Source organism: Tachypleus tridentatus, chromosome 7 (genome assembly GCF_004210375.1).
Source record: "Tachypleus tridentatus isolate NWPU-2018 chromosome 7, ASM421037v1, whole genome shotgun sequence".
Taxonomy (NCBI): Eukaryota; Metazoa; Arthropoda; class Merostomata; order Xiphosura; family Limulidae; genus Tachypleus; species Tachypleus tridentatus.
The window spans coordinates 14156016-14300194 of NC_134831.1; the positions used below are offsets into that span (position 1 = coordinate 14156016).

Genomic DNA, 144179 nt, shown 5'->3' on the forward strand with positions numbered 1-144179 from the left:
TCTATGTATATATATATTTTGGGTGAATCTAAGTTTTAGAAACTGTATGCTGCCACTTTTTAATTCTTTTCTGGCATAGTTACCAGGGTAATCAACTGTCAACTACAAATTTAGCATAACCATTCAATAACTCAGGAAGTACAAGTGATAAAACTTCATTTAAGAATCAACATTTATGCTGTTTAATGTTAGCCACCCATTAGACACACAACTCCAACCACCAGAAGTCAAAGTCACTGACGAACTGACGAAGTTATAAAATTCGCATTTTCTCCTAACTTTGTGGGTGCAAATTTTTGATTTAGTACATTCATACTGTATTCGTGGTTGTCTCTGTCACAATGTTATTGAGACGCCATCTCCTTAAAAATGATCACAGTTATCAGTAGGTTTGGATTTCCATATAAATGATGTCGGAATTTACGTCGTAACGTAGAGATGTGTCAGAATGTGAATGATATCGATGTCATATGAATGACATTTAGTGTTTAAGTTTCCACTACAGATGCACCAGCCAAATATACAGTTTAGTTTCACAGTTAACATAAAATGGATGCCAGCCAACGTAAAAGCTGAATTGTCTCACAACTGATTGAAGTTGACATGTAACTTTCCTTACCTTCCCTACAAATTATATGATAAAGCTCCTATATTCTCATAAGATAGTCTCAAGTGTATTATACAAAGTGCTAAGTATGACGTAAAAGCTTTGGCAAGTATGACAAAAATGCTTGAAAATGAAAACACGGAGATACTGAATAGAATTTCAAAAACGTAATCTATGAAATTCCGTGTTCCTTCAACGATACATACATTGGAGGAACGGGAATAAAACGACAAGAATAAAAGAACATAAAGACTCATGTAAACACAAAATTCAGCATTGCAGAGCACACGACGTCAACTGGACACAGAATAAACTGGGAGAAAACTAGAATAATCGACACAGACAAATTTTGGAAGACAAGAAAAATCAAAGAATCATTTTATATTAGCGCTATTAAACCTTCACTAAAAAGAGATTTCGGATTAGAGGTGAATAACCTATGGCTGCCATTGGTTGAATCTACAGGAAATCTCTCCTCCAGTCAGAAACAGTGATAATTCAACCAATCATATCATGCTCTCCACAATCCACCAGAACACAATTAAAGAACAACAACACCTACACACACACACTGACGTGAAGACGAAAGGCGGAAGACTTTTTAAACGTCGTCCTTTACACTTCTGTCTCCACAACAGGAAGGTGCCATCCATTCTACAAAGTTTCATCATAAACACTCTGCCTAAACAATCTCTCAAAGAACACGGAGATACTGATCTCCTCAGTAGCACAGAAGTTCTCTTTCAAAACACAACTCACAAGGAAGGTGTACAATGAAAATTGAGAGCCATTTTAGCAAGTAAATGTCTTCTTTCGGTGATGTTGAACCTTTGTTATTCATAAGAATATGTTGACATAGAATTTTACTTTTTATGTGGTTATAAGCAAACACAAAAATTCATTGCATAAAACGTCTACAGAAAATTAAACGAAACGTCTTTACGAAGCTGTGAAACGGGCCAATGATTTTCCAATGAGGTGGAAATCAAGCAATGCAATAGATCCTACAATTTTTCCGTGCTCTAAACCTACAATATTACAAAAACTTGGGGCATTATTATAAAAAAGTCTTTAATATGTCTAGTGGTATCTACAATTGCAACAGATATTAATTTCATATGTTTTCTTCAAGAAGGACTACATACGGCAAGTTCAGTGTATCTGAATTGTAAAACAAATATATTAACTCTTAAGAGGCTAAAATAACATTGTGTCCAGAGTACAATACTAGAAAACGAATGATATAATTTACGAATAACAAAGCTGCTGATATTGAATTCGTCAGAATTGCGGGTGCCAGTGAATCCAGTTGATTTAGTGTTTAAAAACTAAAATATCAGAGACTCAAGCTCAAGGCAATACCCTTGATGACTCACTATACTTTCTGTTGAAAGATGTGGACTTATCACTTGTAATTCTCCAGTTACTGTATTTTTTTTGCTAAAAGTATAGTTAATGGTTGGTAGTCTTTGGAACGACTGTTAGACACGTGTGAAAAGGACAGCAAAATGCGTTTTCTGATACTACAAATGATACTAAATAAATTAATATAGACTATTTGCTTTCAACCATAAGCTCTACGGCTTTCACAGTTTTGGTAATCACAAGTGACACATATAGTTTTATCGTCATTTCCCAAAATATTAAATTCAAAAATAAGTCTGTAGAGACTTGGCATATCCTGATGGTTAGGACACTTGACTCACAACTTACGCGTCTCATTATTTAAACCAATCGGTTAACTGCTTGCCTTTTCAGCTGCGGAAGCGTTATAATGTGCGGTGTACCCCACTATTCATTAGCAAAGAGTAGTAGAAGAACTGGCTACGAGTGACCATCAGCCATCTTTGCGTGAAGTTCAACAAATAAAATGTCTTTATAAAAATTACTGTAGTTTCGCTTGGTTGCTCAAAAATTCTTGTGGAAAACTACATAAACAATATTTAACCGACCCTAATTTTGAACTGATAGAATTGAAGGTAGGAAACTCAACTGGTCAAAGAATCCATTCCACAATTTTGGGCTATATTTGGTCATCGAATAGTGGAATTCGAAAGTCACACTTATAGCGCAGCCAAGGTTTCAAATTGTGTAATGCATTTTTGATGTCGACAACAGGTGAACTGTGCATCATCAAATTAACAGTCCAAGCAATAAGTCATGTCCTGTTCAGCTTAGGTGCTAGTAACACAGGGTGTTTTGTACTCTTCATGATGAAAATGTTAATAAAGGGAACATTTACTGATAAATATACTTAAATTGCTCAGAATATTTGTTATTGTTCTGTTATTTAGTAATAAATTTCTTATTCAGATATGTGTGAAAAAATGTCCAGGTTGTTTTCTTTACCATGAAACAGAGATGCTCTTTTTATTAATGGGATCACCAGAAGTCGAAACACAATGTTCAAAATCATAAGAAATTAACAAGATAAATACAAAAAAGTAGACTTCTGCTAAAAGTGGTTTAGTGCACATATGATGAAAATTTAAAAAAATAGTGGTTAATATAAACATTTGTTGCAAAAGGTAGAAAATACACTCAATTAATAGATGCCGTGTAATGAATTAAATGATATAATCAAAGAAAACAAATAATATGGATGTCATATATTTTCTTGTTTCTTTTGAATCATCTGTTTTATTTATCTGTGAAATTATTCGTAACTTAAAAGGAAAATCTTCGAAATTATTATATTACGTTTGGAAGGTGATGTTAAATGTCATTTTTAATTATTTAGATTTAGAAACAGCACTTGAAACTGAATATGAGGAAATTTATGATGGGAAATTAATTCTCGTTCTTCAGGGATGAAAAGCCTTATTAGAATCAATCCACTTCAAAAAATAGGTGATCCGAGAATAGACATCCGGAAAACCGACCTTAGCACAGCCAGATCCAAAGGATGTGATTCCTGCCAAGTACCATTTATTTCCTTTCTTGCATTGAAGTGGTCCCCCAGAATCGCCCTAGATGTAAATTAATAGAGTCTACTTTAAAGTGTATATTAACTATTGAAATTAGTAGTACTTGAAATCACAATGCAAATCAAACTAATTCTTTAATGAGGCTAGATAATATACCATTAATCTAAGTTTCAAGACTGACTCATCCGACGAAAGGATAATCATAGTTTTACTGAGAATAAAGTTGTTTTCAGTTTTTAAATTAATCTGAATTTTATAAAATGGTACAACTTCTATAGAAATATTATCAACTAGATTGTAGTCCTTTTGGTATGAATTTAAAGTGTCTTAAATAAAAAAAGCAGGTCTGGACAACAAGTAATAACTTTTCATTCAATCCAGTAACTGCCTTCCATTCTCAGCTGATCATTTTCAAACAAACCAGTAAGTATACGTATACACTATAAAAATAACTTAAGAATCCATTAACCTAGATTTAAATTAATCTTTGAAGGTCAACAAGAACTTAAAATATTTTTAGTAACTGGCCTTAAAAAGACGATGTCTTATATTTACTCACTTAAAGTCGTTTTGAAGTTATTTTTTTAATACTTAACACGAAGTAGGCATTTCATTCGTTGTATATTTTTTATTCTAACTATCGAAAGATTAATTAAAAACGCACACCTAAAATAAAGCGTTACAACCTTATCGAAGGTTATTTATTTTATTTACTCTATTCACTCTTGATAAAGAAATAAGCCACTCTTGCGAAAGCATTAGATGGGTAGATAAACTAGTTATTTCTTGTCTCGTATATTCTCAGATAATTTTCTATTTCCCTGCAAAAGTAAACCCCTAAAATTATTTTTTTTAAGTCATGCTATACACAATATTGTAGAAATACATCAATAACTCGAAAAACAAAGAAGAACTGAGTTCACTAATCTGAATTTCAGGAAGCTTTATCAATTAAAGATGTTTGTTATATGGAAAAAAAATATGTCTAAGAGTTTGTCAAAATGTAAGTTGAATGCCGTAGATGTTCACAGTATATTTATTTTGCAAGATTTAATACTGGAAATATAATACACTTTCGGAGAAAAATATTTACACACTATTTCTCAAGACAAATAAAATATTTTATATAGTATGTGACACATTTTAGTAAAATTGTGTTTAATGTGGATGAATTAAATCAAATGAAATTTTATAGAAAATGAAAAACTTACTTTTTCAATAACCCAGTTTTGATAAATGTGCATGTATCAATAATTGATAATATATACATACACACACACACACATACACTGCTAGCCAAAATCTTAAGGCCAATGAACGTAAAGAAAAAATATGCATTTTGCGTTGTTAGACTCAACCACTTATTTGAGTAGAGATTCGAAAGATGAAAATAAGAAAAAGGAAAATAAAAAACTTTTTTAGCGTTTAATAGGAAAAATGTGAACATTATGAAATTAGCCTAAATACTAGCTGGTCAAAAGTTTAAGACCATACCAGTCCTAAACAGGGTAGGAAATGCCCAACAAGAGGTCTCAGCAGTGAGTTGCACGGTCGTCATTGCGAATAATTTCAAACATTCGCTTAGGCATGGTCGATATAAGCGTTTGCAGAAAGCTGGCTGAAATGTCATTCCAAATGGTGAAGATGGCTTCACGAAGATTACCACTGTTTGAAATTGACATCCATATCTATAGACTTCCCTTGTCATCCACCCCAAACATTTTCAATGGGGTTCATTTCGGGCGAACACGCTGGATAATCCAAGAGAATCACGTTATTCGCCATGAAAAAGTCCTTTGTCCTGCAGGCATTGTGGATTGCAGCGTTGTCCTGCTGAAAGATCCAGTCATTTCCATACAGGTGAGGGCCTTCAGTCAATAAGGATGCTCTCTCCAACATGCCAATGTAGCTTGCTGCTGTTTGACGCCCCTGTATAACCTGAAGCTCCATTGTTCCATGGAAGAAGAAAGCACCCCAGATCATGATGGAACCTTCTCCACTGTGTCGTGTAGAAAATGTTTCCAGTGGGATATCCTTATCGTGCCAGTAACATTGGAAGCCATCTAGACCATGCAGATTAATTTTTTTCTAATCAGAGAACAAAACTTTCGTCCACTTTTCTACGTCCCATGTTTGGTGCTACTCATCAAAGTTTAACCAAGCTATTTCGTGGTGTGAAAGGAGGCGTGGCCTTTGAAAACGTTTACGGTTTTTAAAGCCTTTCTCTCGTAGATGCTGTCTAATTGTTCTTGAGCTGCATTCTGCGTCCGTAAGGACCTTAATTTGGTTCGGCGATTGGCTGGTGTCTTGCCGGACAACCTGTCTTATCCTCCTGCTCAACGCCGACGAAATTTTCTTGTGCTGACCACTTGAAATTCTCGTTCCGTATCCACTCAGGGTCATTTAAGAAGTTTCCAACAGCAGTTTCACTACGCCCAATCTCACTAGCGATGGCACGTTGAGAGAGATCTTGCTTTTGCATCTCGACAATTCTGCCACGTTCAAACTATGTCAACTTTTTAGCCTTTGCCATGTTTCTACCCAATGTAACACAGGAAATATCAGTGCGAGATGTTGACAACGCTAATGTTTAAACACAAATGACTAAATTTCGTTACGTGTTTACCGATTAACGCTTCGTTGCAGTATGGTCTTAAGCTTTTGACTAGCTAGTATTTAGGCTAATTTCATAGTATTCACATGCTCCCTATTAAATGCTAAAAAAGGTTTTTTTATTTTCCCTTTTCTTATTTTCATCTTTCGAAGCTCTACTCAAATAAGTGGTTGAGTCTAACAACGCAAAATGCATATATTTTCTTTATGTTCATTGGCCTTACGATGTTGGCCAGCAGTGTATATATACATTGAGTTTGAAACTGCTATTTGTTATTTTGCTTTTTATAGTCTTTTACTTCTAACATTTTTATCAATTGTTTGGCGCATATAGCCTGGATCCTTTGCGCCAAATGCGTCAATCGACCAATCAAATTTCTAAGAGTTACTATCATATAACTAAAGGTCACCAATGCTATGCATATATGGCCAGGTGGGTTAAAGCTTTCGACGCGTAATCTGAGGATCGTGGGTTCGAATCCCGGTCACACTAAATATGCTCGCCATTTCAGCCGTGGGGGCGTTATAATGTGACTGTCAATCCCATTATTCGTTGGTAAAGAGTAGCTCAAGAGTTGGCGATGGGTGGTGCTTCCCTCTAGTCTTACACTGCTAAATTAGGGACGGCTAGCGCAGTTAGCCCTCGAGTAGCTTTGCGCGATATTCAAAAACAAAGAAACAAGCTGTCCATATTGTTTGTTTAGTATTAAATACATTAAAGTAAAGACGTTTAACTCCAGTGTGTTGTATTCAGTTAAAATAGACGTACGAGTTAAAATATTCTTATTTACTTTTTCAGAGATATACCTGCATATCTTAAACCTCGATAAAAATTCAGTGGAAATTAACATGCTGTTTCTTTTTTTAAAGAAAGCCAATGACTTCGTTTAAAGTAATTACACAGCACATTAAATTAGTCCTTCCTTGTGATAAAAAAAGAGCATTTAAGCATTAAGTTACTAACTTGTTTTTATATCGGTCACTACCGGTAGGGTTCACATGTTGAGTAATTTTATGATTTTGCCTGTTACAACTTGTTTTCATATCGGTTACTATTAGTAGGGTTCACATATTGAATAATTTAATGATTTTGTCTGCTACAACTTGTTTTTATATCGGTTACTATTAGTAGGGTTCACATATTGAATAATTTTATGATTTTGTCTGCTACAACTTGTTTTCATATCGGTTACTATTAGTAGGGTTCACATATTGAATAATTTTATGATTTTGCCTGTTACAACTTGTTTTCATATCGGTTACTATTAATAGGGTTCACATATTGAATAATTTTATGATTTTGTCTGCTACAACTTGTTTTCATATGGGTTACTATTAGTATGGTTCACATATTGAATAATTTTATGATTTTGCCTGTTACAACTTGTTTTCATATCGGTTACTATTAGTAGGGTTCACATATTGAATAATTTTATGATTTTGCCTGTTACAACACTTAAGGCTAAAATATAGATACAAAAAATATGATATTGCCCATTTTCTATAGACAATATCAGCAGTAATTAGTGTATATTAACAGCATTTTTGTTTAAATGTTTTGTGTTTCTGTCGTTATTTGATCTTCTGCAACAAACGAAGTCAAAGAACCATGATGAATTCAGTCCACTGTTTAGTAAAATTTCTTTAAAATTCGAAGAGATAGGTAGTTCTAGGGTTACCGAATTAAAAATTTGTATTTTACAACTTTGATCATGTACAGTTTTTTGTTTAACAACTACTGTAGATCATAAGAATATACTTACATGACAGGTTCCTTTTCCGCCCGCTAATGTGCCCGCACAAAGATGCCAATCTTTTATCCCTATTTGAAATTGTTTATTGTATGCATTGTGGCATACAGAGTTGTCATAAACCTGAACGCTCACTTCTTTAAGAATAGAGGATCCTTTTTTATCTGAAATGGACGACATGTCTATCTTATGAAAGTGATTAGTTTATTAAAATGTGTGCTTCAACAGACACTGTTCAAAATACCTATATTATTGACAATACCGAACACTAACGTAAAAGCACATTTTAGGCTCCTTGAAGAATTTATATAAAAATAACTGCTGACATATAATATTCAAAGAAAAAATTATAAAATAGATTATTAACAACTTTACATCAAAGTACTGGTATTTAGCCCGGCGTGGCCAGGTGGTTAGGATGCTCGACTCATAATCTGAGGGTCGCAGGTTCGAATCCCCGTCACACTAAACATGCTCATTCTTTCAGTCGTGCGGGTGTTATAATGTGACAATCAATATCACTATTCGTTGGTAAAAGAGTAGCCCAACAGTTGTCGGTAGGTGGTGATGACTAGCTGTCTTCTTTCTAGTCTTACATTACTGAAGTAAGGACAACAAGAGCCGATAGCCTTCGTGTAGCTTGGCGTGAAATTCAAAAACAAACAAAATATTGGTACATTTCAGCCTAATCGGCACCTTAAGGATAAACGTTAATGAGGAATACTGGGAAAAATAAACATTTTGATTTTAATACCAGATTTTAGGTCTATTAGTTAAAAACTATACTTTATTTACAAAGAACTGGAAATAATTAAATAAGATATTGTTTTTAGTCATTACATAACTTTTGTATTACAAGTTCAGTTCTGTAGGAAATTAATAAATGTAGTAACGTTTCTAGACTAAGCTTTAGTGGAAATAATTACAGAAATGTGTAGAACCTGATCTATGACATTTACTAAAAATTAACATAACAAAGCAGATGGATAATAATGAAACATAAACGTCTGATATTTCAAACCAAACATCACCACATGCAGAGAACTTCAAAATACAGGTATAACCGTCAGTAATTTGGAACTGCTGACCAATGGAAGGTTAATATGTCATTAACATTCACCATCCACATAGCCATTCTCAACTGAATAGCGGATTAGGTTATTAAGGTAAAAGATTATAACGAACTCCCCCTATCTTCTGTTTTACTTTTAAAACACTTTTTATCATTAAAACAAAAGTACTTTTGTAAGCGTTAATACCATCTCCTAGTCTAAGAAATTGGTGAGATTGTTAGGAAATTTCATTTATTTTTACAATATTAATTTTAATGTACTTTTATATTTATAACGCAGAAATAAATTCAGTAAAAAATACAAAAAGTTTAAATAGGAGTTTATATAAATGTAATGGCATTTTGTTGTTTATCCATATAACTACTTCGTGGGGCGTGAATGGATCTGCACCAACGTTTGTGTGAAAGTTCATTAGGACTACGCGGTGGCACATTCAAATTTTCAGTTTTGCATTTTACGGTTTTTATGGGTGTTTTTTACCACTACTTTGCCATCTGTTGATGGTTCTTAACCAAATTTGTTGGGTCCGTGCGTATAGATATTAAAACTTACAGTTTCACATTTATGCAGTTTTTATGACCGTTTTTACAAAAAATAATTACACGTAAAGAAAGCCACATTTCATATCTTAAGATATGAAATCTTTCACTAATCATGAATTCACATAACTTTCGTCCAGGGAACGGGTACTCCAGCTAGTACATAATACATAACAAGAAATAACAAGGTTTCACTTTAGTTTCTGTTTACGCTGTTCTAGCCTATTTTATTTACATGTTTATTATCATACAGTATAATTAATTTTACGGCTATTCTTAAGACTGTTCAAAAAGCCCTGCCAATAAACTGTATTAGGGAAACTGTTGTAGACCTCTGTGTAGGGATAGCAAAGAAAAAACGCAACCAACACAAGCCTATGAGAACGTGAACGCTAGAACATGTGCAAATCGCGGGAACAAGCGTTGGGTCTAAAGCACTTGACAATTAATACACAAAACTGCTCGTAAAGTGCTTGTAAGTGACGAGAAAACAAAGGATTGAATTTGCCCCTTTGTTCTTCTGTCTTCTGTCACGTTGTAATTTAAATACGAAGCAAGCTCTTCAGTTAAGTTACGCGCAGATATACTATGCTAATTGAAAACTAATTTCATGTGATAACTAAACTTATAAACTAAATAGAAGGATTAAAAGATAGAGATTATCGAAGCTGGCGTACTTCATTACGATACGACATTTTGTAATTGCTATAACAACGAGTAAATATCGCCGCGCAGCCTTAAAATATGTGTACAAACAAGTAAATAAATTGTAAACATATTATTAATTACATGTAGGGATAACTGGTACAAAAAGAATAGAAGCAATAGAGAGATTCTGATATTATAAGTTCTGCAAATTTCTACTTCACTTGTGAAAATACAGTCTAATGAAGAAGAGGTTTGCACAAAATATAACTATTATCATCTCTTTCTTGTTTCTCTACTTTTAGCATCAGCCATCCCTACTTTAAATTTAAAATGCTTTAATGTTTTTATTTATTTACTTATATACACAGAGAGGTAAGGGGCGAGTTTCTGTTTCGTTTATAGAGAGGAATTCTTTTCAGTATAGTGATCGAAACGTTGGCCGAATCTAAACGAAAGATGAAGAGACATGAACTGCCTATAGGACTCTTCAACCTGTTATGCTACCTGTTATAAAAGTAAATATTTTAACAAACTAAGATATCTGTGGTAACGTGCCCAAAGAATGTGTGTTTTGCACATGGGCTGTGTGCCATCGATAACTTTTGATAAATTATTATAACTAATAACACTTCCCTAGAGGCTTTGTTTCTTTGCTTGTAATTTAAGCACAAATGTACACAATGAGTTATCCGTGCTCTGCCCACCACGGGTGTCGAAAACAGGTTTCTAGCGTTGTAATTCTGCAGAAATTCCTCTGTGCCAGTGTCTCTAGAGGCACGTGGGGACCCGGCATGGCCAGGTGGTTAAGGCACTCGACTCGTAATCCAAGGGTCGCGGGTTCGAATCCCCGTCACAACAAACATGCTCGCCCTTTCAACCGTGGAGGCGTTATAATGTGACGGTCAATCGCACTATTCGTTGTTAAAAGAGTACCAAAAGAGTTGGCGGTGGGTGGTGATGACTAGCTGTCTTCCCTCCAGTCTTACACTGCTAAATTAGGGACGGTTAGCTCAGACAGCTCTCGTATGGTTTTGAGAGAAATTCAAAAACAAAACAAAAACATAGACAAGTGAGTATAAAACATTGATGAATTTACGGCCATACTCCTCACGGTGTTGGATTTGAGGTAATTAATGATGGTTTGTGTTGCACAATTCATTTTATGTGAACTTTGAAGGACTTACCGAAGTCCACTTTTCCCCAACCAGTAGCTGCACAGTCCGCTCCCATAAAAGTTTCGTCTTTGTCAGGCAAACAAATCGGTTGAACATTATCGTTTACATCAATTGGTTGTGACAAACGCATCATGGCGATATCATTGTCATATTGTGAATACCAATGGTTGTAGTAAACGTTGGAAACGTCGTATGTTTTTTCGTTTCCTTCCTCCTTCTTCATGTGATGCTCTCCAACTCTAACTTTCCAGAACTGGGCGTGGGGTAGAACAAAAAGTGGACTGAAAGACAACAATTGGTTCAATTGGTCGTACAGATAGTAAAAAAAATTCAAATGATATATAAACATGCAACATTTCATTGCACGTCTGATAACGTTAACGTGACAACATAGTGTTTTAAGAGACTCAGCAGAGTTTTTTGTTCTGTTACTTGTATTAGAAAATTCCACATTAGGCTATATGTCGTGTTTACCGAGGGAGAATTGAACTTCATTTGAAGGATAGGTACATTGGAATAGATTGAAAAAAGTAACCAATTGTAAGAGTTTTTTTTTTAAGTTGAATGGATTTAAAGAGAAACAAGAGAGAATTGTCAAGAGCCACGATACTTGGATTATTTTAAACAGAGTTAGAGTAACTTAATCTATGAAACCTTTTTTCCCTTCTTTTATCAGTTATATGTAAGTGCGCCAGCAACATTAAGCGTTGGGCCCGCGAACACCCGATTCAGTTTTATCACTCATCAATACTGCTACCAGCCTACCCTCAAATTGAAATTCTTTAAAACAAGATTAGAGGAAATTAATCTATGAGACCTTTAGCACGGTCAATATATCAGTCGGAAGGGTTTGATCTTCTGAGTCCAAAGCTGTAATTATACCTGAAATTTGTCAAGATATTACGGAACTATGAGTTAAAAGTTTGTCCATGATAACAGCAACAACAACAAACAAACACAGAGCCTTCATACCGCAGCTAGCAAGAATAATTAGAGAGAAATTGCATACCCTCACCCTGCCTCTCCTTTTCGAAATTGTTCGTGTTTATATAACACCCTAAAAAAACTCAGAAAAACCTTCTCATATGGCCCGGCATGGCCAGGAGGGTTAAGGCGTTCGACTCGTAATCTGAGAGTCGCGGGTTCGAATCCCGGTCGCACCAAACATGCTCGCCCTTTCAGTCGTGGGGGCGTTATAATGTTACGGTCAATACCACTATTCGTTCATAAAAGAGTAGCCCAAGAGTTAGCGGTGGGTGGTGATAACTAGCTGCCTTCCATCTAGTCTTACAATGCTAAACTACGGACGGCTAGCGCAGATAGCCCTCAAGTAGCTTTGTGCGAAATTCAAATAACAGATAACAACCTTCTCAGATTCAGAATAATTAACAATCCGAATCATTCTTTGTACTGTGAAGATAAGTCTTAACCCTAACGTGTCCATGAAATTTGGTACAAATCCCTTACACTTTACAGAGTTATTAACCTAAAACCATGAAAATGTCCTGTCTCACCATGATAAAAAAAATGGTTTCAATGTGATCCAGAATTCGGATACGGATTTAGATTCAGACCAAATTTGGGGAGAACTATCTTTTACTGACTTCTCATTATGTGTAAATTTTTCGTGTACATCGATCAATCAATTTATGAGATATGCGCAAGGAAACATGGACATACACACGGACCGATTGCAATACCCATGCAAGGTGTGGGTAATAAGGATAAACATTTTTACTTTCAGATTTATCAATACAATTTCAAATTCTCATCAAAATTTTTACTTCATATATTATCTTACTGAGGAAAGATGATGATGGTAAAACCCTTGTATAAGTTAAGCAACTTACTTGATAATACAATGAGCAGCTGTTACAATCCATTGCTTATCAATCAAGACTCCTCCGCACCAGTGGCCCAGGAAACCAAACTGAGGATGAGTTAGCTGAATAGATATCTTAAAAGAAAAAAAATCCCAGCAAAATAGTGAGTTTAATTTTACGCACATTTAATTACTACTAGTCTATATTGCTTAATTGAGGGTTTATAAAGCGTATTAAGTGTTACTTCGAAACGTTTGAAATAATTATATACATTCGTACACATATAATTGACAAAAAGTATTTTTTCTACGAAATTGGCCCTGTATGGCCAGGTGGTTAAAGCACTCGACTTGTAATCTGAGGGTCGCGGGTTCGATTCCCCGTCACACCAAACATGCTCGCAACTTCAGCCATGAGAGCATTATAATATGTAGTTTTGCGCGACATTCAAAACAAACAAACAAACTGACAAGTGTTATTTGAGAGCTTATTCATTATGTTCTTCAGTCTGGACTGCTTAGTTATGGATGGTGTTCCTTTTTTATTTCTTGATTTTCTGAAAGACATGAAACACTCAATCCGCCAATTGTACATTTACACGGCAATCAATCCTCTACAGAGGTCTGGGACTTCCTTTTCTTCTGACATCTTAATTTGTACCGATTGTTCGAGGAAAGAAAATGCAGTAGATTTTGTGGTTAAAAGTTTCCACAAGTATGTTCGGGCCAGGTGGTTAGGGGGCTCGACTCGCAATCTGAGGGTCGCGGGTTCGAATTCCCGTCACACCAAGTATGCTCGCCATTTCAGTCGTGAGGGCGTTATGATGTTACAGTCAATTCAACTATTCGTTGGTAAAAGAGTAGCCCAAGAGTTGGCGGTGGGTGGTGATGACTAGCTGCCTTCCCTCTAGTCTTACACTAATAAATTAGGAATGGCAATCGCAGATAGCTCTCGACTGGCTTGGCGCGAAATTCGAAAATTAAACCAATCCAAGCATATTCAGGGATGGTTGCCTGTCTTTTTTCCGCTCCATGTGCAGATAGGTGTTACTTGGAGTGAACAGAACTGAAGTTTTTTTTGTGTAGGTGGAACTTGAGATTTCTTTGTAGGCGTGACTTTTAATGAGTTGAAAGTGTTCGTAAGATTACTGACGAGTCATCGCTGCTGGAGACTCGTAAAAGAGCACAGGTGAATGGCTTTTGATGACTTCTCTGTTACGTTATGTTAGTTGGAGAACTTGAAGGGTATTGCAACATGTGTATAACTAGAATTATGGTCAACAGCTCGAGAGAAGTTGGCAGTGGGTGGTTAGGACTAGCTAGTTGCCTTCCATCTTGTCTGACGCTACTATATCAGGGACGGCTAGCGCAAATAGCTCTCATGTAGCTTTGCGCAAATTTTAAAACAAAAAACCATCAGTGGCTTGTCCAAGAGATTAACAAGAAAGGATCTTTAAGTATTCTAGTATTCCGGTCAAAGAATCTACATCAAAAGTTATGGAAACAAAAAAGAGGGAGAGATTCAGGATTTGGTTGGATGAAGTTTTACCACAATCACAAGAAGAAGAGAAAACAAAATTTGTGATAAAAATAATATTTTTACCTATAGCACAAAAACATGAATCAGAACTAAATATCATTGCGATTTTAATTTTAGCTTTTTTTCCCACGAGTTTGTTTGTTTAGAATTCTCAAAATATCAGAAAAGGCGATCAACGACAATTAAGAGACTAATGTAAAAGTCGAAACTGCCCAATATTTCAACTACAAAAAAAAAAAGGAAAAGTAATAAAGTTAAGTTTACAAACTATTATAGATGAAGTTTCCAGTATGAAACTAAGAAACTATAACACAGAATAATTGTGTTTGATTGAAGTTAAGCACAACGCAACACAATGGGCTATCTGTGCTCTTCTCACCAAAGGTATCAAAACTTGGATTCTAGCATTGTAAGTCCGCAGACATACCGTTGTGCCACTGAAATAGTTGTGTTTTAAACTTTTATATAAAGATAAAGTTTATGAAATCGTCTATTATTAGTGTACATTTAAAATCAGTCTTTCTCTTCAAATAACATGGGTTTTAATTTCCCCTGATCTTTGTTCTTCAAGTCTCAAAACAAAAAGAGAATATTAAAAAAACTTCAGGAAATATAAAACCTACTTGTTTACTGTAATTTTAACAGGTATCATACAGGCCACCATGTATATTGTAACTGAAGTTAATCACTAATAAACAGCTAATATATTTGTGCATAATATTCTATTAGGACTACTGGTTGTCATTATTTTAAGTAAACTCAAGAATGGGTATCGAATTATTATTAGGAAGAATAAGATACAAACATGGTTAATTTAACTTTATTTGTTTTATGTAAACTAAGCCTAATAAAAATATAAACATAAAACTACTTTTTATTTCATAAAATCTAATACATCTTAATAGTAATGAAAACCTAAATTACTTATTATAGTGTTAGGGTATATAAGAAAAAAGTCTTTATAGTGTTACCGCCACACGTTTCACACCTACAAACACAAAACAACAGAATTTCTACCAACACCACTATTATATAACATTGCTTACTTGCCATGGCCATTCATTTGGTTCTGCATTTTGGCCACCCACGATACGAGGTACAAAGGGGTTATCTGCATACTTGCTAACACCGCATTCTGGAAAAGGAGGACAGTCAACTTATTACCACTTTGAAAATTCTCCATTCTGACATAGTATTAACAACTTTAAAAAAAAACCAACAAAAAACACCACGTGGTCTAGGTAAGAATCAACGAATATCTTTTGCGTAAGTATCCTGCTGCACTTTATTTTAAAGATCTTGTCTGTCTTATGCTAGGACTAAAGTATCGTCTTACTGTCTACAGAAGCCGCCACCAGTGAAACTGTTATGGTCAAGTATAGCCAGAAGGTTGACATTCTCTCTTCTTATTGCTCTTTCTTATGGTTTCATGCTTACTAAACGATCAAATGTTGCCCTAGCCCTTTTATAAGACGTCGTTAACCCCTCCCATCGTCCAGCCCCTCCAACCAAGGAGCTTCGATACGGACAACATTCGCTCCGTAGTGAAGAGGATGACGTCCTTGGACCTTCAGTTTTTCCTATCTATTGTTATCATATTCATCAAAGCCTCGCCCTCCTTCATAACGACTTTATTCTATATATACATATTTAATCTTTTGGATTATTCGTGTGTAGAATCAAATCCTCGAGGAATTTGCTTCTTTTTATTTCAAACGTAAACTCTTTTGAATACAACTCAACCTTAGTAAGATAAAATAATTGGGAGATTTCGAGTTCCGTTAGAATGGAATTAGGTTCTTATTGTTTCGAATTAAAGGATAATAAATTATTTCAGATTCTCAGTAAATTCTCTTTGTTTATACAACGTTTGAAAATACTCTCCACTTACGAGATTTTCTCTAATGAATTGAATCTTTTCAGGTATGCAGTTACTTAGAACAGCTTAGATTAAAAGTGATGATTTCTAGGAAAAGAAGTAAATAAATAAATTACATGTAAGCTAAACGAGCCTTTTTAATAGAGTAAAACGGATAATACTTTAAAATATCAAACGAAAAGGTATCTTTTTCCCCTGAATTTCTTTGTTCAGATACGTTAATCAGGTGGAATAACAATAATAGTGACAACATAAAGTTTTTCTTGTTTTGACATTGGTTTCGTCAGTTCCTTTGAGGAAAGGAAATCATGGAATATATTAAACGCTTGTCGTTGTTTTTTCTAATTTCGTTCAAAGCCACAAGAAGGCTATCTGCGCTAGCCGTTCGTAATTTGTTAATGTAAGACTAGAGGAAAGGCAGCTAGTCGTCACCACCCACCATCAACTCATGGGCTATTATTTTACCAACGAATAGTGGGATTGACCGAAACTTTATAACGCCCCCACAGCTAAAAGGGTAAGCATGTTGGGTGTGAAAGGGATGCCAACCCTTGACCCTCAGATTACGAGTCCAGCGCTCCATATATTAAATGATATTTGTGTACAAACTGGATGTCTTGAAAAATCATTCGTATAATTTCCAAGTTTTCAAACTTGTATTTCAGTGGTTAAAGTATTCGTCTTTGTTGGAGGGTTTGGTTTCAATATCGCGCAAATGTACACGAGGGCTATCTGCACTAGCCGTCCCTAATTTAGCAGTGTAAGACTAGGGGGAAGGCAGCTAGTCATCAGCACCCACCACTAACTCTTGGGCTACTCTTTTACCATCAAATAGTGGGATTGACCATAACATTATAACACCCCCATGGCTGTAAGAGCGAGCATGTTTGGTATGACGGGGATTCGAATCCGCGACCCTCATATTACGAGTTGAGCGTCGTAACCACCTGGCCATGCCAGCCCTTCTTGAAGGGAGTTAAACTGGTTTTACATGACATGCGACGGAAATGTATGTATAATTTCCTTCAATAGAATTGTGTTTTATTTTCCCACTACAAGAGATTCTTGAATCTTTCTACTTAAGTTTTTGAAATTAATTTTAAAATAAAATATACTTTTTAACTTAAAAACAAACAACAAAAACAGATACTCTTAAGAAACATATTACGCTGAGGTTATCAAACTGTTGCTCCAATATTTCATAGACTGAATTAATTAGATAAACGGAACGGAAAACATGCTCATCTAGAAAATGTAACGATCTTTCTTCTCAGTAAGTTATGAATAACATCATGTAACAAGCCTTATTAATCTGTTCTTTAGAATGTCTTGCCTGGAGAAACTAAGGAGACGAATTCTTACATTTCACCTTCACAGGAACCAAGGTTCCCAGAACAACGATCCTCTCTTTAACCTTGCACGAAATACGTTACAAAATAACTAATCGTCAAGTCAAGGCCTCCTAGAAGTGAGAAAACAAAAAGAGTTATCTTCAAGAAGTTGAAAAATATCATGCTTATTAGAGAAGTGTTGTTGTTTTATTTTTTATTACGTACATTTAAAAAGTTTTAAAAGCTATGTTTTCGTAATATCGTACATGTTTGGTACACGTCTGACCGATAAATCTCACTGTTTAAAAAAACGTTTTAAACGTAACAAACATTCATAAATCCAGAGAGATTCCAACAGTTTTATTTATTTTATTTGCAAATGTTTTATTAGAGATAGTTTTGTTTAAAAAATAAACTATTTCTCTAATAACTAAATATTACTGACAGTAAAAACTGTATTAAAATACGTGGGAAATTGTGTAAGTTATAGATTTTTACTTTAAAAGGAAATATTTTAATAGTGTAATTCCAAATGAGTTAGCCACTTCTGAGATGAAAAACTTATTAAATAATATTCCCACAGGGAGACTTGCCAAAGGTAGTTGCAAACAGGAACTGATGATTAAAATTTTCAAAAACAAATATTGCTTAATTGCTTAATACAGGTCAAGTAATACAAAATACCAAATATAGTTCGAAAAGTGAAACTGTTCAATTTTAACCAAGAAATATGAATTGTCAATTATAATTCAGATAATAAAATTGCTAATCTGATTTTGAGAATAAAATTACGAAATAAAGTTTGAGAAACAAGAAATATATATATATATAATAATTAATTAAGTACTAAAACTAGGATTTAGCTAATTGTAGTGATCTTAATATACAGAAGTGGAAGGAGTCAGTAGGTAGAGCTGTTGAAGACTGTTTCTGGTATTGCATTTTTTATAGCGTACGTATGCAATTATACGATCTTTGTGACAAAACAAAACATACACAAAGTAGCTTCTAATAATTTGTTTCTACCACTGAACTTTTATGTGGTTGAGCGATTACCTTACAGAATGCTTTACAGAAATTTTGATTTGTTTATTGTTTCAAGATTCACAGGGGGGAGGGAAGTGGCCTCCTTGAAAATGTTGTTAATTTGCTATGACTATTTATTAAATAAGAGAAAAATATGCAAAACTATATGTATTTAGAACGCACTCGACGAGATATGTTAAAATATGATCACAAATCCTAATTTTAACACTGGCTTTTGTAAGTACGTGAATTCATAAGTTACAATTTCCCATAAAAATGATGTGCACTTGCTGTAGTTTCTTAAATCTTAGATTTTCGAATAAGCCTAAAAATATATCGTGAAATTCAAAACGAACCAATCTTTCTCTCTCTCTTTCTATATATGTATATACAGCAAAGTACGTCTCCTCATTAGGATGAAGAATAAAATAAGTATGTATATCTCAAAGAACGTCTCTTCATGAGGATGGAGAACATAATAACTATGTATATCTCAAAGAACGTCTCTTCATGAGGATGGAGAACGTAATGACTATACGAATGTTAAGCATTAAGACAATTCCTAATTCAACTATTCACTTTTTACTTGTTGTTACTGATTTTTCTTTCCACAATTTTTCTTTTATTCGTTGATAAAGAATAGCTCAAAGGTTGGCGGTAGGTGGTATTGAATACCTGCCTTCTTTCTAGTTTCACTTCTTTCTTCTTTCACTTCATAAGTAGGGACGGCTACCACAGATAGTCCGAAATTCAGTAAAACAAACAAACAAAAATAACCTCACTATTCTTTCAAGCCAAGCAATTACGTTATTACTCACCAGAGTTAAATTGTGAATTAATACTAAACAAGTCACATTATAAGCCACTAGTAAAACATTATAATATATCGTGTTTCCGTATCAAGTTAATGGTATAAACAAAGTAAAGTTACAAAGACAAAGGTTTTGGTTTAGTTTGGTTTGAATTTCGCGCAAAGCTACACGAGAACTATCTTCGTTAGCTGTCCCTAATTCAACAGCGTAAGACTAGAGGGAAGGCAGCTAGTCACTACCACCCACCGCCAACTCTTGGGCTACTCTTTTACCAATGAATAGTGAGATTGACCGTCACATTACAACGCCCCCAGGGTTGAAAGGGTGAGCATAATTGGTGTGACAGGGATTCGAACCCGCGACCATCGGATTATGAGTTGAGCGCCTTAACACCTGGCCAAAGAATACAACTTGATAAAAATGAATATTCTGTTCGTAAGTTTGAGTAAGAAAACAACACAGTTTAACAGCCTTAGAACAGGTCAGATATACAATAAAATAAGAACCTTTAGAGCATAACAGAAAATAGCTACTGTAGATCGTTCAAATAACAAATTATTAAAACCTTTTTAAAGTAAATCAGTAATGATGTGTGAGTTACATCAGTCGCTAAAAAAACTTGTATTAATAGTTTATTTGTTCATTGAATGTGTGAACAGAATGGGAGACCATTAAAATGTCCATCTCTTACAACGTTCTCGCGACTGTACGGTAGTTGGTGAAATGTGTCAGGGTCAGAGGTGTTGAAATGTGGAAGTAGACAGGCACACCAGTTTGTCCTTGATATTAAAATTTCATCCAGTAGTGACTATTACGAACGTTAAACTTTGTGTAAGAAGTTACTATCGCTAGAAATCTATGTTCGATACTTTTTGCTCATCAGTGCTCATCCCTTCTACGTTTATTTGGCATAGTTTGATGGTTAGGGTTCTCGATTCGCAGTCTGTGGTCTCGTATTCGAATCTCGTCACCGAATATGCTTTCCCCTTTCAGGTTTGGAGGCTTTATGATGTTGGGATCAATCCTCTATTCATGGTAAAAGAGTAGCCCAAGAGTTGGCGGTTGGTATTATTGACGGCTTGCCTTCTTTCTCTAGTCTATATTACTTCAAGATTAGGAACGACTAGAGCAAATGGATCTTCAGAAGATTTGTGCTGAATGCAGCAAACAAACCTTTTATATCTTTAAAAATACATTATCAAACATAAGTTATTTCTTCAGAAAAACAATATTAGGTCCATACTACGCCGTATACTACATATGAACTAAATAATAAATACAGGGAACCCAGGATCAGACACAAAAATATTTCATTTAGATTTTTTAACCAGTAGTTGTGCAACAGTCGGAAACAAGTATCTTTACCGAAAAGCACGATTAACTGTCAAATACACTGCTGGCCAAAATCTTAGGGCCAATGAACATAAAGAAAAAATATGCATTTTGTGTTGTTAGACTAAACCACTTATTTGAGTAGAGCTTCGAAAGATGAAAATAATAAAAGGGAAAACAAAAATAAAAACCTTTTTTAGCATTTAATAAAGAAAATGTGATCACTATGAAATTAGCCTAAATACTAGCTGTTCAAAAGTTTAAGACTATACCAAAAAGAAGTCCTAAACAGGGTAGGAAATGCCCAACAAGAGGTTTCAGTAGTGAGTTGCACAGCCGTCATTGCGATTAATTTCAAACATTCGCTTTGGCATGGTCGATATAAGCGTTTGCAGAAGGATGGCTGGAATGTTATTCCAAGTGGTGAAGATGGCTTCACGAAGATCATGCACTGTTTGGAATTAACGTCCATTTCTAGAGACGTCCCTTGGCATCCACCCCCAAACATTTTCAATGGGGTTCAGTTCGGGCGAACACGCTGGATGGTCCAAAAGAATCACATTATTCGCCATGAAAAAGTCCTTTGACCTGCGGGCATTATGGATTGCAGCGTTGTCCTGCTGAAAGATCCATTGATTTCAATGCAGGCGAGGGCCTTCTGTCAATAAGAATGCTCTCTCCAACATGCCAATGTAGCTTGCTGCTGTTTGACGCCCCTGTATAACCTGAAGCTCCATTGTTCCATGGAAGGAGAAAGCACCCCAGATCATGATGGAACCTCCTCCACTGTGTCGTGTAGAAAATGTTTCCAGTGGGATATCCTTATCGTGCCAGTAACGTTGGAAGCCATCTAGACCATGCAGATTAATTTTTTTCTAATCAGAGAACAAAACTTTCGTCCACTTTTCTACGTCCCATGTTTGGTGCTACTCAGCAAAGTTTAACCAAGTTGTTTCGTGGTGTGGAAGGAGGCGTGGCCTTTGAAAACGTTTACGGTTTTTAAAGCCTTTCTCTCGTAGATGCTGTCTAATTGTTCTTGAGTTGCATTCTGCGTCCGTAAGGACCTTAATTTGGTTCGGCGATCGGCTGGTGTCTTGCCGGACAACCTGTCTTATCCTCCTGCTCAACGCCGGCGAAATTTTCTTGTGCTGACCACTTGAAATTTTCGTTCCGTATCCACTCAGGGTCTTTTAAGAAGTTTCCAACAGCAGTTTCACTACGCCCAATCTCACTAGCGATGGCACGTTGAGAGAGATCTTGCTTTTGCATCTCGACAATTCTGCCACGTTCAAACTCTGTCAACTTTTTAGCCTTTGCCATGTTTTTACCCAATGTAACACAGGAAATATCAGTGCGAGATGTTGACAACGTTAATGCTTAAACACAAATGACTAAATTTCGTTACGTGTTTACCGATTAACGCTTCGTTTCAGTATGGTCCTAAACTTTTGACCAGCTAGTATTTAGGCTAATTTCATAGTATTCACATTTTCCCTATTAAATGCTAAAAAGGTTTTTATTTTTATTTTCCCTTTTCTTATTTTCATCTTTCGAAGCTCTACTCAAATAAGTGGTTGAATCTAACAACGCAAAATGCATATTTTTTCTTTGTGTTCATTGGCCTTAAGATTTTGGCCAGCAGTGTACATCGCTTCTACTGATTTGGCCCGGCATGGCCAAGCGTGTTAAAGCGTGCGAATCGTAATCTGAAGTTCGCGGGTTCGCATCCCCGTCGCGCCAAACATGCTCGCCCTTTCAGCCGTGAAGGCGTTATAATGTTATGGTCAATCCCACTATTCGTTGGTAAAAGAGTAGCCCAAGAGTTGGCGGTGGGTGCTGATGACTAGCTGCCTTCCCTCTAGTCTTACACTGCTAAATTAGTGACGGCTAGCACAGATATCCCTCGAGTAGCTTTGCGCGAAATTCAATAAACAAACAAACAAACAAACAAAAATCCTACAGATAAAAGAAAAAGCTATACTGAGTTTCTTTGGTGCTTTAGATTCAATTTTAAACTATCCAATACGTAAACCAGCATGCTAACTACTGAGTCATGCTTGGTTCTTTAATATTAGACTCTTTTATTTATATTAAAATATAAATAAAAAAATGTAAATATATTTTTAACATTCTAATTCGGATTCCTTTAAAGACTGATCAAAATGTAGATTGAACTAGACATCTCTTGAGCTTAGACTTCGAGAATAAACGATTTTTCGGAATATAAAATGTATTTATTAGTACTAGTTTATCTTTTAAAACTCATTGTATAAAAAAAGTAGTCCTTTGAGTTTTTATTTAATAACTGACGGTGTAAAACATCCCTAAATTAAACGAATATAGATGAATGAATGGCAAGTTCTAATAAACCATTTTGTAAGCGTCTGTATTAACCCATCCAACCTGAAATTATTCTACTGAACTTCAAACTAGACCCAAGTTGTAGGTTACGTCGAGCTGAACGATCTGACCTAGAGTTGTCCTTATTCAAACACTACTCCAGAAAAACCAACAAAAAAACAAAAACAGGTCAGAACAACCATTCTTTATACTATGCTTTTGTCTTTTCCCAGCACAAAACTAAACACCAGAAAAGTCTCAGCCATCTTGATGTCTACCACGTGGATTTGGACCAACTATCGCCTTTAAATTATACTAAATAATTGTATTACGAGCTGCTCGTAATGTTTTGTGTTTTCCGTTGTAGGCCTGAAAGGACAGGAATACTTCTAGCTGCAATTGTGTTGTGTGTTACCGGTAGGTGTTTCTATACGATTTATAAATAATATTGTTTGTTTAATATTATATAATATTGGAAACGTTCTTTAACTAAATTATATTCGCGATGATTAAAAGTAAACCAGAATAAAACAAAAAATATAAAAATTAAATTCAATGAAACATAAAAATACTAGAATTATTAACATAGCTAAGACTAACAAATTATATCAACCATGATATTTCTCAAGTCAAAAGTCATCTACCGTAGAGAATTAGAACAATTACCATTGGCATATCAACGTATTCCATGAATATGTAAGCAGCAGGTCAACAAGATTAACAGCTCGTTATTATTATTACTCACAAGTAGATAAATGTAAATAAACAAATTTCGCAATATTTACTACTGATAGAGACCTGCAAAAGATTTTTAGATCAAATTGTTAGTTTGACACTACTTCTTAAATAAAGGATTTCTGGAATAATACAAAACGCTTCTAAACGCAAATATCGAAATCCATACTTCCACTTGTATTATGTTTAACATTGGTAAGCTTTTATTAATTATGATCTGTATTCGATAAAGAGCTAAATTAACAATGTAACTTGTGTACGTTTTTATTTTAGTTTAATTAGGGCTAAACTTTACCCTACTTAACAGTACCAGTAAGTCCCCAGCTGGTACAGCGGTAACTCTACGGATTTACAACACTAAAATCAGGGGGGTCAATTCCTCTCGGTGGACTAAGCAAATAGTCCAATGTAGCTTTACTATAAAAAAAACACACACGTTACCAGTAAATAAAATCATAGTATTATTTCATGGACCTGACATTAGACCTCTTTTAGAAAACTTTGAGAATTTTTAACATGTTGCTATAAAACAATGTGTAATAAAGAATATTTAATCCATTGAATTCAAGTGCGCAGGAATGCGCATTTCTAAAGTAAAATGCACGCGCATTTTTAGGAAAGACAAAGATTGTTGTTTGTGAATTTAGCGCAAAGCTACTCGAGGGCTATCTGCGCTAGCTGTCCCTATTTTAGCAGTGTAAGACAAGAGGGAAGGCAGCTAGTCATCACCACCCACCGCCAACTCTTAGGCTACTCTTTTACCAACGAATAGTGGGATTGACCATCACATTATAACGCCCTCACGGCTGAAAGGGCGAGCATGTTGGTGCGACGGGAATTCGAACCCGCGACCCTCACATTACGAGTCGAACGCCTTAAAACCCTGGCCATGCCAGCCCGATAAAAACTGACCGTTATCATAACGAATAAATCTGACTGTAATAAATTTTACGAGACCTCGCCTGAAGTTTGCGTCAGCTATAATCACATGACACGTGAGCCACGGATGGTGAATATAGAATAACACAATAAGCAGACGATACTTCTGCTTGATGGGAAAAAAAAATCAAAATGTTGCTTTCAACTTTATGCTCAAAGACGACTTTAAAATTATTCAATATATGCTTATGTTATAACAGTTGTATTCACACCGAAATATTTATTGAAATATAATAATTTTACTTAAAGGTTGTGGAAAAAGTACTTTTGAAAACAGAGAAAATATTCGAATCGTTGGCGGAGAGCCATCTTCACTTGGAGACTGGCCATGGCAGGTTAGAGGGCGTTACAATCTTTAACTTTTTCTACTTTTAATTTTTTCTGTGTGTACGTGTGTGAAATGATTCTTAATATTTAATAAAGTATTTTTAAAGTGAAGACTGAACAGTTGTACCAACTGATGTTTTTATTACTTTTTAATGTGTTAATTGTTAACTAAATGCTAAGAATTTCTGTAGATATTGTAATACATTACATTTTCCTTCCATTTCTTTTGTTTTACCTTGCGACTTGTTCGTTTGTTGAGAGCTGCCTTCGCCAGTCAACTGTTCCTAATTTTCACTCTTATAACGCATCCAATGTCCCAAAGTGATGAATGGGATTTTTTTTCTCTCTAAAACGGAACGCGAACAACGGAGTCGCAGATTAATAGTTGGAGACGTTAACCACTGGGTGTATTATAGCACAGAAATAGATGTAACGTAATATACGTGTATTCAAATTTGGCTCTAGAATGTTTACAACTAACATTTCTCAAATCCTATTCTGTAAACTGGATTTGTTTGGTGATTAGCGTACCAAACTGCAGATCAGAAACACCAAAGTTTCAGGTGTGATGTGCCGCTGAACACGTTTTATTGTAGATGTGTTTCTCTTTTTGTTCCATATAACGTATTTGCGAGCAGAAGTGCGCTAGTGGTTAATTTGGAAAAGAAGGTCCAATAGGTCTCGAAACACGCTCCGCAATTAGAGCTCTAACAGTCAGTTTTGTTATTCAGTTAAAAATAGGTGTATAATAGACAGAAGTCAATGATTGTTTGCCCACCCTCTTGCCTACAGTTGTAAATTAAGATGTCGTATAGGTTGAAAATATCAACATAATACCACACATTGGTGATTTGTAAGAACTAGCCTACTCCGTTGTTATCGTTTAAAACTATTTTGGCGCGTTTTCTTTCAGCTGTGTTGTTAAACTTTTCATAACTGGCAAATCATTTAGTTTTGTAATTATATGTCAAACACTAGAAAAGTGTTATTTTTTACTCTTACAGTCTTTATTCATTATATTTTTATGATAACGTTTCAGATAGATTTATTTAACATAATTTTATGATGAACACTAATAACATTGGCTACTTCGACTTTATTGTTGAAGAAATGTGCAACAATTAGGTAACGTATGTTATTGAAAACGAAGGAGTTAGAAGTCACCAAAATAAGTATTACTTCTAGAACAAACAAAAGAGAGAGAGAGAAAGAGAGGAGGGGAGAGAAAATATGTCACCTTCTTGACTTCAATTGGGGGATTTACTCTAAAATTAGGTTTAACATGAGTTTCTTTCCTTGAGGAGAAAGAGGGCGTTTCAAGTATCATTAAGCTTTTTAAAAATATGATTATAAATTTGTTACCAGAAAAAAGTATTTGATTTCTCAAACGTAGGTAGATTAAATATTTCGCAACTTACAAAACATGGTGAAATTATACATATTTTACGCAATAACGCTCTCGCGGCCTGACGTCACCAGAAAACAGTTGGTTTCTAGTCGAACCAGGCTATGTACCGAATAAAAAGTACTGTCGCTTCTTTTTTAATCTCTATGAATTTGGAATGACTTTAGCCATGTTTTTATAATATATTTAAACATGAACCAAGAAGAGGCGTCGCTAGATACTGGTACATGGAACCAATTCTTCAGTTGGCGTTTTGAAAAATCGGAATAGAAAAACATGATCCATATCATACTGAAACGCCAAAATTTCCCGCACCTATAGGTTTGAGCTCCAAATTTTTTTAAGCACGTAATGACACCTCTGGAACCAAGAAACGACAATTAAAACTTGCAGGAAGAGTTCTGGTGATGATCCAAAAGAAACCTATCTGGTTTCTAGTATATAACATAAGGTACCTGTGTGGGTTTATTTGTTTGTTTTGAATTTCGCGCAGTGCTACTCGAGAGCTATCTGCACTAGCCATCCCTATTTTAGCAGTGTACGACTAGAAGGAAGGCAGCTAGTCATCTCCACCAACCGACAACTCATGCGCTACTCTTTTACCAATGAATAGTGGGATTGACCGTAACATTATAACGCCATGCCAAGCCTACCTGTGTAAGGAAACACATTGTAACACACGATAATATTCAAGTATGTGTATGTTGCACATTGATAATTTAATACTATTTATACACAATAATAATTTTCAACTAATTGCAACGCAGTGATAATTTATAACGATGACATAATTGTTCGTGTCCAGGAAGAGAAGCGGTAAAAGAATATAAATATTTTTCTATGGACTATAAAATATTATCATTTTTATTTCTATATTTATTATTACGAAACAAACTGTCGTTTTCATCTGAAAATGCTGTTTATAGTATTTATTTTTTTCTTTTGTAGAAGAACTAACAGACTTTTACAACTATGTATCTTTGACGTTACAGGTGTCTCTTCATTTAAAAAACCCTCTAACAGGAAAAGCCTTGAATCAACACTGTGGTGGAGTGCTAATACATCCGGAATGGGTGGCGACTGCTGCGCATTGTGTACATGAGTAAGAATCAATAAGAGTTTAACCTCCTATATGTTTCTTTAATGTAATAGAAGTATAGGCTTTAGCTATCTAATATCAAAGCGCAACGTGTTTGGTTTATTACATATTTAAGATTACAATAATTTTGTTTTCAAAGAGGTTAGTGAAAGGTATTTAAGAGAACAATAGTGTTTCTGTGGGATGTGACAGTTTCTAAGAACTATTAACTTATTTCACTGCACGATTTTAGGCGTAAATTAACTTTCAATTAGAAGAATTAAAAAAAAACTTAAAGGTTTGATAAGATTTCAAATTAACGTAAAGGTCAAATGCGTAAGGTTTTTTACATTATCTATATTATTCAAATATAATACAGATATAGGAAATATTAGATCCTGTTTCTTATTACACTCTTAGAAGCATATGAATAAAAGTTTTTATTCACTGTTTCTTACCACAATACCAATTAGACGAATTTCCTTTTTAAACACATTGTTTGAAACAATCACGAATATTCACCCAAACTAAAAGAATGAAAGATATTAGCAATATTACAATTAATCCAACCAGTTACCATGCCTTTAATGGCAATATTACAATTAATCCAACCAGTTACCATACCTTTAATGGCAATATTACAATTAATCCAACCAGTTACCATGCCTTTACCGGAGAAAATGACTGATTTCTCCCAACTGTTTTTATTTTTTATTATTTTATACTAGACATAGATGAAAACTAGAATTTAAATTCCATATAAGCTATTAAAACAAGAAACGCCTGTAAACTGTTTTTCAATTCGCATTGTTAAGAACTATAATTATTTTAATTGTTTATTAGGACAAAGCAGTATTAGGCTTGCTGTTTAGCGTTTAAGTGCGTAACTTACAGCTGAACAACTGAGAAACAATTACACTGATATTTCATATAAGCTAGTAAAACAAACAATGTATGGAAAAAAACAGTTGTTGATCAAGCAGTTCACATTTTTATACTTCCTCGTTACCATATGTAGAGAAGTGCAATGGTGTTTACTATATTATTCGAGTTTTACAGATTTGTTGTGTTTCCCAAGATTAAATTATTCTTTATTTTACACATGATTAATGGCTGGTAATATTTTATTTTTTATCACAATAATGTATTTAATTTTTTCTTATGATTTTAGATGTTTTTCAACATTTTTAATGTATTTGAAATTCCATAACAATGATTTAAAATGACATTATTACATGCCAATAAGATAACATATTAAATGATGTCTTAACCCTTTAAATTAATATTAACCAGTGAAGTGAAGAATTTTGCCTGGAAAATATATTAAACGAACTAAACATTTATGTGGCCTGGCATTGCCTGGTGGTTAAAGCACTCGACTCGTAATCTGAGGGTTGCGGGTTTGAATCCTCGTCACACCAAACATACTCGCCCTTTCAGCCATGGGGGTGTTATAAAGTGACGGTCAATCCCACTTGGTAAAAGAGTAACCTAAGAGTTGGTGGTTGTTGTTGATGACCAGCTGCTCTCTAGTCTTACTCTGCTAAATAAAGGACGGCCAGTGCAGATAGCCCTCGTGTAGCTTGCGCGAAATTCAAAAAAAAAAAAGAGAGCGTTGATAAGTATTCTTTTATATTGATTGAGCGTTTCTGTTCTAGTCACTTGTTTGTGAAACGTTTATTTGAATTCGAAAATGAAAATAAGTTTTTATTACTACTCAGAGCAGAAAGAAAAAAATTGTCTTTTGGACGTAAAAGGTAAGATATACTTGGTTCCGTAAATCCTAAGATTTATTTGTTCCGAAATTTTCATAAAAAACTACACGAAGGGCTATCTGTGCATAGCCATCTATAATAATGAATTGATCGACTAGAGGGAGTACAGCTAGTCTTTAGGAGCCACTGCCAACTCTTATCTGACCGAATTGTGACATATGACAGCCACTTTTCTTTTTAACCTGAAGATGACATAGAAATGTTGAAACATTGTTCTCTGCTTATCAGTAAAAGTCTCAATATCCGTACCAGCCGTTCTGAGATACATTTCGACGGTCACTTTTATAGTGCACTCAACACAAATTGCAAAAGACGTTTCTGTAAAAACAGGTTGGAAATCATGAATCCTCGGAGCCACAATATTTGTGCAAAAACAAAGCAGAAAGCTATAAATCCAAAAAAAAGTTTTTAAAAGAACAAAGTATGTGTGTATATATGTGATTAACATGAGATGTAAAGATTTTGTAAAAATTATTAATTTTGTCTCTCTAAGGTTAAATGTTTCCAATTTGTTTAGAAATTAAATTACAGTAAACTTGGGAAATATCATAAGCAAATATAAATTAAAATTTAATGAACCGGAACAAAAGTGGCTGATATTTCAAATATGTGTTATTGTGTTTTCTAGTCCTTTGTTCAACTTTCCTATTTTGGCTCCATTTTGGATAGTCCGTCTTGGAGAGGTGGATCTGTCATTAGATGAGGCCACAGAACAACAGGTCACAGTGAAACACATTTACCGCCATGAGTACTTTCGACTGCGTCACTTTATAAACGATATAGCTCTTTTTCATCTCTCTCAACCTGTTCGAGTAAATGACAGCAGCAGCGCCCCTATCTGCTTACCACCGCGAAACGAAACATTTCAGGGTCGAGAGTGCTTCATCAGTGGATATGGCAGACTGAAACTGAGTAAGGGTAGTTAGTACTTATGGTATATACAATGTTGAAATTAGGCCTGTGGATGATTTTAAACATTATGATGTGTAACAATAATTGAAAAATGTTAGCTGTTTCAAACAGGATTTAACAATATAAATAAATATATGTATATAACAGTGTTTCTTAACTTGGTTTCAATCGAACCCCAGGGGTTCGGTGAGTCGGTCTCAGGTTCGGAGGAGGTCAAGACACACACATAGTGTGTGTGTCTGCTCCGTTCACCCCACTCGTATGATTCGTGACGTCATGGTCCACTTGGCAAGGAACTTTGTGCGCTTAGCAGTCGATTTGTGACTGTATTAATCGTGCGTCATTTGTGATTATTTTCCTAATCTTTCAATCCCTTCATACTAACTATGTCGAGCAAAACCAGAAAGTTGTCGGACAAATACGTAAAATATGGATTCACGTGTATAGTGGAATATGATGGGAGTCACCATCCTCAATGCATGACTTACAATGTCAAGTTGAGCAATTATAGTCTAGCATCGGCAATACTAAAAGAACACTTCCTAAAGTTGCATGGAGATGGGAAATACAAGAACACAACGCTTGCTGAATTCAAGGTAAAGAGAGCCAGATTCGATGAAAAGGCTACTTTGACTGTTCTCGGCTCTGTACCCATCAACAAACCGATCCTCACAACATCGTACGAAGTTGCGTACTTGATTGCAAAGCAGGGCAAACCACACACCATTGGTGAAGCACTCGTAAAACCAACTGCGTTGAAGATGGCGAATATTATGCTGGGAAAAGCTGCTGAAAATTAGTTATCCCAAATTCCTCTTTCAAATGACACCATCAGCAACAGGACAGATGACATGAGCGATGACATATTGGCTCAAGTAGTTGCAGATCTGATTTCAAGCCCAACAAAATTCAGCCTTCAACTCGACAAGACCACCGACGTTTCCAATCTAAGCCAGCTTGTTGTATTCGTGCGCTATGTGAAGAACGACGAGATAAAAGAAGATTTTTTATTTTGTAAGCCTCTTACAACAACAACTAAGGCAGCCGACGTGAAGAAGCTTGTGGATGACTTCTTCAGAGACAACGATCTTTCGTGGGATATGGTTTCTACAGTTTTTTCGGACGGAGCTCCAGTCATGCTAGGATAAAACTCTGGTTTTGGTGTGCTGGTGATAGCCGATACACCACACATCATTGTAATGCACTGTGTTCTGCACAGGCATGCGTTGGCAACAAAAACCTTGCCTTCAAAACTGGGAAAAGTATTAAAAATTGCAGTGGAATGTATGAACTTTGTGCAAAATAGTGCCATGAAGCATCGCATCTTCCAAGAGCTGTGTAATGAAATGGGCTCTGAATTTGAGGTACCTCTGTACCATTCTAACGTCGACGATTATCCCGGGGAAAGGTGCTGAATCGTGTTTTTGCCATGCGTGTGGAATTAGCCCTGTTTTTGCGAGAGCACCAACATTATCATGCAGATTGCTTCAAAAAATCTGAGTCCATTCTTATTTTGACGTACATGGCCGATATCTTCAATGCTCTCAATCATCTCAATCAACAGATGCAGGGACGTGGAGTCATCATCATCGAAGCGGAAGAAAACCTGAAGGCTTTTGAAAAAAAGCTACCGTTATGGAAACGACGAACAGAGAAAGATAACTTCGCAAACTTTCCCCTGCTGGACGACTGTGTAAGTAAGATTGAAAATGTGTCTGAAATCAGAGACATTTCTGTACCCGGGGAACTGAAACAAGCAGTTGCCATGCACTTAGATGAGCTCGCAAAGTCTCTCGACGGATACCTCCCCACCAGAGAGTCATATCCAGCATGGGTGAGACAGCCGTTCACGTTTAGTGTTGCAACAGCAGATGCCAATAATGAATACCTTGACGAAATCATTGAACTTCAGCAGAGCAAGGTTCAACAGCAACTTTTCAGAACAACAACGCTCTCAACGTTTTGGTGTCACCAAATCGTAGTGTACCCTCTTATTGCTAAGAAACCCTTGAAATACTCATACCGTTTGTTGCAATGTATCTTTGCGAGCAATCCTTTTCGAGGATGGTAGACATAAAAAGGAAGAAAAGGAACAGACTTTGTTGCGAAAATGATATGAGAGTGGTACTTGTCAAGGTGAAGCCGCGCATTTCTGAACTTGTCTTTGAAAGGCAACAGCAAAAGTCACATTGATTTGCAGTAAATATTCATTGAGTTATGTTTTTGTTTTTGTGTGAAATTCATGTTTTGTTGGTTTTGTTCTTTGAACACAGTGATATTGTGTGCAACTGATGCATGGTTCGTTTTGTGCACTAATAAAATATCCACTTATGTTTTGAAGTTGAAAAAATAATATTTTATTTTTCCAATTACGAAGGGTTCAGTGCATGCAAGTACGAAACTTCCGGGGTTCAGTACCTCCAACAAGGTTAAGAACCACTGGTATATAAGGAATGGTAGCTATGTTTACGCCCGGGCAAATAGTGAAATCGTCTAAGGGGGGAAGTTATCAAACATGGCGGCAATTTTTATACCTTATTTTTTGCGTGGAATATTCAGACTTTAATATTCTTTCCTGCCAAAAGTCCTAAAATGTTTCCAAAGCTGAAGTTGGCTGCCAGTACCATTATGTGCACAGTAATGCCAGACCAAAATGATATTTCCCAAGCAACGATAGCTATTGTCACGTTGTGACTGAGATTCGAAAATACAAAGTCCATAACACACGGTTACACATGTGTTACGGTAACGGTGTGAATATTAATATTAAATGAAACCGTGTTATGAATGGTGTAAATATAGCCGCTACTTAACTAAAAGCAGATGATATGTCACACCTATCAGTCACGAATGTTATCACAAATAATTCTGAAGTCGTTTTGACGTTTTCCAAACTAAACTTGTCCACGAAAGAAAAACCTCAAATATAACTTTCAGCAAGCCAGATTTTGCCATGATTTTAAAAGTATGTACCATAAGAACCATTGTTCTTTCAGCGTCCTACAAATGTTTCGACTGATCATGTTTCTTTCTGTGATTTATTATTTATAAACAAAAGAATTTTGTTCTTCTAGTGGTCTACAAATGTTTGAACTGATTTGTTGCTCGTACTTTTGGTGTTTAAAACAAATGGATGTGTAACATGAAGTTTCAAATGTGACTGAGGTCATAACTCCTAAGGTATTTCTACAATAACCATAAAGTTTGAAGTATCACTTATATTTCATTGACTGCATTAAGATAGATCACGGCCTAATGTTAAGAAATGAACTGCTTTTCAGCAAATGAACTTGGGAATTACTTTGATAGTTATAGTTGCTCATATGACTAGGAGACACATTGAACATTCTATAATAAGCCTAAAAAGTATATAAAGTCAAGAGTGGTTCCTAATATGATTAAATGTAAAGTTTTAACAAAACTTGAATTCTGTAGGTTTGCAGAGAAATATTCACCGTGTTGTTTTTTTTTTTTTTTTAAATCTATTCATCAGATTCTCCAAAGTCGAGACTTTTACAAAGCGCGAAACTTCCTGTGTTTCCACAAAAGAATTGTACAGACGTCTACCGTGGTATCAGCTACATCACCACCAGAAATATATGTGCTGGATTTTCAGAAGGAGGCTTTGGCGCATGCGTAGTGAGTATAAATAAAAATGATCTGACAATACTCTTCTAACTTAAACACAACCAAACACACTTTGCATACGTGTCCATCTACTCACACCGTAAACATAAATCTCCTTCTGTTATATATATTTATTGCTGATTGTGTTTTGTTATTACAATGTTTAGTGCAATATTATCTGAACAGAGACAAGCATGGGCGGCTGCAAAAAAATTGCACGTATTATGATGTAAGCCTAACACCGTAATTAAACTAACTGTTTTTAGTACTTATTATTAAAACTATAAATTTGTGTTTCTGGTTAAGCATACATAACACGTATTCTTTTAGTCTATTGACTTACACTATAAAATCTTATCTCCGACATACATGTTTTATCTTTCCCTTGAAAATGTTTCTGTGGGCGTCCATGCAGACAATGCCACTTTTCAAGTTTCATTGTGTATATAGAATTAAATAGACTACCACAGTTTAAGATGCAGATAGCTAACAACAAACAAACCGTCACACTCGTGGCCCAACTGTAAGATGTTCTTTGTTCATTTGATGTTCTACATATTTCTATTCAAAGCTCCCCCTTTATTATGCCAGTGTTCAAAAAGTGTCGGCCACAGGACCGATATTTAACGTTTGATTCATTCATTGTTGGCAACATATTAACTTTCAAGTTTACGCGTTCTAACCATTACTAACAGTTATATTTTCATAGGGAAGTTCCATTCCATATGTAGGTAATAAGTTGTAGTTATTCAGTGTTTCGGATCCAGGACAGTGTCTAACCGGAGTGAAAAAATTACAGAAATACTTTTGATGGTTTTATTGCTTTATCTCTCTCTTAAATTTTATATTACAAAATATAATAATTATACAATATTACAGGATATGTCACATATATAACTCACAGATTATAGCACGTTACAATATATAACAGCACATAGTTTATCACTAGCAGAGTCAGTTGATAATTCATTTTACAGTCTTAATTTGGAATCAAATGGTATATCCTACACCATAAATATATAAATATAGTTTATAAATATTCACAGGTTGTTTTGAACAATGTATCAATGATGGGTAATTGATCTAAGTTTTTCTTTATATCAATTGAATTGTCATTTTTTTTTGTATTCAGACAAAATGTTTTCCGTATTTCTTTTGTATTTTTCCAATCATTTTTTGAAAATGTTTAGTATCTTGTATTCGACTGCAAAATGTGTGTGACAACTATTTTATTGAAATAGAACCATTTCTTTTTAATGAGGCGCCAATTTTATACAACAAAGTGCCAAATTTTTCTCAACGACGTGTAAGTTCTCATCTTGAAAAATACAAGCTATAATTTCGAAATTACCTACTTAATTATATTCTTACTTAGAAACAAACACTTTTTTGAAGTAATTTTCCTGATATAGTCACTTTGAAACGAACAAACTTTTAAGATGTCTTAAAAAGTAATAAAAATAAATAAAAAGCTAAACTACATAAAAAATATTTGGGTGAGACATTGTTCTTTTTTTTTTCAAAACCTGGTGAGACATTTCTTGTATCTCCAACATTTCTATACTTTACAATCTGACGCTTCATTGATAAATTAGTGGATCAACTTGGTATGAGCCAATTTAGATTACTTATTTAAACAAACTAAAACATGGAGTTACTTGTTCGCTGTGTACACAGGTTCCTCTTTGTACTTGTTTATTTGTGCTGTTTTTCCTTAGATGAGATTATGTTTAATTCAATGACTATCTTAAGATGTAATCCGACTTAAATTATTGATCATTAAACATGGTGACAAATATATTTGGTATACTTACCTGACATGTAAATCATAAAATAGAGCTATTGATCTATTTAATGCCCCCCCCCCAGTGGCTCAGCAGCATGTTTGTGGACTTACAACGCTAAAAACCGGGTTTCGATACCCGTGGTGGGCAGAGCACAGATAGCCCATTGTGTAGCTTTGTGCTTAATTCAAAACAGCAACAACTGATCTATTTAATGATTCCGCGTGGTTGACATGGAGGTTTTCACTTCAATTAAATTTATAGGAACAATATATTTATCTAATATACTGTATTCTGCAGCTTCTGGAATGAACGGTACGTTTGATTTATTTTCTAATACTGAACATTTAGTAGCATCTGGTAAGGAGTTAATTAATCACTTAGTATATGTGGCATATTGGTTTGAACTGGTCTGTATATTCCTATGATATTGCGGTAGTTTTGAGTTGCGTAAAAGATTACCACAGAAAAACAGGCAAATAACAAGTGCTAGTCTGACAAGCTTAAGATAAGGTCCGAGGACAGAACTTGTTTATCAGAGATGGGAAGAATGTGGTATGTTAGTCGTTATAAAAGGTACTTACTAGAAATCTGATAATGAATTAACCTTCAGCTTAACTAGTAGGTCGCTTGGTGTGGGAAAATTTCGAGACTGATTACAAACTAAACAATTGTAATTATGAAATTATAATAGCATATATATATATTAAAGTTTCAACATACCACTAAATAGGACATAAGAAGTCTTATTTCTAAGGTATGCTTCTGCAAACGATAAACTTCGGGTGCTTTTCCTGGAAGCTGACTACACATTAGATCCTTTTAAAAGATCTAGGCAAATCTTCTCCAATGAAATTAAAAATTTGTCATCAGATTACAAATTGATCAGTAGTTTTATGGCATTTATCCAAAAAGCGTAAACTTTTAAGCGACTATTAATATTGTAAAAACGTTTAGGCTAAACTCAGAGGACCTGTGTTCATTGTTTCAAGGTCACGTACAAGTGCAATATTCTCGCTAGTCCGAAGAAGGTATTAAAATTTCCCCTTCGTGAATTTTTCAACATGTCAAAAATTTGTTCTGCTACACAAATCAAAACGATACATGTTCGATTTTTATCAAGGCTACATTTTTTGCTTCAACATTTGTTTCATTTTTACTGTGCATGACATTCTGCCTTAAGTTTTGTATTATAACCATACAATAAAGGGGGGAAAAAAAGCTATTGTGAATACCGTATCAACATCTTCCGTTAAGTTCATATTTTGCTTGATTCTTTCGAGCATGAGGTTCTTTAATGACATTTTTAAACCAATAATACTTAATATTGTTTAAAAAATCAGCCCTTAGCAGGTACAGACAATTAGACTGAGGATACCTAGCATTGTTTAAAAAAATCAGCCCTTGGCAGGTAAGGAAGGTTAAACTGATTATACTTAACATTGTTTAAATAAAGCAACTCTTGACAGGTAGAGACCATTAGACTGAGGATATCTAGCATTGTTTAAAAAAGCAGCCCTTGGCAGGTAAGGAAGGTTAAACTGAATATACTTAACATTGTTTAAATAAAGCAGCCCTTGACAGGTAGAGACAATTAGACTGAGGATACCTAGCATTGTTTGAAAAAATCAGCCATTAGCAGGGACGATTAGACTGAGGATACCTAACATTGTTTAAAAAAATAAGCTCTTATGAGGTTATGATGGGTAGATTGAGAATGCTCAAAATTGTCTAGAACAAACAGCCCGCAAACAGGTTGTGATGGTTAAACTAAGGATATTTAACGTTGTTTTAACAAAACGTAGCCGTTAGCAGTTAGTGATATGAACACTGTGGATCTGATAAACATTGATTAAATAACTGATTCAATAAAACATTTAATAATAATTTGAAAGAACTGGACAGTTACAATTACTCCTTAGTTAATTTAATATTTTATGAGTACGTATTAATGGAATTATGATTCATTAAAATTCCTGTCTGAAAATATGATTAGTTTTATTACTTTTAACAACTTAAGTTTTGTATATGGCTTGATAAACAAAAACTTAAACTGAATTTCTCAGCCAGTCCAGATGAAGTTAATGTTTCAAAATATGACGAAAGAACATCATTTGATATCAAAAGAATAATTTGCAAAATTTGCTCTTCAAAAAAAGAAACGCAAAAGGCAAAATATGACACACATTGTTAACAAGTTTATTCCGGGTAGTCCTGTATGACATGTGTGAAACTTTGCACATTCACTGCTGAACATCCAAGGTCTGCAAAGGCGAAGTCCACGCTCACTAGTTGAAGTTTAACGTCACTCAACGTCAATAACGAGTATGACCCCCGTGAACATCAATAACTGCTTGGCATCTCCTGCCCATGGAAGCGATGAGATGACGAATCACATCCTGTGGAATGGCTGTCCACTCAGCCTGCAAAGCTGCTGCAAGCTGAGGTGGAGTTTGCGGTTGAGGTTGTCGCCGTCGCAGACGTCGGTCCAACTCGTCCCAAAGATGTTCGATGGGGTTTAAATCTGGTGATCTGGAGGGCCAGGGAAGAACGTTGATGTTGTGGTGTCTCAAGAAGACAGTGGTGAGTCGGGCTGTGTGAGGACGGGCCTTGTCATGTTGAAAAACATTGTTGACGTTCACCATGATGGGTTGCACATGGGGCCTAAGAATCTAGTAGACGGTTGCGTAAGGTCTGATCGGAAATCCTACGCAGCCCTGGTATTGTTGAGGCAGTAGACGTCGCAGTGGTGGTCCTATCCCGAAGGTGACTTAACCAAATGTAGCGATCTTGTGCGGGCGTGATCATAGGAGGTTTGCCAGATCGTGGACGGTCACGAGTTGATCCATGTTGTTGGTGACGATTCCATAGCCTTCTGATGGTGCTTTGGTGGACATTCACAGCTCTGGCAACATCTGATCGAGATTCGCCTGCTTCCAAGCGACCAATGGCGTTATTGCTTTGTGCTTCAGTCAGTCTTGGCGTAACTGTATTGCGTGTCGGTGGCTATGGAAACCGAGATCCCGCCAGTTTTATAGGGATTTTGCACATGTTGCACTTGCAGAACATGCAGATCTCTCAAACAACTTTATTGGACACGAATGCGTTTTGGCGAAAAATCCGATGTTTTCCTCCGTTTTCAAAGTGCACAACTTTTATTGTCATTTTGGTCTGACAATCAGTGCCTTAACACGTGTAACATCACATACTCTGAGCTTGTAACGTTATTACATATATTTATCTTTAAAATAACAAAAAATATCCCTTTTGCGTTTCTTTTTTTGAAGAGTATATGTTGATAAACAGTAGTCACAGCATATTTGTTGTCTGTTCCGGAATATCTCATTTATAACAATTATTGTCAAATAATATTCTTTAAAAAATTATACTTTTATATGTACTCTTGCTGAGGAATGGCCACTTTCTGTACTCTCGTGAAAATGGTCAAATTTTTGAACAAGTGATTAGATTAATAAACAAGTAGCACGTATCAGTTTGAACTTGGGACAACTGCGATAAAAAATCAAACAAATATTTTGTTTATTTGTTGCAGAACAAAGCCACATTGGGACTATGAAGTGTCCATTGCGAGGAATCAAACACCGGATTTTAGCATTTTAAGTCCATAAACTTGGCCCGGCATGGCCAAGTGGTTAAAGCACTCGACTCGTAATCTGAAGGTCGCGGGTTCGAATCCCCGTCACACCAAACATGCTCGCATTTTCAGTCTCTGGGGCGTTATAATGTGACGGTCAATCCTACTATTCCTTGGTAAAAGAGTAGCCCAATAGTTGGCGGTGAGTGGTGATGACTAGCTGCCTTTCCTCTGGTCTAAAACTGCTAAATTAAGGACGGCTAACGCAGATAGTCCTCGTGTAGCTTTGCGCGAAATTTAAAACAAACCGTAAACTCATCGCTGTCCCACTGGAGGACAAAATCAGCGATCTTTTTTTTGTTTATTTGACCTAGTTCATAACATAAAGTATAAGGTTTCTCTACGGGTCAGAAGTATGTTTTCGAGTTTATAGCTATTAAATTCAGTATGGGTTCTCTTTTGTGCGATTTTGCGCTAAAATAAACAAACAGGCATAAACGATAATAGGATATAAATATAATATGGGTGTGGGCACATGTGCTAAATATCCAAATAATCAGTTTTCTTGTATCAGAATATGGGTTACAATAACTTAAAGTATTCAATCCTTATTGTAGGGTGATTCTGGTGGTCCTCTTCAGTGCAAGCTAGACAACGATCGCTGGTATTTAGCAGGTATTACGTCCTGGGGGATCGGCTGTGGAGAGCCCAACAGACCACAGGTATTTGTTCGAATCTCTGCCTTCTTAAACTGGATTCACAGAAAAGTGGGAATATTATCACAGAACTGAACTGTTCAAAGGAAAATAGACGGCTTTTCCTTACTGATTTCCTTAATGGTTCAATATAACGTCTAGAATGTAAATGCAGCCACAATTGAAAATTCACTTGCATATGACGAATGGTTAAGAAAAAACATAGGAGCAAATAACATATAATTCTTTTACGTTGCGCACTTCCAACCTTTTATACGAGTTTTATGCAGATTACTCAAGAAACTCAAATGGCTCAGCCGGAAATCTGCAGACTTATGACGCTAAAATTCGGGTTTCAATACCAGTGGTGCACGCAACAAAAAGAGCTCACTGTGTAACTTAGCGCTTAACAACAACCAGTATTCTACTCGAGAAATTAATATTCGGAGTATAGCAAAGTAAAAAACAATGTAAGTTAGTTTGTCATAGTTCTGAAGTATCGAAATATATACAAATACACATGCAATGTCTTTCTGTGACGTTGCACAATTTGCAGTGTAATCTAATGAAGCCTATATTTATTGCAGAAGAAATTATTGTTATTATTTATTCTTACTAAACATGCTTTTAAAGTAATTCTCACGTATAATTATTGTAACTGTTTATGACGCTTGGTTTTAGTCTGTCCTGAAAACGTGCGCGTACCTTACTATCTAAATGCACATGGGCGAGCACTTCCTTTCAACGGATGTAAGCAGGTGTATATAAATATATTTAATTAGGTGTTTTACACACCAATATATTAACAGCTTATCATAGTTTTTAAAAATCTAACGTTAGGTCGTACAATAACATATTTATTTATCGATAATATTAAATACGATAAAGTTTAGTCCTAACTAAACTAAAGCAAGAAGTGATCAAAAGTTAATGTTAATTTATCTCTCGATCGAATATAGGCCGCTTAGCTGATATTAAGCCTAAAAAAGTGGACTAGTATATTTATTCGATTAGAATTATTTTTTTAGTATTCTAGAAATCTTGTATTTAAAGAAATACTTTTGCAATAAAAAAAATAATTTGATCGCATATGTTTTGTAGGTGTCTGCTAGAGTAATATAATTTCTTTACAATATCAGAATAATACTTTCATTAAAAATAACAAAAGTTGAGGAACATTCGAGTTCAAACTATAAGTTGAGTGTGTCTCAGCTTCTCTAATTTGATACAACCTTCCATCGCATATTTAGAGAACATTGTCCTCATGGCATTGTCTGTGTGTAAAATTGCACGTGTTACGTGTAAGCTTTTGAACAAACGATAGCAATTAAGTCTGTTTATTTGAATAAATGTAGATGTTGCTTTCTTCGAACAGGAACTGATGTCATCCTTTGGAATTTTGAGTAACGCCCTAATTCACGAAAGATTTCACCGAATGTTAATAACCTGATCTTAAGCAGTCGGGAGCCATTAAAACAAATCGCAAATTATATGTAAAACTGAAACCAATACTAATTAAAATCAGTATGTTATATAGGCAACGCCATGGCTTTACAAATTACCAGATAAAAATCACGACAGCCAGGTTTACTTTAAAGAATCCGCCTACTTGTTATTCACAACAAAACAACACATTAATCAGTTTAGTGAAATGTATTAACGTTCTGGATGTTAAAAATAGATCCAAATAGAATATTAACCATCAAATTCTGACATACTCAAAAATAATTCCTCAAACTTGAACCTTACGGTTCAACACAACTCGATAAAGTTTTATGTATTGTGTCATATATGATATCATAGAATACCAGAAAGGTAGGGAGATGTCATTCACATGATCTAAGTTTTTGTGAGTGGGTGATTTCATTCAGGGACATTTCTTTAAGTACCATTCAGGTGATCTCTTTGCTTGGTACTTTTCTGGAAACCCATCAGTGTTCGTTATATTTTTTAATAGTTTGAAGCATTGTGTCAAATGGAGTAGTAACCATTTAACATATTTTACAGGAAGAGAAGTACTGCGAACAGTTTTGTAATTTATAAGACATGTGAAATGAAACGTTCTTGCAATAAAGCTTTAAGAGATGTTCTGAAAAAAGCTGTTTTTTTATCCACTTTTGTGTAATGGAATTATTTCAAGTAATAAAGGAATTAATATTAGGTTTTGGATGTAAGTTTTACTTTTATATTGAAGAAATCAGTTTTTGTTTTTAATTTTCGCGCAAAGTCACAAAGAGGCTATTTGAGATAGTCAGCCATCCATAATTTAGCAGTGAAAGACTAGAGGGAAGGCAGCTAGTGATCACCGCTCACCGCCAACTTCTGAGCTACTCTTTTACCAACGAATAGTGAGATTTACCATTACATTTATCGCTTCCATGGCTGAAAGGGCAAGTAGGTTTGGTGGGACATGGATCCGAACCGCCAGATTACGAATCGAGCGCTCTAACCACCTGGCGAATAAATCCAGTACTTCAGAGTTGTATGAACCTTAAAATTATACCGTGCCAAATTCAAACTCAAAATTATACCATGAAAATAAATATTAATCTTGAATAAATATAAATTGTATCTTTATTGATACAGCCTTCTTTACAATAAAATGTTTAACTTCATGTTTATTTAGTACTAGGATCAGATTAAGGGGTAAATGGATGCAATTGCCCCGACGACCTTCGAGTAAGAGAAAAAATAATCAAAAACTGGATATTTTATTGAAAAATCACGTGTTCGGAACTGTATTACTATGTCACTTTTATTACAGTGTTAACAGCGACTGTAGTCGTTTCATATAAAATTTATTGTATTCTTCATTAACCTGTTTTTACAATTTATGTTTTCCCTAATGTTTGATTGGTGTTTGAACGATATAATCGTTGTTCTTACTCTGTACTCATTATAGATATTAGAACTAGTATTTTGTATATTACCCACCCAGAGCTTGTGTTTGTTCAATTATAATTTTATCTAGTTCGGTTCTGAGCCCCCCCATCACAAAATTTGCTCCGGGCCTTGGTTAGGACTTAGTTTTTCACTTAACTAAATGTGTTATTACCTTTGTTACTCACAAATATTTCTTGTTTATCAGTTGTCTTTAACTGTTTCTTAAACTTATTGCATCGAGATTCAGTTTACTTTCTTTTGGTGCTTCAGAGTAGTTGCTATGTTTTAAAACTTTAAAATGTAAGTTAGCAGCCGTGTAAAACGTGAGTGCTTATTGTTATTTGATAAGACTCTTTAAGTTATTCATCAGAGCTTTTGTTTTTTCATTATTTCGAAGGACTGTATTAAATCAGTCTGAATGTTTATCTACTGTCAGTTCAATTTCATGTGTTTCCTGTCGAAGCTAACACTAATCTGTAACGTTCTTTCCCTTTAATTAAGAAATGTGTAGATGAAATTTATATTAAAAAAATTCAAATTGAGTAGGGTTTTTGACTATCTTTATCGAAAGCACACAGGTTATTATGTATCGGTACGCCATTCACCGAGAACTTCATAATGAGACAAAATAGTTCTTGTATTTGATCTTGGGCATTGTTATAAACACAACAACGACAATGGGAAAAAAATCAAGCAATTCCAGAATAAAGAGCTATGTTTTTCTCAGGAGGAAAAAGCCACACAGAAAATAAAAAAGGAAAAACCTTCGTTTCAATTATAACTAAGCCTAACTTTGTGATATTCAGATTGAAGACTAGCCTTTCCTTTTTAACAGATAAACCTAACCTTGGTTATAGGTTAATATTATTAACCTAGGCCATTGGTACTCAACCGTTTTGAATCCACGGAACTCTTCTGGTGTTCATTTTGTGTCACGGAACCCTTCATTGCATTCACTACATATGACAAACAAATATTACTGCAATAATTCCAAGCAAAGTACGTATATTTAATGCAGCTGTACACCTACACACGTATGTACAAATCATGAACATTTCTCGAGCTAATTACTCGGGTACACATGCACACATAATTAGAAGAGTGCCCTCAAGTAATAAAACTTTACATGACTCAAGTACCTGTTTGTACCTGGTCTCACTCTCTAATTTAAACCAGCGCAATGACTTGTTGTTATATTATGATATAGTCGGTTTAAGCAGTTATGTAACTTAGTATGATTTAGAATATATGTAAGTTACATTCCGCTAAACCTCCGGATGGCTGTCGAAAAATACCTATTGAAAGAGTACTGATTTAGGTGAGCAAAACTAACAGCAGGTTTGACAAACTGTCAGAGGATTTACTGGCAAGTAGTGAATGGAGTGAGTGTGCTTTTTCTTATAACAAAGCCACAATGGGCTATCTGCTGTGTCCACCGAGGGAAATCGAACCCCTGCTTTTAACGTTGTAAACTGTGGACCAGTAAACGGAAAGGTGAAGCAAAGAAATGGGACACACTTGTCTAAACTCAGTAAAATAATCTCAAAGAAAATGAATGAGGGCGTTTTCTTATGTTGACACTTCAGTCTTGGAATTTCCACACGGTAATTAAAAGATTTTATTATACTGTAAAAGCTAGATATGTGTCTACATACAATTCACAGATTTGTTTTAAATTACATACTTTGTTGAATCGATAAGTAAAATACTAAAAACAATTTGATAAATCAATTATTAGTTTGTACCAAATTAAAATATTGAAAATATTTCTCTTTGGTAAAATTCAAATACTTCTATAGCTGAGGTAGAAGATAGGAATACGTTTTAAAATACACACGTATTTCATATTTAAGTAACAACATTACGGAAGTATTTAACATAATACTCATAAAAATCTAGTAAAACAAGCTTAAAAACAAATTTAATTTATAATGTTTAAACAAATCATACTTAGAAGTTTTTATTTACTACGCGTGCTTATAAAGTTTCACTGTTTCAAACAAGTGCAAACTGGTGAGAAAAAGCAAAAGTTAATTTAATGAAGTTTAAAGTTCGATATCCCTAGATATTATTGGTGGATTATAATCCATAAAATATTCACTGGAAAAACATTGCTTTTGTAAGAAGAAAATTATTGTTGTTGTCATTATGTATACATCACTAGTATTTTGAGTAGAATACTTACAGCAACAAGAACATAAAATAAAATAAACTGGCCTCATGCCAATATAATACATGTAACCTTCAGGACTTGAAACCAACTCTGTTGTCTGAGATCTGCGCAGCTGAAGTGATTACATTTATTGTTTGTGTTGCAACAAAATGTTCCCTCAACTCTAAAAGAAGCCTAGAATAACGTACACTTCCTCACAAAATGTCTATTTTATTCTTGTTTTTAGAGCAAAGATAACACAGGATATGTGCTATGTCCACCATGGAGAATCGAACTCCGGATTTTAACATTGAAAATGTGTAGCTAACCGAAATATTTTATGTAGTTTGAAAACAAAGTTTGTGCAGTAACTGCTTGAACTCGATAATTCATTTTTTGATATTTAAAATTGCTAAAGAAAATGAACCTCATACTTCTATTCGAAAAGCCACCCTCCGCTAGTACAACGGTCAGTCTAAGAATTTACACCGCTAAAATCAGGGGCTCGATTCCCCTCGGTGGGCTCAGCAGATAGCCCGATGTGGCTTTGCTGTAAGAAAACACACATTGTTCGTAAATTATTCCTTTATGTGTAGTAGCTAAATTAAAACTATTTCCTGCATTTGCAGCCATATGTTTTATCTTACTTATCAACTAGTAGCGAGTTGTTGAAGCTTCATCCAGTTTTGTAGTTTTTCGCTTGACATTTTGAGTAGCACGTTTAACTATACGCTCTGCTTTTTTTTCCGTTCAGTTTAATGCGTGAGTAAAGAGTGCCCACGTGTTTGGTTAGCTTTGCCCACGTGAGAATCGAGTTTACGTTTAAAAACTGGATGAACATGAGTGTCGAGCAACGCAAATATCTAAATATTATACGAGGTTATTACAATGTGAGAGTGTGAAAAGTGCCAGAAGAACTTAGAACCCTAATTAATCACTTCCAACCGGGCCTGGCGTAATGGTTAGGGATATGAGGGCCAAGGCTTCACGCCCCCCTTCCTCATAAAGAAAAACATTGCGCTCAACATTAGAGTACAGTGGATACCTTGTAAGAGTGACATTTAAATTCCAATATCTCATTGCTGTAGCCCAAGTGGTAGCAGATACCCAATTACGTAGCTTTGCTCTAACAAAAAATAACAACTATTATTTACGTCATTGGATAAACACATAACACAAGTCCCCAATTTTAGAAATATTGACTTAGAGCGATTCTTTTCTTTTAGTTTATGAACGTGTAGAATAAATAAATATTCAACTTGAGCATAGAATTTAGTTTTCATTATTTAATTACGTGACTGGTAGTCTCATGTAAAACCACTAAAAACACAATGAAAGTGGGACGAAAAGACATTTTAGTTGTAGAGAAAATAGAGGTTTCTAAGTGCGTATTTTTTAATTTACTGACAATTTTATAAACTTTTGACTCGAAATATATATATATATATATACTATAGTTCCAACGTAATTGTTTAAAATAAACTGAAAAAACAACTGCATACTAAACATGCAGTTTCATTATTTTGTAAAGAAAGCAACTTGTCTCTCTCTAGGCGTTATGAATTTTGTATATATTCATCAAGTTTTAGGAAAGTTGATCATGGGATGATGATAAACCGGACAGAGAAACTGTATGTAAAGGCAGGTACTATTCTCATTTATTTATTACTGCCGTTTGTAAACTTAATAACTAAGTCCCGTCATGGAGCCACTGGCATCTGTATCTGTCGGTTGACTTCAAGGTGATCTACATAGTACGTGTGTGCTTGCTCGTTTGTATAATACAGCGGTGGGTTAGGAACGGCTGTAACCTTGTAAACAGTTATGTCTGAGATTAAAATTGCGCTTATAGCTTAAAAGCAACTGATATATTGTTAATGGACACCTTATTAATAATGTAAACACACTAGTGAAAGTATTTTGTACTAAATTATTAACTCATTGACTTTAGGCTACAAGTGTATAATGAATTACATACACATAAAAGGAAATGTATTCAGACTCTACAAGATCTAAAAAAAAAGTTCTATTGTGAGTGAATGAGTCTAAAAAATTAAATAGGGTGTTAAAAATCGCTAGAATAGATGAAATGAATCATTTTTTTCCATCAAAGATACTGTATTGGAAACAGTGAAGAACTAGGGGGGGGAGTACATAGCATTGATCATATTTTGCCCTAAAAAATGTTATAAACGGACACATACTATTTTTGACAGAACAACTATGAATAATATTCCACATACGTCAACCAAGTTTCATCAAAATCCGGCCGTTTTTAACTGAATTATAGAGCAAACATAGTGTGAAAAATCGGTTCTTATGATAATAGATAATGATTTTTTTTTATTTTTGTGACCTTGACCCTCCAAAAACTAATCATTTCTAAGCTGAGCAATAGTCCAAACGTATGCCAAGTTTCGTCTAAATCCATTAAGCCGTTTTCGATAAGATTTGCTGACAAACACATAGGGGTAAAAATTCTATGAAATGAAAATATTGCAAGAACACCATCCCTATGTGTAAAAATGAGATGTAACGAAGCGTACAATCACGTATTAATAGTTTACAATCTGATTAATTGTCTTACAACGTTAAAATCTAGGGTTAGATTCCCCGTATTGTACATAGTAACTAGGCCAATGTCGCTTTGACCTAAAACAAACTGATTAATTGCCATCAAACTAATCAGAAAATGACGCACCTATAAAGGTACAGGCACTGACTGGCATCCGTATTGTGCCAATAGTAGTATTAGCAGTGTTATCTTGTTGTCATGATTCTAAGAACAGAAATATAAAAAAAGACAAGAGCATAAGAAGCTATATTTTTGCTAGTTATGGATACTTAATGCAAAATACTGCTTTAAGATTAATTAAGTGTTTTAGTAGGAACTGTACGATAGATATTGAAGACAGTACATGAAACTGATTACAGTCAATAATATTAGTGGTTAAGATAGAAAGCCGAAATGCTTCAAAAGTGATGTTAAGAATCTTAGGGTATATTCGTTAAGTCACAAACGAAAGTCAAGTACAGTTGTTGACAATTCAAAGAAGTGAGTGAGAGTTAAGAAGAATATGAAATAACATTTGAACTACATTATTTCTTTCATATCCAGTTAGTATTCGAAAACCGTTACCTAGACGAGATAACCAAATGAAAAGGTATAAGTAAACATCGACCCACAAAGAACAAACTTCAGGTATGCTATTTTCAGACAAATCCCTGTTCACATTTTGTTGCAACGATCAACAGTAGTTTGTTCGACAATAGAAAGGAGAAAATTTTAACACTCGACTTACATTTATAATAAAACACGGTGGGGGGATCATTAGAAGTTTGGATTGCATACTGCGTTAATAAATTTAAGGTTTTTTAGGCATCAATAAAATCATTACTTAAATATTCCCTTTCAAAAAATCATTTTAAAAATCGCAAGATCCCACACAAAATACTGTCTAGTATATAATAACAACAGTTCTTTCACTGTAAGAATATCTAACACTTCCTCAGTCATCCCTCATAGGATGGGTACGACTGTAATTCACTTCTTCACTTTATATTTTGAAAACCTTCCTGAAAAAGGGACATCTTTGGTGAGCTTCTTAAAACGTTCTCTCTGATAAGTGGTATTCTAGGAACCAATGTTGATATATATCTTCACGGTTTAAGGTATCATCTCACTCAAGGGAACTCTCGATGACAAAACATATAGGAGCCACGAAGCTATATCGTAATACATCGTGAAATGTACGACTTTGTTTTTCACTGCCACATATAATTCAAGATTATAATAAATACGTTGCTAGTATTCTCAAATTTCCAACACACTATACCATTAACAATTCTTTTTAAGTGTTTCATTCACGAAAATTTACGGTATTTTCTGATACGTATTTGTTATTAATGACATCCACAATTTTCCAACACGATTTTTTAGGCGTACATTTACGGTTTTCCTGCACATTTATATCACTGATGTCTCTAGCTTTTCGTAGATGGCTATGTCACAGCATTGTCACGAAATGTCGGTGTTTATGTCAGTTTTACTTTCCACACAGAAACCTTGGAAATGGTTCTGGATTGCAAACTTAAAGTCGTCTTTAATGCACGTAAATGTTAATCCAGTCAATGTACGAAGATATTTTTGTATACACCCCTGGTAGCTTAGGTCTTGCACAGCCTACACCCCACGAAACTAAGCCAATCAGTTTTGTCTTACCGTCCTTCTTCAAAGTCATGGGCCCCCCAGAATCGCCCTGCGGAACAGTAAAATATCCAGTTAAGAAAGTTGCAACCAAATTAGCCTGTATTTCTCAATACTATCATAAAACATATTGATTTAAATTTATATGAGTACGTAAATTCCATTTGTTTATATGCCAACGTAATTTTACAACAGTTTTGAAAAATAAAAAGCAAAACGCTGATATAGGCCTGTAAACTTCAATTAAAACTGTGTCTATTTATTTATTTTTTCTATGACAGAGTCGCTTTGTGATTGATGAAAATAAAATGAATAAAATATATTTATTCTCGTATTTAATATACACAGTTCACCTGTTGTATAATGTGTTGTTAATGAAACTATTGGTACCTGACACGAATCTCTCCCACCTTCTTTATAACCAGCACAGATCATGGTGTTGTATATTTTCTCCTGGCGGCCTACCGATTTGTACCACTCCTGGCAGGTGTCGCCCTCTATTATTTCTACGTTGACTTTCTGTAGTAAGCTGGGAACTTTCTGTTCACCTTGTCAGAAAGATGCATAACTGTCATATTTGAGTTATAGAGGGATATTTAATTAATCTGGTTCAGGTTACACAGTAAATTACTTTAATTTTGTTCAGGTTACAAAAATAAATTACTTAAATTTGGTTGAGCTAGACGAATAAACTATATTAAATAACCACAGCCAATTCAGTTCATTCGAAAACTTACTTCAAGCACATCAGAGGGTATTGATTAATTAGATAATGTTCAGAAGATTTCGTATAATTAAATTAATTGTAAATGGTAGTTAAAGAATATTTCAAAAGATCTTCGAAATTCGTCTTAGAAGATGTTATAACAACAACAACGAAAAGACTAGTATGATGCAGCAAAACTGGTTATAATGGGTTAACCGATCAAACCACCTGTTGCTATATTTTACTCCATTAATCTATATATGTATTTTAAGCTACTGTATTTTACTGGTTTAGTTTTTATTCCAGTTAACTGGAGTAAATCTAAATAAGGTGAACTTAATTTCCATACTAAAGCATTTCTGATTACTATATACAAACTCTAACTCTAACTGCCTTTCAATTTGTTTGAAAGCTTACCATAACTCTTCCACTCTATTATCTAACTATGACTGTTATTAACACTATGTTACACTTACCATAACTCTTGCACACCATTATCTAATTATTACTGTTATTAACACTATGTTACACTTACCGTGAGTTTCATGATCTCCGCATATAAACTGTGGCTGTCATTAACAATATGATATATATGTTGTTATTTACATAATCCAAGCCTGTAAACTGTGGCTGTCATTAAGAATACGTTATACGTATTGCTACTTCCATAATCCTAGCCTGTAAACTGTGCCTGTCATTATCAATACGTTATACGTATTGCTACTTCCATAATCCTAGCCTGTAAACTGTAGCTGTCATTAACAATACGTTATACGTATTGCTACTTCCATAATCCTAGCATATAAACTGTGGCTGTCATTAACAATATGATATATATGTTGTTATTTACATAATCCAAGCCTGTAAACTGTGGCTGTCATTAACGATATGTTATACGTATTGTTAGTTCCATAATCCTAGCCTGTAAACTGTAGCTGTCATTAACAATACGTTATACGTATTGCTACTTCCATAATCCTAGCATGTAAACTGTAGCTGTCATTAACAATACGTTATACGTATTGTTGCTTCCATAATCCTAGCCTGTAAACTGTGGCTGTCATTAACAGTATGTTATACGTACTGTGACTTTCACAATCCGAGCCTGTGATTGTGATTAACAAATGTTATATTTACCGTGACTTTTCCGACCCCAACCCGTAACTGTGGCAGTTCCCTTCATAATTTCTTCTTTCTCTGGAAGGCACACAGGAATGATGTGTTTTCTAAAAATCACAGGTTGAGACAGTTCAAGTAACGCAATATCATTCTGGTAGGTGGCAGCATTGTACAGTTCATTAATCACCTTACGACGAACAGTGTACTCCTCGTGAGGATAAGGTTCGGAAGTTTCTCGAATGTTATGTTCTCCTATTCTAACTCTCAAGGTACTGGCAGGGGTCCTGTAAGTAACGTATGTTTTTGTTACATTTATTAACTGTTTTGTTAAGAAAAATTATTCATTTATCAGGGTTAAAAGACACACTACAATATGAGACTCCTGCACTATAGCTCTTATAACTTAGATTAGAAAATGTACATATAATAAATTATTTTTGTAAAAGTTAAAAGATTTTTATGTAACATTATAGCAAGTTAGTAACAAAAACGAGTTCTTGAAAGAATCAACAAGAATACTGTAACGGAAGTGCCCTTCTTTAGATCAAACTTAGACTAATTTAAAAATACAGCAAAAGAACAATTCCTCAGATGAAATTTAAACTTATCACTGACCAAATGCACTAAAGTTTGATTTCTTAGATCAGGTTTAAACCAGTTCAGAATAAGGAAGAATAAAAGTGCCCCTTTTTAAGATTCGATTTAAGTTTATTAAAAACAAAGTTAGTTCAGTATGGCCAGGTGGTTAAAGCACTCGACTCGTAACCCGAACGTCGCGGGTTCGAATCCCCGTCACACCAAACATGCTCGCTCTTTCAGTCGCGGTGACGTTATAATGTGACGGTTACTCCCACTATTCGTTGGTAAAATAGTAGCCCAAGAATTGGCGGTGAGTGGTGATGACTAGCTGCCTTCCCTCTGGTCTAACACTGCTAAATTAGGGACAACTAGCGCAGATAGCCCTCATGTAGTTTTGCGCGAAATTCAAAACAAAAAATAAAGTTAGCTACCAGAATAATTCTTTGGGCACAGATGAAAGACGAAACTTTAGAAAGAGATCGCCTAAAGAAACCAGTAATGTAACTATTGAATAGACTTATATCAGGCTACATTCTGCACTGAAAACAAGTATAAATATATAGATAAACAGTTCAAAACTTAGGAGTGTAGCTAGTTACTTCAGTAACCGTTGCTGTCTAGTCCTCTAAAGTTTGAAATAATCCAGCCAATTCCGTGCCCTACTTACGTATACACACAATGGGCTGCTGTTACAATCCATTTTTCATGTATCAGAGCTCCTCCACAGGCTATCTTCCTTGACAAAAATCTCCTCTTTAGGACAGCCACCTAGAAGCCAGAGCTGTATTTTACTCCTAGGCGTTTTCTTCAGATTAAAGAGTCGGAAAAATAACCGTTTTTAGTTACTGAGTCTTAGGTTTGTTTTAGTTACCCTAAATGATTGCTATTTAATTCTTTTCCCTAAATTACGTTTACAACGAACTGACTCATTCTTTATCGACGTTCAGAAGTTAGAATCTGACGAATATATTTTTTGTGGTGTAACAGAGTCATCGATGAAAAGCTTATTGCGAAAATGTAATTCAACGCTCTGTACTAACCTGCCACGGCTGTTCTCCGAATTCGGTATCGATACCACCAACAATTTTCGAATCCCGAACGTAAGTCTTCCCACAATCTGATTTCATAATTTATGAAAAATAATTAATTTTGAGATAAAATTATAAGAGTATTGAATACAAACCAAATAAGACTCTAAGACATGTGCACACACACATATATATTATTTTCGTGTTTTAGGGCTAAGCAAGGATTCTTTTATTTCCACATATAAAGCAAGAGAAGTAAGAGCAAGGATTTTTTTATTTCCACATATAAAGCAAGAGAAGTAAGAGCAAGGATTCTTTTATTTCCACATATAAAGCAAGAGAAGTAAGAGCAAGGATTCTTTTATTTCCACATATAAAGCAAGAGAAGTAAGAGCAGATTCCATTCAAACATTTATATTACTTATTTTAAATGAATTCAGAACGTATGTTATTTTAGATATTATAACAGCAGGTGAAATTCGCTCTCTGCCTTCTGTTTAAAAATTAAAGCATTTCATAAATTCACATATAAAATTCAGGTTCTAATGATATGAAGCGTCACGCAGGTAACATCCACTTTATTAGAAAGATTTTACTCTTTATAAACGTTAGGAATCGTTTGCTTACATTCACGTTTTGGGCACGGCATGGCCAGGTGGTTAAAGCGCTCGTAATCTTTGGGTCGCGAGTCCAAATCCCCGTCACACGAAATATACTAGCCCTTTCAGTCGTGGGGGCGTTATAATGTCACGGTCAATCCCAAAGAGTAATTCACTGAACTTTCAATATCAGTCTGAATAATTTAAATCTATATAATATTTGACCATCATTCTTACAGCGCACTACGGCCCCAAATAGAAAGCACGATTTCTCGGCAATGGGACATAACCCATGGACCCTCAGATCCATAGTCCAATCCGTAAATACTACGCTACGCATGACCATGACGTAAGATGAACCGACTTATACAGAAAAATTAAACTATATACATGTATGTCAGTTTACCTGGTGTTTTAACAATAGCATGCGTTGCCGGCTCTACTTCTCTTGGTACACAGCAGCCCCAAACCATTCCACCATTACATAGATCTATCGCCTTTTTGCCCTGGAACCAACAGCTCAGCGACAACCCACACTCATATGTTTTGCCTTGGTAGAAACAATTTTGAGGAAGTGCTAGAGATCAAACAAGAAACACATAACATGTCTTGTATTTAGCTGTATCTAACAGATATTGTGTATCATATAAAATGTGAGCTCGACTTGAATATTGATTTGGTAAAGTATAAACATCGATGCCAGATGAAAGATACACATTAACACCACGTAATGTTGACTTGATATTAATATTAACTGAAAACTACTGGATATTCTCATGAGAATATTAACGTTTTGTTACATGAAAATTTCTACTGTTGAAAAACACAGAGTAAAAATAAGTTGACCAAGAAATAAATTTAATTCATGAGAGTTATGAGTGTGTGTACAAGATAATTAATATTCTGGTAACAGAAAATTAAAACGGTATACTTATTCTATTGTGATATTTTAGGTACAACCATAGACAAACGTTACGTTAGAATTTTAGGACTGAGACGTAACTAAAATAATAATAAAAACATAATTTAAACAAAGGATTTATAAAATGATACCAACAAAGAATACATTAAAGCATATTAGTATTCCTCTGTATTTGTTTGTTTTGAATTTCACACAAAGCTACACAAGGGCTATCTGTGTTAGCCGTCCCTAATTTAGCAGTGTAAGACTAGAGGGAAGGCAGCTAGTCATCACCACCCACCGCTACCTCTTTTACTAACGAATAGTGGGATTGACCATCACTTTATAACTTTGAAAGGGCGAGCATGTTTGGTGTGACAGGGATTCGAACTCGCGACCTTCGGATTACGAGTCGAGCGCCTTAACCACCTGGCCATGCCGGGCCCCTTTGTAGTTACAAGGTATTCAAAGATCTTCAATGATTCTTTAAATCTTCTGAGCACGGACTCGATGTTTACTTTAAACGTGATGTTATTCACCATGTTTTCTTTTCACTTTATCAAGCAATAGTAGATAATTGTAGTATTATGAATAACCTTTGTCCACAGTTGTAAGTTTATTCAGAATTAGGATATTTTATCTGCACATCACTCAAATGCGAAAAATAAAAGTCACGTGATATGTGCAGTTTTGGGTTCCTTATCTCAGGGTTCCCTACTGGCACAGCGATGTGTCTGCGGACTTACAATGTAATACCCGTGGTGGACAGAGTACAGATAGTCAGTTCATTGTGCTTAATTACAAACAAATCTGACCTTAGGAAAGGCATTGAATGTTTGAAAAGGACTCAAAGGAGGGCTTCTAGAATGGTGCCTAGACTAGAATAGTTGTCATACGAGAGTTTAGAATATCTGAAATTATTTTCTTCTGAAACAAGAACAGTTGGAGAGAATTTGATTGAGGTGTTTAAGATTGTTAAGGAAATTTATTGTGTTGGTGTATTATCCTATTTTCATACTTAAGGGAGGAGTCGTCTTCAGTTAAAAGAGTTTTATTTTTCTAAAAGGTGGTTAGCCTTTTGAACGAGTTGCCTTCGGATGTTATGGAGGCGTGTGTTTGCGTCTCCGTTGTTCTTATATATGCCGTGTTCGACGAGAAGAATCGAACTCCTGAATTGTAAATCCGGAAACTTACCGCAGTGGGGATGTTGTGGAGGCAGTAATTTTAAGTGAGTTTAAAATAAAGTTTGATAAATATAAGTATGACAAAGACTGACTTTGAGGTTGATTTTGTAAATACTTTTATCGAATAATTTTAGTTTAGAGGTTAGGACATCTTAGATGAACCAGTAGGCCCGCAGTTGTCCCTAAACATTACGTTATGTTATTTTTCAAAAACACAAACAAACTACCAACTAATTTTATTGGAATTATACACACACACACACACACATATATATAGCATTTTAATAGTAAAGGAAATGTTTAAAAATTAACAATTAAGGTAAAACACGTGATAATAGTATTCTTGGTATAAAATATAAGCTTACTCTATGCTGATTGCTTGTTTTATAATTTTTATACAAAGCTACACAAGCAATCTGTGCATAGCTGTCCTTAATTATAAACTGATGGGCAACAGGGAAGGCAGCTAGTCATAAGCATATACTAACAATTCTTGAGTTACTCATGTCTGACTCGGTAGAGAGGATTAGACTGTCACTCCTACAGCGTATTTAAAGGCCCAAAGTGCAACGTGAGTCTTGTGGGCAATGAGACGCGAACCATGAACCGCTGATTCACAGTACAAGCATATCAACGACTAGGTCACACCTACTCTTTCTGCGTTGCATAAGTCATAATGTAACTAACGTACAAAACTGCGTAATGAGTTACCTAATATTTCGTTAAGAAGCTAGATTATAGATAAGACATAAAAATGTAGCATGTCTGTAGCTGGTATTTCTTCATAGACAAACTTTTATATTTTATAACCAGCCATTCTTCCAACCCTTACACGTTTATGACTTTTGACTCCAAAAGGATGCTAGTTAACAAGCTTTGTTTGCTCATTCACTTTACAGTTTGTAGTATTGTGTTATAAAAATATAGAAAACATTATAAAAGACAACAACAAAAGAGTTTGCCAACAACAGGATCCCACGTAGTTAACATGAAACAGTGAAATTACACGTAGCTTCGATATAATGTTGTTTTACATGGTAAGATATTTCGGTTTATTTTTAAACTTGTATAAAATGTTCCAGTAGCTGTGTTTACAAACATTGTACTACGTTACCTTGCTTTCATTGTTGTTAACTTGTTTTCATTGTTGTATTACTTCAAATCACACTTATAATTATATTTATGATTATTGATAACCCACGCCTGCGAATTTAAACTTCGCGAAAATTGTTTTGGTTTTAATAACGAATTTTCCATAATTCAGCTCCGTATTTTTCGAAAAAAAATAGGGTTTTTTTTCTATCACATAAGGATTTTTTTAACAAATCGGAAAGAAAACCTTTACTTAGATCAAATTATTATTTCGTTTAGCACAATGAAATTTTTTTATTATTATCTTTGGGTTCTAGAACGATTGATGAGTCTTTCAAGTGGTGATTGGTCTAGACTCTAGAGAAATCTATACCCAAAGGTTGTCAACATTTTAAACATAACAAAATGTGACTCGATTTCAATGAAAATAATTCACTTATAGAAAAGTAAATATGACGTTTTGTGAAAAATGTGTACGTGATGGAGAAAAATGGATATCATTTTCAGATTCAGTGTACAGGAACTATTGTGTAACATGCAAAAATTTCAAGACAATAAAACCATCGTAGGCCTGTGTTATTCAAGAAACTAGTAATCTTTCTAATACTATTCATTTTGCAATTGTAAGTCAATTCCTTTAGGAAAAGTTGTACAATTTTCATACTTAAGAGGCTCATACGAACCTACGGTTAAGCTAAAGTGCAACATCAGGTCATAGATTACTCGATTATGTAAAAAAAACAAAAAAAACCGGAAAGTTTTAATTTATTGAGCCAAAGATTAACTATCGTTCTGTGTTATATATTTAACATTTCAAGTAATATTTCTGTGTTAATTATTAAAGTTGTTATATAACTGACAATATGTTTTGCTTACATAAGATTTTTCGTTCATATAAATTCCCTCTAGTGGCACAGCTGTACGTCTACGGGCCCATTTTGCTAAAAACCAAGTTTCGATAACTGTGGTGGACAGAGCATATATAGCCCATTGTGTAGCTTTGTGCTTAATTCTAAACATAAACAAACACAATCATGAAAGTCTATTTGTTCTTACAATATATTTAACAATTATGAATGGTGAAAAATATTTGTATAACCACATTCCGTACTCTACTTTTAAGGTCAAACTTCTCACATCATGTTACCGACTTGTTTATAAACCGTTTACTACAGGTGGGACCCACATATATTGCATCAAATTGTTTAATTTAATGTTTTTTATGCTTCTTACGGCCCTCATTAAAAACACATTAAATTATTTGATGAATTCTTTTACATAATGGGTTACTTTAGAGGATAGAATGACTACCCGCCATCTTACTTTCTAAAGTAAATTTTACAAATCAAGGATCAGAAAAGGGTAATCAGTATTAAAAAAAGGGGGTAGATAGTATAAATAATGCTACTAACTCTCAAGTATAATTTTTGAAGTTTGCCATTTTGTGTAGTTAACCAGGAAGGCCTGCCACAGACCTCACCAAGTATCCATCCCTCTCAGTAGTTAACCAGGAAGGCCTGCCACAGACCTCACCAAGTATCCATCCCTCTCAGTAGTTAACCAGGAAGGTCTGCCACAGACCTCACCAAGTATCCATCCCTCTCAATAGGATCTTGAATCACTAGCAAATCCCAGAAGTAATTGCAGCTTGATGGTATCTCTTTTATTTTAATTTTTTGTATGGCTCATGCTATTATGGACCCAAGACCAAAAAGTAAGCAATCCACAAACTGTTTCGTGTAAAAATAGTTTAGAAAAAAATTTTCGTCACATGGCAAGTCAGATTCAGCAAAGAACAGGTTTTTCGGATACTACTTACATAAGAAATAACGTGCTAACGAGAGTATATTCATGGCTATATTAGGCTCTAACGTTCTTCTCATGTCCAAAAGGTGGCGTTTGGGTCTTTGAATGGTGGTGTTTTTTGACAAAGTAAGCTCCATCTGATGATGGATTGGTGAACTAATAAAATGTTGTAAATCAAATAGGTCTGCATGATGAAACATCTGTGGAAATTGGACGATGGTAGTGTCATCCATAGCTGCGGGCGCCAGATGACAAAGGGCCAGTAGGATTAGCAGGGGCAAATGAAATCTTGACATCCTGAAACGGAAGATATTAGATTTACACAGAATAACAACAATACATTTAAATTCATTAATTTACAGTTATTAGAAATAACCAAGCTAAACCAATGACTACAGTTTTAAGTATGCCTAAATAAGCCTAATTAAGTTTGAATTAAAGGTCCCAAAATACACTATCGTTTAAATTAAATGAAACATACCCTTTGATGTAAATAAATGATGAAATTATATACTATATGATTTATTTGTAATTAAGCACAAAGCAACACAATAGACTATCTGCGCTGTGCTCACCACGGATATTAAAACCTGATTTTTAGCGTTGTAAGTCCACAGACATACCGCTGTGCCACTGGGGTGTTATTTACTATACAGATTGAACTAATACCAAAATTACAGTGTAATGTGCAATTTTTACAATGGTAAGATTAACATCACTATAATGTTTACGTAGCAGTTATACATTCATACATTTATTCCCTAAAAGTACATAACTCTAGCTTATCCTTTTTGTTGCATTTTGCGACTAAAGTCGCCTAAATTTTTTCTTCTCTTTAATTTCTTATAAATATGTATATTGTGCAATACTTCCTGTAACTATTTTTGAATTTTCGAAACATGTTTGACCTAGGTGTATTGTACGGATAATATTACTTTTTGATGGCGTTACATCTTTCAGATCATACTTAAAACTATTTACTTGTACCAAAAGTACTTTGTTCTGCTTTTATTTTTATTTTCGCTTCAAACGTTGTTATGGGGTTTTCCCCTTCCTTGTGTAATGTTATACATTAAACTCTCAGTTTCACGAAATATGTAACGAGCACTGCTGCCACCTGTTTAATGAATTCTACTTGTTCTCCATGAAAATTATTCAGTTTACGTAACATGTAAGAAGCACTGCTGCCACCTGTTGAATAAATTATGTTTCTTCTGTGGGGACGTTCTAGGAAGCGTCCTGCTCATCCTAGTAACCTGTTAGTTATTTAAAGAAATCTAAGTCCAGCCAGTAGGTAGACTCACGCTACAAGTTCAGGGTAAATAAATAAATACACAGTTTATTCTCTCACTTGTGTTGTTTGTTTTCCTTTGCTACCTGTAGTGATATGAATGCTCTGCATACGATTTCCGGAACCAACGGTTTATGAATACATGTAACAACTTGACCGCATCGTTTCTCTTACCAAGTTCATAACTCGAAATAAATACGATCCGAAAAAAAAAATCTTGAATTTCACATTTCGATATAGTTATTTGTATAATAGTTATTATATTTTTTCAGTTTCCGATACAAAGAATCTTCAATAAAAAAGGCCCGGCATGGCCAGGTGGTTAAGGCACTCGACTCGTAATCCGAAGGTCGCGGGTTTGAATCCCCGTCACACCAAACATGCTCGCCCTTTCAGTCGCGGTGGCGTTATAATGTGACGTCAATTACACGTTGGTAAAAGTGTAGCCCAAGAGTTGGCGGTGGCTGTAATGACTAGCTGCCTTCCCTCTAGTCTTCCACTGCTAAATTAGGGACGGCTAGCACAGATAACCCTCAATTAGCTTTGCGTGAAATTCAAAACAAACCAGTCATTTCAAAAATCCTTTTATCATATAACGCAAAGAGTTTTTTTACCTTCTGTAAACATAGATTTAGAGTCGTAAGTAGCTCTGTGGTGGTGTAGCTGGAGCCAAGATATGATAGAAATGAGGGAAAAACTCAAGTGAAATTAGTAATTAGTTACTGATGACACTTACATGGCCTTCTATATTTTTACCTTAATCTCTGTATCTTGTCCACTATTGTAACTACCAAATATATTTTAATTTATTTATGTATTTATAACGAGTCGTTATTTTGTACCATAAATTAAAATAAAATTGAAGAAATCATAAACTTATCAAAAAGATGATTGGTTGTTTGACTTACAGTAAGTTTTAGTAGCGTGATTTTAAAGCTGGTTGTTGTATCATCCAGAAGGTATAGCTGTTGCTAACGTGATTAATATTCACTGTCTCAGTGGTGGAAAAATCGAACTACTTATTGTATAGACTATAGATAATTTTTGTCTTTGTTTCAGAATTCTTGAGCAGAACTTTTCCTAATGATTTTTTTAACTTCACAATTATATTCTAACTTCATTTTTAATACATGACACCTTATTGCACCTCATATATATATATATATATACAACCCAAGTAACAATTGACCTCAAAAAAATTGGGGCTTGGCATGGCCTAGCGCTTTAAGGCGTGCGCTTCGTAATCTGAGGGTCGCGGGTTCGCGCCCGAGTCGCGCCAAACATGCTTGCCCTCCCAGCCGTGGGGGCGTTATAATGTGACGGTCAATCCCACTTTTCGTTAGTAAAAGAGTAGCCCAAGAGTTGGCGGTGGGTGGTGATGACTAGCTGCCATCCCTCTAGTCTTACACTGCTAAATTAGGGACGGCTAGCCCAGATAGCCCTCGAGTAGTTTTGTGCGAAATTAAAAAAAAAACCCAAAAAATGAAGAATATTCAAGCAGATTACATTATCAACACTGGAGTGAAATGTTATTATTTTTAATATGTTTTTTTTATATTTATCCACTTGAACTTACTTACATAAGTTTATTTTCAACTGCACAAATATTTTTACGAGTGCACAGTTAGTGACCAACTGCTTACAGGGAAAACCTCCTGCTACCTGTGCATAACTGCTGTCTTTAATTTTAAAGGAAGGCAGCTAGTTAACAGCACCAACTGACAACTCTTGTACTAGTCTTCCTGATCGATTAGTGAGAGTTAACTCTTACTCTTATAACGCATCCACAGCACCAAAGTATGGGGAACTTTTTGCAGTGGCGGGACTCGAGTCACAAACACTGGGATTTACAGTACAGACACCCTAACCGTTGGTCGAGACCTAAGTAAAACACTCTAAATGTTCCCTTTTTGTACAGCGATAAGTCTACGGATTTACAGCGCTAATGTTAGGGTTCGGTTCCCTTCGGTGGACTTAGCAGATAACACTATGTGGCTTTGCTATAAGAAAAACACAAACACACGATATAGTGATCTAAAAGTATCTTGACTTGATTCTCCCCCGTCCCTGTTTAGTTTGGACAACTTTAATTATATCTAGAATCAATGCTTTAGTAATTATCAGGTCTTCTGGGTAAACATTATACAGTCCATTGGGTGTCATGTTGCTACCCTGTTGTGACGGTGACCATTCACTTTTATCAGATTTGCCTAACTTTCGCATTCATTGGTTCCTGGTTCTTTGGTTCACTGTTGGGTGTTTTTGTTGCGTTTTTTTTTTTTTTTCCACCAGTTAATTTTATTATTTAATGCTTCGATTTTGGTTGCTTGGATGTCTTCAGTTTATCTTCAGAGTTATGAAGTATATATCATACGATTCAATGTTATTTGTAATGTACGGAAACAAGAAAAAGTGTTTTTTATATCAAAGCCACATTGCACCATCTGCTGTGTCCACAGAAAGGAACCGAGAGCCATTGATGTTAGGGTTGTAACTCTGAATACTGACCGCTACCACACCGGGAACAACAAGGAAAAGTCAGTTTCAAACAATAGAAATCTGGCGGGAGGTGGTGGAACTACACAGTTGAAAGAGTATATTCCGACTTTATGGGTTCCCCGCTGGTACAACGGTAAGTCTACGGATTTACAACACTAAAATGAGGGATTCGATTCACTTCGCTGGACTCAGATAATGTGGCTTTGGTTTAAAAAACACACACACACACACACGACTTTACGGATCCTGCTAACGAATACAGTTTATTATTATACTAATTATAAGTACATAATTATAAAACACTAAAACGATTTTAGATAAAACAGTCTGTGTTTTCTTATAGCAAAGCCACATTGGGCTACCTGCTGAGTCCACCTAGGGGAATTGAACCCGTGATTTTGGAGTTGTAAATCCGTAGACTTACCGCTGTCCTAAAGAGGGTCAGATCACTATAGAAGCATTTTACGAAACGGATCTAGAGTTCAATGAGATCACTATTCTCCACGGCCGAGGTTAATCTCCTGACCTTAAAGATGAGGACTTTAACGAAACCTTTTAAACAAGCCAACTCAGACCACATCAGCTGACCTAACACACTTTTCACCTCAACCGTCATGCATAAAGTTGTTTAGTTCATTCCTACATGTCTCAAAACATCAGATATTGTCCTTACGATTGCTGTGGTGGAATAAACTTATCTTTGATTGTGTGGCAAACAAGTACGTGATGTTCTATGACAAGAGAGGAGTCACTAACATTTATCCTTCTCATTGAGAAACGAACTTCGTTTGTTTGTTTTTTGAATTTCGCGCTAAGCTACACGAGGGCTATCTGTACTAGCCGTCCCTAATTTAGCAGTGTGAGACTGGAGGGAAGGCAGCTAGTCATCACCACCCACCGCCAACCCTTGGGCTACTCGTTTACCACGAATAGTGGGAATGACCGTCACATTATAACGCCCCCACGGCTGAAAGGGCGAGCATGTTTGATGCGACGGGGATTCGAACACGCTACCCTCAGATTACGAGTCAAACGCCTTAACCCACCTGGCCATACCAGGCCTAACGAACTTCGTACAATAGCTCCAGTAGATTTGTCACATCTCATCCAAGTTTGCGCTAGATTTGAATTGACAAACAAAAATCTAGATTTGTTGTTGTTTCGTTTTACGAAGAAGCTAGTTTTGTGTAAGATAAAAGTATTTTTTAACTGAAGTTAACTATTTTACAAAATATTGTCTTGCAGTTTAAATCAGTTCATTTTATTCGGTTAGTTAAAACAGTATTGATAATTTACAGTGTAAGTTTAATTGAAAGATCAAATGCTTGTGCAAGCCAGATGAAAGTTTTGATTATTTATCTTCGTTCAAGTCAAGATTTACAATAATTTGTATTTGTTTTGCTCACATTAAAAGAACTTTGAAAACTTACTCATGTTGTTCTGTGCAGAATAGGTAAACGAAATTATGACTATTCAGTTCTAGCCTAATGTTAGAATAGGTTATTCCAGTAATTCCAGCCACAGGTCAATATACAAAACATATGCTGTCTCAGAATGATCATATATAAATATATAAAACACTTACCTGCTTCCCACTGACCAATAATCTCTCCTGGAGGTTTGATGATGAACATGGACACTACCGAACCTTTTCCAGCACCTCAAGTGTATGCATTAACGACCGGCCAGTATACTAGAAAAAAACCACGTGATGAGGTGGAAGAAAAGTAGGTCAGCTTAATAATACTAGTGAGTCAAGTGCAGCGGCCTCTGAAGTCTCACCCGGACACACTGCTCTAAATAGAGGGCGTTGCCCAGGGCACAGAAAAACCAGGACAGAAAGAAAACCCGCCACCTCGTTGTGAGTGTTTTTTTTTACAGAAGGCTTTTCTTCTTTTTAAGTTTATGGAGCAGTTTGGTTGGATCGATGCATGTGTGCTCTATGGATCCCATCGTTGGTCTTTGTCCAATAGGTTTTCTTTTAATAAGTACTGGAATTATGTCATAACGTGAAAAAATCAGATTGTTTTTGGAATCCATATTACTGATGGAATCTTCCAGAACAAACTTATCACAAACATGAACTGAAGACATAGGAACTGATACGGAGCTTTCTTTTGATGTAGTATAGTGGGTAAACTTCTTTAAACAGAATTGCCAAATCACGTTGTTTGTCCTATTGACCAAGTTTTTTAGGAATAATTTCATTGTTTCACATGACAAACTAACACAATTTTACATCAAAAAATTACAGAAAGGCCTATTTACAGAATAGTGTAATGAGATTTTTGCTTTTTTGTTTGTTGTTAAGCGCATGGCTACAAATGGGATATCTGTGCGAAAAAATGAGTTGTTATGCGAACTAGACAGGTATTGCATATATGATGAAGACAGACCTAAACACCTCTACCTGTTAAATCTATACATTAGATCACTAAGACAAAATCATTTAAAATAATAATAATAGTAGTAGTATTAGAATAGAGATAAAGTAAAACAGATCACCTACGTTTTAGAATTATTAATTTAAATAAAAAATAATGATAATAATAAAAACATCAAAGAACAATATAAATGGGCATTGCCCTAAAAAGGACCTGACTAAGTTTACGATATTACTCCAGCCATTCTGTATTTAAATCGAAATATATATTAATCTGGCCACTCCAACAAAGTCATGGAAGGAGGAAGAGATCGAGTGTACCTGACCCTCCTGGGTATACACATAAATATACCCAAATACCAGAGAGAGAGAGAGAAAATACCCGTCAGACCAAACATGTTCACCCTTTCAGTCGTGGGTGCTTTATAATGTGACAGTCAATTCCTTTATTCGTTGGTAAAAGAGTAGTTCAAGAGTTGGGGGAGGGTGGTGATGACTAACTACCTTCCCTCTAGTCTTATACTACTAAATTAGGGACGGTTAGCGCAAATGGCCCTCGTGTAGCTTTGTGGGAAATTCAAAACAAACAAATGAAACTTAAAGACAGGTTGCTGAGGTCCACCCAAGGGATGTTAAAAACTGTGTAATTGTTACATCCTCAGCTACCTTGGTCAGTTAATCTGTTTATGTAATCTCTGTTTCTTTTTTCTTTTCTGTTAATGGAAACTAATAACATTTTCTTGAAGATTCTAGTTATTTTTCTTTAGTTTTGTGTGATTAGTAATCATTTTTCTCAATTGAGGTGTTCATAGCTGAGATCTATGTTTACAGTTTAGTCGAAGATTCACACCCTAAACAATGTATGGTGACTTAATATTGTAGCATTTTCTAAAGTCTTACTATTGAATTTAGAGTTGTTGTACATGCATAAATGTCATAGAAAGAGACTTATTTGCTTTTAGCCTAACTGATTTTCAGCCAATATTCGCAGTAAGGTTGTTGGTTTCCTACTTACAAGTTCTCCACTAATTTTCCATATAAACGAGTGTTAACAGGTTGGCGTAGTGAATGAAATGACTCAAAATTTGACAAAAGTGAGAAAACAACTTCCCTACTATAATAAAAACTTCCCATAGTATAGATCCCTTTATAACTGTTTTAGAAAATCAGTTACAGCGGCTTTTGATAGGTGTGAGGCTCTTTTAAAATTTTGTCATATGCCTAAATGAAGCAACGTATAACCTCAGGGCACCAGAATAAAGTAAGGGAATTTTACTTTGAATAACTTAGTAACAGGCCGACATTTTTTTTTCACCGCGGGGTTTATAGTACTTGAAAGCTGGGCTCCTATATGCTTTTTTATGCGCTTAAAAAATCCGGAGTCGATGATAGCATAGTTGAAAAACATACCTTGTCATTATGTTGCTAGGGCTGTCAGGTCAAGGCCACAATATGGCCTCTGAGTATCCACGAAAACAACCAATGCTGACGAAGCTACTTCCTGGATCTGGATTTCTGAAGTATGTGCTGACACATTAATCACAATCACGAGTACTTACAAAACATATTCAGTGTTTAACGTATTTTGTTATCAAAAATGTATTTTTTTTATCTTATGTGCTGTAGTAGACAATGATTTCTCAACAGTTTTATTCTGTTTTCCTCTGTTCAAGAGGTTGTAATATTATTCGCATATGTTGACTCTGCTGTTTATTATAAAGACAGAATGATTGTTATCTTTGTTTCTATAATATTGCCGTAAAAGTAACTTAAAGGCTTACAGGTTAAGTAAGAACAAATTTGTAATTTGTCTAAGTGTGAAAGAAACTTTTATGGGGTGTATTAAAAATGTAACCGTGGTTTTGTTCAGTCTCTATCGTGTATAGTGTGAAAATTTTATTCATTGTATTTTCAGCCTCAGTACCTTGAAAGGGTAGCATAGAAGTTTAGCAGGATGTGTTTTGTTGGGGTGAACTTATTAATATGCTACTTTCGACTTGTCTCTATGCTGAGACCATCTTCAAGGTAAAGATACAGAATTCCTATCTTACTAAAAACAAAACAGGACCAATTCATCATAAATGTTAGCCATAAGATATCTATGCTGCCTATAACACCAGTAAAATAAGACGAATGCTACAAAAACAATTAGCTTATCTATACCTACAGTGTTGCAGATTGTTATCTGAGAAAACGCGTTATTTTCCTCTTACAATTAGACTTTATCTGTGTGTGTGTTTTTCGTATAGCAAAGCCACAAAGGGCTATCTGCTCAGCCCACCGAGGGGAACCGAACCCCTGATTTAAGCGTTGTAAATCCGGAGACATACCGCTGTACTAGCGGTGAGCTAGACTTTATCTATACCTAGAGTGTTCCACACTGTTACCAACAATGATTTGCTGCTTCGCTGTTACGAGGTGTAGTTAAATTATTGGAAACTCTCTTCTGCCAGATGTTTGTAAGTGGTACGGTCTGACTAGCTAATTAAAAAAAATCTGGGCACTTAATTGCTCTACCAAAAATAATACTGAAATTAACATATATCATGACATAGCAGCACCGAAACATTGAAGTGTTAAGGTGAAATATACAAAACATTTCGTGATAATAAAATGGATTTGCTCTAAAGTTCTTGGAATCTCTGATTCTTTCGTTAATGTATATCACGATATTTTTACATATGCCCTTATTTGTACTATTAAAGTTAAATACGCACGAAGTATCATAAAAATAAAATAATTTCTATTTGTTGTTGTTGGAATATGTAGTTTGGATATTTAATTACAATAAAGTGTCAGATAGCATTAAACACTGAGAAGTTACACAATGTTTTATCCTCTCAGTGCGGTTCACCCAACGGCACACCACGTGTATGTGGACTTACACCGCTAGGAGCACAGATAGCTCATTATTTAGTTTTGCTCTTAACGAGAAGCAATCAATCTATCAGTGAGCAAACGGGGGAAGACAAGTGACATCCATATCATATCCAGGAAGGTAAAGGAGTAAGTAATAATAACTCTTATATTTTACTTCTTATTTCTAATAGTTACCTAGTGACGTAACTACTATTGTGATATGTTTAACTTCTCAAATTATCTTATTTGTTTCTTATAATTATATATATATATATCAAATCGATGTTTATAAATTATCATGCTTTCTCAGTATGTGATAATATTATCGTTTTGTTTGTTTTTTTGAAATTCGCACAAAGCTATTCGAGGGCTATCTGTGCTAGCCGTCCTTAATTTAGCAGTGTAAGACTAGAGGGAAGGCAGCTAGTCATCACCACCCACCGCCAACTCTTGGGCTACTCTTTTATCAACGAATAGTGGAATTGACCGTAACATTATAACGCCCCACGGCTGGGAGGGCGAGCATGTTTGGCGCGATGGGGATGCGAACCCGCGACCCTCAGATTATGAGTCGCACGCCTTAACACGCTTGGTCATGCCGGGCCAATATTATCGTGAAAATTACATTTTATTTGTAAACTTTATGTTTAGTTTAAGCATTTATGTTCTGGTTAGTTATTTTAAAAAATCTAAGTCCAGCCAGTAGGTAGACTCACGCTACAAGTTCAGGGTAAATAAATAAATACACAGTTTATTCTCTCACTTGTGTTGTTTGTTTTTCTTTGCTACCTGTAGTGATATGAATGCTCTGCATACGATTTCCGGAACCAACGGTTTATGAATACATGTAACAACTTGACCGCATCGTTTCTCTTACCAAGTTCATAACTCGAAATAAATACGATACGAAAAAAAAATTGAATTTCACATTTTGATATAGTTATTTGTATAATAGTTATCATATGTTTTTCAGTTTCCGAAACAAAGAATCTTCAATAAAAAAGGGCCAGCATGGCCAGGTGGTTAAGGCACTCAAATCGTAATCTGAGGATCGCGGGTTTAAATCCCTGTCGCACCAAACATGCTCGCCCTTTCAGCTGTGGGGGCGTTATAATGTGACGGCATCTCACTATTTGTTGGTAAAAGAGTAACCCACTACTAAATTAGGGACGGCTAGCGCAGATAGCCCTCGTGTAGTTTAGCGCAAAATTCAAAACTATAAAAACTTTGCCACTGTTCGTTATCAACACGAAAATAGGTATTAAATTGTCGACACATTCAGTTATTACTTTTAAATATAGACTGTAAAATACATCAGTGAAACACGATATGTTCTGTTCACCAGATGTTGGACAATTTAATTGTTTGTTAATCACTTTCATATGATGTATAACTTTAGAGACATGACAGGATGGTGTAATGTTTTCATTAAATAACTTAACTAGGCGATTATTTCATCGAATGTTACAACTAGTGAGTGATATGTTTTTCTTTCTTTGTAAAATAAACCTTTTGTATTCATTGTCAATCATTTAAGTCTGGTGATATGTCAGAATTTCCATAATAGTTTCAATGCCGTCAAGGATGTAGTTTTGTTTTTATTAAATGTAAAACCACCACAATAACTTTATTACTCACACTTTATTTTTTGGTTTGAATGTGTTCCACACAATATATCACGTCAATAACCTTCTATATAAACAATATTCTTACAGTGTGGTACTATTTTGAAAACGCGAGTTAAAATTGAGATTATGGAAATAACATTGTTTAATTTCGAATTATTTTTTTCATAACATTCTTATTGTCATCGTCAGCGTCATATAAAAAACAACAACACGCTATGATCTTCCCCTAGTGACGAACAATTTCTTTGCTCTTACTCCAGTCCCTCTCAGGCTCCCGTTTCTTTTCATAGTTCTCCGAATAGGCTGTTCATGAACCTCTTCACTCCTTACTGTTTATTTTGGAGTAGTGTGGCTATATGAGACATTCGTTCTTTCAAACCTAAGTATATTTTTCTTTCGACACCGTTTTGGTAAGAGTGAAGGATTTGATACTATGTTTCTAAATATCTTTCCCATAAGACAGGTTTATTATTCTTATATTACAGCTGGTCCCCTTTCATTAGTTTTTTGTATCTTCTTACAGATGAAATGATTTTTAATACAATATTCTTCAATAACACTTAACTTTACTCTTTTGCAGAAATACCTGAAGAGGGACATTTACGTAAGGAACCAGTACTAACTTCTAGTAAAGTTTATTAACAAACTTGAACTTGGTGTTTTTTTTATACACTACATGACCAAAATTATGTGGACACCTCTTCTAATTAGTAGGTTCAGCTATTTCAGCCACACCCATTGCTAACAGGTGCATAAAATCAAGCATACAGCCATGTAATCTCCACAGACAAACATTGGTAGTTGAATGGGTTGTACTGAAGAGCTCAGCAACTTTCAACGTGGTACTGTCATAGGATGTCACCTTTCCAACAAGTCAGTTCGTCAAATTTCTGCCCTGCTTGAGCTGCTCCAGTCAACTGTAAGTGATGTTATGTGAAGTTGAAAGGTCTAGGAGCAACAAAAACTCAGTCATGAAGCGGTAGGTCACACAAGCTCACAGAACGAGATCGCCGAGTGCTGAAGCGCGTAGCGCGTGTAAATCGTCTGCTCACAGTTGCAACACTCACTACCGAGTTACAAACTGCCTCTCGAAGTAACTTCAGCACAAGAGCTGTTCGTTGGGAGCTTTATGAAATGGGTTTCCATGGCCGAGCAGCCACACACAAGCCTAAGATCACCATGTCCAATGACAAGCGTTGGCTCAAGTAATGTAAAGCACACCGCTATTGGACTCCGAAGCTGTGGAAACGCGTTCTCTGGAGTGATGAATCAAGCTTTATTATCTGGCAGTCTGACGGACGAATCTCGGCTTGGCGGATGCCAGGAGAACTCTACCTGCCTGAATGCATAGTGGCAACGGTAAACTTTTGTGGAGGAGGAATAATGATCTGGGGCTGTTTTTCATGGTTTGGGCTAGGTTCTTTAGTTACAGTGAAGAGAAATCTTAAAGCTACAACATACAATGACATTCTAGAGAATTGTGTGCTTCCAACTTTGTGGCAACAGTTTGGGGAAGGCTCTTTTTTGTTTCAGGATGACAATGCCTCCATGCACAAAGCGAGGCCCATAAAAACATGGTTTGCCGAGGTTGGTATGAAAAACAAGACTGGTTTGCATAGGGCCCTGACTTCAACCCCATCGAACACCTTTGGGATAAATTGGAACTCCGACTACGAGCCAAGCTCTCTCGCACGACTTTACTGACGTTCTTGTAACTGAATAGGAGCGAATCCCCGCAGCAATGTTCTAAAATCTATTGAAAAGCCTTCCAAGAAGAGTGGAGGCTGTTAAATCAGCAAAGGTTGGAGTAACTCCATATTATTGTTTATGGTTTAAGAATCAGATATTCAACAAGCGCATATGGGTGCGATGGTCGGTGGCCACATACTTTCAGCCATGTAGTGTATTATACACTATCGCTTTGATAGATTGAAAACGTCCGATTTATAGCTTACAAACTTTGTATTTACTCTTATAACTTATTACTAACGCTTACCCATTTTCATATTATAAAGATTTTTTTTCGAATACATAATAGTTCCTAAGAAAATCTACCAGTTTAAAAAATTCACTGTTGATTTACTATGAGACATTTATTTCAACGTCTTCATTATAACATAAAAAATACCATAGTATCCAGGAAATTCTGTAGATTCAACAATCTTGAACAGCAAGTTTCCCTGAATCTCTTTTCACATAAAATCTTTAAACTGTTCAGTATGAAAACAAATAAGTTTTCAGGGTGATAGCTAAAACTTCTTTCATAACTAGAATTGTTCCAAAATGGTCTCCACCGACCTGTCAATTAAAGCAAATGAACAACTTCTACCTAAAATCAAATCATTTAGACCTCACCTTATTCAAAACATCAAACTATGAAAATCAACCACGAATATTGTAATGTTTATTTTTTTGACGTCCAATATCACTCAGCTTCTGAAACCGAAATACTCTTCTATTTCTTTTTAAAAACTGACAAAGAGTGCTAGACATAACTCAACACCGATAGAAGCTTATATAGATATCGTCATACCCTGAGATAGCACATATCACAGTAAGAACAACCTGGTTCAAGGCTATTGGATGTTGGCAGCTATCCAGTCTACGGTAGAGGAAACTCGATGGTAGATTCCAGGTTGCCGAGACTCCGCACAACCAAATCCTGCAGAGATAATACCGATCAACGTCCACCGGTTGTTGAGGAACGTGATGAGAGGGCCTCCAGAGTCACCCTGTTTAGAAAATACTGTTTAAGTTAACATCTTCAGTACATACCAAATTATGGCCCTGCATGGCCAGGAGGTTAGAGAGCACTATTTGCAATATCAAGGTCACGTGCTAGAATTTCATCTCACCAATCATGCTCGTCCTTTCAGCCGTTACGGCCAAACCCGCTATTCGTTGGAAAAAGAGTAGCCCAAGAGATGGTGGTGAGTGATTATGATTAGCTGCCTTCCCTCTAGTCTTACACTGCTAAATTAGGGATGGCTAGCGCAGATAATTCCAAACAAACCAAACCAAATACATACCAAAGTATTGTAAAGTCTTTTATAAGAAAGATCGGTTGGTGCTGAGAGGTATGCGAAAGTGTCTGGTTTTTGGGCATTCTCCAGAGAATTAACTTTTCATTGTCAGTTACTGTGAATAACTATTATTAATTGTTAACTACACCTGATGTTTTATATTACACCAAATCCAACGACAGTTTACTTTTCATTATTAGTTACTGTAAATAACCATTGTTAATTATTAACAACACCTGAACTTTTATATTATATCAAATCCAACGACAGTTTACTTTTCATTATTAGGTACTGTAAATAATTATTAATTGTTAACTACACCTGAACTTTTATATTATACCAAATCCAATGATAGATTACTTTCATTGGTAGTTACTGTAAATAACTATTATTAATTGTTAACTACACCTGAACTTTTATATTATATGAAATCCAATGACAGTTTACTTTCATTGTTAGTTACTGTAAATAACTATTGTTAATTATTAACTACACCTGAACTTTTATATTATATCAAATCCAATGACAGTTTACTTTTCATTATTAGGTACTGTAAATAATTATTAATTGTTAACTACACCTGAACTTTTATATTATACCAAATCCAATGATAGTTTACTTTCATTGATAGTTACTGTAAATAACTATTATTAATTGTTAACTGCACTTGAACTTTTATATTATATCAAATCCAATGACAGTTAACTTTTCCATGCTAGGTACTGTAAATAATAATTATTAATTGTTTCCTACAAAAATTAAAAGCTATTCATTGTTTCAATAGATATAACAATTATAACAAAATATTTACAATGGACCATTAAACCTTAATAGCAACACTACGTCTTCTGGTGGAACAGCGGTCAGTCTATGGACTCAGAAGGCTTTACATCCGGAGTTCGTTATGCCCTAAAACAAACAAACAAGACAACGGAACTGATGTCTCAAACGTATAAGATAATTTGGAAACAGCTTACCACGCATGCGTCTTTCAGTCCTTGTTCGTACCCCGCACACATCATTTCCGGGTAGATCCGGATGTTGATCCCTCGGCTACGATGCCACCTTTCACAATCTCTGTTCGTGATGACGGGAACATCGACTTTCTGGAGAACACGAGTACCAAATCTATTGCCTTGGTGATGAAATAATGTACCTTATTATACTCTATCTATACACATATTTAAATGGAAATTATCATCTTAAACATACCGTTGGCTTATTGTTTTAACAAAGGTCGACTCTGATACAAAAATAGTTTAACAAAACGCAATATTTCGGCATAAAACAATTTTATGTTTCAATGTCGTCCTATCCACCCTTTTTTTTTTACTTGCTTAGGGTTAAAATGATCGGAACCGACAAAGAAGAGTTGAATCAGTAAGTCTAGAGCTAATGTTTTATTACGAATGTTATAAATACAAAGCTTTCACGCTTTCCAGCCACATTTTCTAGCATTGGTGCTACACAAAGTTTGGTTTTGATTTTCTCTGGAGAAGGACAAACACAGTCTGTCTCAATACATTTATCTGTTAACTTATAAATAATATTTTAACTCATGTTACACGAAGTGAAACTTATAAGCCATCTACTTGCTCATGTCACATGAAACCCATAAAAGTGATGTGGTATTGAAATTATCCATTTACTTACTGTAAGGAATATTATTAAGGATTGTTAAAGATTTGTGGTTTCATGAAAACCATATAGATTTTCTTTTCGTTTTTCTGGAAACTATGTGGACCTTTTCGTCTTAATTTGTGTTTTATACTCTTCATAAACTGTGTTATAAAAGTTTCCAAAATAAGAATCAAAGGGTTAATAAATTCCACATATTCACAGACTGTTACTTTTCTTCATTATACGTTGTAGGTGCGGTTCTTTAAAGGTCAATTTTTATGTACGAATAAATCAAAAAAATATACAATACTCTAGTAATGTGTACGAATCCTTACTTAAAGCAGAATCCGTTTTCCCCCATCCTGTCACAATTCCGCTGAATCCTTGAAATTTTCGACCGTACGGAGGTAGGCAGATGGGAAGGATATGTTCTTGGAAATAGACTGGACGATCTAAATGTAGCAAGGCCACGTCATAGCGGTCAGGGTGTGATGCGGAGAAACGGAAGTGGGGATTGATCTTGACCTCTCGGACACTAAAGTACTGAGGTGGCAAACTTTGGTAACGCTGGTCTTGGATGTCGTACACGCCCAGAACCACGGTCATCTCATGTAGTCTTGCCCTATAAAAGTAAGCTCACGTTACCACTTCTTAGTAAACTCCTCTGAAAGAGGACCTACTCTAAGGTGAAATAATCTGTAAAACGATTCACATTAACTTTAGTAAACTCGTCGTACGCACGTGAAGTCGTCGTGAATACAACGTATACTAATTTTAGCAAACACATCTTGAAGATAACCCACACAAAGTTGTAGTTTACTTTGGTTTACTTATGTTTCTTAAAAGCAAAGCCAAATAATGGCTTCCATTAGCCTATATATCCAGAGAAAGATAAACCAGCTGGTACATTTAGTTTCCTGTATTAAAACTAAATATTAGTTCTGGTTTTTTGACTTACTTCTTATGCTAATTGTTTCACTTTGGTTACGTTCCACAGGGAAGTTGTAGTTTAATTTGGTTAATTTACTCGTATGGCTACTTTCCGTATAGAAGTTGTAGTTTATTTTAGTTAATTCACTCGTATGGCTACTTTCTATATAGACGTTGTAGTTTATTTTAGTTAATTCACTCGTATGGCTACTTTCTATATAGACGTTGTAGTTTACTTTGGTTAATTCACTCTTATGGCTACTTTCTATATAGAAGTTGTAGTTTACTTTGGTTAATTCACTCGTATGGCTACTTTCTATATAGAAGTTGTAGTTTACTTTGGTTAATTCACTCGTATGGCTACTTTCCATATAGAAGTTGTAGTTTACTTTAGTCAATTCACTCGTATTTAGGACAACTCATGGTAGTCTCGAGGAAAATACATGTTCATATTAACCAATTTATTAGTCTTAAGAGCGACTTTAAGTAACCTTCATTTGTGGTAAAACTTACTTGTGGACACAATGACCTGCGGTCACCACAAAGGTCTGGCTGATAAGTGCGCCCCCACACTGTTGACGAGAAATTTTGATATGGGCCTGTTAGGACAAAATGTATGATCAATATTGTCAGTTTATGAATAATGTTTTTATTTCTAAAGTCTCATATTATGAAAGTTTGAAGAACAGCAGACGCGATTATCTCACATTTAAACAACGTAAGAAACTATAATTCCTCTCTTAGTAAATACTTAGTAGATAAAGTAACTCAAGTAAATGGGCAAATATCTTTGCCTGCAAATGGCGTGTATGCAGAACTGGCTATGGGCAACATTGTAGTCTGTGCGAGGTTTGTTTTTAACGCCCCACCCATCGCCCACCGCGAAGGTCTGCCATGTGTACGTGTGTGTATAGAGGATGGAGAGATTGGGAAATTTATGATATATTATCCGAAATTCGTACTGGAATTGGGCTTTCCATTTTATTTGTGAGATTTGTTTTCTCTTTTTTACACATAAACTTGAGATTTAAAATTTAATATAATGAGTATGCGGCTTGATAAACTGAGTCGTGGGGTTGAATGATTGATTATTGAAATTAATCACAAAGCTACACAATGTGTTATTTGTGCTCTGCCCTCCACGGGTATCGAAACCCGGTTTGTAGCTGTGTGAGTCTGCAATCATACCGCTGTGCCGTTGGAGGATCTGAGTCGTGAGATCAGAACTATTTCGCTAACTAAACCACGCTAGTCTGAATGACTGTTTCGTAAGGGTGATGTAGGAGGGTTATACCCAGACGTGATCCCATTATGCCACTTCTCAGGGGACCGTAAGAGTACCTGCTAGGTTTGGTGACAAGTGGTTCGTCAATCATAATAAATACACAAACACACAATACTTTTTTCAAATAATACTTTACATATATAATTATTTGTATGGTTACTATTTGCAGGAAACATTGTTGAATGATGTACGGATAAAATATTTTAAACAATAAACACAATAATAATAACTAACAAAAGTATGAAAGCGATACTTTCATAGATATGTATATGTTCATATAAATATGAACCAAGTGCAACTTGTACGTAAAAGACGTTTTGAACTTCGAATAAACAACGCCTGCATAAAGGCAAGAAGTGGGGGATGAATTAAAGCACTTACACAGACCACTATTAAGCAGTAAACAAACATACAACGACATTTAACAAGAATATTCAGATAAATGCATCCCTGTAGTATTTCAGCTACACACACACATCTCAATACGCTTTAAGTACAACTGCAACATGGCCGAGCACCTGTTTCTGAACAAGATAATCCTCCAGCGGCAAGCTAGAAACCGAGTTTCGATACCCGTGGTGGGCAAGAATACAGATAGTCCATTGTGTAGCTTTGAGCTTAATATAGAAATAAACAAAATTTAAATTACCTACCTGCCACGGAAACTCCCCATATAAAGCATCATGCCCTCCAATAATACGACTTTGGGGTTTTGCTGTAGGACGTCCACACACTGGAAAAAGCAGCTGTTATTTAGACATTAAAATAAATTACATATTAATCTATATCTTAGAAACGCCACACATACTTCTCTATGTCCCATGGATACCAACTGTATGATATATATCTATATAAAATGTATATGTTTGATTATATTAGCGTGAGTTTTGCTATAGAATTCATTGTTACACATCTTTCATACTTGCTATCCAGTGATTCAGTGGTAAGTCTGCAGGTTTATGACGCTAAAAATCAAGTTTTGATACCCGTAGTGGAAAGAGCACAGATAGCCCCTTGTGTAACTTTGTACTTCAAAGTAATCAAAATATATTCTTGATGACGAGAAACCCACATGAAATAAAAATGTATCTCAGAAAGCTGGTATGGGTATTATTACTTTTACAGATAAACAGAGTACAACGTTTCGACCTTCTTAGGTCATCTTCAGGTTAACAAAGAAAAAGTTTGCAACAAACCGTTGCCGGACACATGTTTTAGGGACGAGAGCGTAAACGGATACGGGATTGTAGGAGGCGTTGCATTTGGATGTTAGGTTATTAATTACTATAGGTATAAAGGTGTTCTTTATATTGGTTTAATTTTGGTTTTAGTTGTTGTATAAGTAGAGCTTCTTCGATTCTTCGTTTCTGTCATCAGTTCCAGCCACCATTTTATGACACCGATTGAATCTCAAGCGATCAGTTCAGTCTTATACCCACCACTATACTGGCACAGGTATGTTGATGATACAATTACTGGATTCACATCTACAGAACACATACTTAGTTTTTTCAACCACGTTAACTCGATACACCCCAACATTATGTTCACCTGTGAACCGGAAAAAAAGTAACCAAATATCATTTCTTAACCTCAAAACCACAAAAACCGATACACAATTCAAAACAGAAATCCACTGCAAAATCACCCATTCTGGGACCCAGCACATGAAAGAAAACAAAAACTCAACATATTAAGAAACCAAATAAACACAGCCACAAAACTATGTTCACCCGATAAAATTAACGATGAAATTAACAAAATAAAACAATACTTCATCAACATCAACAAATTTCCTCAAAAAACCGTTGAAAAAAAATATACGCATACACCTAGACCAACAACAACTAAACAATAATAAATTCCAAGAAACAACAAACTACAAAACCTTACACTGCTGCATACCATATGTTCCCGACATCAGCGAAAAACTAACCAACATTTGGAATAAAACCTTATAACAAATCACAACATTCCAGTAAACACTAAATTTATTAAAAAACCAGGTACAAACCTAAAGTTCATACTATGTAAAAACACAACATCAACATAATTTATGAAATACAATGCAACAACTGCTTCAATTTCTATATTGGAGAAACACGCAGAAAAATGGAAACTAGGTTCATAGAACACTAACAAAAAAAACACCTACACCTGGTTTTGAACACTGCAAATTAAATAAACACAACATAACCATAGAAAACACCCATATACCAAGTAAAAAAACTGATATAAACAAACGCAAAATCGAAGATTGTTTGTTTGTTTTCGAATTTCGCACAAAGCTACTCGAGGGCTATCTGTGCTAGCCATCCCTAATTTAGCAGTGTAAGACTAGAGGGAAGGCAACTAGTCATCACCACCCATCGCCAACTCTTGGGCTACGCTTTTACCAACGAATAGTGAGATTGACCGTCACATTATAATGCCCCCACGGCTGAAAGGGCGAGCATGTTTGGCGCGATGGGGACAAAATCGAAGAAGCCCTACTTATACAACTAAAACCAATATAAATGAACACCTTTATACCTACAGTAATTAAAAACTTAACATCCAATTGCAACGCTCCCTACAGTCCCGTACCCTTTTATACTCTCGTCCCTAATACATGTGTCCGGCAACGGCCATTTACAAACTCTCTCTCTGTTAACCTGACAATGACCTAAAAAGCCGAAACCATGTTATCTGCTTTATTAGTAAAAGTGTTAATTCAAAACAAACAAACTCTCTTACGTAAAATTAAAATTGCTGTTTTAATTCGTTAATCTAGCCTTGGCTTACAGTACGGTTAAGTGTTCTTGAAATGTTACATACATATATTATCTCTGATGTCGAGTTAAAACAACTTACTAAAACTCCATACATATAAAAAGGAGGCACATTATTATGACAATGTTGTCCACGACAAATCACAACTCAAGAATAATACTAACCTTTTTTCTTTTTTGTGATTGTTATAACTGTTATGGATATGGATATCGTATTCAAATGCCTTAGTTTGGTTTGTTTTGTTTTGAATTTCGCGCAAAGCTACACGAGGGCTTTCTGCGCTAGCCATTCCTAATTTAGCAGTGTAAGACTAGTGGGAAAGTAGTTAGTCATCACCATCCACCGCCAACTCTTGGGCTACTCTTTTACCAACGAATAGTGGGATTGACCGGCACATTATAACGCCCCATAAGTGAAAGGGCGAGCATGTTTGGTGTGACGGAGATTTGAACCCGCGACCTTCGGATTACGAGTAGAGTGTCTTAACCACCTAGCCATACCGGGCCAAATATCTTAGTAAAAACTAATTTAGCAGGAAAAGAATTTCACAACGTTCTAATGAAATAAGAAAATTTGAAATCTTCACGTGAATAATGTTCTATACATTGTGTAGAGTCTTTGGTGGAAGCAAAGGAGTTCTTGCTACTCTTTCGTTATGAGGAAAATATTCCAATCTTTATGTAATTCTCACTTTGTGATTCACTTAACGTAATGTTTATGAACATATTGGCACATCTCGGCTCTCCCATTCGTCTATCTAAACTCATCTCAATATTTTCCTTTGAGCTTTTCGTTGTGCGAAGTTCATTGTCACATCAACGATATACATATATAGTTTCACCTGATATATTAGCATCATAGCACAAATCGTCTATATAAATGGAAGTACACGTGACGTAATTAGATTATATCCTGATAATAACAAATTTAATGTATTTATTATACTAGGATATATCAAATAATAAACCAAACATCAGTGTTACAAAACAAGGCGTGAATGACTTGAGAATTCAGACATTTGAGATTGTTTTCAACGTCGAACGTCAAATAGCCACAGGATCTACTTCAGAAAAAACTTATGTGTTCATACTATACGAAACAGTTGAGAATCAAAAGAGTATTCTAACGTTTGGTGACAAAAACTGGCAATAACAGAACCATTCACGTCAATAAATATCATACTATATAGAAAGTAACTGAATCACATTATAGTTTCATACAAACCAAAGTTTTAAATAAAAGTAGTAGCGCAAATAGAAAGAAGTAAGATATGTTATAAAAGTATTATTCACAGATTGACTTGAGGGATATTGTTAAAGTAGAGCTAATAATTTACATAAAAGAGAATTCCTGTTCTGAAACGATCACATGTTATCTGTGTGTACGTATAACAGTCCTCGATATGAATCAGGTTTTATATGTTCGACGATTTAAACTTTTTAACCACGCGTTGTAAAACACATAACTATAACAAACGAAACAAAATCTAATTACACGCTCCAACATTTAGAACACTGGTAGACAGGCAATATTTTAAGATAACAGACGTACTTTGAACGAAGAAACTCTTCGATCCCTGGAATATTTATAGATGAAACTACTTTAACCAAGTCTGAAAATGTATCGCTTTTGGTTCGGTATAAAATACAAGCGTTGCAGTCAAACCAAAAAGACATAACACAACAGTGTAACACCAACTTACTAGCTTCTCTTGTGCTTAACGTCCGATACTGAAATGGTGTTTTCGGGTAAGACACTTGTGGGGGAGAGAGTTTATGTCTGCGGGTTGGTCCTCTTTCGTGAGCACAACATGTATACAGCAAACTGCTCCCACAGAAAGATATAGGTGTCCCCCCTGTAAGCAAGCAATAAAGAGAGAAGGAGCAACGTTGATGAGATCCATTATAAAAGCAGGTATCTTCTGAAGTACTCCTCCTCGTGGTCTTATCTGAAAAACAATTTTTGTAACATTATTACCTGTTAGGTATAATTATTTTTTTTAATAATCAGAATAAACAAACATCTTAACCATGATAAAGAAGAATATACTTCACTTACAAGAATAGCGGTGATGGCCTCTCTGGCCATCTGCACATAACCAGATCACACAGCTCATCAGTATAGCCCACTTCCAAGGTAAACAGTAACCAACAAATGACCTGAAATGCATCGCCGGTCACAACTGCAGGAATTTGCTCATTTCACAAAAAACTTATACCCTGAAGGAGAAGTAGAAAAGTACATTACTACAACAGCATCTTTTAAATCAGTAAATGTCTGGTAACTTAAAGCTGAACAAATACGTTATATTCATGTAAGTTCCTTATCACATTACGTTTATAAACAGCTTGCACAACTAACAATAGAATGCCAATGCTCCTTAAACAACAACAATTAAAACAGAAACAAGGTTTCGAACATGAACTGAATGATTCTTGTGGTTCTTTCTTATTTAATCTAATTGTAATACTCACGTATTGCATACAACTTCTAAACTAATATTTCAAACATAATGTCTGTTCAAATGTAATTGTTTTAAAATGAATAATTCATCGTCTGATAACACAGATCCGCGAACTTAAACTTCATAAATATTGTTTTAGTTTTAAAAACGGATTTTCCATAATTTATCTACGCAGATTTCGATAATAATAATTTTTTTTTTTTCTATTTTGTAAGGATTTTTTTTTTTTTACAAATAGGGAAAAAGAAACTCTTTAGATAAAATTATTATTTTGCTTACCACAACAAACATTTCTAAGACTCTCGCGTCGCGATTGGTCTAAAGAAATGTGTAGCCAGTGGTTGTCAAAATTTAAAGCACAACAAAATGTGACTCGATTTCAGTGAAAATGATTCACTGATGTAAAAGTACATATGATGCTTAGTAGAAAATCTGTACGTAATAGAGAAAAATGGATATAATGTTCGGATTTAGCGTACAGGAATTACTGCAGAATATGTAAACATTTCAAGACAACAAAACCATTGTAGGTCTGTGTAACCTAATAAAGTTTAAAGTCAAATTCTCTGGGTTAACGATGCTCAACGTTTTTAAAAAGTGTATCCTTAGATTGAGTATCCAACCAGTGAAGTGTCACGACACATAATCTATCGAAATAACCACTTAAGAGTGGTTTATATTAAATAAAAGGTAAATAAAAAAAAGTGATTCAAAGGTGAACACCGAGTCTCCGCTAGTGGAATACTTCGGAATCTTATCAAACTGCCTTCCAATTTTAAGGTATTAGAAACGCCTATTTCTACCAATTAGCTTTAGAACTCGAAACCATTAAACCAAAATTTGTATATTACCGGTTTGAGTGTGTGCGTGTGTGAAGAGTCTATTCACGAAGGGGTTGAAAATCAATAACTTACAATACTTAATTTTTCAATGACTATTTGACACGTTTATTTCATTGCTTATTTGACATTAGATGTGTTAATGAGACAGTTCAGCTAGAAGTTAGTTTACACTATGTATCCCAACGATCAAAATCAGGCTTCGTATCCGCATGGATAACTCGATGCATGACTTTATATTCAATGATAAACTAAAACGGTCTTAAAGAGAGCTCGATCGTCCTATATAACAACATCATGGATATTCTAATCCTATATAACAACATCAAGGATAGTCTAGTCCCATATAACAACATCAAGGATAGTCTAGTCCCATATAACAACATCAGGATATTCTAGTCTTATATAACATCATCAAGGATATTCTAGTCCTATATAACAACATCAAGGATAGTCCAGTCCCATATAACAACATCAAGGATAGTCTAGTCCCATATAACAACATCAAGGATAGTCTAGTCCAATATAACAACATCAAGGATATTCTAGTCCTAGTGTTTCAATCTTACTAACTTACCCTTGCAGAATATATAAATATCATACGTATTATAAATTAGTTAAGTCGGATGAAGTCCAAAGGATAGTGAACTGGACAGTGAATCCGAGGGTCCACGATGTACTTTCCATTGCCGTTTAAATCGTGCTCAGGACTTGGAGGGGGGGGTGAGGTATCATAACAGTGTCGGCCGAATCTCACTTTCTGTCTGAAAGAGTATACCAAGACTAAACAGTGAGTGGTGCTGACCATATGTTGTTTCTCTGGTCTATCATTTACAAATTAGGGACGTCTGCCTAATGCGCAGATACTCCTTATTACATTTTGCGCACGTTTCCGTAACAAACGTCCAACGTTTTAAATGAGTGAAATTTTACGCGTGGAACCGGAACAGAACCTTCCTTGTCCATACTTCGCTATGCGTTCTTAGGCATCGTGTGTGACCTATTTCTACCAATAAGTTTTAGAACTTGAAATCGTCAAACCAAAACTTGCATATTACCGGTTTGTGTGTGTGAGTGTGTATGTGAAGAGTTTATTCACGCATAAGAACTCAGACAATGAGAAAAATATCCGTTAACCAATTTAGAAGCAGTTAAATTACTTTAGATTCAATAACTGACGGTATTTTATGTTCAGCGAACGACTGATTATCATGATCAGGACAATCATGTTTAGTGTAATGTCAACAAAATTATGTTATTGGCCATAATTGCTTTGTTAAATACATACGTCGTGATGAGCAGTTTGTTGACATTGAGATGGATATAAGCGGTGTCGTGACAACTGTTTTGCTGGTGTCTAGGTAAATGTAACATATTTTTATGACAGCTATTTTCAGCCGTTGCACAGTGGCTTATAGAATGACTCTGAGTTATTAGCCGCGGCAAAGTGGCTCATAGAATAGTTCAGATTTTTTTTAAGTACAAACTTTCAGCTCATAGCTCTTAATCTATTTGAGATCTAATTACAGCCGCGGCCATTAAGGATTCCCTCTTAGTTGGAGATTGGAATGAGCATGAAACATGAGGTGTTGTTAATAACATCTCAATATGAAGTGTTGATCGAATCACGTTTTGTTGTTAATAGCATGCCAATGTTAGGTGTTAGTTGTGTCCACTATGATGTTACTATGAATAACGAAACTGCAGTCATTGCATGGTAATTTTACAATGCAGCAGCGGATAATTGTCAGCACGTGACCGTGTGTCTCTTGGGCAATTTTTTTGTTTCTCTCTCAATTAAGCAAACCTCCAAAATATTAGGGGTGAACTAAACAACTGAAAAGTATATGAAAAACAGGCTGTTAACATATCGTTGTCCTAAATCATGGTCTCTCCATAACATCAAGAATGGATCAAATACCAATGAAGAAATATCATAAAATACAACTCTGCAGGTCATTAGTATTCCGTTGTCTTAATTTAGCATATTTAATAAATAAAGTAATTTGTGGGAGTACGTATTTAGGGTCCTTCAACAATCGAAATAGAGAAAGGAGTGGAAATATTAGTGTCAGAGATTTGTCATCATTCGGCATTCCATGAGTAAAGAAAGTAAAAAGTCTAAAATAAAGACATGACGCCATGAAAATTAAATTTAATACTGGGTTTAAAAGATTCATATTTATAAAGTAACTTGTAACTGCAGCGTGGTCTGGAAGAAATCGCTGTTATTTTCTGCCGTCTTTGAACTCTCTATAATCTGATTCTTTTAGATGTGTTCAGGTTAGTCCAAATACGTAACTGGTTCCTGAAGACATGATCTCTTTTTATTTTATTTGATAATTTGTGTAAGTCATATTTCCAAGTTGATGTACCAAGAAAAACATATCCTTTGTGAATTCATGACTAGTTTTTAGTGTGATTTCCATACTGCACTGTTTATGTGTGTTTTCTCATAGCAAAGCCACATTGGGCTATCTGCTGAGCCCACCGAAGAGAATCGAACCTCTGATGTTAGCGTTGTAACTGTACTGTTAATAAACAAACACGTGTTTTTAACAGCCTAGGAATTGATAACCTTCTATAAGGAAAAGTGTGAATTACTGTGTACAATAAAGTGAATGGTAGTACTATGTTACAGAGAGGCTTCACAACACAGCACGATAACAGCTAGAAATTGTTCTATCAACGTGCACGAGAAATATTGGTTACTTTTTTGAAGAACATGTGTTTTAGTAAATTATTAATAACTTTTAATTAAAGTGACTTATCTGTTGTACGTAGATAGGAACTAACAAATAATATAACTAATTTAATGTGTAGTTTTAAGTGGGAGAATGTATTTTCATAAAACAAAAATACATAATATATGCAGGATGTTTCAAGTCACATTTTACCCACCACTGTATACTTATATTTACGTTGGATTTATTCCATATAAATATAGGTTCATATGATGAATTAAGGACAATTCCAAACACCATATATATGATATACAATGCAGCTCTAGAGCAAACCTAGTCTCTCTCTCTTTTTTTTCCTGTTTACTGTTTTACAGGATTACTGTTGATGGTTGGAATTCCCCCCATGCGATGTAAATAGTATTAAAAACAGACAAATTAATAATGATTATTACGTACTGATTCATTAGTTAAGTGTCCTCGCTCTTGTCGATACTTCCGATCGTAATAGGATTAACGAATAAGAAACTAATAAACCGGAAGACAAAACTCTTGTAATCTTAAATATACAAAAAAAAAAGAGAGTTGTTTCTGTCTAAAATTTTGGAAACAATATATTTATTTTTTGATGACGAGAAACCCACTTGAAATAAATATAATCTCAGAACGGCTGGTATGGGTATTAACACTTTTATTGATAAGGAGAGAACAACGTTTCGACCTTCCTAGGTTATTCTCTGCTTATCAATAAAAGCGTTAATACCAACACCAGCCGTTCTGAGATTATATTTATTTATCTGTACTTATTGAACTAACTAGAATATAACAAGTAATTGGATTAATAAACGAAAATAATATTTGGTTAAATTAGGTTATCTAGTTAGAAAAAATAATATTGGGTAGAAATGCAATAGATATGAACTAGATTTGTGTCCTACTTTTCTTCGCGTAAAAAGGTTCTAGTTCTCGGCTTAAGCAACTTCAGGGTTAATGGCTCATAAATGAATAGCCTTAAAGCGGAAAGAAATTACCATTTGAAGGTAGCTACGTATAAAAATTGACAATTTATGGCGTGGATGGATATGACTGAAGCAACAGCGACGGAAATATTTATACTAAAACTGACGGCTTAAGCATCACTATGAAACAATAATACATCTGTACTACTTTTCTGTTGAGCTTAACATTCATGGTTTGTTAATAAGAAATCTAACTTAAGATCTTGTTCTAATTGAATCAGCTATTAATATATGAAGGAATAATAAAATCTCTTGCATAATCTGGGTAAAAGTAATAAGAGGCCGTAAGGGCTAAACCGTTATCACTATATAATTTGAATATTCAATTTATTATTAGAACTACACAGCAGACATCAGACAGACGCAATTATATTTTTAATGCTTGAGTTAAACTGTTTTTTTTTAAACTTGTCAACATAAGCTGTTTTGTTTTGAATGTTAAAAATCACTAACACGTGTGAAATGTACGGTTTTTGCCATTCGTCGTAAAGAAAAAGAAAAAACAAATTCGGTTTAGAATTTCATAGTATACTTGGCACACATATACACATATAAAATTGCTAAGTAAACATATCTTCAGACTGTTTTTCTCCTTTGCATATTGTCTGCGGTCAGTTTTTCATTATTTTTCAATCAACGAGATAATTAGCTACATAATTCCAGTTGAGCATATCATCGGTTTTTACGTACTTCTGGTTGTGAATATTTGAAGTCATTACGATGACAAGTGTATATGTACTCCCGGATAAGTGTATCAAAAATCATTATGATAACAATTGTATATACGTATTTTCGGTTGTGAATATCTGAAGTTATTAAGATAATATTTACATACGTATTTCCGGTTACGAGAATAAGAGTAAATGAAGGAATTTTTCTTTATTTCACGCAAAGGTACGCGAGGGCTATCTGCGCTAGTCATCCCTAACGTAGTAGTGTAAGACTAAAGGGAAGGCAGCTGGTCATCATCGCCCATCGCCAACTCTTGGGATGCACTTTTACCAACGAATAGTGGGATGGACCGTAACATTATAATGAAAACAAGGCTGAAAAGGCAAGCATCTTTAGTGGAACGGGCATACAAACTCCGATCCCCAGATGACGAGTCGAGCGTCCTGTCCACCTTGCCATGCCGGGTAGTAATTTAAGAAAACACTAGCGAAGACAAAAGTATTTTGAGCTATTTTTATTTATTTGTTCTCACGAAAAATAAAACAGTTTGAATGAAGAAGTTTAAGTCACCCAGCTGGTCAAGTCTGTGTTTTCTAAACAATATAATACAGTCAATGAAACCTTTACGTTCGGAGTCGCAACATTAAACATAATTGATTCTATTAGAACTGTTAAGATTGCAAACTATTAACGTATGGTCCTGTATTGTTGTACTCGGATAAAACTATGCAAGTCTACCACTGGCACAGAGAAATGTCTGAGGACTTAAAACGCTAGAAATATGATTTCAATACGTTGATGGGCAGAAACCAGCCAGCTTATTGTGTGATTTTGTGCTTAAAGTACAGACAAAGAAAAATATATATTTATAAAATGTCATTGAACCAGTAAGATTTACTTTTTGTTAAACAGCTAACGTTATTATACGGAAATAATAGCTTTGATGGCTGAGGGGTCATATATCATTTTATTTTTTAACGTTAAGGCCGAAAACGGCAAGGGAAAAATGACAGCGTCATTCATTTACAACATCTTCATCCACCTCTGACTATTATATATAAAATACAGCAACCATGTTACTTTGATACACCTGAATAAACTGTTTATGAGAAAAAAGATGACAAAGACTTCATTTTTGATGTATTTAAATTAACTGTATGTGTAAAGAGATTGCCTAATAAATATGAAAACGCCCGGCCTGTGAATATACAAGCTTTCAAGTCCAAGTTTTATTAAATTCTGTCCAACGATCACCTGATATTTAATCTTTGGCTTGCGAGTGCTTTGAAATTGACGTTTTTAAGAAGCAAGTGTATTCGCAAAATAACCTCTGTACACTGTCTAACTATTTGTATTCAACTTTGGCCAGTGGTCGTAATAAGCTTTAATATACAATATAAAATTAAATAAACAAACAAAAAAGAAAAAGTAGAGAGAAGCAAATAAGAACGAATGGTGAATGTTTTACTTATATTTTGGAAATAGCGCGGATAGCCTTCGAATAGCTTTTCGCGAAATTCAAAACAAACACATTTTGGGAAATATTGGCCAGGATTTTATAGCTTGTAAGATATATTTAAGAAAACTTTGTTCTTGCTAAGCTAACAGACTATATTAATTGGCCTTCTCGTTTTTCGCCTGGCATGGCCAAGTGTTCAGACTGCTCGACTCGCAACCTGCAGGCTGCTGGTTCGAATCTCCATTCCATCAAGCATGCTCGCTTTATCAACTATAATGGCGTTGAAAAAGTGATGCTCAATCCCACTATTTGTTGATAAAAGAGTAGTTCAATAGTTGGCGGTGGGTGGTGATGACTTGCTGCCTTCCCTCTAATCTTTAACTGCTAAATTAGGGACAGCTAGAACAGGCAGCTCTCATGTAACGTTGCGCAAAATTCAAATAAAAGAAATTCTTCCCTTTTTTATGTAAAAAAATGTACTTTTAGATTTGGTTTTAAAAGATTAGATCAATCCCTTCAGTGGCTCAGAGGCATGTCTGCTAATTCACAGCGCTAGAAACCGGGTTTCGATATCCGTAGTTGGTAGAGCATAGATAGTCTCTTGTGTAGTTTTGTGCTTAATTCAAAATAAGCAACTGAAATATTCAAGCTGCTTCCATCTTAGAGCATCTGGTAATAGAACAAACGGTTATGGATAAAAGTACCTATTTTTTTCTCAACCACTCAGGAACTTTTCACATAATGTAATTAGGGAGTCCGGTTATTTGTAACTACTAGCTAAAACCTGTCAAGCTTGTAGAAATAAAATGTTTTGATACCCACGTAGAGAAGAGAGCCATTTTTTAGGGTTTCGTGGTGCCTTGAGGGCTTTTCCTATTTAGTTTGTTTTAAAAAAAAAGACCTCATCTTGCTGAAGGTCATGTTTATTTGTTTAAACGCAACGCTACGCTGAATACAATAGCGTTGCAAGTTCTCGAGCTTACCGTTCTGCAGGGGAAGACATATGTGGGAAAATGATCATGAAATATCTTACAATTTTTTGAAACGTTTATTACATATTCTTAAACGAAAATTTCAAGACATAATTTAAAGGTTTACTTTACCTGCAAAATTATATGAAAATTTTATATTGTGAAGTGATTGGGGGAAGAAAACAGTATGATAAACTTTATATGTGTGTATATATATATACATATATATAAATGTAAAATGTATTGGGACAGCACTAAGTTTATAGACTTAATTAAAATGCTAAAACCCGCAATTCGATTTCTCGCGTTGAACGGAGAGCAGATAGCCTGTTATGTAGCTTTGCGCTAACTGAACAAAACTTTGTACTTTATGCAACCTCGTGACGTAAAAAACATCGTTTTTGTTTGTGAACCCAAGTGCACACCTTTATATTTATTTTTTAAGAGAAATACTTGTTTTTATAAGCAAACAAACGTTGTAGTTTATATAGACAAACAATATTAGGTTAAGAAGCAAACTATTATTTTTACATTTCAACTGGAAGTCACAACCGAATTCTATCGCCTCATCGTAAGACTAGTTTACTTCAACATTTCCGGTTATTACCAAATAAATTACTAGCAATTTTGAGGTCATTTTTTTCTCCAAAGGGGTGTTTAAATTTCTTTTATTACACAGCCACATTCGAGGTAAAATAAAAACAAAACAAAAATGGTATAAGGCTTTGCAACAATACTTATAATTAATTTAGTGAAGTTCATTTAGTCAGAAACAATCACTACAATTATGTAAAAAACTATATGTATAAGTAATGAACAATGACATCTAAGTCAGACTTTTTAAAAATCATCACTTTGGTTGCTTGTTTTTGTTTTTTAATTTCGTGCAAAGCTGCTTGTTTTTTTTTTTTTTAATTTTGCACAAAGCAACTCGAGGGCTATCTGTGCTAGCCGTCCCTAATTTAGCAGTGTAAGACTAGAGGGAAAACAGCTAGTTGTCACCACCCACCGCCAATTCTTGGGCTACTCTTTTACCAATGAATAGTGGGATTGATCGTAACTTTATAATGCCCCCACGGCTGAAGGGGCTGAGCATGTTTGACGCAACCGGGATTCAAACCCGCGACCCTCAGATTACGAGTCGAGTGTCTTAACCACCTGGCCATGCCAGCCACACTTTGTTTACTTTGACAATGGTGGAAAAGTAGCAATAATAGTGACGATAAAATTATTTCTGAAATTTCAAAATGTTTACAACATAATCAGTTTTATACAAGTATTACAGAACTTACAAAAGTTTTGCTTTTTATGCAAACTGCTATAAAGTCAACAGTTCTATGAGAGTTTTACATGAAGTGTTATAAAAATACAGTCCTGCTAGCTTTATGTGAATTGTTGCAAAAATTACAGCCATATTCGGCTCTATATAAATTGTTACAAAATCTATATTTCTCAATTTTATGAGCTTTAGTACAAAACTTACAGTTCAACTGACTTTTATACGAATTGTTACTAAATCTACGTCTTTATTAGATTTTATATGACTTGAAATAAAACTTACAGTTCTACTAGTTTTATACAAATTATTACAAAATCTACAAATAGGCCTAACAAACTCACACAAATTGTTTCAAAATCTGCGCTCTACTAAGTTTACAAGAACTGTTATAAAACGTACGCTCTTATGTTTTGTAAGAATTGTTACGATTCTGTAATCCTATTAAGTTTACATGTCATATTACCGAAGTTACAGATATAATAAGTTTTATATAGATTTTTAGAATAAGTTTCAGTTCCACTAAAATTTACATGAATGATTAAAAAACTGCAACTTTACTATTTATATATGTTTCACATACATTATTACAAAAACTACATTCCTGAGTTTTATATGAATTACTACAAACATATAATATTACTAAGTTTTATTTGAATTGTTACAAAATCTAGTCTTACTCAGTTTAACAAGCTTTGCTACTTAACTTATATTTACGTTTTATACCATTGCTACAGACAGATTAGAGTTCTACTAGTTTATGTGAATAGTTACAAAACCTACATTCACGAGTTTCATGCGTATTGTTAAAGCTTACAGTCCTACTAGTTTTATGTGAAATGGTATAAAACTTGTAATCATAACTTTATATTAATCGCTACGAAGCCTTCAGTCCTACTAAGTTTTATAAATGCATTGCTACAGAGTTTACAGTCCTACCGAGTTTAGTGTGAATTGTTAGAAGACTTATAACAACTTTGTATTAAAATAATTATTATATAATATACAGTTCTACTAGTTTTATGTTGAATTGTTTCAGAGCCTACAATCTTAATAAGCTCATATGAGTTGTAACAAAACCTATGCTTCCAACTTTTATATGAATTGTTACAAACCTAGAGTTCTAATAAGTTTGTTATGGATTGTTAAAAACTGTTATTTCTTTATAACACTTATGACTAAATTATATCAACTTAAATTTTAACTAAATTTATCTTCACAACAAAACATCAAGTTATCGGACATGGTATTCTAAAAATTACATCTCTTATTGTTGATAGTTTTAAACCATTAAACCTTGACTTTTTTTCTCTTAATTCCACGTTTAAAGACTTATTATCCAAGTAGTCAGTGATAGAATACACAGTACAGCGACAGATATCCAGCTATTATGCGTGCGATAACTAAGGATACATACACTTCCTTATTTATTCAATTACACAATCTTACACAAACAGTACCTTATCGAATACAGTCTGCACCTCACAGTACTAAAGTCTGCTCGCAGAACTAAGCCTCAGCATGAAGCGAAATTCTTCAGGCAGCGCGAGCATAAGGTTCATAGTTCTCTGTACAATAGTATCTTAACTTACATTATAATGTATCGATATTACGCACGAGAAAACTACCAAAACCGTTCCTACCTATCTTACCAAGGTCGGACGGGTGGACGACAGCAGCACGTGACTTTTACAGGTCTTGACCGAGTACTCTGTATGGAAAGACGTCATCTACCTGGGAGTCAAACCATCCGTGTGCAGTGTTAAAGAACCGGGTCAACCTCTCTTACAGAACACCTTTCTATAGCTTTGCTTGCCCTGGTAGAAGACAGTCTGGAGACACGGGTACAGAACAAGCAAACACAAACACACACACACACACACACACACGAAAGAAGTCCTCAGAATCGCCTTTTAGAAACAAATAACTGTAACTTCGAAACTTGAACAAGGCCTCTGTATGGTACTTGAAGTACTTGTTGTCGTGTTATAAAAACAGGCAGTAGCAATCCATTTTAGAAACTGACTTTAATTTTGAAACTTGAACAAGACATCTGTAAGAACTCGAAACGTTGTGGTGTTCTAAAAGCGGTCAGAAGCAGTTCTTTAATATTACCTTTCTTTTGTTTGTAGTTAAGCACAACGATACTCAGTGGACTACTGTGTTCTGCCCACCACAGGTATTGAAACCAGGTTTTTAGTGGTATAAGTTCGCAGACGTGCCGCTGTGTTACTGAAGGATATTACCTTTCTTAACAACGTATATGTCAAGTAAAACTGCACTTTTTTTCAGAATTCTGTGCAAGCCTGGAAATTAGCTATATGCGTATGGCCTTTCTTAACTGTGAATTGATGGAGTTGAGGAAAGGCAGCCAATCAAGAACCTCCACCGCCAACTCTTGAGCTACTATTGCCTGACTGTGGGATATGACCGCTGTTCTTACTGTAACTCAACACCCAAAGAACAGTTCCGTTTTCTTGAGTCAATAGATCATGAATGAGGAACCTCAGATTAACATTCCAACATGTTAACCAATTGCTCACGCCATGTGTTTGCATTATTTGTAATCAGTGTCGTTTAAGCTGATTAAAAACAACAAACATCGCTTTTCTTCCTACAAAAAATCAAGTCATCAATTTAGTTTCTCATAACGTCATGATCATTTTTAGAAGAGCCTTAAACCTTTGTAGCCTCGGCAGAGAGTCTTATGAAAGTTCGCTCAACCATTTACAACTTTCTCGGAAGCCGATAACAACCGACTTAACAACTTTTGCTAGAAAAGGTCTCACTTTGCTTAGCTGAAATAGTGTTGTTATTTTTTACGATTTCACAAGAATTTCTAATTACACGTTAAAGAAAAAATAAGAGAGGAAAAGAGAAGGCAAACAACGTGTTGTTTATTCGTGCATATAAAATGACACTACAAACTATATAAACCTCTGGTGAACATTTCGGTCAATGACTCGTTTCCCATACGTATTAATTCAAAATTACACTAGCTTTCCTTAGCATTTTGGTAAAGTATTCATTTATTTTTTATGTGACAATGAACTTAATCACTCTATTCTCACTATATTATCAAATAAAACAATAGTATTGTAGCGAAAATAAAAACGAAAAAATTACACTAATGTTTTTCTGTTAACGTAGTTTGCTTGTGATCCTTAAAATATACATGCTTATTACTTTCCCTGGGATTCAAAATTACAAAATTTCATTTACCAGCTTTCAACAGCTTTAAAATTCTCAATCAAGAAAGTTAGAGAATTTTTTCTAAATGGAATGGATATAAAAAGAAAATTAGTGTACACACTTTATCAAAGTTTGACTGTCAAAAATGTAAAATCTACATTAAAATGGCTTTCAAAATAATTTGTGTTTCGTCATTATTCATCCTAAAAGAATAATTTCCGATAACTGTAGCCACACCAAGTGCGGGAACAAGCGCTGAACTCAGCGCTTACAACGTCAGCACCTCGCGATCACAGCTAGCGGATCTATATACCTCAAAAATTGTATGACATATATACTTATTGGACCAGGTGGTTTGGGCGCTCGACTCACAGTCGAAGGGTCGCGGGTTCAAATTACCGTCGCACCAAATATGCTTGCTCTTTCTACAATATTATACTCAATATCACTATTCATTGGCAAAAGAGTTTTTCAAGAGTTGACAGTGGATGGCGATAACTAGCTGACTTCTCTCTAGTCTTTTGGGCCCGGTATGGCCAAGCATGTTAAGGCGTTCGTTTCGTAATCCAAGGGTCGCGGGTTTGAATCTCGGTCGCACCAAACATGCTCGCCCTCCCAGCCGTGGGGGCGTTATAACGTAACGGTCAATCCCACTATTCGTTGTTGAAAGAGTAACCCAAGAGTTGGCGGTGGGTGGTGATGACTAGCTGCCTTTCCTCTAGTCTTACGCTGCTAAATTAAGGACGGCTAGCGCAGATAGTTCTTGAGTAGCTTTGCGCGAAATTCGAAAAACAAACTCTAGTCTTTCATTGCTAAATTATGGACAGCTAGTACAGATAGTCCTCGTGTAGGTTTGCGCGAAATTCATGATAAACAATAAATCATGTTAATTAGCGGCAGGAAACAGTTCGCTTAATTAGTTGTGAAAACTACATACTTCTTCCTTAGTCAGAAACGAATATTATTCTTCAAGGCATGCCGCATCTGTGATGAATGATAACTAAACGTAAAATAATCCCCTCTTTATCAGAATGTAGATGGTCCCTTATATAGTTTGGTACTAATATAAACAAAGCTATAGATTTAGCGTGGCTCTCTCACATTTTGAACTACTGACCAACGAAGAGGCAGTCGGTCAGCAGAGCTCGCCGTTATAATGGTTATATCCGGCTTTGAGCCGCATACAGAGAATGTCTATAACTGTTATATCACCCAAAACTTCTGGCCTTCCATTCCGCAACCGTACACATTAAACAGTGGGTCAGTTTCCGACCCATTTAACATTGTTACGTGTGGAACTAAGTTGATGAAGAAACGTGTAGTAAGGTGAATATTATGTGTTCCTTTAGTGCTTAGTAATTTCTTCTGTAATGTTGCTTTACGTCACAAACCGCAAAATCCATACACTTGTTTTTATATTATGCTGAATGTCAGGTTTATGAGAATCTTTACTTCCTATATTTATACAAGAGGTTTTTAAAAGTAGAGTTGTCACGCTGAAGAGCATAAAGGTAACCGAAGAAGAGACAACGGAATTGGAGAAAGCATCTGCTTGTCTACACAATCACCGGTATGCCTATGTGGTCTTCTAGTAAGCCTGAAGACGAAATACGAAATTGTTGTTGACTACTATTGTGCGTGACTGTAAAGATAGCTTGTTTTTTGGTTCTAATATGTTTAGAGATTTAAAAAGCTACATACAAAATCATGTGTTTGGTTGTGTTTTTCTTTTCTTTGTGAAAGCTGTTAACTTTTTACTGATGCCATAAAAAAATAAAGTAAGCTTTGTATTGGCTAAATTCAGTCTTTAATTCTTATCCACATAAAATTCACATTCCTGAAAAGTACATGGAACGTTTATTCCAGTTTTTAGTGTTACCAAGAACGCAGTTTTCATAATAATCGTAGACACAAAAGATAATTTTAAGCCTATTTGTTAAAGACATCTTAAAAAAAATGATGTACCTGGAAGATATACTGTGAATTTATTAATTATGTAGTAAATATGCGACTGAACAAAATGCCCTCAATTTTCCATTCATTCACATTTATGTTTACGAAAAGTACAAAACCAGATTGAATTATTTAGTTATGGACAATAAAAGATGAGCTTCAGCCACGGATCAGGTGAGACTGTTTCAACAAAAGACTTTCTGTGGTCATGTAATTGCTCAAAGATTAAGAAGCACCTAAACATAATTGTATACCACTCTCTATAGACTTTCTGTAATGTTAACTATTAATTATTGGCCTGTTTTAATTTTATCTTTTATATATCAGTAACTCCCAAAAAATGTTTGTTTATGTGTTTTATTCAACTTTTAATATTACTCTGTTTTGGTTAGGTAGATTACATAAGTTTATTACAATGATAAATATTTTACCCACTACCCATTCAAACCGTCTTTAAATATTATTTTCTAAGCACGATGTCTCGTCATCAAACTCAAATTTACTCTTTGCAAGTATCCCTCAATTCGATTTACTTTTAATAGACCAACTTCATTATAATTACTTGTTAGCTCTGAAATGACTGACTTTTTATACCATTCTTTACTTATGAGTCACGTATTATATTGTATCTGTGTAATGTTATGCTCTTGGTTGTGAAACGCTAACTGAAAAAATATTGAAAAAGGAAAGAATTTTAATAACTTTCTATGTAAAATACTCAGGATATCTCAACAGTAATTAAAGGGATAAACTTGATTATATGTTGTATTTTTGTACGTTCATACGTTTTTAAGGATCCTCTAATTAACAATGATGGATCCACAAGCAGTTCAGTGAAGAAGTAATTTAGAAAATGTTTAAAAATACTACATGGTATACGATTTGTAATTCTAGGGTCAAACATTTTGCTTAAGAGATATTAATTCGCTCTCTGCAGAGCTGCAAATTTACAAATAATAAGCCAAATCTACTAATTACAAATTACCATCAGTACATATCAAACTTTTAAATGAATTTTACGTTGTCACTTTTGGCAGTAGTAATCGTTATCGTTTATCTAAGCCTAATGGCAGCAACAATGTAGTTTCTGCTTAAAAAATTTGATACACATTGAACGTTGGAGATTAATATTGGATAAATTTTATGATTTGTTTATTATTGACAGATGTTAATATAACTGGTAATTCTTTTTTATACATGATTTTGTTTCATTTGCATTATTGAATGCATTATTTCTCTTATCGCTACTATTAATTTGGAAAAATATTAAGAGTAATTGTTAGTATAATATTGGAGAATGAACTTTCCTCATATTCTTATAACTGAATACTTTGCAAAGTTTATTGGAAAACTAAACGTTCATGACGTCTAATGAAATTGCCCTTAAATAATGTTAAATGATTGAAACTGACTATAATAATTTGTATCCTGTATACGAAAGTTAACTTTATTTTGAAACAAAACAAAACTTTTGCAGTGCTAAAAGGTTTAAAAGTTGATTAGAATTTTAAATGAATTCAGAAACGCTATAAAAATTTGTTTCTACAAACACAGATTAATATTTTCGAATGTATTGTTGGAAATGTATTGTGAGGTCGTTTAAAACTTTCTTTACCCCAAATAATTTACGTTTTGATGAAACACCTCATTTTATATATACTTATTTTACGAAATTTAGACTCTTAAAACTACGTATTTGAAGTCGCAAATGTATTTAATTAATTTATTTAAAAGTACAAAGGAGTGAAACGTTCAAATATCCAAAATAAAACAAAAATAACGTTAAGTTGCCCATTTAATGATGTTTTATTCTTAATATTTCAACTCTTTTCTCTGTTGTAATTTTAAGTAAACAAACAAATCAACTTGTGGTTTTGACCTGCAGGTGTAGAACTTTCGTCAAGGATACACAAGATATTAAAAATACAGACTATAATCCGAGCGCTTTCGAAAAGTGGAGCTTTCTTCTTCAGTGGCAAACTGGAAATAGTGGTGTAATCAAATGAGTGATATATAAAGGGAGATAAGAAAAGTTATGAAGGTCATCGGGTTTTCAGGAAATGACTGGCATATATTTCCATGTTCTCTTGTAGGTGTGTTTCATTTCCGTCAACATTTTGTGTCAAGCCTTCTTGAACGTACGTGTTTCTATTTTGTTTTTTTTTAACGTCACGCAAAGCTACTCGAGGGCTGTCTGCGCTAGCCGTCTCTAATTTAGCAGTGTAAGACTATAGGGAAGGCAGATAGTTATCAACACTCACTGCCAACTCTTGGGCTACTCTTTTACCAACGAATAGTGGGATTGACCGTCACTTATAACACCCCACGCTGAAAGAGCGACAATGTTTAGTGCGACCGGGATTCGAACCCGCGACCTTCAGATTACGAGTCGAACGCCTCAACTCACCTGGCCATGCCAGGCCTACGTGTTTTTATAACATCATGAATATTATAACAAGATAATAGTTTTTAAACTTGTCTACAGATGGCAACCTTGCTTAAGGAAAGTGTATGTTACCATTCCAGTGTACCTTTAACTCTATGTGTTGTAATATAGAGTGTGAAAAAAACAACAACAAGATAAACAATAAACTAAAAGAAAACGCAAATTTAATGTTAAGGAAAAATGGTTTGATTTTATACCTTCTTGTGTAAAACAAACCAAATTTATGAAGAGGTTAGTATAAGTGTGCGTGTTTTCTTATAGCAAAGCCACGTCGGGCTATCTGCTGAGTCCGCCAAGGCAAAGGTTAGTATAAGAAAGTTTACTATAACAAATCAAATATTGCACATTTAAGAATTAATTATTCACCATTATTGTAGGCAAAAAGTATGAATTTAGGTAATATAATTATTAACAACACAGTTTTGATGTATCATTCAAGAAACACGTGAAAGAAAACAAATGAAGCTTTTAAAATCACATAAAAATCATTTCGATTTTTTCATTCACTTTACATGTGTTAAAGGTTTTTAACAGTAATATGACTATTTTATAATAAACTGGATTATTTGCTTTACTACCTCGAGAAGTACTGACCTTGTACTATAACACTAAAAATTGTGGGTTACAATATATTTAACCGGTTTTTTAGAACCGATCATCTATCCGAACCTTCCATCAACCATCGCCCTAGTGCCACATTGCCCTGAGTTCCCTGTACCCAATCTGCCAGAGAGAAAGTAACCATCCTCAGAAGAAAGCAGCAAATCAGAAGAGGAGGTAGACGTTGAAGATCCATATTACAATTTTAGAGGCACAGCTGGTGAGAGACACCCATACTACCCCAACCAAAGAAACATCAATCACTTGATCAGAGATCTTTGTCTAACAAAGTCGAATACCGAGACTGTATTTGGGGGCTGATACGTGAAAGTGATTTACACTACAGTCGCAAATCTCGAAAAACTACTCACTTTTAAACATTTTTGTTTATTTTTGTATAAGTTTAGTATAAATACATGTAAATCTTAATTCATATGTTGTTTTATTCAGATCTTATGTAAATGAAAATGTGAAAATTTGCCAGTTTTTACATAGAAAATAGGTTAATTTCTAAATTTCATTATCCAGGTCACAAAAGCAAAGTTTGAAAATAATAATGGCCATTTTTTGTACTTTTACAACATAAGCTGTTAAGAAATAACACATACTATCCAGGAACAAAATTTGTGTTACATAGTGTTATTAAATAAAAGTTTGTTTTTTAATGTTCTTTTTAAACACCGTATTGCCTAAGAGGGTAAATGCCAATCGTTTTGTTAACATCTAATTTGGCTGAACTTACATGAACAAGTTTTTGAACATTTATAAGCATGCTTAAATTTGGTAAGTGCGCATATTTAAGCTATAATTCATCAAATTAGTCCCAATATCAGATTTCATGTAAGGAACACCTTATTCTAAATGCTCGGGGAAGGCCTGGCATGGCCAAGCGCGTAAGGCGTGCGACTCGTAATTCGAGGGTCGCGGGTTCGCGCCCGAGTCGCGCTAAACATGCTCGCCCTCCCAGCCGTGGGGGCGTATAATGTGACGGTCAATCCCACTATTCGTTGGTAAAAGAGTAGCCCAAGAGTTGGCGGTGGGTGGTGATGACTAGCTGCCTTCCCTCTAGTCTTACACTGCTAAATTAGGGACGGCTAGCACAGATAGCCCTCGAGTAGCTTTGTGCGAAATTCCAAAACAAACAAACAAATGCTCGGGGTTTGGATTTTTTTTCTCTTTGTACGTGATATTTTATTATTTGTGGCATTTTTTTCTGTATCATACTTTATCTAAAAAACAATACAAAATAATAAAACAAAGATTCAGTTATATTTACCCGATATGCTTTGAGCTTTTGATAATGCAATAATAAAAAGCATTTTTATGTAAGATCCAATATTTCTTCTTTTTAAAATAGTACCTGGGTCTTTAAAAACAGTTTAAACATATATGAACCGCTATAGAGTGCAAGGTAGTATAGAATAGAACCTGTTTTCTTTCCGCTTAACATTACATTTACCACGTTTCCGAAAGTGCAAAAGACCTAAGGAAAATTCATACATGAAAATCGGAAAGGGATTTTGTACAGATTAATTTAACTTCTGGTTTTAAATCCTTTCAGCTGAAGTATATGGAAACGTTTGATCAATAAGGATACCCACCTACGATGTTACGAACACAGAACAGTTGCTCTGTTTTCAGTGCTCCACTCTAGATGGTGTGTTATCAGAGATTTGGAATTGATGGACTACTCTTGCTACTTTCTAGAGTGGTATTTAAAGAATATCTCAGTATAGAAGCCGAAACGTTGTCCCGCTATAGAAACAAGTAGGACTAGCATACACTGTATAAAACTCCCTTAAAAACCAACTACTTGTGTCCTTGAGTTTGCACATAGGAATGATTTGTCAATTATATCTAAGATGTCACATACACATTACCACAATTTTTTAATATTCCAAATAATCTCTTTAGTTAAAGTGTTATTTTCTAAGAAAAGTAATGCGGCTACTAACATCTTTGGCTTAGATCAGCAATTTTAATATGTTGAAGTTTTTATGAATTTTAATCAAATGAGTAACTGTAACGAACGTTGCTTAACGTGAGGAAAGACAATGATTTTTTTGTTAAATTCAGCATAATTTGCTTGAAACTGTCAGTTCTGTGAAGAGTCGTGTTGGTTTTTCATTGAGGAACAAAAATTTGTTTGTTGAGATAAACTTGATCAAAGGTTTACTTATTTATTTACTGTTTTAGCTAGTTTACTTTCAAAACGGGCCCCCGCTAGTACAGCGGTAAGTCTACGGATTTACAACGCTAAAATCAGGTGTTCGATTTCCCTTGGTGGGCTCAGCAGATAGCCTGAAGTAGCTTTGCTATAAGAAAAACACACACACACACAGTTTCTAAACGTAGTTTTTATATAACATACACTCGTTCTCCGTTGTTCGGTTTGTCGACAGTCAAACAAGTATTTAATTTTTATTTATTGGAACGAAAATTATATTTTTACGTTTCTATGGTACTTATTTTTTGTTGTTTCGTGAAGTTAGGTAAGAGTGAATGGTCGTTATTTTACAAACAAAACAAGTTCAGGTTTTAAACAAACTTTATTTACATTAATTGTTCATATATTCTACAAATCAATACTCTGAATATGACGTAGGCCTACTGTGTCTAGGCTACCAGTCAAAGTTACATGGTTCTCTTGTTCTATAAAACAACACTTTTAATACGATACAGGCCTGCTGTGTCTACACTAGTAGTTAAAAGTGTGAATGATTTGGTTGTTCATGTTCTATAAACAATACTTTTAATACGATGCAGGCCTGCTGCGTCTACACTAGTAGTTGAAGTGTGAATGATTCGATTGTTCTTGTTCTATAAAAGAATACTTTTAATACGATACAGGCCTGCTGTGTCTACACTAGTAGTTAAAGTGTGAATAATTCGGTTGTATTTGTTCTATAAAACAATACTTTTAATACGATACAGGCTTGCTGTGTCTACACTAGTAGATAATGTGTGAATGATTCGGTTGTTCTTGTTCTATAAAAGTTTAAAACGATACACGCCTGCTGTGTCTACACTAGTAGTTAAAGTATGAATGAATGTTATTAGGAACATATATATATTTTCTTTAACAACTTCTTTAAGATCAAAGACACTAAACTTAGAACCTGCCAAAGAATAAAACACTTTTTAACTCAATACATATAACTAACCATTACTGGCGATGAGTTTTATAGGAGAAAATAAAATGTGAAATTATCTTTTTAGCCTGAGAGGACCTGAGAGATGGAATGTACAAAAATGATACCCGTCTGTATCTGCAGTGTATCCTCCCAACTTCAGAAATAACGTTTCATGAAGTAATTCACACGTTAATATTCATTGGTAAACTTAAGTTAAACAAACTTGTGATACTGTAAAACTAAAGTTTAACCCACTTTTAAATACCTTACAAAACTCACCAACATACATGTGTAAAAAAATAGTAGATCTACAGTCAAGACGTTAAACATTTAATTACACTTTAATTATATTAACTTTTATTATTTATTATCCTAATTTCAAAATGAATTATACTGACTTTAGTCTAAAACAAGCTGTTACTTATGTAAAAACGATAAAAAGATAACGATTACGTATAATCTTGTAAAATATGTATATTCATAAACAGAAAATAGGAGCTCCCTCCCATTTGTGTCTGTTCAACGAAATGGCTTTATTTTTACAGATTTTATTTTATTATACAATACTCTTGAGTCCTTCCACAATAGAGGAAGGCGCCATATAAATTCTGGATAAGACTGCGAGGCCTAGTAGTTCTCTGAATGACTGATTTTTACTTAGCATTTCATCTTAAAATATTTCGTACACTAGTAATGTATGCATAAGTCTACGAGGCCTATTAGTTCCCAAAATGGCTGATTTTTACTTGTTTTACTGAAGGAAAATAGTAAACTTTTTGAAAACGTTCGAGTTTTGGGTTTGAAATTCATTATACTTGGTAGTGCAGTTTATCTTAAAATATTTAGTATATTAGATAAGGAAGACAATACAAATTGATTTAAGGAAACAAAAATATAAGGAAGAAACTGGAAATTCAAATTAAAAATGACGAAGGTTTTGACATCATTAGAACCTATCTCTTCAGCTGAACTATCGGAAGTTTTAAGCCTTTTCCTTTACACTTTGGCACTGCTTCATCTCTCTCTCTTTTAACCTCTTATCGTTCCCTAGTCCTTCATATTAATTTGTTTTCTGTCATATGGTACAAATTGACTACATGTATTTGAAACACAATGAGTTTTCTAGGCTTCTGACTGGAGACGAGAGTAATATTTTTATGGTATCGAGAATGTGTTTCAGATCACTGTACAAGGAGGATACATATAATTCTGGCCTCGTTTTCACCGTAACTATGATAGCTTATGTCATGTGTTTATTATAAACCTCGGTTTAATTATTATATTTGCTATGATTTTCATAATTATATCTGTACTCAAAATACTCCAAACTTTCCACGAGAATGAAGATAGCAGGCATACAAACATTTCTGTCAAGCCTTACTCTGATATATGATCAAAAATGCGTAGCTACATATTTAAACTAGTTACGCGCCAGGTTAGATAACGCTTAATGAACAAACAGTCAAGCTATATACGGGCAGATAAATGTTCGTTTCCGAAACGATTAAAGTTAAATGAAACATGGAATGGTAAAGTATCAAGCTAAATCTCAGGCCACATTCTAGCCAGATAACCCGTCAATCAGGTCAGATATAGTTTGATGAGTAGCTACGCCTCATATAGCCAGATAAACGCCCAGTTTTGAATGTTAACTTAGATGTATAAAGATATACTGACAAATTAAATCTGAAGATGAACATTCAGATCAAAAGTAGGCTTAGATCAACATTAAAAGATATAGACTGAAACGTAGTTTAATCAGTTTTGATTAATGACGTTAAGCCTAATCTGATGAAAATAAGTACAGTATGTCATAAGCTAGTTGAGATGAAAAGTCAACAGATAATTCTCGAGTAACCGTACAGAGAATTTCGTGTCGTTAAGGGAAAAAAATTGAAAACTTGTAACTGTATAAAGGTTCTATTAAATAGCTCTTATGATCAGCTTTAAGACTACAATTATATTGTTACTTACGTTATTGAATGTCTGGCATCAAGATATACTCACTGAGTATTTTATCAACTATTAGCAGTTAGTTATAAAAGAATTAAGATATATTTATAAAAAATCAAATAAAACCGATTGAACGATATTTGGCGATATTAACTGAAAGAATACGTCTACAGAAAACTAAACTATCTTATCAAGTTTGTTTTTGTCATTTAAATTGTTCAATTATATATAAATTTACTAAAACTGAAAAATTATCAGAGCAATTATAGAAATGTAAGACATACTTTTGAATGCAGATAAATATCCAAACTTTGCTACGTAACGTTAAGAAGGACTTCATATCTGCCTGTAGTTACGTGATACCTACTACCCTGAGGACCCTTAACAAATATTCTTTTTTAATATTTTATAAACATTTAAACCATGTTTGCTGATATCCAATCGGAAGAACTACTAACTCTGTGATAAATTCCAGGTTGGTGGTGTTTCGCACAAGAATAGCCAGCGGATACAACCCCTACGAGATACCAGATTCCAAAATTGTTCACCATTAGCGGACCGCCTGAATCACCCTAAAACACAGAAGTTAGAAACCTAATGTTACGAGGTATTAAATAAATTAGCAAGTAAACACAAATGTATATATACATACATATGTTTTTAGAGAATATTAATACTGATAGAGTTAAGTAACTTAAAACAAAATGAAAAGGAAGAAATACGTTAAAAACAGCAAATCCAAACATCTGATTAATTATATTAGTTTGTTATAACCAAAATAAAAAAAACAACGTTGCACTAGTTGAAAGGATGCATGTGTGCGTTTTTCTTATAGCAAAGCCACATCGGGCTACCTTCTGAGTTCACCGAGGGGAATCGAACCCCTAATTTTAGCGTTGTAAATCCGTAGACTTACCGCTGTACCAGTAGGGATTAAAATAATAGATATAGAATTTATGAGAGCGAGATGCGTGTGCTCAAGCCCACAACGTCCCACATTATTTTTTTTTTTTTTTTTCTTCTTTACTTTGGAGAGCAGTCACCTTCCCACAACTGTCTGAGCTTGAGCACTCACAACTTCCTCTCCTGATTTCTATTTCTATATCTATTATTTTAATTTCTATTGCTATTCCTTTACTTTATTTCTTTATGTGAGGCTGGCGAATGGAGGTTAAGACTGATAGACGGTGTATTCCCACCGCAATGTGAGTCCTATTTCTTCAGTCACCTCCAAAACCTAGGGTACATTTTATATCCCACACTATATCTTGTGCCCTGGGATTCTATCAATTAGTGCAGCGTTTTTATTGTTTATTTAATTTTTCTTTCGGCTTGTTTTTAGTTATAACAAACTAATATATATATTGAAAATGTTATCTTCTGGAGATAGAATATCAGAAATTGTCAGCCTTCGAAAAGTCAGTCTTTCACAACCAATCTCACACTAAGCCGATTATTAGGCCTAAACATAAGTAAATATAATATTCAGATGCACTGTTTCAGTTTTATCTACGTATCATACGAAATACTTTAGATACTAACGACGCAAAAGATATGTGCGAATATTTCTTATTTTCTTTACTTATGATTGTAATTGTGTGGAGAAGACTGAAATCAAATGACTCGCGATTTTTAAAAATATATTTCGTTCGTCATTGGTTAACACTCATAAACTGAAAATAACAAAGAATACTGCCATTACCTGTTATCTTTGTGTGAAGCCCTGGTATTCATCTGCGTAACCCTTGGAGTTCAACGAAATTCAGTTTCAAAGCCACATTGCATAAACCATTTCAGCTTTATATTAATTTCTCACATCTAAAGTATTTTTACTATTACTTAACCTTTTAAAGTGGAACCTTGTTTTAGTCACTGGCCGCTGGTTGTACGTTTTTGTTTTAATTTTGTGTTCAAATTTTATAATATAACTTTAAAATTTTAAGTTTTATAACAAAACTGAAGAAGTATAAAAGTTTTTCCAAAGTTTTAAAATTACTTTGAAATAATCTCCAAAACAAATCAACAAACTATAGAAAAGTAGCTGCTATAATACAGCCTCAACTATTGTTTCATAAAAATCAAAGTTTAAAACAAAAATGTGGTAATTTATTTCAATCAACCCGAAACTCTCAGAAAGTAAGCAAAAATAAAACGTTTGCAGAATTGAATTTTTATGTAACCATTCATCTAAATTATTTTAAAGCATTTTATAGTATTATAAGCTATTTGAATCAGCCATGAAACCTGACAGTGTTTGAAACGAATGTAAATTTAGGATGTGCGGCATATTTACGATAACTGGTCAGTGATATGACAGATATCCATATATTTATAAAACATTTATTGAAAAGTATAAATATCAATCATAATGAGAGGTTGTGCAACTTAAAGATAATTTTTATTTTCAAAAACTATAAATAAATATATAATCTAGGTAAAATATGATTGAATACTAAACATTTGGAATCACCAGTGACCTCGTGTTTGTTGTAGAAGCCGTCAGAGATAAATAATTATACCTTTTGTTTGATATAACAGATATCATAGATATTTGATGATATTTACGATGTGTTTGATATGACAGATGTCAAAGATAAATGATTATACTGCCTGTGATGCTACAGACAAAAATAAAAAGTTTTCAGTGTATCAGACGTGAGATATAGATGATAACAGTGTTCTTATAAGCAAACACGTGTTCGGTGTAGCAGACATGAGACATAGATGGCGACAGTGTTTGTATAAGCAACAACAAGCTTTATAAGTGACTCTTGAAAACTCACACGTGCCTTTGAGTCCTGAAGGAGAGTAACAAAAGCTTTACCTGACAAGCATCTCTGCCTCCAAACTCGTAGCCAGCACACACCATTTCCTCGTGGATCCGGATCTGGATTCCTTGTAGACCGTGCCACATTTCGCACACACGGTTGTTGATAACAGGAACAGGCACGTGTTGCAAAACTTTCGGACGAAGCTTCGACCCTGAGAGAAACAGGATAGTGAAAATGGAACGGACTTGTTTACGTTTTAGCTATAACAGATCACATGCCACTTTATTAGTTTCCTAACGGTCAAGGCTTAGGTGTGAATGACAATATAATTAAACCTATTGGTCTTTATATCCATAGTTCACAGGCATTTTTATTAGTAGTTACTAAAACAAAACCTACTTAGTATAATAGTAATATAAGTCTAAACCACATACGAAATCCAATCTATAAAGTTAATTATCAATTGACATTTAACTAACAAATACAGGAGATAGGGGTAGAGTTTATTGCAATTTGCAAAGGGAATCGCAACCTCTATTCTAAAATTAAACGTTTATCGTATACAGGATAGAGCAAAATGACTATAGCATTGTTTCATTTAGAACATAAGTTACTTCCTAAATGTTACACTGAAGCAAATAATACGTACATTGGATTAAATTGTATTTGCAATGTCTCCTTTATTACCAACAGTATAATAGTAACTTTTACTTGACGTATCCTCTCAGCTCCTATAAACTTAGCTTTGTATTATTACAAATTCTAATGTAGTATTGTAGTCCTATTGTGTCTCTTTATTATTTTGAACGATTTGTGCATAGGTCCTTGCCCTGCCATATATAGGTGCTTCATTGGCTTATATATACACACACACACACATATATACATACATACTTTTCAGATAACTTTAAAGCTATAGTAAAAACTCTTCTAAATTTTGAAAATCCCTAAGGGGCAAGATTAATAATATAGTGTTCAAAAATATAATGAGATTCATACTAAAAAAAGTATGACAAGTAAAAAAGAAGGTAGAAACGGATATGTGATGAGTCAAACCCAGGTTACACTGATAACTCAGAAAGGGGCGGTTTTGTACACCGTCCTAAAAAAGAACCCTACTACACAATAAAAAAATCCTTACCTGGTTCCAGTGCCCCCCAGCCTGTAACGTATGCGATCTGGCCAAGGAAGTCAGCGTTCTTCTCGGGAAGACAAATAGGACGGATATTGGCTCTATAGTGTACTGGTCGGTCAAGGATTAATACGGCTACATCGAACCTGTCCACCTGAGGGGTGAATCTGAAGTTAGGGTGCAGCCGTACATCAATCACTCCAAACTTCTCATTTGGTAGTCCCTCTACCTTGGAGTTGAGAACATAGTCTCCCAGATTTACTTGGATTTTATGGGGCGTGTGCTGTACTCTGTAAAAAAACATTGTGTGACGTAAGTACCAGGAAAAAGAAATCAGTGATTGCGGCTCGACGTATGCTTGTCTTTGAATTTCGTGCAAAGCTACACAAGAGCTATCTGCGCTAGCCGTCCTCAGTTTAGCAGTGTAAGACTAGCGGGAAGACAGTTAGTCATCGCCAGCCTACCGCCAACTCTTGGGTTACTCTTTTTACCAATGGCTAGAGGAAGCTGGAATCGTAATCTGAGAGTCGCGGGTTCGAATTCCCGTGACACCAAATATGCTCGCCCTTTCAGCCTTGGAGACGTTATAATGCGACGTTTAATCCCACTATTTGTTGGTAAAAGAGTTGGCGGTGGGTGGTGATGACTACCTGTCTTCCCTTTTGTCTTACACTGCTAAATTAGGGACGGCTAGCGCAGCTAGCCTTCGTGTAGCTTTGCGTGAAATTCAAAAACAAACAATAAAAATTATAATGCCTACCATTGAACCTTGGTGATCACGAGGGATGTATTAATGATCTTCCCGAGATCATAGTATATTAATAATAAAATACAGTCTGTAGAGTAATCATTATTCCTAGAACATTCTTCATTAACAATAGCCAATCAAACGTTTGCTTGATGTTAGGAATCATTAACTGATAATTTTTCTGCTTCGTATGCTATCTTGATTACTGAGTTTAAGAAAGATTTAGTTTCAATAGTTCTATTTATTCCAAGATTGACTTAATAAAGCATTATATTTTAATATATTTAATCATTCGTCTCTCTCAGAAACTTTATTTTTCTTTCTATATTAAGCAGCTGTATAACAACTAGATTGAACAGAGCATAACAAAAATAAAACAATCGTGACGGTGAAATAATTCGACTTAAGTTCAACTGTGTAATTTCAAAATTGCCACAAATACTTAGTAATTTTTAAATTACCGACAGGCTTATATGAACTAGTTTTGTTCCCATTAGTTACGTATTTAGATAAATACAGTACGAAATAAGAGGGTCAGTCCCATTCGATTTATATCAAGTAAAATTCCCTAGAGGGCACTAGTATACAGACTATTTATAAATCACACATGTGTAGTTAAAAATTTGGGTCTTCATATTTCGAAAGAAATGGAAAAGCGAATTCTGCCTTTTAGACCGAAGATACTGCAGGAGTTTAGTTCGATTTGTAAGTCGGTCTGGTTTGAAAACAGCAGAAGTTAGGGAAAAATAAATTAGCACATAGATATTCAAAACAACAAATATTTTACTACTGTTGACCTTTTATGAATGTTTGTTCTTGTTGGTAGTGCTGAGACAACATCGATAACTTAAATAAGTATAATAAAACCACTAAATTACTGTTAATTTAAAGAAAATGCGTACAATTTTCTTGCTGTGATTTAATTACTAAAAGTTGAAAATAAATAAACAAATTGTTGAGCTATTATATTATAAAACCCTCGATGTACTTGACTTCAACAGTTGTTGTTGATAAGTCTTGTACTACAAGAAGTGATTTGAAATTACGACTGATTTAACCGGGCTGGGAATCTAGCATTAATATTTATTTGTTTTTCCTTTTTGCGTAACACTACACGATTGTCTGCACTAATCGTTCTTAACTTAGCAGAGATAAACTAGATGAAAGGCATTTAATCAACACCTTCCACTGCCAATTCTAGGGATACTTTCTTACCAACGAAGAGTGGAATTAACAGTCATTTTATAACGTTCCCACGGCTGAAAGGGCAAGCACGTTCAGTGACCCAAACCCAAAATCTTCAGACTGGGAGTCGAACGCCTTAATCACCAGGCCACTCCAGGCCTTTAGCTTTAATGAAATTCAATTAAACTTTAAAAAGACTAGTTGACAGTAGGCGAGAACCGAAAGGTAAATGACACTTTTTAAAATATTATTGATGTTTGTTTACATCGGAATTCTCCCATTTGTATATTATTAAAAGAAGGTACAACAAAGTTACTTTATCTCGAAATTAACAAGTATAATCTCCGATATACACGTAAAAATACAGCAAACTTATTATTATTATTAGCAAATGAATAGAAATATTTGTTAAATTGCACTGAAAACAAAACAGTTTCTATTATGTTGGATCTGATTACACTTCTTTCTTACGAACGATTGACAAAAACAACAACACATCCACATACCTATGTGTACATATATATATATGTATGTATATAATGAAAATGAATACATGTTAATGAAATTAAATAAGCAAATTACCTCCGAAACCTAGGGTACATTTTATAATCCCACATTATAGTTTGTACCCTGGGATCTTTTTACTTAGTGCAGCGTTTTGTGTTTAATTTATTTTTGTTTCGGCTTCTTTTTTAAAAGTTATAACAAACTAATATAAATATATAGGTTATAATTAGTCGAAGCAATCACGATAAAAATAAATCATAGTTTAAAAGACCTCTTAATTCGAGCATCGCCATCAGGGTAATTTGTGGTACTATGAAAGAAATTACTATACTACGTTAAGCTTTTAAACACGTAACTTGCAAAGACTAAAAAGTTTGGTTTTGCATTTCACACAAAGCTACACAAGGACTATCTACGTTAGCCGTCCCTAATTGAGCAGTGTAAGACTAAAGGGAAGGTAGCTAGTTATCATCACCCACCGCCAACTTTTGGGCTACTCTTGTACCAACGAAAGGTGGGATTGACCGTAACGTTATAATGCTCCTGCGGCTGAAAGGGCGAGTATGTTTTGTAGGACGAAAGTTTGAGCCCGCAACCTTCGGATTACGAGTCGAGTGCCTTAACCACCTGATAAGCTAGTCATCACCACCCACCGCCAACTCTTTTTCTAACGAATAATAGGATTTACCGTCACTTTATAACAGACCTACAACTGAAAGGTCAAGCATGTTTAATGGATGGGGATTCGAAACCGCAACCCTTAGATTGCGACTCGAACGTCCTTAACCAGCTGGCCATGCCAGGCTGACTAAAGAAAGTCAGTGTGACACACCGAAAAAAAAACAGAACTCAACACGTCTACACCAGAGAAACGATCTATAATTATACAAAAAAGGGTAAAGAGTTATGTTATCATTCAATAGAAGGGTGTACTGACTTTGTAACTGTGTGAAAAATGTAGCTTTTTAAAGCAACCGTTGGAAGACAAAGACTACCTGATCAAAGAGGATATAGTTGTAAAAAAAAAGAGAGAGAGAAAAGAATTGTGACCGAAAGATGTAAAATCAAAGTTTGCGTTCAAAATGAAAAACAAAATTATGATTAAAGTTTCATGAGGCAAAATTTGTTGAGTATGTGTATATATGCTACAAGAAATACATGGGTTTGCTGTTTAGTTTAATTATGTTTAGCTACGAAACCGACAGTTTTGGTCGTAAAATGCTTGAATATTACAACTAAAGTTGCTGTCAGGCTAATTGATTATATATGACAGCTACTTACCATATTTGAAGGAAATCGATCAAATGAAGTTTTTTGTGTGTGTGTTACGATGAAGAAGAAAACGAATGATTTAAGGCTAAGTTTGACTTGAAATAAACCAATAAAGGTCAGAGCGATTCCTTTGAAATTTGATAGATAAGGTAAGTAAGCCTGTGAAACATACCATACAAAATATGGGAGAGTTTTGATTAATAGGAATGATTATATAGATGGTTGAATAGCCCAAAATAACCCAAAGTTTTCATCACTGCTAATATCACACTAGGTTTTGCCACAGTACCTTAGGTCTTAATAAAATTAAAGAAAACGACGCGTGTTTAATACTTCAAGTGAAATATATTTTATACATTCACACATTTAGTGAGCAGTATTATATCACATTACCAAATCATCAAACACAACAGCAGCGGTCACTTAGTGTTAACAATTCTATACAATGTTTCACACGTCTACTTAACACTCAAATTTCCGACTTGTTTTTATACCAATAGAGACCTGAGATCTGAGATAAAAGTTACGTCAATTGCAAGTGTTTTCGCTCTACATTTCTCTTAATTTGTCCATTATGGATTTTACACGTCTTTGAACAAAAAATACACGTCTGAAGTTAACGCGGTCTTTATCTTAGGTCTATTTGGCTTTAATGTAGTGGCGTTTAAATGATAACGTTTGTTCTTATTGGCATTGTTTACATACTGAATAATCTTATATTTTTGTGCGTAACAACACTCAATGTTAAGAAGTGACCAAAGACGGTTTGTTACAACACTCAGTGTGAAGAAATGACCAAAGCAGTTTGTTGCAACACTTAATGTCAGGAAGTGACTACAACGCTTAGTGTGAACAAGTGACCAGAAACATTGGGTAAAATCAGTCAGAAGTCTGTTTATACTACAATTCACGCCTCCTCACTTCCTTAGCAGCAAAGTGGTGTGTCTGTGAACTTATATCGCTTAAAACCGAGTTTTGATACCCGTGTTCAGTAGAACATAGCCTAATATGTAGCTTTGTAGGCCTGGCATGGCCAGGTGGGTTAAAGCGTTCGAGTCGTAATCCGAGGGTCGCGAGTTCGAATCCCTGTCGGACTAAACATGCTCGCCCTTTCAGTCGTGGGGGTGTTATAATGTGCGGTCAATTCCACTATTCGTTGATAAAAGAGTAGCCCAAGAGTTGGCGGTGATGACTAGCTGCCTTCCCTCTTGTCTTAAACTGCTAAATTAGGGACGGCTAGCGCAGATAGCCCTCGCGTAGCTATGCGCGAAATTCAAAAACAAACATGTAGCTTTGCGCCTAACAACAAAGAAACTAAAATACACGATCAACCTGCTCAACTTATGTTTTTCTATTTCTTATGTTTACAGTTCCCTAGTAATATCACTGTTTAAATCATCAGATCTGTTGAATTAAGATTCCTTCAGATAGCAACCTAAAGAATCCTGATTTAGCTGGTGTTTCCAGAAAAAATTATGTTACTTTTAATATATATTTATTGTATCCGAAAAGGAACACAATAACAGGAGCGTCTTAGGAGAGAATACTTTCTGTTATTAGAGTAAAGTGTAAATAACTGTTGACCAGATTTTTTATCACTGTAGTAGAATTGAGACATAATGAGCACCTGAGAATACGATATAAATTGTAAAATAGCATTGATTGTGTGTAAATGTTTTAGTCATGGAAAACAAAGAGAACGACTAGGCCTCCAAAATCTGTTATTGTTCATCACTAATGAGATGTATATATAAAGTAGGGTTATAGTGTTTAAAAGACTGAACACACTCACTCTCCCTCTGTCTGCTTTGGATTTAAACCAGGTTTCATTACCAATATGAACCATGTCATTGTTGAAGTTTTTAGGCTAGTTAATGTGCAGGACTTTACATGGGTCTTTCGTAGACTTGAAAAAATATTTATGTGAAATGTAATAGGATATATTTCCCTCCAACTCACTATTAATTATCTAGGTAATTTTGTTTCACTTAATTACAAGAAAAAAATAAAAATTCTTACCAATAAATAGCGCCATTCTATAAGTCTACAACTTTACAGGCGGATTTTTTAAAACGTAAAATACACGGAAGTCCTGTACTATGTGAAAATTGGACATGGTGTCATAAACGGCAAAGGTAATAAATATGTATGTCGTACAACTTACTTGGCTACACAGTGACCAGCTGTGACAACATGACGTCGACCAACTAAAGCGCCACCACAACGACTACCTTTCACCTGAATCAGCGCCTAGAAACGTGAAACGACAACGTTTAAGCTGCAATCTATACATACAGACACACATGCATATGAATATACATATTAGTAACGTTTTTTTACATTTTAGTCGGCACAGATTACATGAGTATTTATACGAGACAGTCTAAAGCCCCTATTGTGTAACTGCACAATTCAGTATGTATTTACAGCATTGTTTCATAGCATATGATATCCACCTTTACATATCAAATCTGAAAAAAATTGTAAAAAAAAAATAAAGTGAAATTTTACTGTTTTTTCGTAGTGAAAACTACGTAATTGGCTGTCCTCAATGAATATTCGAACTCCGATTTTTAACGGTGCAGATCCATATATTTACCACTAAACCGCTGGGAGACATTTTTACTGTGAAAAATATTTATCTTTCTCGCAGTTAAAATAACTGGTAATTTCATAGTTCTACAACTAGAAGTAATGTATTTTGGTATATTCGGCGAACTTTTTTACATGTTTACATATTTATTCGTATAGTTAGTTGATTGATGCAATTAATGCTTGACGTTCTCGTTGAATGATGTACTCATTTTAAGGGTGGTATAGACCTTGTACAAGTTAGTATGAGATGACAATTTAGATTTCTTGTAAATGTATGATGGAAATGATCGTTGATATTGGCTATCTAGGACTGATATACTGGAAATCTTGTTCGACTTAAAAGTATGGCATTATCATTATTCTTACTAATGTTTATGTTTTCTAGAGGTATGTTTTATTTATCCAGTTCCAGCAGACAAAGAGACTTCTATACACGAAGCTGCAAGTTTAGATAAAAGTCCATAAATAAACTTCTGTGATTTGTATGAATCAAGATTGCTGGTTTATTCATTCAGTTGCTTATGATTCTTTTCTTCTGGTGTATTTTATTTTATGGTTAACATTTACAAAATGTGCTCTGGATTACGGTTACTTTTAATTTTCTGTCAAAAAATTGAGTGTACCTGAATACCACAATCCAGAAAACAGTAAAAAAATAAAACGTGGAACAAGTTGTAAAGACCATATCGTTTTATTTTATAGGTTAGTATAATTTATTTATTTGTTGAAAGATTTATTGATTGATTGATTTCAATAAAATATTAAGGACTGAGGCAGCTTTTTTATAGCTGATCCAGGTGTTAACGGTGTGACGTAATATAGGTGTAAGAAACTTGCTGAAAGAACTTTAGATTACTCTTTCATGATGACGAAAAACCCACTTAAGTAACAATGTATTCTAAAGACGGTTTATATGGGTGTTAAAACTTTAATTAAAATATAAAATAAAGAACAACGTTTCGACCTTCTTAGGTCATCTTTAGATGCCTTGTTTTAATCAAAGTTTTAATACCCACACCAGCTGCCATTATAATATATTTTTAGATTACTCTTTGTTGCTCACCGTGAAACTTTTTATAAGACTGGATAACATGTATTGTTATCAGTTAAACAGTTAAATTATTTTCTTTAAAATTCTGTACAAATATTTTACTGTAACAGTATTCAGTTTGTCTGTTCAATCAATTACTCAATACATGAGAATTTAAGTCATATTTGTTCTCTGTTCTGAATTTCACGCAAAGCTACACGAGGATTATCTGAGCTAGACGTCCGTAATTTAGGAGTGTAAGACTACACGGAAGGCAGCTAGTCATCACCACTCACCGCCCACTATTGGGATACTCTTTTACCAACAAATAGTGGGATTGACCGCAAGATATAACGCCCCCACGGGTGAAAAGGTGAGCCTGTTTGGTGTGAAAGGGATTCGAGCCCGTGACCTTTAGATTACAAGTCTAGTGCCTTAACCACCTGGCCATGCTGAGCCTGGGGCACTTGGACGTGATTCTTGGATTCGCAGATTTACACTAACTATTAGGCCACTTCTAGTTCTGTACTGGTCAGAAATATAATTACGTAGTGACTTAACTTTTATAATGTTTGTGTATGTTTCATACAACACTCTTAGAATATTAGCTTAGCTAATATTATATTAAATTAAATTATTTTTAATTTTTTTCGGTTTAGCAAAGAGTAAATCACACAACACACCTTTTTGTGTTGAAATGAATAAGTTAGTAAAAAATAGAATAAGATTCCAGGTTTTAGCGTGCTAGTTTGTATCGTCTAGTATGTACCTACAATACGTTTCAGACTATCGGACATTTATTTCTGTTACCAGAAAAAAATAAAAAAAAGTTATAAAAATACTAGACACTACCGAGGATGCAGCGACGTAAAATCACGTCTTATAAAATCACTCGAAGTCACAGTGGGCTAGCTGCATGGGTGTGTTTTACTTAATTACACAGTGGGCTAGCTGCATGGGTGTGTTTTACTTAATTACACAGTGGGCTAGCTGCATGGGTGCGGTTTACTTAATTACACAGTGGGCTAGCTGCATGGGTGTGGTTTACTTAATTACACAGTGGGCTAGCTGCATGGGTGTGTTTTACTTAATTACACAGTGGGCTAGCTGCATGGGTGTGTTTTACTTAATTACACAGTGGGCTAGCTGCATGGGTGTGTTTTTCTTATAGCAAAGCCACATCTGACTATCTGTTGTGTCCACCGAGGGGAATCAAACTTCTGATTTCAGCGTTGTAAATCCATAGACTTACTGCTGTCTCACCGGGGGACAGGGCCAGCTAAAAGTTTGAGAACTTACATTGCTTAACTTAAATTGAAAGTTCAATTCCTTACTGTGAGAAAAACGCAGAGAAAAAACAAACAAAATAGTCAAAGACACAAATCTAGTGAATTGAACAATTCACACTTCTCTGATTTCTAAATACGCAATGAACAAAAAATTGGAAATTAATACGATTAGCGAAATATTTATCACAATTTTTTTAATTTTGTGTTTCTAATGGTTCACCAATTATCGGCCTTTATATCGTAAAACTGATGAAAATGTTCAACGCTCCAATTCTATAGTACCAATCTCTTAATGGCCACTAACCCTACATTAGATCCAATTAACTGCAAGAATTCGTCTGAAAATATATCCCATAATGCCTTAAATGAATAATATTTTCCTTAGTTTTCTGCTTGTTCCTTTAATCGTAACTCTAGGCACTGTAATTTCTTTTTCTTTTTTTAAATAGCAATATCACACATTTAATACCATTGAATTAAATAATGTTATTTAGCTTTAATCCAATGATTTCGATTATATATATGATCGGTGCAAACGTATTGCGTATCTTATTTGGATAATCTATTTTGTCAACAAAAGCGTTAACAACTGCGTACATTAATTGTCTTTTATTCATCCCAAGGCGAATATGACAATATTTAAGCAACAATTTCTTAGCGAAAAGCAAACAAACAAACTTGGGAACTTTGAATGTAGCTTCAAACATCCAACATCTTATAAATAGATTTTTAATAAATCTCTAAACCTAATTTCAGAACAAATACTAATTGTTTTACAGTTACTTCACTTCGTTATTGATGAAATCTAAATTAATGACAAAAGTACGAAACCAGCCCAAACGATTTCAAGAACAAATTGATGAAGGAAGCTCCATCTATTGAAAGCATTTCAGCTATTGAGCAGAATATTGTGTTTAATCAATTTTTTTAAAGTGTTCGATTGAAAAAAATATAGAAACCTTAATATTTAGTATTAATGTGCTCTTTGAATGTGTTTCAATCGCCAGATCCTGAAATGTTCGGTAAACTTGTAGTTATTTTTGACAAAACACTGTATTTTGTTGTTGTTCATACTGTTACAATCTAGTAAGAAATGTACTTGAGTGCTTGATTAAGGCGTGTGCCATCTAAATATTACGAAAGGTAGGCACAAACACATAACATATATACATAAGCGGTAAATATTTTTCTGAGTGTTCGTGTCCAGTCTTTCAACCACTAAAAAAATATTACACATAAAGCATTGGGTACCATAAAACCAAATTTTCAAAGTAGCGGAAACATTTAAGGTAATAATAATAAATTATGAAATCTAAATACAAAATTAAATCAACGATTTCTAAAGAAAATTAATTTATGACCATTTTACAAGTTTGAGAGAGAAATCTAAAATACGCATTCTAACAATTATATTAAGTAAAAACACATTCTTTATCTAGAAGCGTGTGGTATGGATAAACTTTTGGAACGAATGAAAATATATTTATTTCTAGTATTGATCAGCTTTTGGCTCCTCAGTTGGAGCCTTCGTCGGATCTCGTTGTTTATTATTTTTAATTTTTAAGCGCAAAACTGCGCAATAGGTTACCTGCACTCTACCTATTTACGGGAATCGAACACCGCATTGTAGCACTTTAAACCCCATAATTGGCTAAAACGAAATAAAATTTACTCGTTTAATTGCAAATTATTCATGGTACAGATGGATACTTAAATTGTAAGTACAACGTTTACATCACCTGCCAAGGAAACTGTCCGAATGAGGCGTCGTTTCCACCCACGACTCGACTGATGCTTGTTGCACTTCGACCACAATCTTAAATTAAAAACAGAAAATGGAGGATTAGACGGTAAAAGCTTTGATAACAGTTCACACGAGTCTAAGACTTCTAAAATCAGCACTTTTGTTAAATGTGTTTGAGTAACAGATTTATTTAAACGTAATAGTTAACTGGTGGAGAAAAAGTCTTAACAAATTTGCATTAATTTTGTTTTGTGCTTGTTAATCTCCGATGCGTTGATAGGTAAGTTTCAGACGCGTTAGCATGTTTAGTCTTCAAGGTGTTAACATACCACATCTGACATGTTAAACATGTTAATTTTTGACGTATACCATGTTACTTTCTGAGGCGTCAACATGTTACGTTCTGACGTATTAAGAAATTATTTTCTGGCTTGTTACCATGCTAACTTCTGAGGTGTTAACATGTTAATCTCTCAGGTCTCAGTATGTTAATTTCTGACGTAGTGGGCCCGGCATGACCAGATAGTTAAGGCACTCGGCTTGTAATCCGAGGGTCATGAGTTCGAATCCCCGTCATACCAAACATGCTCCCCCTTTCAGCCGTGGGAGCGTTATAATACGGCGGCCAATTCCACTATTCGTTGGTAAAAGAGTAGCCTAAGAGTTGGCGGTGGGTGGTGATGACTAGCTGCCTTCCCTCTAGCCTTACACTGCTAAATTAGGGACTGCTATCGCAGATAGCCCTTGTGTAGCTTTGCGCGAAATTCAAACCAAACCAAACTCCGACGTGCTAGCATGTTAATCTTTGGCGTCTTAACAAACCTCTGACATGTTAACATGTTTATTTTCAATGTGAAGTTTCGGAACAAAAAAAGACGTTTAATGGGTGAACTGGTTCATATGGAACTTCACGTGACGTTTCTAGTACTTTGGATTGCAAACTATTTTAACAACAGAACCAGCCAGTGCTGCTTTGATGTAGTAAGAGTTTTTCAACGTTAAGTCATCTTCAGCTTCTATTGTGTAAAGCCGTTTGAAATTTGTGGTTCACATTCCTCTAAAGACGAGTTTTCCAATAGCTCACTGATTAGTAAATTGGCTTATCTTTCAGTTACAGCTTTATTCGTTGAAATATATTTTTTTAGTGAAAACAATTCACTTTAAGTGTCAGTAAAAACGTATTTCGATCCATTTAATTAAGCGTGTAGTAACAAATTCGATATTTCGGTGGAACGGTAGTTTATATCGACTCAACATGGCTAGTTGGTTAGAGGCGCTTGACTCGTAATTTGAGAGTTACAAGTTCGAATTCACGTCACATCAAAACGTGGTCGCCCCTTTAGCCGTGAGGCATTATGATGTTTCGGTCAATCAAATTATTCTTTTGTAAAAGAGTAGCCCAAGAGTTGACGGTTGGTCGCGATGACTGCTTTCTTTCCCATTAGTCTTACAGTGCTAAATTAGGGAGGTCTACCGCAGATAGCCCTCGTGTGGGTTTGCGTGAGATTAAAAAACAAGCAGATTCGAGTATTATTTTTTGTTATTACTTTTTCAGCAAGTATTAACTATGAGAACAATATCGTCCACCTTGACATATTTCACACTTAAAGCTAATAAAAACCATATGATTAAGGTGTTATTTTAAAATCACATAGATTACTTTTAACAAGTACTAAATAGTTAATAATGAATGTCATGTTAATATCTGAAACAGCCGCACGTTTCTCAAGAGCTTTGAATCCGGCGAATTACGTTCAACAATCACTGCAGCGATAAAATTATACAAAACAATAATGTCATTTATTAGTTTGCTTCAGAACATAACAAAGAGCTATAAAAGGGTTATAATAGGCAGAGGGAAAGCAACTAGTTATCAGCACTCACCGCCTATCCTCACGCTACTTTTGTCTGACTGAAGAGTGGATTATGATCGTTATCCATGACGTTGAAGTATAGAGTGAGTTGTTTGCGGTAACTGGACGCGAGCTAGAAATTCTCAGATTAATATTCAAGCCCTATAGCGTTATTTACAAATACTAGAACTTCAGTGCCATAATTAATACTTTAAATAACATTAAATAGGAGGATATGTACATTATAAAAAAAGCAAAATTGTGAAACTTCAATCTCCAGAGAATAACTAACGTCTCTGTTTTTAATTTGTTTCTGTCGACTCAAAAATACGAAGTGTCATTATGAACATTAATTAATGAAGTCTATATTTCGAAAAGCATTTTATTTTTGTAACTGAATGTTGACAAGAAGATATTTAGTGAATACTAGATACAAACAATATAAAAACAAAGAAAAACAATGCAAATGGTACTTACATGGGTCATTATGTACTGGTCCATAATACACCAGATTATTCCTCTCATCCGCTGGATGGACACAGCATGAAAACAACGGACCACACGATGCCCCCAACTGACCACCAGACATCACACAGTAAAGTGTAAATTCACATTGACTCCCTCCAATACATTCATCTGGGGAGAAAATACTCTGTCTGCCTAGCAGTGGATGTTGACGCAAACCAAACAAATCCTGAATAAATCCTCTTTCACCGAATTGTTGCGTTGCTAAAACATGAATAGTAAAGTTTTGAATACACCTTGGTGAATGTTAAACAACTATCTAATAAAAACTCCTTAGATGTGAAAAGAAAGGTGCGTACATGTACGTGTTCCATGTCTTTAATTGTCATAATTATATAAAAAATCATTATTTTAGATAAACTAACAAATATTCATCATTATTTGCTTGTTAAAATAATGGCCAAAGGCCACTCTTAAGGCCAAACCTTAAGGCTAATGAACATAAAGAAAAAATATGCATTTTGCGTTGTTAAACTCAAACCACTTGTTTGGTTAGAGCTTCGAAAGATGAAAATAAGAAAAGGGAAAATAAAAATAAACTTTTTTAGCGTTTAATAGGGAAAATATAAACACTGTGAAATTAGCCTAAATGCTACCTGGTCAAAAGTTTAAGACCATACCAAAGAAAAGTCCTAAACAAGGTAGGAAATCTCCAACAAGAGATCTCAGTGGTGAGTCGCACGGCTGTCATTGTGAATAACTTCAAACATTCGCTTTGGCATGGTCGATATAAGCGTTTGCAGAAGGCTAGCTGGAATGCTATTTCAAGTGGTGAAAATGGCTTCACGAAGGTCATGCAGTGTTTGAAATTGACGTCCATTTTTATAGACTTCCCTTGATATTCACCCCAAACATTTTCAATGGGGTTCAGTTCGGGCGAACACGCTAGATGGTCCAAAAGAATCACGTTATTCGCCATGAAGAGTCCTTTGTCCTGCGGGCATTGTGGGTTGCAGCGTTGTCCTGCTGAAAGATCCAGTCATTTCCATACAGGTGAGGGCCTTCAGTCAGTAAGGATGCTCTCTCCAACATGCCAATGTAGCCAGCTGCTGTTTGACGCCCCTGTATAACGTGAAGCTCCATTGTTCCATAGAAGGAGAAAGCACGCCAGATCATGATGGAACCTCCTCCACTCTGTCGTGTAGAAAATGTCTCCGGTGGGATATCCTTATCATGCCAGTGACATCGGAAGTCATCTGGACCATTCTGGTTAATTTGTTTCTCATCAGAGAACAAAATCTTTGTCTACTTTTCTACGTCCCATGTTTGGTGCTTCTCAGCAAAGTTTAACCGAGCTGTTTCGTGATGTGGAAGGAGGCGTGGCCTTTGAAGACGTTTACGGGTTTTAAAGCCCTTCTCTTGTAGATGCCGTCTTATTGTTCTTGAGCTGCATTCTACTTCCGTAAGAGAGACCTTGCTTTTGCAGCTCGACAATTCTGCCACGTTTAAACTCTGTCAACTTTTTAGCCTTTGCCGTGTTTTTACCCAATCTAACACAAGAGATGTCAGTGGGAGATGTTGACAACGCTAATGATTGAACGCAAATTATTAAATTTCGTTTCGTGTTTACCGATTAACGCTTTGTTTCAGTATGGTCTTAAACTTTTGACCAGCTAGTATTTGTGCTAATTTCACAGTGTTCACATTTTCCCTATTAAATGCTGAAAAAGTTTTTTATTTTTATTTTCCCTTTTCTTTTTTTATCTTTCGAAGCTCTACTCAAATAAGTGGTTGAGTCTAACAACGCAAAATGCATATTTTTTCTTTATGTTTACTGGCCTTAAAATTTTGGTCAGCAGTGTATGTGTATGGAAAGCTGCTAGTTATTCAATGTAATGCAAATACTCGTTTATTTGTTAATAGCTTTCACGAAAAGTTGCACAAGAGTTTCCTATACTTACTTTTTCTTTATTTTGAACTCGTAGTTTAGAGCAAGGGAAGCTAGTTAGCAGAACCTGCCGCCTACTCTTGGACTGCTGTTGTTTTACCGAATAGTGGGATATGATAGTTACTATAATAAAACATTCTCATCTCCAAAGAACAACTTCTTCAGCAACGATAAGCGAGCCAATTATTCTCGGATTTACAGTTCTGGCACTTTAGCTATTAAACTAGTCCTGGTCCAGTGCAAAAACTTCACGCTACAAAATTTACTTAAACATGTTATGTTTTTAAAGTTATTATATTTAGTAAAGTTGTACTTACATCTCCTATGAGCTTTGGTGCGGCTACGAAGGACAGAAGCTTTTTCTATATGAAAAATGATTACCAGGAAGAGCCACAGTATTTCTGACCAATTCATGTGATCCTGTGAGATTGTAGAGAATTAGGTAGAATATTCGAGTTAAACTTAACAGGTGGAAATAGTTATTTGATCTCGTTAAAAATCAGTATAACGAATACAGTAAACAAATATAGTATTAAAACCAATGCCAATGAATTGAACTTATCATGCATTAGATGTGTTTCGAAGCATTATAATTAATTTAGTCTACAAATGATTACATCAGTACAAAAAAAAAAAAAACTATTTTGTTCGGCAGAACTGAAAAACAAAAATTTGTATTAGCAGTTACTAATCACTGTGTGTGTATGTGTGTGTGTGTATATATATATATATATAAGTATGATTAACTAAAATAAAATTAATTTAAAAAAAATAATTTAAAAATCAAAAATGAAAAATACCACATGGCGAAGAATACAGTGATACGTAGTTAAAATACAAGCTGTAAAGTTGAATATAAATATAAAAACATAACAGAACAGTTTAAATTCGGATAGATGCTACTCAGAAACATATAAAATAGTCTAAGATACTTTTTGTAAACTATAGCTTAATTTATGAATAATATATAAACTATGAATGCCTAAATAGTTTTTATCTGCAGAATATTTATACTAATCTGAATAATTATTTATTATTCAATTAAACATGCAAAAGCTTCACGTTTTTAAAAGAATTACAATATTTTGATTCTTTAAACCCAGATATTTTAAACTCCGGAAACTGACTTCAATGAAACATTGGTTTTTATAATTCATACAGTTATGACCTAAACTTAAGTGTTTCAGAATTGTTTGTTTGGTTGTTTTTGAACTTCGCACAAAGTTACATGAGTGCTATTTGCGCTAGCTGTCCCTAATTTAGCAGTGTAAGAATAGAGAGAAAGCAACTAGTCATCATTACCCACCGCCAACTCTTAGGCTACTCTTTTACCAACGAATAGTGGTAATGAACGTAACATTATAACGCCCCCACGACTGAAAGGGTGAGTATGTTTGATGTGACAGGGCTTCGAACCCGCGCCCCTCAGATTACAAGTCAAGCGCGCTAACCAACCGGCCAAGCCAAATGTTTTAATTAATTTATTTGTTTACAAAATGTTTCTGCATAATGTATCATCATAAGACAGTGTAATGTATCGTATGGCATTAAACATATGGTATTAAAAATCCTTACCATAACTATAAAATAACAAAAAATTACTTTTCATCAACATAATACGGAACCGTTGCTATCAAGTCATTTTGTTATTATAAATACCCTTTCAACCATTGATATATCTGTTGTATTCCAGTTGACTGGAAGAGTATAGGTACTTGGCAAAAGACTTTGTCTGCACTGGATGCTGCAGATACAGTGTGGTTGGTATAATATTATATACTTCACTTTTATTTATAAATTCTGAACAATATTTAATCCTCGATTGGGTAATAAGTTAAAATAAATTAATATACATGAGACTAATTAGATTATTTTTCATCATGAGGTTTTAAAGTTATTCATTATTGTAGAAGCTTTATATAATTGTTAATCAGTTCTTTAAAAGTTGTTTCTGAAAAGCTGATTCCTTATTGTTTTATCAGGATATTAAGCAGAAGATATCATTTAATCACAAACTGTTTTAAATGAATAAATATATATATGAAATAATAATAATTTGGGCTGATTTTGTTAGTTAGATTAAAGTAAGATAAATTCTAGTTCCATGAGAAATGAGATGGTTGATAAAAATAAAACCCAGACAAATTTCATTTCAATTTTTTCTGATACTAATATTTTTCCCTTGGCAAAGACTTATGGTACGTCTTTTACATAGGAAAATCGCCACCTGCTGGCGGTATTTTGACTAAATGAGTGAATTTGCTGTATTTCGAGCAAACAAAAAGTTACCGTTAAGAATAACACGAGTCGTGAGTAGGGCTATCTATCAAATTACAGGGCGCAGGTTTGTCGCCGGTTGGATATAAGAGAAGAAATGTCATTCAATATAGAAATTCGATACTAAGGATAAAAAAGCCACGTGCCCAAACCAGCTGAATGAACGAAATGGACACAGCGACCAGTAAACAGTGGAAACAGTTGAAGTAAAAAAATGAAACTAAACTGACTCGTTTCTCAAGCAAAACAACAACAAAAAATCATAAGAGATGAAGCATTGGACTGATAAGTTCAGGTGTGTTGTTTGCATGACACTACAGAAGGCGCTTTCATTTCAGAGACAAGTCACAAATGGACAAAAAAATCTGAGCCTCTAACAACATCAGAAATATATCAACAAACCAGTTGAAGTAAACATATACCTATAGAGATATCATGACAGCCAACATGACGTCAGAGTATTTTACTCGTTTTGCTTTACGTACAAAGCTTCAGAATCGGTTAACTGAGTTGTAACTACCGCAGGGTTCGAATCTCGAATTTTAGCCTTAGAAGCTAACCGCTGAATCATCGGAGAGGGGTTGGTACACTAAGTTAAACAGATATTTGAACTGCGTCATAAATGCTTTTAAAACGACATGCAAACTAATCGAATTTGTGTATGTTTTCGATATATTTTGATGAATAAGACAACAATTCACTTGTTTCAGTCTAGTTTAACTGTCACTTGGGTCTCCAGGAGAGCATTGCGCGGGAATTTTAATTTCATACAAACATAAAGAAAGCATCTTATTCTTCTCACTTTTCAAACTTTTTCAGTTTCAAGTTCCAAACAAGAAACGAAATTCACTCTTCCTCTTTTGTTAATTACAAAGCTTCACAACGGGTATCTGTTCTGTGTTCACTGCACGTATCGAAATTCGATTTTAAAGGAAGTAACCCCCTTAAACATACGCTGACCTACTGGTGAGCAAGAGGTGATATATATTTAAACACGTATTTATATTTTTTATTTATTCATCGTGCATCTAAGAATAAATTTGGCTTTGGTAAAGATGCTTATCTATAAACGAGGCGGTGAAATAGTTAACTTTACTGATTTCGCTGAGTTTAGAATGTTAACTTAAGAATGTTTCTGGCGGATAATTTCTTCTATCTAAGAGACTATACAAGATCTTCGTAAGGTTTTGTTTGTTTGTTTCTTGTTCAGACATACCCCTGAGGAACATCCGTGTGTGTGTGGAGACGGTTTTCGAAAGATGTTAGTGCACAGAATTAGCGGATTATGTAGTTTTGCATTTCCAGTTTTTTTTTTAATGGCCATTTGATTCTTTCAACAACTCAGTTTTTTGAAATAACATAATTGTATAGTATTAGTATAAAAATAAAATATTTTGATTTCATAGCATGAATAAAAATACACAATATTTTAATTATATAACATGAGCATAAACACGCAATATTCCACTTGTACTCTATATAGCATATTGAGTAAACTTAAGACTAATAACGTAGCTAAATTAATATGTATAATTAACTATTGTCACCTGATGAAGGATAAGAGTACAGAAATCTTGGAAAAAAAGGTATTTTAACGTAGAGCAGTGGTGCACAAACGTTTTGAGTCAGGGGCCACAAACATACTTCTCGTAACCGTTGGGGGCCACAAAAATGAAGATTAAAATCGTCCCACAGCTGTTTTACACAAGATGGACATCACATTTAAGAACACACAAATAACATTTACATCAAAGAGTTTGCACATTATTCTAAGAAATGTTATGATACGCCAACTGTCACAACGTCAATGCGATGGATGGTGCTGCATGTCATCTACGAGCTTAGAAATGTCCGGCTTGATGTTTGACGTTGAAAGATGCAAGACTGCTTCCAGATGATCATCAGTCAGCTGATTGCGAGTGTTGTTTTTGTTCAGTTTCATATGCAAGAAAGCCTGTTCGCAGCAGTACGTGCTGTCAAACATGCTGGTGTGGACAAGTGCGTTTTCTTTCAGATTAGCAAATGTATCAGACAACGTTTTGTAGAAGACAAGCAAACTGTTTTCTCGGTAAATAGCACGCAGTTCATCAAATGCCTGAAGATCAGTAAGTTCGAGCTGATATTCTGCTGACAAGTCATCCACAGACACACTGAACGGATCAGCAAAAAGTTTCACCAACAATCTGCATTGGTCAAAGTCATGAAACCGTGAGTTGAAGGATTGAATCAAGGTATCTAGCTTCCCAACATAAACGTGTGTGTCAATGTCCTGATTCTTCTGTAGCTGTGACTGAAAAGTGGGAAAGTGCACGAAGTTGCCTGATGCTGCTTGCTGCCGGAACAACTGCAACTTTGTCCTGAAAGCTGAGACGTGATTTGCAAGCTGACAAACAAGCTGATTTTTGCCTTGCAAATTTAAATTCAGATCATTCAAGTGTTGTTTCATATCGACCAGAAAGGTCAAATCAACTTACCATGCTGGATCAGTCATGGAAATCATTTCTGTGTCTTTATTCTTGCTTCTGAGAAATTCTATCACCTCATCAAACAACTCTCAGAATCTTCTGAGCATCTTCCCTCGACTCAGCCAGCGTACTTCACAGTGATACACAATGTCACCATAGTCTGAATCAATTTCTTCAAAAAGACTTCGAAATTGACGGTGATTGAGCCCTCGTGATTTGATGAAATTAATGGCTTTCGTCACTAATGCCATCAGTGCCTGAAAACCAAGTTCTTTACTGCACAGGTTCTGTTGGTGAATAATACAGTGCAACTTCACCAACTGTCTGTTCTGCTTTCTTCGATGCTTCACCAACAGTGCTGCCAGCCCGCTACTTTCTCCGGTCATGACTCCAACTGGTAACACTTACCAGTTTCGTGAAATCCAATGAAACACTACTACACAGTCATACTGTCTCCTCGAGTAGAGCAGACCCAGTTGTCTAACCCTTCATGGAACCCATGCCGATTAATTCCTCTGTGATATCAAACGATGACGACACACCACGAACAAAAACTAGTAGCTGTGCTGTTGAATTGATGTCAATCGACTCGTCTGCTGCCAAAGAGAAGTAGATAAAGTTGGCTGCTTTATTTGTAAGCTGCCTTGTCACGTCTGCTGAGATGTGTGAAATTCTTCGTTGAACTGTCATACGATTCAAAGCCACCGTCTATAGCTTGCGAACTGCTTCCGGACACAACTTTTCCGATGCAGTAATCATACATTGCTTGACAAAATCACCATCAGTGGAGGGTCGGCCAGATTTCACTATCATCAACGAAATATCATAACTGACCTCACATGCTGCACCTAAATCTGCTGACTGCTTTGAGAAAACGTTCTGCTGGTGATTCAGCGACAGCCGCAGAGATTCAATTCGAGCTGTTCGTTCATCACCGACAACGTTGTGGAAATCTTTATGCTTCGATTCATAATGACGCTTTATATTGGATACCTTCGCTACTGCTACTGTCGAATGACACAGCAGACAAATCACGTTCTTCTGCTGTTGAATAAAACAGTATTGCGCAGTCCAATTATCATGAAACTGCCGGTTTTCGTCGTCAACTTTTCTTTTACGATTAGCTGCCATTTTTGTTACGAAATAATATTAAAATAGGGCTCGTAAGTAAATCTCGAAGAACAATTGGAACACGTGAGATATCGTAATTACGGAAATATTACGTCATTGCGCCAATGATTAAATGCCTATGCGTTAACGAGATTTGCTTATTAAATTTTGTTTATTATTCGACACAAATATGGAACCATCTAGCATCTAATCTAATGCATATTCGTCTATAGCGTTTAATCTTTGCGCAGGCGTGAACTCTAAGCGCGCGAATTCTCTATGTTTGACTTTCTCGTTGGACATCGCGGGCCACTCGGCGACCCGTCGCGGGCCAGACTTTATGCACCACTGACGTAGAGGAAAGTCCATGTACAATTCTACATATTAAATAAATTATTACATTCTGTTCATCATCGGTATAAAAAAAAGTAAAAATATCGAGTATTCGATAAGCGCTATCGAGCATTACTGTGAAAATGTTTTGTAACCGTCTGTACTGGGTAAGTACTAACCCAATGATCCATGCAACTAAATATCTAACAAGTAGCACATACCCAGAAAATATTTGCAAAGTATTGCAACAGTGGTACTTTAATACAGGATTTCTAGAATGATACAAAATAATTATAATCGCAAACGTCGAAGTCGAAAAGTCTACTTGTCTTAGGCCTAACGCTAGTTAAGCCTCAATTAAGTGTATTAGATAAAGAGAAAACTAAACAATGCACCTTGTGTAGGTTTTTGCTTCTGTTTAGTTAGGGTTAAACCTTAGCGTACTTAAAACTATCAATAAATAAACATATAATGTTATTGCATGACCTAATGTTAGACATAACTGAGAAGCTTTCAATATGTTGTTGTACAAAATGCCTACTAAAGTACAGTGGTACCTCAGTTCTCGAACTTAATCCGTTCCAGAAGGCTGTTCGAAAACCGAATCAATTTTTCCAATAAGAAATACTGTAAATTAAAATAGTCCGTTACAGACCTCCAAAAATTACGCATTATGAAGCATTTTAAGTAAAAATATTGCTTATTTACACCTGTATAATAATACTTACATGCATAAAGTCAACCACAAAAACTATAAACACAATAGAAAAACAATAAATGAAAATTTAACTGCACTTTACCTGTGCTGAGGTGAGCTGATGACGTATGTGAAAGGTGGTGAGGAACGTGGAGAGTAGGAGGGTTATTATTGTTTGGAAGGGGAGTCACCTTTCACAAAAACGTCATGCAACTCTCCTTCTGGGGTTCTTTCTCTTTTCTGTCTCTTTGCACCGCTACAACCTGCTTGAGACTCACTGGACCTATTTTTCACTAAAAACTTGTCTAATGAGGTTTGTTTCTGCATGCATTTTAAAATGTTTCTGAAGTAAGACATGACATTGTCATTGAAAAGGTTTATGCTGTGGTTTGCTACAGCTTTGTCAGGGTGAAATGTTTTCACAAAACTTTGTAACTCTCCCCATTTTCCACACATTTCCTTGATTAGTGAACTAGGAACATCCTCCCTTCCCTCCTTCTCATCTGAAGACACTTCCTCAGTTGCCTTCTGTTGCTGCTCCTTCTGAAGGTCTTGGAGTTCTTCCGTGGTAAGCTCAGTGTTGTGGTCTTCCACCAACTCCTCCACATCATCACTACTCACATTCAAGCCCATACACTTGCCTAGTGAGACAATATCTTCGATAACGGGCTCAGCCTCAAAGTCTTCAAAGTCTCTATCTGCTACTGAGTCTGGCCACAATTTCTTCCAGGCTGAGTTCATGGTTCTCAAAGACACTTCCCTCCAGGCTTTGTCTATAATCCTCAAGCAATGAAGGATATTAAAGTGATTTTTCCAAAACTCTCTGAGGGTTAACTTTGTGTCAGAGGTTACTTCAAAGCACCTTTGAAACAGTGCTTTGGTGTAGAGTTTCTTAAAGTTCGATATGACCTGCTGGTCCATGGGCTGAATGAAAAGAGTCGTGTTAGGAAGTAAGAGCTTCACCGTAATGAAACTGTACTCCTCCACCAACCCGTCCTCCAAGCCTGGTTGGTGAGCAGGTGCATTGTCCATCACAAGAAGGGCCTTGAGTGGCAACTATTTTTCCATGAGGTAATTTTTGCACTTGGGGCAAACACTTCATGGACCCACTCCATAAAATATTTACTGGTTACCCATGCTTTACTATTACCCCTCCACATGATATTTAATTTACTTTTCAGGGCATTATTTTTCTTAAAACCTCAGGTTCTCAGAATGGTACACAAGAAAAGGCTTAAGTTTTAAGTCCCCACTTTCGTTACTACACACTCTATTACAATAGAGTTAGCCTGTCCTTCATTGGCTTGTGTCCTAGCAGTGACTTCTCCTCCTTGGTGATGTAGGTCTTCTTTGGCATTTCCTTGCAAAAGAGGCCTGTCTCATCACAGTTGAACACTTGTTGGGGAATAAAACCTCAACTTCTACATAGTCCTTAGATTCCCTAACAAATTTATCAGTAGCGCCTTTGTTAGAACTGGCACCGTCCCCATGTCTCACTACACTGTGTGTGCCATTTCTCTTCCTAAATTTTTCAAACCACCCCTACTAGTCTTAAAGGCATCACTTGTATCAGCACTCGTTCCAGGGGTGTTTTTCAGGAGGTCAGTATGCAACTGCTTTGCTTTCTCACAAATGATGGTCTCAGAAATGCTGTCACCAGCTAACTGTTTTTCGTTTACCCAAATCAACAAAAGTTTTTCTACCTCTTCCATTGTTTGTGATCTTTGTTTCGTAAACACTGTCACTTCTTTTGCAACATCAATTCCTTTGATGACCTCTATTTTTCAGTATGGTGCAGACTGTAGACAACGCCATACCAAACTGTGTAGCAAGGTCAGACACGAGAACACCACTCTCATACTTTGCTATGAGATCTTTTTTTCACCTCTATTGTGGCTCTAACAACTTTTCTTTTTGGTTTGCTGCTTTTATTATCCTTCTTTGACCCCATGGTGGCTTATTTAATCAGAATATTTATAAAAACAAAAAGAAAAACGAGAACGTTCACAACAGATTTTAGCGGGGGTGTGGACTGAGCGACAAGTGCGGGTAAAATGTTTTGGACAAGCTTGGCGTGGGCCGAAAATGGTCGAAGGTCGTTCGGGTCATCAGTCGGGTTATTTCGGGGGCTCGGGCCACGACAGCTAGGTTCGGGAATTGAGTTTATGTTCGAAAACCGAATTGTTAGAGAAGGGATTCGTTCGAGAACCGAGGTACCACTATATATATTTATATCTGCTTTTTATTTACATCCATTAAAATTTAAGTACCCGTGCATTTAGGTAGTAAGGTATGTGCGGATTTTCAGAAGAGACAAGAACTCTATTATTATAATAAGACTTGTATTTTTGCTTTGCCTATAAATTTCTTACTTAAACGTTAACCCAGCATCGAAAGAGAAGTTCATCTGTTGACGTGGCAGTGAAAGAGTTAAAATGCTGGTGTAAATCAATTAGACAAGGACATTTATGTTAACAGAGTTACAAGTTTATAGAATAAGGACCTCTATGTACACTAAACAAACAACCTTAATTTAAAATGTGCAGCTATATCTATAGTAAAGGACTGTAACGTATGTTAGTTACCGTCTTAGTATATATTGTCACATAAACTTTTGCATGAAAAAGCATATACGTGAAAAGATACTGTGGGAAAAGTGAGTAGGTGTCATAAAGTATACTTTTACTCCAGGTCCCTAACGAAACATGAACTGGTGACTCAAGTTTGATGTGACATAAAATAAGAACAGTCGAGTCTAGAAAGGCAACACAAGCGTGGTATTTTTTTTTCCTACATTGCAACAGTTAGCGATAAAAGTTACAGACAATTATTGAAATTAAGCTGTTTTTGTTTTATTCCAGTACATGACACCCTTGTTGCAAATGTTGAAAGTTATAACCACAATTTCTTTGCATAGTGTACTCGAGGTGGGAAACCGAACGTAATGCTTCCGTTTTCTTCCGGTAGACGTCGTTACTATGATTTAGGACAAGGATATTGTGTTCTAGTCCAAGGTGCGTATGTTTTAGCACATGTTTCTAAAAAACTTCTAGACCAATTTATACGAAACTTTTATAAAAGGTGGTAGGTCAGCATGGGATAGTTCCCCTTAAATTTGGTTCCGATCCGGATTCTGGATTACGTATTGACTTACTGGCCTACATACTCAGGCTTGTAATCATTACCCGAAAGACACGTTAAAAACAAACTTTCTGCATTGTTTTGACGTCTATCGTGCCTACACATGGTTAACCTAAACACGTAAGAGACTAATGAAATGAATCAAGTTACCTCATTTTTAAGGTCTAGAACAGATCACAGGTAGACTGTTAGTTCGCCAGCTGTTCAAGCATGTTCAGATAAAGACAATAAAGCCATTAACACGGTACTACAAATCCATAGCTTTTGTACCGTGTTTCAAATAGCCCATTTAAAAAGATGCGGTGTACCAGCTTCAAGAGAATATCAATATAAGCTTATTCATGTAATCGTTTTAGAACGACTTCTCGTTACCAAAATACTAATTTCTTGTTCCTTTATAAGACACGTGGTTAACGTTGCTGTGACAGTTAAAAATATCACGCTAATTTGTTTAAAATTAATGCACATGCCCCTACTGGTTGTGTTAAAACCGTCATTAAATTCGAACGAACATTTTTACAACGTTCCCTCACTGTTACATCGTCAAAGAATGTTGTTGTTGTTTATCATGAAAGTAGTCAGTAAACTATCAGCTCTCTGTTTACCGGGCGAATGGAATCCCGGATTTTGGAATCGTGATTCCGAAAATTTAGCGCTGACTCAACGAGATGTCGTCAAAGGCTGAAATGTGATTTCGTTTCTTGAAATGTGCCTGGGCATAATAAGTCATTTTGTATTCTTTCATCCCAAGATAGAGTTTATGAGGTATTCAAGTGAACTTGGTAATATGGCTTTCTTCAATTCTGATTTTAGATAAATTTAAGCTTTATTTAGATGTACCCCTGCCCCACATTTTTAAATCCAAATGATTATTATTAAAGTAAATAATTATTATTGAAAGACATTATACATTATTAAATGGGTTAGAATATTCAGACTAGTTATTTTGAAGGTTTTGACACATTTTGGGTATTAACAATGTATAATGGTATTTTAAAGTAACATAAATCTGTAACATGTTAGTATTATTGTTTCGTTGTTTACAAATGAAAGGTCTGTACTGTGCTCAGAGTAGTCTTATTGGAAGATCACATGAGATCTCTATAGAAAACACAAAATGTGAATTATAAGAGTTCTAAGTGAAATACTTTAAAGTCACGAAGTAAGTAATCCTAAGAGATTTTGGGAAGCGACAGAATTCAACAGACTCTACCTACTGCATAACATAATATAATTATCATCATTAGCTATTTGTTACTATGATGAATCTAGGTGTATAAAATACTTTAAATTAGCAAATGCTTAAAGACAGGTATGACAAGTGTTCGTGGAAGCCGTCGTTGAGATAAGCATCAGTTTTCGGTACATGTAAACTGAACACTGCAAGCTGTATGAAGATTAATAGGACAGTAATGATGACAAGCGTATGTGACAACAAATGGAGCAGAGGATGACGTCTCCGCAGAATAGATGAATATCTTACGACATTATTATAGCTGAAAGTAACCATAAGAATTCACGAATCTCGAACAAACTGTAACACAGACAAAACCAGATCTTCTCGAGAGACTTGTAAGAAGCATAGAAGAGTTAGCGAGAACATCTATTGGCGGAAGGTCCGAGAACAATCTCAGATATGCAGATGATTCGATACTACTAGCAGAGAGTGAAGAAATTTTATCAGTTATGCTAACAAGAATTAAAAAGATCAGTGAACAGTGGAAACTGCACCTTAATGTAAAGAAAATCAAAGAGATTATACCAACAAAGAATAGAGAGACACCAACATTTACATTGGTGTCAAGAATACATTTGGAATAGGTGTCCTCTTCCACCTACGTACTTGTGATAGCTAATATCAAAAGATGGTTTAAATGCAATAAAGAGATCGATACACGTATGACTATAGCTAGATCAGTAGTCAGTGAAACGAAATACCTGCTTATAAAAAAATGGATTTTTATGCGTATTAAGATAAGACTAATACATTGTTACATCCTGTTAACCCTCGTTTACCGATCATAAATCTGGCTCATCTAGAATTCAATGGAGGAAAGACTAGATGGTGCGGAGAGGAATTGTTAAGATCAGTTGTACAGAAAAAATGTAAACAACAGAGAAGTATGTAAAGATACATGGTTAGATAAGTGGTTGATAATAATAATCGCAAAAAGAAAGTTAACGTACTATCGGTATGAAATAAAACATCTTCAAAACTTAGTACTGACAAGCTATATTGAAAGGTTTGCTTGTATTGAATTTTGCGTGAAGTTTTGAGGGCTATCTGAGCTAGTCGTCTCTAATTTAGCAGTGATTGGCCAGATGGCAAGCAGCTATTCAACACAATCCACCACCAACTCTTTGGCTACTCTATTTACCGATGAGTAGTGAGATTGGCCGTAACATTATAACATCCCACGGCCGAAAGAAAGAGCATATTTAGTCTGATGAGGATTGGAACACGCATATCTCCAAATTAGAGGAAATAATGTATACTTTAGGGAGGCCTGTACTGTTGTTCTGTCAAACGTTGTTACAAATCTACAGTCTTTATAAAGGGAAAATATCAACTTTAACCTTATCGACCGCTTATATAAAAACAAATATTATTACATTCGTATAATTTGAATATATTAATCTTTACCCAATCAATTTGAGCTTTCAAGTTATGCGGAAACTACATGACAACTGAACGGTCATAAACAATGTTATACTAGTTTTGATGATTCATCAACTTTGTATAATTTAAAAACCAAAGGAAGTCACAGCGTAAATAGCCCATTACGTAGCTTTACACTTAAAAACAAATATATAAACAATTCAATGCTTAATTAAATGTAGTAATTATAATTATATAATAATGATGTATTTTTCTCTCACGTTTACACAAAGATGGCGCTCACCGTAGATTTCTGAGTGATATAAATCGCCTGTCAGAAAATCTAGAAACCTACTGACCCACTTTTCAAGTTCAAGGTAGCCAGTAAACCAGTCAGGTCTGTCAAGTTGTTTAATTGAGAAGACAATTTAAGGCTTATCTTGCGCATGCAATGTTTTGTTCTGCTTCCGTAGATATTGCAGGAAAAGTCTTACTGAGGTTAAGCGACAATTTTTACCATAAAATGACATAAATTTATTTAAAAAATAGCTTTTTTTATTATTCAAACAATTTATTTTCTACCATATCGAGTGTATTTTAGTCATCGAATCAAATAGCATACTTCTTTCATATTTTTAGTGTATGAATTTAAAGTTGAAAATATATTCATTCGTTTTGTAAGTAATGTTTTGTTTTTTTTTCTGGTGGCAGTGTTTTTTCTATGGATTTACTAACTCTTTCAACGGTTTGCGCAGCACAGATAGTCCATTGTGTAGCTTTGCGCTTAACAACAAACAAAAAAATCCTAAGTCTCTTGATGTAGTATTTGGTATTTTCAATATGAATGATACCTTGTGTAGAAAATGTTAAATCACTTGGTCAGGGAGAACTTCTCCTTTGGTTTCCAGATGATGTTTTAAGTTTTAATCTGATTTAATTTAAGTTCTAAAGAAAGGCCAAACATTAACATCAAAGTATCAGATATAAAGTACTTCAATGTTAGTCGTTATGCGTAACAGGCGATGCTGGGTGAAACATGGTAACGTGATATGAAACATACTGGAAAACAATCCAAGTCTTTTGCAAGAAGAAAATACAGAAGAGCATACTTAGCTGCTTTGTAACTAAAGAGATACTATTGCAGACGGTTGCTTCTAGCTATACGAACTATGAAAAGTGACAGGAGAAACTAACTGTGCTTTAAAGCAACTTTAATCTCTTACAAGTGATAACACAACAAAATTAAAGTCATGGATAGAAATAGGCTAGAAGTTTGGTTGTACATACAATAATAAAGTCATGGGTGGTCTAGAAGTTTAGTTGTTCTTACAACCATAAAGTCGTGGTTGGTCCAGACGTTTAGTTGTTCTTACAACAATAAAGTCGTGGGTGGACTAGAAGTTTAGTTGTTCTTACAACAATAAAGTCGTGGTTGGTCTAGAAGTTTAGTTGTTCTTACAACCATAAAGTCGTGGTTGGTCTAGACGTTTAGTTGTTCTTACAACAATAAAGTCGTGGTTGGTCTAGAAGTTTAGTTGTTCTTACAACAATAAAGTCGTGGATTGGTCTAGAAGTTTAGTTGTTCTTACAACAATAAAGTCGTTGTTGGTCCAAAAGTTTAGTTGTTCTTACAACAATAAAGTCGTGATTGGTCTAGAAGTTTAGTTGTTCTTACAACAATAAAGTCGTGGTTGGTCTAGAAGTGTAGTTGTTCTTACAATAATAAAGTCACGGGTGGTCTAGAAGTTTAGTTGTTCTTACAACAATAAAGTCGTGGTTGGTCTAGAAGTTTAGTTGTTCTTACAATAATAAAGTCGTGGTTGGTCTAGAAGTTTAATTGTTCTTACAACAATAAAGTCGTGGTTGGTCTAGAAGTTTAGTTGTTCTTACAACAATAAAGTCGTGGTTGGTCTAGAAGTTTAGTTGTTCTTACAATAATAAAGTCATGGGTGGTCTAGAAGTTTAGTTGTTCTTACAACAATAAAGTCGTGGGTGGTCTAGAAGTTTAGTTGTTTTTACAATAAAAAAGTCGTGGGTGGACTAGAAGTTTAGTTGTTCTTACAATAATAAAGTTGTGGTTGGTCCAAAAGTTTAGTTGTTCTTACAATAATAAAGTCGTGGTTGGTCTAGAAGTTTAGTTGTTCTTACAACAATAAAGTCGTGATTGGTCTAGAAGTTTAGTTGTTCTTACAACAATAAAGTCGTGGTTGGTCTAGAAGTTTAGTTGTTCTTACAATAATAAAGTCGTGGTTGGTCTAGAAGTTTAGTTGTTCTTACAACAATAAAGTCGTGGTTGGTCTAGAAGTTTAGTTGTTCTTACAACAATAAAGTCGTGGTTGGTCTAGAAGTTTAGTTGTTCTTACAACAATAAAGTCGTGGTTGGTCTAGAAGTTTAGTTGTTCTTACAATAATAAAGTCATGGGTGGTCTAGAAGTTTAGTTGTTCTTACAACCATAAGGTCGTGGTTGGTCTAGACGTTTAGTTGTTCTTACAACAATAAAGTCGTGGGTGGACTAGAAGTTTAGTTGTTCTTACAACTAGAAGTTTATTGTTCTTACAACAATAAAGTCGTGGTTGGTCCAGAAGTTTAGTTGTTCTTACAACCATAAAGTCGTGGTTGGTCTAGACGTTTAGTTGTTCTTACAACAATAAAGTCGTGGGTGGACTAGAAGTTTAGTTGTTCTTACAACAATAAAGTCATGGGTGGTCTAGAAGTTTAGTTGTTCTTACAACCATAAAGTCGTGGTTGGTCTAGACGTTTAGTTGTTCTTACAACAATAAAGTCGTGGTTGGTCTAGAAGTTTAGTTGTTCTTACAACAATAAAGTCGTGGTTGGTCTAGAAGTTTAGTTGTTCTTACAACAATAAAGTCATGAGTGGTCTAGAAGTTTAGTTGTTCTTACAACCATAAAGTCGTGGTTGGTCTAGACGTTTAGTTGTTCTTACAACAATAAAGTCGTGGTTGGTCTAGAAGTTTAGTTGTTCTTAAAACAATAAAGTCGTGGTTGGTCTAGAAGTTTAGTTGTTCTTACAACAATAAAGTCGTGGTTGGTCCAGAAGTTTAGTTATTCTTAAAATAATAGGTACATCAGCAAAGTTTGTTGAATAATCTGAAGCAGTGAAAAATATGTTGTTATAATGAAACATGTACGTGTAATTGGTTTGATATTTGTTATGTATTTACTAGAACATATAGAGCATAGCTTTCCATATTTCTTAACACATAACCAAGCTACTTACCTGTGCACTTGAATATATGTGTATAACTTAGATAACTCTACGGATTTCTTTAACTTTCAAGATATCTTGTTCATTAAGTTACATCATAACAACATCTGAAGTTAAGATAATTATAATACAGCCTAGATTGTTTCGATGCTACTCCTAATAATTAATTCTAGTGTTTTTTTTAAGACAAGACAGGTTACGTTTACTAAAAGTCCTTTCACGTATGTCAGGCTTAGGTTACTCCAAATGTTAGCCTGTTTTCGAGAGTGTTAAAGTATTTGATATGCCTAACTTCCTCATTTTACGAAGTTTCCAACAGGTTTATAGCTTGGTTAACTCAAGTTTTTATAAAAGCATTTTAGTGCAGTAAATTTAGCAGAAATGTCGTCTTATGAACTTCTTGGCCTCGAGTTAGTTTTCGTGAGAATAAAGATATAATTTCTAGTTAAAGAAACTCAACATGTTTTCCAAATGAAACTATGATCTGGAATTCAGATCATATCAATAGCAATGAATTTAAACAAACTGATTATATGCGAGTAAAATAAAGACAGTTTCCATTAATCTCTTCAAACTACGCCCGTTTAAATAACTCACGAGCTAATAAGATGTGCAATTGGCTTTCGAAATGGTAAACTAATATGAAACTCAACCAATCATAAAGGCACATAGTATACTTTTATAAAAATATATATATATTACAAAAAATAAAACAATTCTAATTGGCTCTACGTTTGACAACGAACTAAAACGTTGTTATTTTGTTCAGTGTCAAACTGTACCAATCGTTTAAAATATTTCCTTTTGTGAGGTAACGAATAAATTTAGAAAGAACGTGTCTTTCACTGTTTCTTTTTTTACTTACAAACTCAAAACATGGTTCTCTCTAGAGACTTTTCAAACGATATAAAATTCTGTAACACGATTCTAATACACAGCGTGATAACGTTAGCGAACTTATTATATTAATTATTAATAGACTATTATTTGCAACTTACCGTTGTATGGGGACTCGATATGTCCGTTCAGGCTTGCAGAATCTGATATTTAGCGACGCAAGGCAAATGTACCTATCCAAGCCCCCGCTAGTACCTCGTGGCTGCCTTCTCCCCCCGGTTAGCCGTACTATGAGCCATGATTTATCCGACTTAATTTCTGGGCATTCAAAACTAAGCAACTGACCCATTTTTAATGATGGATTCTAGGCTGAACATAGATTTCAATGTCAGAGGCAACAATGGCCGAGGGAAATGTACTGCTTGCGGTTCCCAGATTACAGTGTGAGGGGGGAAAAGAAATCTGTGTTAGTAGGATAAAGAGGTCGTATATAACTTGTTTTTGTTCATGGAACAAACTTCTTAATTTAAAACGTTCAACCAAAAACCACAAAGAAAACTCTTCTCACGACTGTTGACAGAACGACCACCCGACAACAGTTTTACTGGAAACGAACGTGGTGAAGCTGGAATCCAGCAAGGAGTAGTGCTGGGAGGGTATAATATTCAGAAAAATTCAAACACAGGTTTACGTATTCACAACGTATTAACAATTACTGGCAACACCAAGTACATAACACATCAAATTAAAAGAAGAAAACAACGCTAAAAAGTATGTATTAGAAATCTATAAATAACCTGACGCGTTTTGGCAGCTCCTGGCTGTTTTCTTCTGCCTTAATATGATAGACTTGAGCACAAAGGAACCTATATATCTATATATATTGATAAAAAGATTTTTAATTATAAAGAACCTGCCACATTTCTGCAGTTCCTGGTTGTCTTCTGCTTTAATATGATAGATTTAATCATGGAGGAGCCTAGATGTCTAGACATACATTGTATGTATACCATTAAATTAAAAGAATATCGGTATTTAAACATTAACTATAATTTATAATCGTTCTAGGCCAGTACCAGAGTATTTGTTTGTTTGTAACTAAGCACAGAACTAAACAAAGATTCATCATAGTTTCAGAACTCATACATGTAGTTATCCTTTAAGAACAGATTCTAGCAGGCCTGGTATGACCATGTGACCCGCAGAATGAGGGTCGCGGATTCAAATCCCCGTCACACCAAACAAGCTCGCCATTTGAGTCGTGGGGGCGTTATAACGTGATGATCAATCCCATTATTCGTTGGTAAAGAGTAGCCCAAGGATTTTCGGTGGGTGGTGATGACTAGCTTCCTTTCCTCTAATCTTACACTGCTAAATTATGGACGGCTAGCGCAGATAGCCTTCGTGTAACTTTGCGCGAAATATAAAAAGAACCAAACGAACCAATTGTCCATTTTGAGTTAGCTATTTTCTAATGAAACGTTTGAACTCTTCTAGACCATTATAATAATTAATTGATATTTCTACACTATCTGATCCGATAGATTCTTAATTCCTAAATGGCAAATTTAATTATTTATCTGGACTTTAATTGATCCAAGTTATATCGCTAACTTGATAACTTCTTTCAAAATTTAGGCCTAATTTGCTATAATAAGGCTTTACAGTTGTTATGCTTCTCAGCTGAAAGATTGCTTTATGGTTTTAAAGATGGCCCTAAAAGATTGCAGCGAGAAGAAAGGTTTTATGTTCATTACTCCATACGTCTATTTTAGAAATTATTTTGAACTGAATTTTCTGGGCTTCCCATGGTATTTTATCTTCATAACTTGGCAATGCTGAATTGACTGATTAATTTGTGGAACTGGATTAGATAACGACACGACTGAAATAATCCAGGAAGGTCCTGCCATTATGGATATTGCGCAGATCGGCAGATGTGGCGTTTTGTACTAAAACAACATGATATCTCTCATGGGAGGGAGTTAAATATATCCATGTAAAAAGAAACATATGTGACAAGGTCTAACTATTGAGCATTTTTGGTTTTCAGCACAACCTGCGCAGCGCACTTGTTAAACATTGTTCTGGAAATAACTAGTAGCAAAGAAATATTCTTTCCCAGATCCACAAGAAAGGCTATGGATATTATAATCAGAAACTTAGCAAGTACATGATATGAAAACAAACAAAAAAATACATAGCACATTTATTATCATTGCGGGGTGGTCTTATGAAAAATGTGTAAATTTTTAAAGCTGGCAATGTGGATTCTAATCAGTTTTATACTACGAAATATTTCTTACACTTTAACTAGTGTATTCGCTAAAAGCGTAACAGTTAATCTCGTAGCATGAGTGATATGTATTTTAAAGTTACGGACGGTAGCAGATTGCCGTGGTAACTTCGCCATGATAAAAATGTACATATGCTCATATTTACGATGATTAATACTAGATGGCAGCACAAAAATTTGTTTGTTTTTGGAATTTCGCGCAAAGCTACTCGAGGGCTATCTGCGCTAGCCATCCCTAATTTAGCAGTGTAAGACTAGAGGGAAGGCGGCTAGTCATCACCACCCACCGCCAACTCTTGGGCTACTCTTTTACCAACGAATAGTGGGATTGACCGTCACATTATAACGCCCCCACGGCTGAAAGGGCGACTGACAGGGATTCAAACCCCCGACCCTCGGTTTACGAGTCGAACGCCTTAACACTCTTGGCCATGCCGGGGCTCAGCACAAAAGTAAGAGCCATTTTCCTCAAAATTTTAATGTGTGCGTGTGTTTGTTTATTATATAGCAAAGCCACATCGGGCTATCTGCAGATTCCATCATATAAAGAAAAAGAGACACAACAGTAAATATGAAAGCTTTTGATGCTAAAATTCGTGTTTGGATACCCGCATGGGGTAATGCACATTGCACTTAACAATAATCAAAACAAAAATAGAAATATTAATTAAATTTATGTACCAAAAACATTAATATACTACAAAACAATAATTTTGATATAACTCATATCGTAATTAAAGGAGATAATTACTGGGTTGAGAGAGTTATATCACTGGTGTTTCCTTAAATATTTTAACATCCAGTGTTACAAAAACTAATGTATAACAAAATATTATCACTTTATTTTATTAAAATTAGTAAAATAAGTGGATTTTTTCAATTATTTTATAGTGCAATAAAGTTGGTCTTCTATATACATATATATACACCAATAAGTTAACCAATCGATATGTATTAGCTCCTTATTGTCCATTGGAAGTATTTTGGAAAATGAAATTATTTATAGATTATCATTTCTCTTTTATCCTTAAGTTTAACAGTTTTAAACGTATTTTGTCTCTAAAAAAAACCCTGGAGCATTTTCAAGATTATTCAGAAATTGTTTTATAGAGGGACATTTACTCGTTTCTTTAACATTTCATCACTAGTCTTTTATTGTAAAATTTTTAGCAAGCATAAACGTTGAAACTATTTGAATAGCAAAATATTAACGATTAATAAATGTGTTCTTTGTACCGTGTTAAAATATATAAATGGGGAAATCTAAATGCATCTGGATTTGAAATTTTCGTTAACGGGAGGCGGATTGTCTCAAATAGAGGGCTTTTTGCTGTTGTCTTTTAATCATGTGCTTTAAAGGAGAGGTAGGAATTAGTGGCTACTTTTAGGATCAACAAGAAAATTTATGTATCATGGAAAGTTTCGTGTGTGTAGATTAACAGTAAACAGCATCCTGAGGTCCACAAAAGTGTCATTATTTAATGTACTTAATTGACTATAGCATCAAAAACATTTCAGGTGTGTGAGGTGTATTTTATTGTTTTAGTTTCGCATGATGAAGACGCTTCAATTTTACATCATTTGTGGTAATTTTATCTTTACGCTTAATACTAGAGTCACTCTAAGGACCTGCCTGAAAATGTAGCTAAAAATTAGTTCTTATTTAAAATTACCCAGGAAACCCCAGCTCTAAGTAACGGAATTATTAAAAACACTGGCAGTATTTTGGTTAGCGTTTTTTTTTATGATTGGTATTATTAGGGACCTTGGAATCAATAAAATCATGGAGATACAAATAATTTGACGTATAATTAGAATTAATTAAAAAGGAAAAAGGACTGATATGTAACTAATTATTATTAATTGAAGTAATAGTACGATTTGTTTGCACTAGATTCTAGAATAGTTCCCTCATCTGATTAATCACATCAGAAAAATCCTGGGTACAAAATAAAAGGGTTTAAAGAAACAGAATCCATCTTAAAGTTATACATTTTTTATGTAACAAGCCTTTTAATTAATAGAAAGAATTGAAGTGTTAAGATGTCGTTTTTCCCCTCAAAAACATATTTTTAAAATAATGTCTATCTTCCATATTAAAAAACTGACGTAAGCCAAGAAGATAATATTATTAACTCGAAGTAAGATGTAAGTATTGTGCTTTGTACTGTAAGAGTGCTTAAACATAATTTGCTTCATGGCGACTCAGTTGTAAGATTGAGGGATGGCAAAGCTAAAAATCGATGTTCCGTCCCTGTTGTGTACACAGAGCAGAGAAGCCTATTTAAAACAAAACATAAATGTGGCTTAAAAACAATAAAAATAAGTTTGTTCTCAGTAAACGAGAACAAAAACTAAGTTTGAGGAAGTAAAAATATTTTTCACCATTTCAAAGATACCATAAGGTTCTATAGTTTATTTGCTACACACTAACAAACCATAAATACAATCACAACATTGTTACGATACACGTGAGTAATTAGAAACATACATTCCGTTTCTCCAGATAGCTAAAACAACCACAGCTTGAATTCTGAATAGGTGAGAACTAGTTTGAACAACAGCCAAAAACAGAAGACGAAACTTTTGTTTACTGTGTTCTTGTTCAATCATTTCAAAATAAAACTTTGTATTAAAATGTTCGATCATTTTTCAATTGTAACAGTCGGGCCAGTGGTTTAATTTATAAGGTTATTAGAAACGGTCTCTAGATTTTGTGGGAAAAAAGTTAACACAAATGTATAGATTTAAAAATACATAAATATAAATATTATAAATAACTCAGTTAAACAACTTTAAAAAACACTTTTATGTAAAACACGTTCTCACTAAGTTTGTTTTGAATTATGTATAAAGCTACTCAATCTGTACTATACTCACCACGGGTATCGACACCCGGTTTATAGCGGTGGGAGTTCGCCGACATACCGCTATGCTACTGAGGAAGATGCTCAGTAAGTTAGAAAAAACAATGGTTTCATATTTTTAAAGCGTTCTTTATATATAAAAAAACATGTGTTTAATTACATGACACAAAAGTAATCATAACTTTTTTATTTTATTTCTTTGATCTACACAAAAATAAGATTTTGTAATAGATTAGTGCTTTAACACTGAACGATCATTCTAAAGAGCAGCTTTATGTCTTCATAAATATAAACAAATC

The 144179-nt window shown here is 34.9% G+C and overlaps 6 protein-coding genes and 1 long non-coding RNA gene across 15 annotated transcripts in view; 2 read left to right on the forward strand and 5 right to left on the reverse strand.

Annotated features, from left to right (window-relative positions):
- Nucleotides 1–3052: 3052 nt before the first annotated feature.
- Nucleotides 3053–16181, reverse strand: LOC143255164 (trypsin-1-like). Its single transcript, XM_076510408.1, has 6 exons — nt 16032–16181; nt 15742–15830; nt 13184–13290; nt 11343–11614; nt 7911–8062; nt 3053–3576 (listed from the first exon to the last, which is right to left on the reverse strand). The coding sequence occupies exons 1-6, from the start codon at nt 16090–16092 to the stop codon at nt 3412–3414; spliced, it is 846 nt and encodes a 281-aa protein (XP_076366523.1). The 5' UTR covers nt 16093–16181; the 3' UTR covers nt 3053–3411.
- A 7288-nt stretch (nt 16182–23469) lies between these two features.
- LOC143255169 (chymotrypsin-like elastase family member 2A) lies at nt 23470–73210 on the forward strand. Of its 3 annotated transcripts, XR_013030453.1 has the most exons (9): nt 23470–23832; nt 25339–25424; nt 27814–27923; nt 30303–30586; nt 34080–34225; nt 40210–40314; nt 67561–67722; nt 69784–69807; nt 73061–73210. XR_013030453.1 is itself a non-coding variant. In XM_076510420.1 (8 exons), exons 1-7 carry the CDS (start codon nt 23760–23762, stop codon nt 67690–67692), a joined length of 936 nt encoding a protein of 311 aa, XP_076366535.1. In that variant the 5' UTR covers nt 23470–23759; the 3' UTR covers nt 67693–67722; nt 73061–73210. The 3 variants fall into 3 exon arrangements, 2 of the variants coding, with proteins under 2 accessions (XP_076366535.1, XP_076366533.1); XM_076510420.1 differs by lacking the exon at nt 69784–69807; XM_076510418.1 differs by lacking the exon at nt 73061–73210 and having other exon boundaries at nt 69784–71217.
- On the reverse strand, nt 44983–64015 carry LOC143255165 (trypsin-1-like). Of its 4 annotated transcripts, none has more exons than XM_076510410.1 (8): nt 63919–64015; nt 58557–58840; nt 53967–54137; nt 52974–53050; nt 52601–52701; nt 51373–51638; nt 49940–50077; nt 44983–49581 (listed from the first exon to the last, which is right to left on the reverse strand). In XM_076510410.1, the coding sequence occupies exons 2-8, from the start codon at nt 58837–58839 to the stop codon at nt 49541–49543; spliced, it is 1077 nt and encodes a 358-aa protein (XP_076366525.1). In that variant the 5' UTR covers nt 58840; nt 63919–64015; the 3' UTR covers nt 44983–49540. The 4 variants fall into 4 exon arrangements, with proteins under 4 accessions (XP_076366525.1, XP_076366524.1, XP_076366526.1 ...); XM_076510409.1 differs by having other exon boundaries at nt 44986–49581; nt 49920–50077; XM_076510411.1 differs by having other exon boundaries at nt 49444–49581; nt 49920–50069.
- Nucleotides 51517–58442, forward strand: LOC143255170 (uncharacterized). Its single transcript, XR_013030454.1, has 4 exons — nt 51517–51640; nt 52921–53033; nt 55528–55689; nt 58188–58442. It is a non-coding gene; the product is annotated as an uncharacterized LOC143255170 (long non-coding RNA).
- LOC143255166 (serine protease 27-like) lies at nt 71192–92091 on the reverse strand. 4 transcript variants are annotated; one of them, XM_076510415.1, is made up of 8 exons: nt 91867–92091; nt 80892–81052; nt 80536–80781; nt 76715–76794; nt 75290–75375; nt 74182–74468; nt 73204–73361; nt 71192–71935 (listed from the first exon to the last, which is right to left on the reverse strand). In XM_076510415.1, the coding sequence occupies exons 2-8, from the start codon at nt 81001–81003 to the stop codon at nt 71780–71782; spliced, it is 1125 nt and encodes a 374-aa protein (XP_076366530.1). In that variant the 5' UTR covers nt 81004–81052; nt 91867–92091; the 3' UTR covers nt 71192–71779. The 4 variants fall into 4 exon arrangements, with proteins under 4 accessions (XP_076366530.1, XP_076366531.1, XP_076366528.1 ...); XM_076510416.1 differs by having other exon boundaries at nt 80536–80688; nt 91858–92091; XM_076510413.1 differs by having other exon boundaries at nt 91858–92091.
- An 8851-nt stretch (nt 92092–100942) lies between these two features.
- On the reverse strand, nt 100943–139025 carry LOC143255168 (trypsin-1-like). Its single transcript, XM_076510417.1, has 8 exons — nt 138879–139025; nt 122349–122451; nt 120096–120347; nt 117761–117837; nt 113272–113357; nt 107405–107685; nt 106317–106474; nt 100943–104064 (listed from the first exon to the last, which is right to left on the reverse strand). Exons 2-8 carry the CDS (start codon nt 122443–122445, stop codon nt 103909–103911), a joined length of 1107 nt encoding a protein of 368 aa, XP_076366532.1. The 5' UTR covers nt 122446–122451; nt 138879–139025; the 3' UTR covers nt 100943–103908.
- Nucleotides 139026–144125: 5100 nt separating this feature from the next.
- LOC143254929 (uncharacterized) overlaps nt 144126–144179 on the reverse strand; it is a 19372-nt gene continuing 19318 nt past the window's right edge. Inside the window, exon 8 of the mRNA XM_076509840.1 lies at nt 144126–144179. This exon is cut by the window's right edge and continues 1103 nt beyond it. The gene's annotated coding sequence lies outside the window, so the exon portion shown is untranslated.

Bases quoted from the DNA above. Each gene is read 5' to 3' on its own strand.
- LOC143255165 (XM_076510409.1), bottom strand. From the start codon at position 58,839: ATGTCAAGATTTCATTTGCCCCTGCTAATCCTACTGGCCCTTTGTCAT. The intron at 54,138-58,556 runs GTAAGTAGTATC...TTTGATCTCTAG, and splicing joins GTTAGCACGTTATTTCTTAT to CACTTCCTCAAAATTGTTTC. The intron at 50,078-51,372 runs GTAAATATAACA...CTTTCTGACAAG, and splicing joins TTGGGGTCGGAAAAGTCACG to GTGAACAGAAAGTTCCCAGC.
- LOC143255168 (XM_076510417.1), bottom strand. From the start codon at position 122,445: ATGAATTGGTCAGAAATACTGTGGCTCTTCCTGGTAATCATTTTTCAT. The intron at 120,348-122,348 runs GTAAGTACAACT...TTCATGTTTTAG, and splicing joins CACCAAAGCTCATAGGAGAT to CAACGCAACAATTCGGTGAA. The intron at 106,475-107,404 runs GTAAGGATTTTT...TGTTTCTCTCAG, and splicing joins CTGGGGGGCACTGGAACCAG to GGTCGAAGCTTCGTCCGAAA.
- LOC143255166 (XM_076510415.1), bottom strand. From the start codon at position 81,003: ATGCATTTCAGGTCATTTGTTGGTTACTGTTTACCTTGGAAGTGGGCT. The intron at 74,469-75,289 runs GTAAGTTTTACC...TTACTTTTATAG, and splicing joins GCAGGTCATTGTGTCCACAA to GGCAAGACTACATGAGATGA. The intron at 71,936-73,203 runs GTAAGCTGTTTC...TTTTCTAAACAG, and splicing joins GACTGAAAGACGCATGCGTG to GGTGACTCTGGAGGCCCTCT.
- LOC143255164 (XM_076510408.1), bottom strand. From the start codon at position 16,092: ATGTCAACCTTCTGGCTATACTTGACCATAACAGTTTCACTGGTGGCG. The intron at 8,063-11,342 runs GTAAGTCCTTCA...CGTCCATTTCAG, and splicing joins TTGGGGAAAAGTGGACTTCG to ATAAAAAAGGATCCTCTATT. The intron at 3,577-7,910 runs GTAAGTATATTC...ATTTACATCTAG, and splicing joins GCGGAAAAGGAACCTGTCAT to GGCGATTCTGGGGGACCACT.
- LOC143255169 (XM_076510420.1), top strand. From the start codon at position 23,760: ATGTTTTGTGTTTTCCGTTGTAGGCCTGAAAGGACAGGAATACTTCTA. The intron at 25,425-27,813 runs GTTAGAGGGCGT...TTGACGTTACAG, and splicing joins TTGGAGACTGGCCATGGCAG to GTGTCTCTTCATTTAAAAAA. The intron at 30,587-34,079 runs GTAAGGGTAGTT...TCTATTCATCAG, and splicing joins ATATGGCAGACTGAAACTGA to ATTCTCCAAAGTCGAGACTT.